Here is a 144,179-nt window from a genome sequence, read left to right on the forward strand (position 1 = left end):
CTGAAGAGGGGAAAATGGATTAGAAGGGAAAATGATCAAAATGACAATGAAATGAGAAAGAAAACCATAAAACATCAAAAGATCATTTATACCTTTGCTATTTTACCTTCTCCTTCGGATTGAGCTTGATGAAGTGAATGATGAGGATGCGTCCTTGATGCTCCACTTGATGTGTTGCTTGCTTGATTTCGATGTGGAATGCTCTCCTTTGTACTCAACAAGATAGATTGATGGATTGGATTTGGATTGAAAGATTAAGGATGCATGGATTTGATAGAGGATAATGAGGAGGATGAGAGAAGAGATAGGTAGCATGACAATGCATGAGAAGTTGATAATTTGTGAGGAGACTAGGGGCTCCAATTTATAGATTGGATGAGGCCAAAGGAGGGCCATGATTGATTTGATTATGAAGGGTTGAGATTGATTTTAGATAGAAGGCATGGATCAAGGGTGCCTTGGGAAAATAAATAGGAATATAAAATTCCTTGAGAAGAGGGGGGAAAGGAAATTTGAATTCAAAATGAGGAATTAAAAATTCCAAAATAAGGATGCATTGAGGGATTCAAAGAAATTTGAATTTCTTTGAGAGACTCGATGTTGATGTGACATGAGTGGGAATTAAAAATTGATGGATAATGATAAGTGGGATTATCAGAGATTCTAGAAGGATTAATTAGGCTAATGAGATTAGGAAAAGTGATTTGTAGGAATCACATGACTAGGTTAATTAATTAGAATTAATCAACTGAGTGGGTTTAGAGGAAATAATTATTGGAGGGGACTTTAGAAGAATAAGGGAATAATTAATTTATTTAATAAATTAATTATTGGATAATAGTGACAGGATTAATTAAATTAGATTTAATTGATTCTGAGAGGAATGAGGATAGCATAATTAAATTAATTAATTATGTTGATAGACTTAAATTAATCAAATATTAATTTTAGGTGTCTACACCCACAACCAGCAATGTTCCCACAACCTGAAACAATGGTGTTTCGAAAGGCTCCCCTGACCTTGTTCTTGAGACTGAATAGAGCATCACACATAATATACTCCAATATCCCCACCTCCATAGGGAAAGAGTAGGATACACAAAAATAAGACCATCCTCCATTCTCCAGAAGTAAAAAATCAAGGCATAAACAACCCTCCGTTGATACATCCCAACATCAATAGCAATGCCCAACTTCATCTTAATAGAAGAGAAGACGTCAGCAATAACCTCAACCAGAATCTCCACCTCAAAAGGAAAAATGACCTTAATTAGTGCGTGGGGAATAGGAAAAGGTCCCTTAAAAATATCCATGAAACTAAGCTTCAACTTACCACAGGTGATCTCCACCTCAATAGGAGATACAGTGAAAAGAATAGCCCAAAATCTGGCATCAACTCCCTTAACAACAAGAGACAAGATTCTATTGGACCACCAAAAGCTTTCCTGGGAAAAACTGATAGCATCTAACTCCACCTCAAAAGGAGAAGGGACAACTCTCGCCACATCCATCTCCCCCTCAATAGGAGACAGGACCATCTCCATAGGAAAGACCAGAGAAACCCAAAGATGCATAAAATGAAGCCTGAAAGCACAACCATAGAAGCAACAAAATAGAGGACAACAAAACCCACAACACAAGGGCAGGAGGGAATCGAGAGATACACCCAGAAAAAGATAGATCTCCTCCACCAAAGACATCTCAAAAACATATATAACTAGAAAACATCAAAAGAAAAGCCCCCAAATGCCACAAAGGGGAAGCCCGAGGGGGTCCTAGCAAAAAGACTCCAGTAAGAAAGAATCTTACCACCCAAGATGCACCACCAAAACACACCCAAAGACGTAGTAACAACGGGAAGAACAAGGAAATCCCCTCCATCAAAGATAAGCTTCTCCCCAAAACAGAATGAGCTCATCCCACCACACCTCAAAGACTGCCCACTACATAGATAATAGAGAGAACATAGAAAATGGATCACAAAATCCAAAACCCCATCAATAGCAAAGCCAACAACTTCGACCAGGGAAGCCGGAATGAACACCCACCCAAGAACAAAGCATCCCAAACCCAAACCCTTCACCACGCGAAACATATCACCAACCATGGAAGTCCAAATGAATAAACAAGCAGGGTCATCGATTCAATCCACCATCACTCCAAAAATGAAGGAGAAAGCAGCAACAGAAATCGCAAAGTAAGGAAGAAAAGTTCACAGACCCATGGAAGGAAGAGGCAATTTGACCATGCCAGACACCGCACACTTTTCTCTAGAGAAAAACCGAACCATCTCCAACAAGGAACCTTTTAGAACAACCATCCATGCAACAAAACAAGCCTTGTCATCTCCATAGTCTTCAGATTTAGCCTCCTCCTCCCCTGAGGAAACCCTAACACCTCCACAACCGCTTCTCCCACCTTCACCCATCTAGTGTTTTGGATTTGGGGATGTGTTATTGAATGTATTTACTATGTTAAATTAGTTATTTAATGTATGTTTTTCAAACATTGAGTATTGCCAAAATCAGGTATAGGAAATTAGCATTTTATTTGCTCAGTTTTGTTTAAATCTTGTATGAATCCTTGTAATTGATTTATCAGTGTTTATAGAAGGTTATTAGACCCTTCTCAAATGGGTTTTGATCAGATTTTTACTTTGGAGTCTCTTCGTTACCCATTTTTGAGTGTCAAGTCTCCATGTTCTAGCGAACAGCCTATGTTATGTATGCGCAAGAAGATAGTTCATCAAGAATGCTCATTTGCACAAAATCACTATTGTGGGTCTTGAATTTATAGTTTGATTCCATTTTGACTCTTGTTTTCTTTGAGAGGTTTGTTTTGGACTTGTGTCTTGTTATTCATGTATTTTTGGATCTGATTGGTTTTAATTTGGATGGATTAGTGTTTATATTCCCTTTCCTAATTTTTCTTGTGAAAGGAACAATGACTTTGAGTTTATGATTTAGTTTCAAGACTTGACCTTGTGATTGGTCTTTGTTGGAAGTCTTATTTGTAGATTGCGTTATCTATGCATGCCTATAGACTCTTGATGTTCCTATTTGGTTATCATATGTTTCATGATGCATATTTTGAGCCATAAAGGATACGATATATAGGTGCATTAAGAGGGAGTGACTCTTTATGAGGGTTGGGGCCTTAAGTGGTGGCCAGGATAACTCATAGGTGAGTAGAGAAATAAATGATAACAAAAAATTTGGGTTGGATTTTCACACACTAATAAGATAATATTTTATGCCCCACTCATGGCCTCGTATGCTTGTATAGACAGAGGATGAGATTGGGAAGGCCAATATGTCTTGAGAGGTGTTTATCTGGAGAGCAATTGGATTTGGCATGTTGTTCTTGATACCTTGTCTTCATGGAAGGATTGCACGGTACCACATGAGTTCTCCTTGGGGTTCAAGGTCTGGAGTTAGGAGAGGGTCATACTACCAAGATAACCCGTGTTGAGGCTATTGGATGACACTCTCTCCTTATGTATCCTAGTATCCTATTGTGTTGGTTTTTATGTGGAAGCTGAAGCTTATGGGGGTCTTTTATGAGTCTTTCAATTGTTCTTGGAGTCTTTTGAATATTTATTGAAGTTCCTTGGTATGTATTTTTGGTTGTTATTTTACCTTGGAAGCTCTTTGTTTTACTTTAGAAGTCTTTTGATGTTTCTAGAAGATTTTTGTTGATATTCTTACTTTGGTAAGCCTTGATTGTATATGCTCTTTCAAGGTTTGATTGTTAGCCTTATTTTGAAACATTTGGTTATTATCTTTATCTTCTTGTCTTATGAAGATGCTTCTTATGTATATTGGCTGCAAGGTTGTTTAGTTCTTTTATCCCTATCCTTCTTGTTTTTTTATTAGGGCTACTTCAAGGAGGTGTAGCTAAGACATTCTGGAGAGAAGTTGTCAACACAATTGTTTATACAATGAACTAGATACTAGTTAAAAGAGGTAAGGACAAAACACCCTATAAGTACTGGTATGTTAGATCACCAAATGTCACTTCAAAAAATTTGGTAGCAAATGTTTTATCAAAAGAGGTGATTATATTGGTAAGTTTGATGCCAAGAGTGATGAAGGCATATTTCTTGGTTACTCCACCAAGAGGAAAGCTTACAAGTGTTACAACAACTAGACTAAGAAGATCATTGAAAGTGTCATTGTCTGAGTTGATGAATTTCCTAAAAGCTCAGGTGAAACCAGCAAGGAGAAGGAAGAAGAAGAACCTTACACACTATTTTTGAAACCAGAATCGGTGAAGCCTGAAGTTGGATAACAAAACACAAAAGCCCCAGTTCAACCGAAACAAGAAGGTCCAACAGAAGATGAAGAAAGTGAAGAAGGAGAAGAAGAAGAACTTGAAAACCAAGATCATGTTATTCCAAGTTATGTTAGACTCAATCATAGCCCCGATCAGATTATTGGAGACATGAATGCAGGTGTGTTAACTAGAAGAGGGATAAGAGAGAACTTGTGTATGATCTCCACCATTGAGCCTAGAACTACAAAGGAAGCCTTTGAAGATGGATATTGGATCAAGGAAATGGAAGAAGAACTTTACCAGATAAAGGAGAACAATGCATTGTCACTAGTACCCAGACCAAAGAACAAGAATGTAATAGGTACAAAATGGGTATTCAGAAATAAACTGAATGAAGATGGAGTAGTGATCAGGAATAAAACCAGACTAGTATGCAAAGGATGTGCACAAGAAGAAGGTGAAGACTATGGTGAGACATTTGCACCAGTTGCAAGATTGGAAGGAGTAAGGACTCTACTTGCATTTGTAGCATACAAAGGATTCAAAGTATATCAGATGGATGTTAAGTCAACATTCCTAAATGGAATATTGGAAGAGGAAGTCCACATTGAACAACCAAATGGCTATGCTTTAACTATAGAAAAGGATATGTTGTGCAAATTACATAAGGCATTATATGGATTGAAGCAAGCACCAAGAGCATGGTATGAAAGATTGTAGTCTCACTTAGTGAAGATAGGTTTTCAAAGAACCAGTGAAGACAACAACATATATCTCAAAACAGAAGGAGATAAGATAATGGTAAGTGAGGTTTTGTGGATGATATCATTTTTGGAGGAAATGATGATATGTGTCATGAATTTGCTAATGAAATGAAGAGTGAATTGGAGATGTCACTAGTAGGTGAGATAAAAAATTTCATAGGTCTACAAATCCAATAGATGAAGGAAGGTATTTTTATCATAGAGTCCAATTATGTGAAGGAAGTGTTAAGAAATTTTGGAATGGGAGGTTGTAAACCAGTTGGAACACCAATGGTTATAGGCTGTAAATTGTCTAAGGAAGATGATTCTGCAACAGTTGATGAAAAGGAGTACATGTCCATGATAGGTAAACTACATTATGTTGTCCACAGTAGACCGAACATTGCTTATGTAGTAGGATTGGTTGCTAGATTTTAGAAAAGTCCGAAGGGGACACACATGGTTGCAACCAAAAGATTTTTCAGATACCTAAAAGGCACAATTGATTATGGATTATGGTATCCATATGTAGGAGACTTTGATTTAAAATCTATACAGATGCAAATTGGGAAGGCAATGTTGATGGTAGGAAGAGTACAATCGGAGGAGCATTTTTTCTTGGAGGTAGACTAGTGTCTTCTAGTAACAAGAAACAGAGTTGTATCTCTCAATCAACAACATAAGCTAAATATGTTGCAGTATATATGAATTGTACCCAAGCAATTTGGATGAAACACATTTTGGAAGGTTTCAGGTTGAAGATATTGGAACCAACAAGAATTTTCTATGATAACACAAGTGCTATAAACATTTCTAAGAACTCGGTGTTGCATGCTAGGACAAATCATATAGAGCTGAAGTATCATTTCCTGAGAGAGAAAGTGCAAAGTAAAGATGTGTCACTAGAGCATGTATCTACTAAAGAATAGCTAGCAAATATCTTTGCTAAACCTCTACCTAAGGCTACATTTGAGTATTTTATAGGTAAGTTAGGGGTTGTACCCCTACATGAAGTCAATTAAGTAGATGTGGAAGACATCAGTCCTAGAGCCTATTGAAAATCTTGAAGAAGGATTGGTGTAGAGTGGAGCTACTCCATAGGGGGAGCAGCTAGTTGCAGATCGATGAAGCATGAAATTGTATGGTTTACCTTCACTTTGGCATTGTTGTCAAAGGGGGAGAAGAAGTGTATATGATTGATAGCCAATTACCAGTTGTACACATGAAGATACAGTTAAAGGAGAGTATATGGGAAAAATAAAAACTAGGATTCCTATACCTGTGTATATGCTTTACTCTCAATCATCATGAAATCAATGGGTATTGGTATTTGTATTTCCATCAATGCCAAAGGGGGAGAATGTTGGTATTACATGAAGATTGCATTGATGAAGTATAGTGTTGTCATTGATGTCAATAGTCACCGGTAATGAAGATGTATTGCAACCGGTAATGATGTAGTAAAGAAGCCAGTAGTAAAGCAATGAAGGCAAACAATATTATTATTGAAGCAAAGAGATCAACTGGTAACCCTAACCAGTTGATAAGCAAACCCTAACCGATGGATCTTGGAGAATTGGTTGTGATGATCTATGACCGAACGATGATCAGAGATGAAGATGCCACATATGCATGTTGCATGTGATGAGTTTTGAAGTGTATTTGGTGTGTAGAGATAACCGTTTATCTTGGGAATGATCAATTGCATAGAATGAAGTAACAAATGCATGATGAGCTACAGGATCCAATATGTGGTGATCCAGGAGCAGTTGAAGTTGTCTAGAACAATGTGTAGTTGATTGCTATGTAATCTAACGATCAAGATTGAATTGGTATGTTTGTAATCTCTATGAGATTTTTAGGGTTTGTGTTGTGTTACTGACCTATTGTATTTGTTTTTAAGGTCGATGAGTTGTTTGTAATTATGTTGGAAAATTTGGTTAAGTGTGATTGTTTCCAAACTAGGAGGTGTGTCTACAGAATGTTGTGAAGGCAGATAGGAGCAGAAAAGAATCCGATTAAGCAAGGAAGTGCTATTACCAGATCAACAAAGAACTTGTTGTTCTCTAACCATTACAATAGTTAAATCCCTTAACCGGGTAAGCTTTAAAAAGCTTCTTGTTGAAATCCTCTAAACAAGTGATCCATTAGCCTGGATTTAAAATCCTCCATCAAGGTTACATCTAATAGGGTATTACCTTTAACAGGGTATTGTAGTCAATCCCTTAACCAAGTGGTCCTTAACCGGATATGTTCTTAACATGACATTATTGTATAAGCTTCTAAGAAGGCTTGGCTCCTAACATGGAGAACTTCAGAAGAGTTCAAAATACTTGTGGGTATTCATCCCCCATCGTGTTTTTTCCCATTTGGGTTTCCACATGAAAAATCATTGTGTCAAGTGGTGAATGATTTTGTGGATGTGTTTTTGATATGGTTGATTTGAATGACTGGAAATGATCTGAAACATGTTTTTACTGGTATTAGTGAAGTGGCTTAAGAATTTGTCAAATGATATTTAAGTTTTAAGATCTATTGCATTATGTCATTGAGTATTAGGTCAACCAGTAAAGTTTGACAGTGCAGTTGCGATTTTTGATAGAGTGACTAAACCAGTTAGTTTATTGATTGGATTATGTGTTGAAATTTTGTTTGGTGAAAGTTTATTTTATTTTCTATCTACTGATTCACCCCCCTCTCAGTAGTTGATCGGATCCTTATAGTTTCATCATATTATCAGAAAGATTACCTTAGAAATAATTAATTTGGTGCTTAAAATGAATATAGTGATGAATGTTTAATGTTAGGCCATGGGAGGTAAAGAAAAAGATGTTCATTTATTTTGGTAATATGAATGTACCTAAAGCTAGATGATTATTGTTTGTTATGTAACGTAATGAATTAATAGTACCTTCAATGGATTATCCCTTTGTTATTTAGTTCATTTTTAGATGTGTTGTTTAGTAGTGACCTTAGGGAACTCATAAAGGAATATGTATGGATAGTGTAGTCTTCTGCTAGACAATATAATAGTTTATCATTGTTTTGTGTTGATAGTAATATGTAATGTGTTGAGTTGAAAGATTGTTTAGTGTATTGTGTCCTTTAAAAAGTTATTTTCTATGTTATTCTAGTGTTTAGTTGTATTTCCTTTGGGTTCCTTAGCAAGGCATTGCAAGGGGCCTCCAGGACTAGAAGGATGACCCAATCACCCTCTACCCAAAAAGCGATGTATAGCTTATGCAAAGATGAGTATTTATATCTCATCTAAAGGGAGCCATATGGTGAGAAACTTCAAGGTGCAATGTTGCACATTTGCACTAAGAATGACACCAACAAAAATCAATCAATAGGGTGGGCTCTAAACTAAGGTTTCTAATCATTGTTTAAGGGACTTGTGTGCCTGCACTTGCTAGTAAGCCACTCAACTCTTTAGTCAACCATGTGTGGCTCAAAGTTCGTTGCCAAATTGACACTAACAACATACACCCCCAACTTAGGCTCCAATTTTCACTTTTACCTTTTATATAGTGGCTCCAATAAAAAATTGCTTTAGGTCATCCCCCTTGGAGTGATCAATTCTCCAAAGGCAGACCCTTTAAAAATAAAAAGAAGATGCTTAGTGATTTCTCTTGCACCCAAGGTCCACAAAGGCGAGGGGAGAAAATACTTTCACAAACACCTTAGGGTTATACAACATAAAGCATGCAAGTGCATAAGACACTTCAAACAACAATTCTTTTTAATGCACAAAATTGAAATGTGAGCAATTCTATGAAATCACAAACACACACCTAGCTACCCTGCAAAGCCACAAGTTCATAGTTGCAAAAGTAACCCCTTTCCCGCAATAAAAGCATTAATAATTTTAGGTTTCTTGTACAAATTAAATAAATTTGCACAACTATTGTTAGTACCAAGGGTTAGCCAAAAATCTAGAAATGCAAAAAAGAAAACAAAATTATAATTTTATTTTTTTGCTTTTTGACCCAGTCAACAAGATCTTTTTTTTTGCAATGATTTTGACTCCAAAATTAAAATTCCAAGAAGATACCCCTCCTAAAATTCTAAGAGCTTTCTAAAAATGTAAAAAGTGTAGAAAAAATCCTTGATTTTAGCCTTAGAGGGCAGATTTTTTGAAAAACTCTAATTTTCAAAGATGTGATTTTTCACTAATGATTTTTCATCAAAAATTAAAAATTTAAAGAACATACCCCCCTTAAAATTCTAAGATCTTTCCAAAAATATAATAATATCCAAAAAGTTCACTAATTTGTTTTGATAATTTATTTTTTTATGAAAAATTATAAAAAATTATAAATCACTCAAAACTGATCTAAAAATATGATTTTTTTTCTGAAATCTTTTGATACCATCCCCAACCTGTATAAAAAAAACTGTGCAACAATTTGCAGCCATTGAAGAGATATGATCAAATCATTATAAAATCCTAATTTTCAAAGATCTATTTTTTTGCTAGTTATTTTTCAACAAAATTAAAAGAGTAGAGAATAGAACCCCTCTATAATTTTGATATCTTTCCAAAAATATAAGAAAAGCTAAAAAAAATTTACTGGTTTTCTCCCAAAATTATTTTTTCATAAAAAATTATAAATCACTCAAAACTAGTCCAAAAAATATGATCTTTTTACTACAAGCTTTTGATACCATCCCCAACCTACAAAAAAAAGGTGCAAAAATTCACAACCGTTTGAGAGATATGATCAAATATATCCAAGCCATGAGCTTCTATCTCCAACCCTAGTTGCAAAATATTAGTCTCCATTTTTTTGCACAAAATAACAATATAAGGCTGGGAAAATATGCAAAAATATAGATCCAATAGAGATCCAAGTTCCATCGGGTGTGCCAAAATGTTATGTTGAATTTAAATCCTTATTACCTAGTTCCAATCGCACAACCCTAGATTTACAATTAAATTCAACAAAACATCAATAAAGATCCATAATGCATGAAAATAACCATTAAATGACAAATATTATACCATTCACACACAAAGCAGGCTTGTCTCCATTGTTATCCTATCCTCCATGATATTTTATTTAATATAGTTGCTCTCAAATTAGTGTTGCACTTGCACAAGAGCTCAAGGAAGAATGGACATGGTTGTGATTATGTAAAGCTATGATGCAAAGATGATGTGATGATGCATGCTAGAATGATTTCGATAGAATTTAAGTATGCTCCAAGTATGCTACATGAAAAATGAGAGGAGGAAGCCTCTTTTATAGAAAACATCCTAAAAATGAAGGGTTGAGATTAAGAGGTGACAAGAATGGCCAGGATGTCATAGGTGAAAGAGACTCTATAGGATTGCAGGGTAGGTAAAGATTAAAGGAGGATATTAAGAGGTGGAAAGGCAAAAGATAGGTTTGAATAGGATTAAGAGGTTAAATTAAAATGGAGGGCTAGAATTAAGGAGTAGGTATTTAGAAAAACATGTTGTCATGTAGATAAGATGGAAAAAGCTAAATGAATTAAATAAATAAATAAAATTATTTATTTAATTAATAGAAGAAGGGTCACATAAATTAAATAATCAAAATATTTATTTCATTTGGGAAAGAGAGATGGGATTAAATAATTAATAAATATTTATTTAATTTAGAGAGAAGACAACAATGAATTAATTAATTAAATAAAATATTCATTTAATTAATAGAGGAAAAGGCTAAAGAATTAATTAATAGAATACATTAGGATAAAAATAATTAAATAAGTAAAATATTAATTTCATTTAAGTGTCTACACATAATATCCAAATGAATTTACACAATGTGGTTCAAACCAACACATAATAGGACCCAAACGCAACTCAACACAACCTCCAATATTGGTTCATACCCTAAAATGCATAACACAAGTAAGAGAATAAGCTTAGTTTGCCAGACAACCACATAACACCTTGAAACCCAACTCCAGACAAAATGCGACACCAAAAAGATAAACCATTATCATGTGGAACACATAGAGACATTGCATGAACATCCAACTACATTCCCAAATACTTCTTGTAATGGTGGAAAATAGGGTTTACAATTTTATACATGCAAACAAGGAATTAAACCTACTTTCCAAACATTAAAGGGAGAGATAATTTAATTGATGCAATCTCACTTTAAGTATGAAATGAATTGATTGCAAATAAAATTCACTTCATTTGTGGAATTGAGTTGAATGTGTATTAAGGGGATTGAAATTGAATGCTAGATCTAGGGCCAAATATGCGAAATTGACATAAAATAATATGAACAATAAATTTCAAATGTGATATGCAAACACAACTAGATCTGAAGTAAGGGAACAAAGAGGAACATGTATCTGAAAATTTGGCCTAAAAGTATAGGACAAGGTAGCTTGGGGCGACCCTGTCCTCCAACTATCAGATGCAGACGAACAAGGAACTTTCAAAATCAGAATGTCGCTCAAAATATTCTCCTAGAAATTCATTAGAAATTTGTCAAACAAGGGCACCTTGGGTGACCCTATCTTCCACTTTTTTCTCTTGCAAGAGTTAGGTCTAGTTGTCTTTGTATCTTCTATTAGAATCTTTGATTGTAGCTTCTAGATCTATCGCCTACTCATATAAAGAGGGGAAACAATGTTGTTGATAGTGGCTTTCCTTTAATTGATGAGACAATGCTCTTAGCATAAGTCCTCTATGTGTTGATGCAATAACATGATAAATCACATAAAATTCACCATGAAATCATAGTTGAAACATAATATGAAGATGTCTTGATATAACTTGTTGCTTCTTGATTCAAATTTTCTCTTGAAGAAGAACAATTGCTCTTGAATTGGAGTGAAAGCATAATGATGAGATGCAATAATAAGATAATAATATGTTGATGAAATGAATTGAGAGGGATTCCTTATATAGGGGTCTCATAATAAAATCACCTTTAGGCCGACTTAGAATCATTATATTTTTGCACGAAGCTAAATTTGACTAGGATAGGACCTACATATTGTCCTCCAAAAAATCAAGGAAAAAAGCATCAGATAAGGAGGCTTGGGGCAACCCTGTCCTAACAACTTTAGCCTAACTTTTTAGGGATGCAAGATAATAGGATCCTAATGCTGAAAATATATTTGTATGGAAATATATAATGTTTAAATGGGGGAAACGTGTCTTGAGATTTGAAACGGGGCAAGATTTATAATAAATTGGGATAATAAAAGATAAAGGACACACCCATTGCACAAACGATATAAACATATCCACCAAGACACAGGAGTAGAGACAACAATGCAAAGAAATGTGAAGCATTTTTGGACCTGTCCGGACAAACAAATAACTTGCCAATATATTACATTTACTAGAGAACATATGTGGCAACACTAGTAACTTGAAAAGATAGGAGTGCAACATCTACAACACATACACATTAAATCCCAAACCACAAGATCATATCTTCAAACACAGAGGAATGCAAAGCATTCTTCTAGATAATCTTCAACACACCTTCCTGCATTTTCACACTTCATCACTACAATGACCAAAACATCCTTGTAGCGCCATTTTCTCACTTAGGAGCATCAAAGGAGATATAATAACAACTTGTAGTATGCACAAGACCAACAATAACATATCCACTTCATCACCATGCTTCTAATTCTCACCTTAATACTTCTAATCATGAAGAAGAAACAAGGCATGACATCCAATCATAAACTTCATTACCATCACATCATCATATAGGACACCATAACACAATAAGTATAAACATCAACAACATGAGGGTGGACATCCAACTATGAACATCAATGAGAACACACATATGATGGATAACCATCAACCACCTTCTCCTTAGCACTCATTTGCATTCTACTTTAATGACAGCACACCCCTAAGTGTTGACATCAATGATAAAACCTTAACAACATCTGATCTGCATCAATGACAACAATCTCCAACAAGTTTGGGATTCAATTTGTGGCTTTGAACTTGTTTTGTATCTATGAGCTCGACCATTATTGATCTCCAAATTTTTTCTATAAATTCTCTATGAAGAACATGTTGGAATAAATAATTTATATAATAATTATTCACTTAATTGCATTAATTCATATTTACCTCCATGCATAATGCAAACTAGGAAAAGAAAACTATGTTTAGAATTTCGAGAGTTTCATGCATTAATTAGTCTATTATGCTTTTTTGTGCATACATGACTGATTCATGCATTCTATTTTTACTCTCCGTCTATCTTGTAGACTCCACCATTTAGGGTTTCTATCTTTAGAGTTAGACTTCTTTATAAGGATGTCATATCTTTCTTTGTAATTAAGCAATTTCAAAGAAATACATTCAATTATTGTTAATTGTCTTCAATTATTCTTTGTTGTTCAATTTTATCTTTTTGTGTGACAGGTATTCTTGCAAAAGATAACTGGACTCGTGGGATTCACATTTCACGAATTCTAACATGGTATCAGAGCTCCAGATCTGAAGATTCTCATTTGCTTTTTTGGATATTATTTGCATTTACACAACAAATTGTTCACCTTGGGTTAATTTGGAGCTCACCATCAGTTCCAGAAGCCTCAAGAAAGTTTGGATCGCCTTTCGTTTCGCTGAAATTCTATATATAGAGTCCATTTTGCAAGGGTTCGATGTTCGAGGGTTTTCTTTGTTCTAGAGAGTAACTAAAAATTCAGTGCATTTTGGGCCCAAAAGGACCTCACGGTTGGATTCAAAAGGCCAATTCCATGAATTTTGATATATAATTTTCCTATTTTCGATGAAAGGGGCATCTGGGGCATGATTTTTAGTGGCACACTTTTCGAGGCACAAAAATCCGTATAGTTGTACCTACATCTACGTCAGAAATTTTTCCAAAAAAAAATCAACTAGCTCGTAAAAAAAATTGATTGCTGGTTTTTTAATTTATTTATTTTTAAAAATCAAGTGGGTGCATGTTATTTCAAAAAGGTTAATTTTTTAATCAATTAAAATAAAGGAAGTCAAAGTACCTTCAGCAACTTTTCCAGCCGTTGATGTCGACATGATGTTAGCGGTATAGACCCACTAAATTTGGTCTAAATTTAGTTGATTTTCTTTATTTTAAGCCCTTCAAAGTTCAAAAAAAGCAACAGTTGGTATTTTGCTCATAACTTGAGCATATAGAGGCATTTTTTGGCAAATCATATATCGTTGGAAAGCTCTTTCTGAGCCCGATCCAGATATAGAGGTATATTTTTCTAATTTTTTTTTTTTGCAATATTTTTTCCTGTTGAAGTCATAAGTTATAGTTTGCACTCCCGGGGGCATATCTTGTGCATCCAGACACTGTTTTTTGCAAAAGAAATATTATCAGAAAGGTGATTCAGAGCTCTATCTAGATCTCGGGTCCATTTTTGTAGATAGATTTCCAGACCATTGTCTTTTATTTTTTAAGTAATCAATGACTTCTTGTCCCTATTCCGCCCTCCTGTGATCCGAGCTCCATCCTTTTGGCACATATCTCTATTTTTTTTTAGCATCATGGAGAATAGCATTCAAATTTTCAATACATGTCATACCTCTCCCTTGTCAGCATTATGGGGGGGTTTATACTATTGGTGCTAATGCTTCCTTGGTTTTGCATTAGAGTGCTATATGTATTTGGTACTTGTTCCTATGTACTAAGAGATGCAGAGCCACTTACCCATGCATTGTCCGTGAGATGGAGCACTTACATATTTTCCTATGTACTATGAGATGCAGCAGCCATTTACCCTTGCATTGTCAGTGAGATGAAATACTTACCATATCGACACTCTTCCATTCCTATTTCTGGAGGTTAGATTTTCAGCATCATAGTAGTCATTCTACAATAATGTTTGCAGCTTCTTAATGCTTCAATGTTTCTTCATGCTTGTCTTTTTTTTCTCTTTAGGAGAGGAGTTTTGTTCCCATTCTGGGCTTTCTCCTTTGCTCTGTTTCCGAGAAACTTGCATGTTTGTTCATGGGTGCCTCATAAGACTTTAGGTCGAGACTCATCTTGCATACATCTTTGCATGCTCTTTCCTATATCTTTGCCTCTCTCCTAGTTGTACATTCAAGGGAGGTGTTGGAATAAATAATTTATATAATAATTATTCACTTAATTGCATTAATTCACTAAATAATTTATTAATTAGTTAATTAATTAATTAATTGTGAATAATTAATTCATATTTATCTACATGCATAATGCAAACTAAGAAAAGAAAATTATGTTTAGAATTCCGACAATTTCATGCATTAATTAGTCTATTATGATTTTTTGTGCATACATGATTGATTCATGCATTCTATTTAACTCTCAGTCTATCTTGCAGACTCCACCATTTAGGGTTTCTATCTTTAGAGTTAGATTTATTTATAAGGATGTCATATCCTTCTTTGTAATTAAGCAATTTCAAAGCAATACATTCAATTATTGTTAATTGTCTTCAATTATTCTTTGTTGTTCAATTCTCTTTATGTGTGACACGTATTCTTGTAGAAGATAACTGGGCTTGTGGGATTCATATTTCATGAATTCTAATAGGACAACACTAGATAATAGTATTATTTGTTACGCTCTTTGGGATTTTCTCTCAAGTTGGCAGTAATTGACATTATTTTGACATACAACAGATGAATTATAGAGTAACTGCAATGTGATTCATATATAAATTAGGATAAGCATGATCAAATTCAAACAACATTTCTCTTGAATGCTATAATTTTTCTTTCATTATTATGCAATATAAGTGGTTGAATGCATAATTTCAAATCTTGGAATTAAATGCAATGGATGTCTTTTTATACATAAACATAACAATAAAGTTCAAAGATTTATGCAAAGATAACTTGGGACCAAGGTGTAAGTTGGTCCTAGTTAATGAAATGTTTGATTTTTATTTTTACTTATTGGATCAAATATCATTTAGTTTGATTTTATAATTACATTAAAAATAAGATGTGATAACTATGGAAAGAAATTGCAAACTTTTGGTGCTTGCTAACTTTGTGAAATGCAAAAATAATGTAATAAACAAGGCCTCAAGTTACCAAGTTATCTTCTTTTAGCACCTACAAAAATACCATCCAACCTCAATAAGACATCTTGTGAGACACCGTCATTTGGGAATGAACAATCTATTCACACAAATTACATTGAGATCTCATCTCCCACATCACCTATTTCTACATCTAAATCTAGTGTCAACTCATCCATGAGTTCCATCAATTCTTTGCATTAGACCATTATTATTGTCTTTCTAGATCTACCATATTGGGATGCATATCTTCCAGATATATCAACTCTATTGGTATAATCTCACCTTATAGATTTGGATGACACAATTGAGGATCCATAGTATTCTATTTGATGGAATCACATCACCACTATTGTCACTTCACTTCCATCTTTAGAATTGTTCTTGCCTCATCTACATTAACTTCTACACTAACATATTCTATAGATTATCATGAACTTAATTTAACTCAATCATCATCATCATCATCTATAGCAATATCTGACTCACATTGGTCCAATTATTAACATACATCCATGGTAGATCTATTTCTAAATATTCTATGGTACTTGATTCATCATATCACCATTTGTCACCTCATATCATTGGCTTGAAGATTATTGAGCATCCATCATGGGAATCATTTTAGTCTTTGGATCATGTACATAATTTAAAGACATTCATAGCACGTCTTACATCTTCCTATTATGAATGGGAGGTCATCTTACACATATTTGTAGTGTTGTTTCTCCCTAAGGGGAGAAATGTTGTTCAATGATCATGTATCATCTTCAACATCCAGTGTCAAGAATCTACCAACACTACATGCATCATATTGAAGGGAGGTTGCACATGGTTTATTTTCTCTTATCTATTTTGGGAGGAAGCATTTCCTCACATGGAGTTCATTATGGGAGACAAGAGGTGGGATCACATGAGCTCTCTTTCCCTCCTACAGGGGGATCATTATTGTACTTGTGTTGGAAGTAGTCCTTGGGAGGTCATCATAAGTCCTCCTTCTATCACTTATATTCTTTCACACTAGTACATTTTATTTCATACATCATTTTTATTTTGGAGAGGAGTTTTGTTCCCAATTGGTTTTCTCCTTTATCTCCATTTTATGAGAAATTTGTACATGAATACCTAACATGGCCTAGCAATTGAGACTCGTCATCTTGCATACATTACTACCTAAGTTTCACTTAAGGGGGTGTTATTGTAAATAAAGTCATTATACACCTAGTTAGCTAATCACTTTTCTAGGACTGGCCTATTCACACTTAGCTTAAGTTTACTTAGCACATTTCATAATTTTATTTCACTTCATATGATTGAGACATGTATCTTCATCACTTGAGATATCCATTACATGCATAATTGCCACTTGCTCACACACTTTTCAAGTGAGCTCACAAGTGTTGCACCTTTGGAGGGGTAGTTATAATTTCACTTCTACCTTCTCACGTCATCTACCTTGCCTATATATGCAAGGCTTATATGTACATTTCATATGCACTTCATATTATATGATAAATATCCTATTGTGTTTATCGTTTCACTTGTGGAAATTTTATTTTCATGATTTCAAATTCCTAGCTTATTCCAAGATGAAGAAGTAAAAGAATGTTGTCTAACAAAAATAGAAACATGCTAAGAAAATTATTAAAATAAGGAAACTTTAGAACACATAAAATCATATAATGCTTCCATAGACAATGTGGTCTCATCAATATGATAAAATATAAAAATGTTGGCATTACAATAAGTAGGGAAGATTGTTGGCATTACAGTAAGTTTGTTGGTTGATGATATTGAGAAGGTTGTTGGAGATTAATTAATAAAGGATTATTATTGTCTTAATATTATTATTTTGTCATTGATGTCAAGCAATTGATTTTCTGATTCAGTATGATGTTGCCATATCTTAAAGAGTATGTTTTGATGAGTATACAGATGTCGGTAAGTGACATAGAAAGAATGTGAAAATGAAGGGGAGTAAGAAGTTATTCAATGGACAACTATTACCGAGTTAGATAGTGATGAGATTATGATGTTTTGATTGTTTTGATATCCTATATATGTGTATTCAAAGAACTGAACAAGAAGGTGAAAATATTTCATGCAATAGAATGAGTAAAGGTTTGATACTATTCTATTTTACCGAGCACAAAGCTAGTCGGTAAACTCCAAGGTTATCGATGTCGGTTAAAGAAGGAAAAAGTCACCGAGAAGAGAATATCTATCAAGTAAAGTTTAGTATTAACCAAGTATCAACCGAGCAGTAACAAAATGCATTAAATGAATGAATACATTATTAAATGAAGGATGCCACTGAGCTGGAGATTTATAGAAGATTGGAATGTCATGCAAGAAGTTTGTTAAGGATCAACGACAATGGAAATTCAAGAGTTAGATCTACAACATTGTTGGTAAACAGATTTGTCACTGTGAATTCTCCTTCAAAATTGACCCTGTTCGCCCGAAAGGCAGCGACAAACGTTCCAACAGTTGGAGAGATCGTGGTGTAGCCACAATCTTCCTCTACGTTTGAGAGGGGCAGCTCCCTCGTATGATGGGGGTATTTAGGATTTTTGTGTACTTTTGACCTGAAAGTACAAAAAGGAAGGCAAACACTAAACTAAAGAAAATAAATAATAGAAACCCCAACAGTAGACATACGAATACTATTTGAGATTCACAAATGTTGACAGATACCAAGGGGATTTAAGCACAAGATATGTTTTGACTATGCAATGTTGATGAAAGAAAGAACAACAAACCTCAACATATGAAGAAATAAGTTGTACTAACACATACAATTCCAGATACTAAGAAATGATGTGATTCATCAATTACATGAATTTGGAATAGAGAATCAATGGCTTCCACCAATACACAAAAGGATTATCAATTTAACATACGAGAAAGAGATAATCATAATACATAACACATCCAATACATATGAATCAAATGCATTCTTTGTTATTCTTTTGAAAATATACAAGTCCAAAAGATTTGTGCATAAAATGTGAAAATTAAAAGATCTCTAGCATCTCCCCTCTGTAAGAGTCTCTCTCTATCTCCCTCCCCTTTACAAATGAATTGGCCTTGTATTTATAGGCTTTCTAAATAACTACCTCATAACTACTTATAACCGTTTTGAAACTACCTTAGGTAACAACTTAAGATAACTACCCTAGTTACCACTTAAAATAACTACCTAAGTGAAGATAAGTTAGGATTTACCTAACTTTTACAAAGTTGAGTTCAAAAGGCTAACTTTAATTACAATAAGTGACATAAGTCACTTTTTCAAAAGACAATTTGAAACTTTATAACTTTGATGAAAAACAAAGTTGCGAGTAATATTGAGGTACTTTCCATCTTCGTCTGCTCCATCTTGGCACTTGCAACCATCTCACCATCCAGCCATCTAAGGACACAAAGAAATGATTTCTCTTATTCTAAAGAAAAGAACAACTTTGAAGCTTTCCTTCGATGAACAACCAAGTAATGAGTTATACCATAAGAACACATTCTTCAAAACTTGGGCACATTGTTTATGATGCCCTGGCCATTGCGTTTGCTAGATAATTTGTAAAGCTGTTTCAACAAATTGAATTTGTGCATATCCTACAACCACTACATCCTATATGAAGGCCTCAACAAATCCGCTCATTGCAAATTTCAAGAATCACTATGTTTCATGGGACGACCTCTCTTATGAAGCGGCTATCAAACATTTTTCATGTTGTCTCCATGCTTCTACATATGTATGTATTTTTCAACTATAATATCTGACAAAAATGTCGATTTTAATCATGCTTTAATGGACATCCCTACCACGTTTCAAAGCCCATCGATGAGTTAGAGTACACCGAAAGATGACTTTTTAGCAAATCGTGCCCTTCAGATAGTATATCATTCTTTCAAATAGGAGATTAAATCCTTCTAAAAATGTTGAAATTGTGCTTGCAAGGGGTGAAAATCATGCTGCCTCTGACTAAAATTCCAATCTATCCCATATCCCATGCATCCATTTTCTTGTTGGGAATTTTGGAGAAGTGTATGATGGCACTCCTCAAATATGTCGTAGCCAATCACTTCTGAAATATCTTCATGTCTGCAAGCAGTGACCAAAACTAAGCTATCGTTGCGAAGTCCAAGATGTAGGAACATTTGAGTACTATGTGTGGATGATTCATTGGTGTAGACATTATCAATTTCAAAAAAAAACTTTTTGTTTTTCTAATCTCTTCCCCAAGAGATCTTGTGCCTCATCATGGTTCGTTACAGCCCATTCTAGATCTTTCGTAAACCACCAAGATGCTTGTATCTGAAGCTAATCTTGATTTTTTTTTTGTGGGTAGCTGATTGATTTTGCCGATCATCTCCTGACAAATTCTTTGGCCACCCTTCAAATATTTGAGATTTGCAGCGATGTAAGGGGGAATTATTTCACAAATCGCATCAACAATCATCCTTCTGTACATTTGGCATTATCAGTACATCTTCAGACATCTTTGGCTAATGAATTCCAGTCCAGTACATCCCTTTGAGGAACTCGACCAATCACTTTTACTGCATATATATGATTCCACATTTTGAATACATGTCTATGAAAGCAGTTGCAACTATGAATTGCATGTGTTTGGAAATTTCGAAAGCTTTCTCAACATCTCCATTTTTAACGATCCCTACAATTATTACCTTCGGTGAGATGATATCTTTGTGAGATACCTGGTCAAATATTTACATGCCTTAATGTATCTCCATACTCTGTTCTCGAAGTTTACGTTTTACGCAGGCAAGAAGGATGGTGGTCAAGATCATAGTTTTTAGCTTTACATCTGTTCGAGAGCACCCATTCTGTATAGACAGCGAGAATATTTGCACGGTTTACTTGAAATTTTCTAGAACCTTTTTCAACAAATATATTTCATTTGATGCATGAGATGACATCTCTTTTGAGGCAGCTATCAAACAATTCTGGTGCGCTGTCACTGGGTAACCTGGAAAAACTCGTTCATGATCAACATTAGATGATATGGTAGCAACAATGTCATAAGCTTCAGCTGCCTCTTACTCTGTGTCAAATCTTCCAAGATACAAACTCTTATTCCCTGCGATCATTTCGCCTCACACCCTAAGATGGCATCTCTTTGAAACACTATGTCGAGCAGTTGCATATCACGTTGATTGTTAGTTATCAAAAGGTAGTTATAATAACTAACTACTTCCTCGGCTTCTTTTGGAAACTGAAACAACTAGCCGATGATGTTAGAATTGCAGATAAAGATATAAAATACAACAAAATGTTCCCCTTTTGATGACTTATGTTTCTTAGACACAACACCGACCTTCTTTCATTTGAGACCTTCAAATCCATTTTATTTCATATTTTTAATGTTCCTAAGTCAGTTATAATAACTAACTTGTGTTTTGGCTACTTTATTGCTAACACAAACTTGTTGATGGTAATTTTGACTGTTGACAACAATTGCAATTGACACTAAAAACTATAATGGTTTCACCATGAAAGCAATTTTTAAAAACTTGACCAAGGCATCTAATTTGTTATTTAGACAATTTTGACAACAACGCCGAAAGGGTCAACACTAACTTGATCAAGGTGGTGCACGATTGATTTGGGAGCTCTCGTTCTGACCCTCATTAACACAAAAAAATAAAATTTGACAAGTTTGAAATTAGGTGTAACAAACATAGATTGAACGGTCCTAACCGAGCACAAGTACCTAGGAAGGAATACAAGTTTCAAGGCAAGATAAAACATTTTTCAGTTCGAAGGATACAATGAACCTAGTTAAGTTTGAAGAACTGATGGCTAAGATTAATCATGGGAAATGTGATTAAGGAGATTAAGCGGTTAGGATTTGCTTATAAATAAAGTAAAGATGAAGAACAGTTATGCGGGCAAATTAGAAGCACAGTGATGCTGCTGAAGTAATTACCGAGTACAAAAGATTGAAAATCTATTTGAAGAACAGAGTGAGAAGCCCAGCAAGGAGAAAGATAAGTCTTATGACAAGATTATCTTGAGCACATGGAATCTGCTTTAGCATTTCAAATGTGAAGTTGCAGATATATATTTTATTACTGTTATTTATTTTTGTAAGTGACAGAAAATCTCTTAACCGAGTGGACCTAACAGTCTTATTTGTAAATCCTCTAGGAAGGTAACATTCTGAAGGAGTGCTTGAAATCTTTTGACAAGGTCACTTCTAACAAAGTGAAGATTCTGATAGATCTGAGGGAAATCCCTTAACCGGGTCACATCTAGCAATGTGTTTGTAATCTTTAACATGATTTGCTTTTAACCGAGCATACTCTAGAAGAGTATATTTTCTTGTGGGTCCGAAATCCCACAGTGGGTTTTCCCTATTTGGGTTTCCACGTTAAATCTGGTGTCAAATGTGTTTTAATGTTTCAAGTTTATATGTTTATGAGTTTGAATGATTTACAGTCATAGTTGCATATCAAGAATAGTGCTATCGAGGTTGAATTTGATTAGAATACTGAATTGTGAGTTTATCTGATTCACCCCCCCCTCTTATCTAACTAACAAAAAAATGAGTCAAGCACAATGGGATCACATATGGAATATAGAAATATATCATAATCAATGATGGAATCGTGGATGCAGGCCAAGGATATATGACAGTGACAGTGTATAGTGTTAAAACAAGGTTCTATCCAAGGATCTAGGGCTCTCTAAATATATACAAATATAAAGGATGATTCAAATGTCATCAAAGGAGGGTATAATTTGTTATGGCTAACAATATCAATCCTAAATTAGTTTGGAAAATGTGCTAAAAGTGCAAACTCTAGGTCAAATTAAGGGTGGTTAGGGTAGGCACAAGGTTAGGCAATAAATTTAATCACCAACATTAGAAAGGGGACATAAATCTATAAAATTTAAAGGTCAAGGGTGAATCAACCCTAACAAATTAAAAATATATAGAATTGAATTATAGATTTAAAAAACTAATTATCATTATAAGGTTTTGTGAAGTTTGTCAAGTTCACCAAAATGAATAGAAAAACCTTCTATTAAGGGATTATTCTAGTTTAATTAATTAATTAAATAAATAAAGCACACATCAACTGCATTAAACAAGGTATTGGAGTGGAGTGGATTAGATTAGATTAGAAAATACTAGATAGAAAGTCAAGTCATGCTATAAATAGTAATAGATAAAGAGATATTGCTTAGCTTTGTTATTGAAGAATGTATGCCATTTAATGAAGAAAGTGAAATTCATTGTATGCCACTTAATGAAGAAAGTGAAATTCATGCACAGGTTGAAAACTAGAAATGCTATAGTTGTGTATGGACCAAAATTAGAATGTTCTATTCTATGTCAGATTAAGTTTGAACATTGTTTCAAATCTAACTCATAGTTGTGAACTCACTTTGTACCTACAAGCTTGATTGTTATTGATTTTTGAATCTCACCCTATAGATTCTTAGGAAATAGAATACTAGACAACAATATCCTCTTTCAAACTCTCAATTTCTTTTGTCAAGTTGACAATATTTATAAATACTTTGACAGACAACAAGCATCATACATGCACATGAATTCTAGAATGATTACTAAGTCATTCACATCACATAAGCTAGGATGAGCAAATGTGAATGTTGTTCTTGAATGTTATTGTATTGAGATATGCGCGTCATATGGATTCTAGATAATATTCTTGGCTATTCCCCTATTTTTATTATAATGAATGTCTTTTTATATATAAACATAACACCAATGTGAAGGTTTTGGCAAAGATGATCTAAGACCAAAGTGTAAGATAAGGCCAATCGACTAAAATGTTTGGTTTTGATATAGTAAATACAAAGGATCAAAAATCACACTTGTGAAGATGGCCTTACAACCACAAACATGACAAGTTAGATAACTAGGTTGGATCAATGTTCAATAGGACTAGATTAATAATCATAATTAAATAGATAAGCCAAATGGATTGAGATTGTGTACACATAAGCTAAGTGATAAGCACAAGACTTGGTACAAACAAAGCTAGATATATCAGCCCAACTATACACAAAAACATGTCATTTATAATTATGCCAAGAGGCATCTACAATGACATACAAATATCCCTAAACAAAAAATTGATTTTGAATAAATTTGACGTGTAGATGACAAGTCAATGCATGCATGTTTCAATTTCTCTATAAGTATTATTTTATTATTGTGAATAAAATAGAATCATTGCCATTTGTCTCTTAAGTATATGAAATTGTTACATCTTTAATGAACATGCAAGACAATTATGTGATAGCTCTTGACATTACTCTACATATATTTTTCTTAGCTCCATGTCCTTCTTGACAACTAATAAACATGCAAGACAATTATGTATATTTTTTTTAAAATATAAGTATACTAGTTATACAAATATTTTTAAAACATTGTCTCGATCAAATATAAAACTATATAAAAATAAATTAAAAAATATATTTTTACACCATTATATATAACTACTAGTAAACTCATACTCTAAAAATCTAAAATATTTTTTTTTTATAAATATTATAAATGTTGTTGTCAAATAACTTAATGTAATCACACTAACTATTTATCTAAGATAAGATAAATATGCTAAATATTTTTTATTAGTTAAAAGCTAAATGAATAGATAATCAAGAGGGATTACCAACAGCAGCAGATTTTCGGAATTTTAATATATGTTTATTTTATAGTTTTTTCTGGTGTTACTGTCCAATGGAGTTTCCTGATGCACACCGGTTTATTGGACCAGCAGATGTTTGTTATTCTATAAATTGGACGCAATAGCAGATCGTTCCAACTGCAATACAACCTCTTAGAACAAAACATAAGAAGGGAATACAGGTAAGCTGCCATTTCTTAAAAAACTCCAAATAATGTTTTACGAAATCCTCCATTAAAATCAAATGCTTCAGTTTTTCAGAAGAAAACTCGAAAATTTAATGTGCTGCATCGGGGAAGAAACGAATTGACAAAATGAATCATCAACTATATAATATGGTAGATAACACCTGAATGAAATTTAACATAAATGAAATCCTCCGCCAAGGCAGCATGGAAGTTTACCAGAGCAGGCAAGTATGGTACAAGTATTAGACTTGGTTTACAGAAATAAGTACAGGGCTCTTGTACCCATATGAGTATGAAGACAGTGATAGCGTTTGGTTATTACTGCGGTAGAAGAGGGATTAAAATAAATAACACAGACTTAAAGTATAATCATACAATGCCATCCATTTCTAGTCTTAATCTTAATCTGGGAGTATTGTGTAGAGATGGTCGGTTAAAGGAGGCAGTAGACATTTTGCTTAACACACACAACCCTCCTGTAGACTCTAACACGTATCTTCAACTACTGAGCACCTGTATTGCAGAGAATGCGCTTTCACAGGGAAAAAAAATCCATTCTTTCATTACTCACAGGGGATTTCCATTTGCTAGACATACAATTTTTCAAAATAAACTTATAAACATGTATCTCAAGTGCGGTAGTCTGGTTGATGCTCGTGAAGTGTTTGAAGAGATGACAGAACGAGATTGCTTCTCATGGAATGTGATGATTGCAGCTTACCGAAGACATGCGTATCCTCACGAAGCATTGACACTGTTTCGGCAAATGCAACAAACAGATGTCAAACCCAATCAGTTCACCTTTGCCAGCATCCTTCCAGCCTGTGCCAAAATTGGAGCTTTGGAACAGGGTATTTATATCCATCAAAGTATAGTGGAATGTGGGTTTTTATCAGATGTTGTAGTTGCAAGTGCACTGGTTGACATGTATTCAAAATGTGGAAGCATACACAAGGCACGTGAACTGTTTGACAAAATATCTCAACGAGATGCAGTCTCGTGGAATGCGATGGTTGGCGGATACGCACAAAATGGCATTCTTGACGAGGCTTTACATCTTTTTAAACAAATGCTTCAACCAAATGTAGTTTCATGGAATGTGATGATTGCAGGGTATGTACAAAATGGTCATGTTGAAAAGGCTGTAGACACTATGAAGCAAATGCAATCGGCAGGCATAGAACCAAACCCCACAACCTTTGCCACCATCCTCCCAGCCTGTGCCAAGATGGGATCTTTGGAACAAGGTATTTACATCCATCAGAGCATAATTGAAAGCGGATTTTTGTCAGACATTGTTGTTGCAAGTGCCTTGATAGACATGTATGCAAAGTGTGGAAACATACACAAGGCATGGAAGCTGTTTGAAACAATGCCTCAGAGAAATGTGGTCTCGTGGACAGCAATCATTGCAGGATATGCACAAAATGGTATCCTTGGTGAGGCTCTAAGGCTTTTCAAAGAAATGCCTAGACGAGATGTGGCTGCATGGACTGTAATGATTACGGGCTATGCACAAAATGGGCTTGTTGAAAAGGCCTTGGAGACTTTTAAGCAAATGCAATTGGCAGGTGTAAAGCCAAACTCCACAACCTTTGTCAGCATCCTGCCAGCCTGTGCCAAAGTGGGAGCGTTAAAACAGGGTATAGTCCTCCATCAATGGATAGTAGAAAGTGGACTTTTGTCAGATTTTGTAGTTGCGAGTGCACTAATAGATATGTATGCGAAACATGGAAGCATAGAGAAGGCGCGTAAATTATTTGACAAAATGTCTCAACGAGATGCTGTCTCATGGAATGCTATGATTGCGGGGTATGTACAAAATGACCTTCTTGATGAGGCTTTGAGGCTTTTCAAAGATATGCCTCGACGAGATGTTGTCTCATGGAATGTGATGATTGCAGGATACACACAAAATGGGCTTATGGAAATGGCTTTGGAGACTTTCCGACAAATGCAATTGGCAGGTGGGAAACCAAACTCTACAACATTTGCGAACATCCTCTCAGCCTGTGCCAAATTGGGAGCTTTGGAACAAGGTATGGACATTCATAAAAACATAATGGAAAGTGGATTTTCGTCAGATGTTGTAGTTGCAAGTTCCTTGGTAGACATGTATGCAAAATGTGGAAGCATACAGAAGGCACGTCAACTGTTCAACAAAATGTCTAAACGTGATGCAGTCTCATGGAATGCAATGATTGCAGGATATGCACAAAATGGTGTTCTTGATGAGGCTCTAAGACTTTTCAAAGAAATGCCTTTACCAGATGTAATCTCATGGACTGTAATGATTGCAGGATATGCACAAAATGGGCTTGTTGAAAAGGCCTTGGAGACTTTTCAGCAAATGCAATTCGCAGGTATAAAGTCAAACTCCACAACTTTCATCAGCATCCTCCCAGCTTGTGCAAAAATGGGAGCTTTGGAACAGGGTATGGATATCCATCAAAGCATAATCAAAAGTGGATTTTTGTCAGATGTTGTAATTGCAAGTGCCCTGGTAGTCATGTATGCAAAATGTGGAAGCATACAAAAGGCACGAGAATTATTTGACAAAATGTCTCAACGAGATGCAATCTCATGGAATGCAATGATAACAGGATATGCAATGCATGGATTTTGTAAGGATGCTCTTGAACTCTTTGACCTAATGAAGCACTCTGGAACATACCCTGATCACGTCAGCTTAGTTTGCGTTTTATTTGCATGTAGCCATGGAGGGTTAGTTGATGAGGGCTGTAAATACTTCAGTGGTATGAGTGACCTTTATGGCATGATGCCTGCTATGGATCATTATGTATGCATGGTTGACCTTCTTGGCCGTGCTGGCTATCTTGAGGAAGCTCTAAACTTTATCATCAAAATGCCAACTAAACCTGCTATGGTTGTGTGGATATGTTTGCTTGGTGCTTGTAGATTGCATAAGAATATAGGGCTAGGAGCATTTATATCAACTTTCCTTTTTGAGCTGGATCCTCAAAATGCTGTGCCTTACGTTCTTTTGTCAAACATCTATGCTGAAGTGGGCAGGTGGGGTGATGCTCAGAAAGTAAGGACATTGATGAAAGATAGAGGAACTAAAAAGATACCAGGGTGTAGCTGGATTGAAGTCCATAAAATGGTACATGTTTTTTGTGTTGGAGACAGATCTCACCCACAAACACAGGAGATCTACGCAAAACTAGAAAACATGTCATGGGAGATGAAGGCAACAGGGTATTTTCCAGATTCAAGTCAGGTACTGAATGATGTGGAGGAGGAGGAAAAAGAAGCATTCCTTTGCCACCATAGTGAGAAGTTAGCAATTGCGTTTGGGTTGTTAAACACTTCCCCTGAAACAACTATTACAGTTGTCAAGAACCTTCGAGTATGTGCTGACTGCCACACTGCAACCAAGTTTATCTCCAAGATTATGGCAAGAGAAATTGTTGTGAGAGATGCAAACCGGTTCCATCATTTTAACCAAGGACAATGTTCTTGTGGAGATTATTGGTGATGCTAAGTGAAGCAAGTTGTGCATATAGGCTTTCACCATAACAAGGTGGATTGTGTCAGATATACAAGGATAAGAATTAATCAGGTTATATCTTCAGTTTTTAATAACAACATCTTTGAAGTTTTTGGAGATTGAAACTTGCTGTTGACTTGATAAAATCAGATGTATATAGAATCATAGATACTGATGGGGTTTTTCCTAAAGCCCAATTTTACCCTATGGAAGTGTCATCACATTGAACTGTCTTTCAGGAAGCCTATACATCCCTGGAAGGAAAAGCAGATGAAGGAAGTTGCTTGAAGAAAATGGGAAGGTGCTTGGCCAGCAGGAAATGTGAGAGCTGGCTTACAATTAGTTCCTTGCTTGGGGACAATGAGGAGAGCGTCTCTTGATAGGTTTTTTCCTCACCTTTCTGTGGTCCTTTAGTTGTATTGATTGTATTATCTTTTGTTAATGCCAGATCTTCCGTGTGGGAATTAAATTCCATATGCCTAGTTATCCATGCAAATTGATATATGTGCATGTAGCTTTTTTCTTCATTCAAGGTTGGAGATTTTAATGTTCCTTCATATAAATTTACCATTGGGAGAGCTAACATGTTTATGAAATCACAATCTTTATTTTTTGAATTTAATTTTATTTCTATCTGTTTTCTTTTTGTCTCGAAATAAAGTGTGAGAATTTATTTCAGTAGAAGTAAAATTATAATTTTTGCTATGTTTTAAATGGCACATGTATATGGTATTCAAAACATTTGCAAAATGAGGTTTATAAATTGATATTAGAGGAGAATAAAATTTATATACATATTTGAAATAAAATTTATATGCAAATTTGAAATGAAATTTATATACAAATTTGAAGTAAAACCACAATTTTTGTGACACTAGAATTGCGCATATATGGTATTAGAAAATAGTGCATGATGATGTCTATAAATTAATAATAGAGCTAAGGTTGGTAGGTAGAGCTAAGAGGCTATGGCTCTCACTTGTTAGCCTAGTTGTGCTATGTACAACAAAGGTGAGCACATGATTTTTATTTAGAATCGCGTGAATAACAAATATAAAAGTATTTGCGGTCAGTCTAGGTTTGAAACAAGAGGAACTTAGGAAGGTAAGAATAACAAGAACTTATGAGGAACAATGCAATAGAAGACCTTGCTAGCATAGAGAGGGACTGTTCAATTGTTTGTGGAAATGTCCAAAATGGATACAAAAGAGGCTGTTGGAGTATATGCAATTTTTTTGAAAGAATCACAAACAAATGTGGTTCCATGGATACTAATGTTGATTAAGCCTCGTGAAATTGGCTATGACAACTTAATGAAAACAAGGTTAAAGAATTTTTGACTCGAAAGTTTAAAGTCAACTATCCACATAAAAGTAAAAGTAGTAGCTAAGATGGCTGCAATGATTGAATTGTGTGGCACTATGAACTTCTGAAACAATTTTTTTCCCTTTTAAAAGCTTACAAAGATTTAACACAAAGCTAGCAAAAACCATGCAGATAAAAAAAAAATAGAATATTGCATAGGAAGTCAAACACATTAAAATTTCTTTTGGAATAATCTTATTCACCTTTTATGTCATAAAATAGTCATTGCTTTTTAAGGACAAAACAAGTGATAGAGTCCTACCAAAAAACCCAACAATCTACTTACACCTGTCTGTTATGATGTATTCACACATCGTCTGATTGCAAATGGGAGCCCCCACTTTTTCGCTTTCTAGGTTGGTTGTCTTAGCTTAGCTGTTGGTTGTTGTTGAGCCTTTACTATTAACCTTTTGTTTGTAGTTGCTCAGGAGCTGATCAAGTCTCTTTCTTATGGATGAAGTGAAGTTCAACACTTCCTTTGCCCTCTTAAGCCTTTGACCTGCTTCTCCCACCATTGTCAGTGGGTGCCCAAACCTGATCACACCCATTTCCATCCCTCACCATTGCCATCACCATTTCACCTTTCCATTTCCTTCCATTTCCCTCTTTCACTCCCATCTCCTTCCATTTATTTCCATTCCACATCCTTAACCTACCCCTACCACTACCGTTACCTTTACCTCCACTACCACTTCCATCTCCCTTACCTTCCATCCCCTTCTACCTCACCCTCATCTTCACCTACCTACCCTTCACCTACATTTACACCTACCTTTGCCTACACCTACATACTCTATCCTCCTACCTCTACACCCCTTAGCCTACCCCATCCTAACTTCCCTACTCACCTAACTATTCCCATTTCCCACATTTATCCCTAATTACCTTTTTCCTAACCTACATCCTATCCTAAACCACTCTCTATTTAACCTAAGCCTACCCTTTCATCCTACATCCCAAGCTCCCTTCACTACCTTCCATCCCACCCTAGCTTACACTTCCAATTTCCATTTTACCACACCTGCTACTTCCTACCTTACCCCTTACCCTTTATCCCCCCTATTCCCTTAAGCTCACCATCTGTTCTACATTACCCACACCATCCCTACCCCTTATACCTGCCACCGCAGCCCTTATAACTCCCCACGCAACCTAGCCTACCCCCACGGCATCACCTCACATCCCACTCCCTTTCTACGCCTTCCTCCCCTTTCAAACTCTTTACCTTTAGCTCTCCATCCCTCCTACCACCTAACATGCTTGGGCCCCACTTTAAACTCAAAATGGAGAATTAAATAAGTGTTTTAAGGACTTTCCTGCTGGGCCCCACAAAATCTGAGATGAAATTTTAGAAGTCTTTACATGCCTTTGCTTGGGCCCACCAAAACTTAATTTTGGAAAGAAGGTAAAAGTTTTTTAAGGCATATTATTTGTTTATTTATTTATTTTAAAAGAAGAATCCACCTCACCATTTATTTTGACCCCTAATATCCCCAGCACATGCCACGATCAAACATAAGGCAAGGTGTGGCTCTAAAGAGATAGAAAGCTAGCCTTGGAAGTAAAAGATGTGTGACATGAATAAAACAGAGATTTAAATTTAAATAAGGTAAAATCAGACATAAAAGGGGTCCTATTAAACATTGAAGCCAGTGTTGCAGGCCTAAGTAAAGGCAAAATTCTGCCTAATCAGAGCAGAAGTAAATGACAATACAAAGATGTAAATTCAGGGCAAGTGTGATGAGGATCAGAGGTCAAATTAGGGAAATCAGATTTGAAATTTATTTCCAGATTTGAGAAAACATTGTTCTCTTTCTAGTATCTTGATCAAAATAAGTTTGTTTTCCAGGTTTAAGGGGAGCAAGGATGCATGGAGCATGGAGCAAAGGAGATCAATCAAGAATTCAAGTTTCACATTCAATACAGGGAGAGTGAAGAACTCAGAATTGCAAATTTTACCAAGGAAGAGTGGTGGATATCCATACAATTCAATCACAGATTCAGCTCAGTTCAGATCATGTGTGAATTCATATCATATAGGCTGCATCTATACAATGGGATCAACTTTCAAAAAAGAAAGTGACCTTGATGAGTGCTTGCTTAGTAAGTCCAAGATTGTACGAATGAAGCTTACAAAGCTGCTTCAAAATAGATTATACAAACCAAGCCTTAAGGACCGATTTCATGAGGAGCAACTAAGTGATCAAAGATGAAGGTTGGACATACTTAAGCACCAAATTGGTCTTCCTTAGAAAATGAAGGTTGGCAAATTACTAAGAAAACTGCGCATCAACCTGAGATCATGAGAAGGAGCATTCAAACAATGTAAGAGGAAAAACTATAACTACATTTGAAAGGTTAAGTAAAGCGAAATTGAGAAGCGAAACCCAAGAAGTTGGAAAGATGCGAGTTGGAGGAGGAGAAGATGAAGTTCGCTGGAAAAGAAAGGAAGGCAAGATCGTTAAACAAGTTGCAAGGATCAAAGTTGGGAATTATCAAGTCAAAGTTGAACCTCTAAGGGAATGCGTTGGATAAATGGTAAGGTGAATTTGAAAGAGATCTGAACATAAACAGCTGGGAAGTAAGTAGGATCGGCCTTTTCACAAAGATGTAAGAGATGAAGTCCGCTTGAAAGAAGATGAAGGATGAATTTGCTAAGTAAGAGGGAAGATAAAATCGATATCTCACAAACATTAGACTTCCAAGTCATAAGGATGGAAGTTGAAACTATCAAAAATTAAAATCTAACCTCCAAGGATGGAAGTTGAAATAATTAAAGATGAAAATCAAACCTCCAAAGATCAAGGTCGAAATATCAAGCACGAAATTCGAACCTCCAAACTCGCTAAAAGAAGATATTGATATGAGACTTTAAAGTCGCAAGGATGGGAGTTGAAAATTATCAAGTTAAAATTAAACTCCTAAGGATGCAAGTTCGCTGAAAGGAATGAAGGATGAATTCACTAAAATCAAGGAATAAAAAATTGACATCTCCCAAGCATAAGACATCTAAGTTGCAACGGTGAGAGTTAGAACAAATAAAACAAAATACGAACTTTCACGCATGAGAGTTGAAGCCCAAATTGAAACCAATCTCAACCTAGACGGCTGGAGGTTAGAATCGCATGGTGATAATCAATTCCAACTTAAGCGCTTTCTTCTACCTATTTGTCAAGTCGGCCCTCTAAAAGGGAGGAGAATAAAGGCGAATTCATTAATTAAGCCATTAAGATGCCAAGTCGTCTTTCAAAGAACATGAAGGGGTGCGACTTTTAACCCCAAGTTGTATAACTAGAAAAAAGAATACCCTTCAGTGACGTAAATGCAAGTGCAGATCACAAATTCGTAGCCCCAAGTTGTATAAGTAGAAAAAGGAATACCCATCAATGACTTAAATGCAAGTGCAGATCACAAATTCGCAGCCAGCAGGGGGTAGAAATTGGAATTCAGTCAAATTTACCGGCATCAAAAGCCAAAGTTGAAAGCAAATTTCCAACGAATATTATCCAAAGTTCAATCGGATTTTGAGATGACACATCAAGGAGTATTTCCAGATTTGCATTTTCTATGTGATTTCCAGATTGAGAAGGGTTTTAGGAAGAGTAATTTGCTGAAGTATTAGTATCATTCTCATTAATTGTCTAATGTTTTGATGCAAATCATTTGTCTTTCAGGTTTGATGCATTGAAAGAATCAACAACATGAAGGAAGTCACAAAGAAGGAATTCCAAAGGAGAGAAGCAGTTGTGACATCAAGGGTTCATTCCAAGGCGACATAAAGACTTCAAGATTAGGAGGAAAGCGACACCTACACCCCACATTTTCAACATTGCAATACAAAGAATTGACAAGTCTAAGTACTTCAAGATGGAATCCATCAAGAACATGAGGAGTCAATCGCAATAAAGAAGATCAAGGAAATCAATGGAAGAGATATCAGGTTACACCTTTGCAACTTGTTCCACTATTCAAGCACATCAAGGATAAGGTAAATTTGTGACATGAGGATGATAACAAAATCGATAACTACATCAAGCTATACATTTCAAGATCAAGGAGTTCAAGTTCCAAGTCCAAGGCAAACAACTTCAAGATCAAAGAAGGTTAAGGAAGGAAGTACTTCAAGATTCAAAGGTTGAAGTTGGGAATGCATCACAAGAAGTAAAATTTCCAGGTTAGAGTAAAGAAGAGTGAAAGCAATCAAGGAATGGAAATAGTTTCAAAAGAGGCCGATGTGGCATCCTATTCACATTCAAGCCAATCAAGTTACTTCCACATTAGCAAGTCCAAGTTCAATGAACCTGATTTATCTCATGATGGAGCAAGTGACACGTGGTGCCTCATCAAATACTATTTTATATACCTAACCTATTCTCTCATTGGTTAGAAATCAAGATGGACATGTGTCCAATTCATTGTAATGATCTTATTGGCCAGAAGAAAGTTTGTTGTAACAAACCCTAATTAGGGTTTTGTTGTTTTTTTATGACACCCTTGGTCCAATAGTGAGAACCGATCAGAGATATGTTCCATGGACCAGCGCTGCCTAGTTGATCAAGGAGAAAAGCAGTGAAATCATGGTTTGAAGTGTTGCCTTGTCGGAAGTTCCTTGGCCCTCTCTTTTTCTTCTCCGGAACTCCGGAACCCCAAGGTTCCGGGTTTCTTTCCCTTAGCCTCTTTCTTTCCTGCTCCGGAACTCCAAGAGTCCGAAGTTCCCTTCCTTCCCTTAGCTTTTCTTCTGTTCACCTCCCCCGAAGTTCCTAGTTCCTCAACCTCGGAAGTCCGAAACCCCCAGGTTCCCAAGTTCCTTGTTCCTCAACCCCGGAACTCCGAAACCCCTAGGTTCCCAAGTTCCTTGTTCTTCAACCCCGGAACTCCGGAACCCCCAGGTTCCGAAGTTCCTAGTTCCTCAACCTTGGAACCCCCATGTTCCCAAGTTCCTTGTTCCCCAACTATGGTGACTCCGGTCTCCAAAGTTCCCCAACTACGGTGACTCTGGTCCCCAAAGATCCCCAACTACGGTGACCCAGGTCTCCGAATTCTTCCAAACCTGCTTTTGGCTTGCAACACTTTCAGATGGCGTGATCGACACTCAAGGCTTTAAATGCTCCGACAATTTTGGCGACTTATGCACTTTTTTTGTGGAGCCACATGGGTGCATTTAATGTTTTTGGCAGGATTTCCATCAAGGGAGGTACGGGGCCATGCTTGCTAACTTATGTCATGCTTGACTTTGGAAGGATATTCAATCTGCCTTCTCAAGATTGCCCTTTGTGGTTATGGCTAGGTTGCTTGCATGTACAAGTCAAGTGCATGCACTTCCCTGCACCTCCAAACTGACATGCAGGGGTCATGATCACCCTTGTGACCATTTTTTCTATATAAAGGTTGTTAAGCCTCATTGTAAAGGGTTCTCTCCCTGCTGGCTTGAGCTTTCTTATGCTCTTCTCTTCTCTTAAAGACTTGTAATTATTTTTGCATTTCTGCAACTGTAAGATTGGCTTTTGGCCTTATGATTAATTGAAAATCACTATTCTTGCCTCCTTCTAACCTATGTATGCTGTGTATGCTTTCTTACCTTCATTATAAGAGTATGTCTTGTGGCTTTTCTCTCCATCTATGCTGTGTTAACTTGTTTTTTGAGTGTGACTTGTGGGAATCCTGCTCCCCTCTTGATACTTAGCAAATTCTAACCTCCATACATGCGTTTGGGTCACTTATGCAATTGAAGTTGTGCATCTCTTGGGTTTTTTAGTTGGTTTCTTGGGCCATTTCGGTAGGGAGAGAAACAATCTCTTCTTGGTGCATCACCTCCTTTCATTTCAAGCATTCTCTCTTTCCTTTACCTCTGCAAGTTGTTAGGGTAGGCTTAGGAGTTAGTTTTAAAGTGTTGAGTTGGTTCAACACCTGCACCTTGGATTGAGAAGGAAGCCGACCTTCTCCAGAGATTCAACCCCCTTGCGCAAGGTCCCACACTTCGGTGTTGTTTCCATGTTTCACAAGGTTGCTGAGTTGATAGCTCAGCAAGGGTGCGAGCTTTTGTGATAACAGGTTTCATTGTAAAATCTCGGCCATTGATCTCAAACTGATCTGAGCCTTTGAATTGTAATGAGCTCTCTATATAAGGCTCTATCTTCTCATTTGTAAAGATTAATAGTGAATAGTAGAATAGTTAGTAATTGATCAATAGATAATAGCTAGTTAGCAATTAGAATAGAAGTTAGATTAGGAGAAGGCAAATATTGTTGCCAAAATCTTGTTGTAAAGAGCATTTGATTTCATTGAAGCTATGGTGAATTAATGTGTCATTTCAACAAGTTGCATGGTCTCTACTTCTCAATTCATTTGCTTTCATGTTGATTAGATGAATGATACGAGTTGTGAATGATTAATGGTGAAGTTCATTTATCCATACCATTAGCAATTTGCTAATTGTAAGTTTACCTTGTGTGGTCAACTGGAATCCTCAAATAAGCTTAACTTCAATTGCTATTCACACTTTGATATGCATCACCTTGATGGTATCCTTGTTGTTGATAGTGATTTGAACATCAATTTTACCTTCCTTAGGAGATCACACTAGTTTTGTGGAGTTGTTTATTGATGGCGAAGCAGAACTTAGTTGAATTTCATCCAATCATTCATTGTCTCTTGCATTCTTAGGAGTAGTGTAGTCTTCCTTAACCCATCTCTTTTGTCCTTTTTTATTCTCCAATCAAGTAGATAGAATCTAAGTTCCAACAATTCAAGCATTCATGTATAATGTAAGATCCCTTGAAGAACTAGCAATCACATCAACCCTTGAGCTTATCCACAAGTCATGACTCGACATTAGGAACCTTGGAATCTTCCAATTGATCACGAAGTTTAGCATTTGGGAAGACTTTGTTCAAGAGAGGATAAGATACTTTTGGGTATTTTATTCTGTGTTTGCATGTGCATAAAAAACACATCAACATTGTCCAATTTCAACTCATCTACAACCAAACACATATTTTATATGTGCTTTCTTTTTGAAAATATAAATCCTAAATATTTGACTATTTGTGTGCAAGCAACATTGCTTTTTTGCATATAACACTCCCACTTAGCCAAATACTTTACAACTAAACTCAACAAGCAAACAATTGGACAAAATCATTTACCACTTGTTGTGACGTTTTCACACATCACCCCATTGCAAATGGGGACCCCCTAGTTTTTGCTTTTTAGGGTTGTGTCTTAGTGTCTTGGGGTTTGTCTCGGGTCTCTAGCCTTTGCAAAGGAGTTAAGTTTTGTGAAATTTGGAGGAATCATCAGAGTCAAAAAGTGAAGGAACGGTCAAAAGAATTTTTTAATGCTACGGATGGTCTGAGATAGGTCGAAGGAGTAAAATTGCAATTTGTTGGTGTCAATTCTGACAACTTGCTTTTTTTAGGAAATTTGCTTTTTTGCTTTTTTCTAAAATTAGAAAGTTTTTTTTTTGCATTTTGGGGCCAATCCGGAAACCTTTTTTAAAATTGCTTTTTGCTTTTTTCGAGGTTTTGGATAGTTTTAGGTTTAGAAGATGTGTCATGTCAGGAGAATTCATCCAGAAGAAACCAAGTATGAAATAACTTTTGAATCCAGAGGATAATTTCTAAAAAGCTGATTGAAGATCACAAGAAATTGACTAAGTCTAGAACTTGGTTTGAGAAAAATTCCTTGTTTCCTTGAAAAATATTCCTTGTTTTCACAGAAGAATTCCAAGTTTCCATGGAAAACTTCCTTGAGCACAAGCAAAGTCTGCCCAAGACAAGTGGGAAACTTCACAATCCTATCATGATGTTTGCCCAAGAAGGGGTATTAAAGGTGATTAAGTATAGGTGCTTGGAAGAGGAAAGGTTGAAAATTTTGGTTAAGTATAAAAAATTCATAATCCAACCTCAAATCCGCCTTACCTCATGGTGAATCTTCCTTGCACAGTTGCAAAGTCTGCCCATGCCATGGTCAAAAGCTCCTTGGCTAGCATCAAAGTCCGCCTAGGCAAAAATTTCAAAAAAAAAAAAAAAAGTTGAGTACAAGGAGAAATTCGTCCAACTCTTGAAAGGAAAAAGTTTGAACTTGGCTAAATTGAAAAGGAAATGAAGAAAAAAGGTTTCTAGAAGGAAGCAAAGAAAGTAAATTGCAATAAGTTTTAAAACACAAAAACAATAAAGCACAAGGAAAGTTCAATTTGGAGGCCTAATTGTGACTAAATGCGTTACCATTCATTAAAACAAAAAAAAATAGTGCAAGAAAAAATTCGAATTCTCTATAAATATAGGCCTTGGCAACTTCACCATTCCCACTTTTCTCTCATCCTTGTGCAGTTCGAACTTTCCAAGGCATCTTTCTAAATTTTTTAGGTGATTTCGGTGTGTAATTGCAGGTTTCAGGAAGTTCTAAGGAGAATTCAAGGCATTCAAAGATTGATCAACAACATTCTTTGAGATTCTTCTTCATTTCTTGCAGGTCTGAAGCACTTTCATGACAAAATTCTCAGATTTTGGGCCTCAAAATTCCTTCCCTTATTCTGAAATTTTGATAATCAGACCTCTTCTTAGGTTTTCCACATCAAATTTTCGAATTTTATCAGAAGAACAGGGTTGCTTTTTTATGTTTTCTTAATCTTACAGGTAGAAATTCTCAAAATCAGACTTTGTTCCGTAATTTGCAGAATTTTCTAAGTATGATTTTAGCTCCAAGAATCTTTTTCCAACTCTGATCAGATTTAATTTCATGATTTAAGCAGTTTTCCAAGTCTGATTTTGATTTCCAGAATATTTCTAGGTCTGTTTTTCAATTCTAAGTTCATTATGAAGCATAAATTTCATAAATTCCTAGTTATTCTAACTCTGATTTTTTGTTTCTCAGACCATACTTTGTCTGAATCTGAGTCTGATTTTCAAAGTTTAATCAGAAAATCAGAGTTATTCTTTCAAAATTTGTCAAGATAACATCAAGCTTATTTTGTTTAACTTAGAAATTTTTCATACTTTCAGGTACTTGATGTCAACTCAAGGAAGAGACTTCCAGGAAGGTGCCGATGAAACAAGGAACCAGTTGAAAAGATGATGAAGAACAACATTCACGCTTCAAGGTGGAATCCAAGGATGAAATGAACCAAGAAGAAGGACTTACACTTTATCAAGACATTCAAGAATATCAAGTCATCCAAGGATATTCCCGAAGGCATCAACACTTCTTCATGATGAGGAATCAAATCTGCAAGGCAAGTTGAGATGGCATCCTAGTCATCAACCAACCAATCTAAGGGTTCCAAGTCAGACATGTCTAGGTGCAATGAACGAGACTCAACAAGTGGAAGATATTTTCTCATTGGCTATCCAAAACATTGTAATTTTCTCATTTGCCAAAAAGAGTTTTTTTGCAAATAACCCTGATTAGGGTTGCATCTATTAATCTTGGCCATTGATCTTGGATCAATCTAGGCCATTGCTTTTTAATGGGGTGCCTATATAAACCCTCCTCCTCATTTGTAAAGTGAGAGATTTATTAGAAATTGTTGTAATAATACTTCTTATGTGCTAAGACATAATTCATTGTTCAATTGTTGGTGAATCTTGTCTACTTTTGCAAGTTAGCATGGTTTCTTGGCTCTCAATAGAATAGATTTCATTTTCAAAGTTGTTAGATTGAATGAAGGATTTGATGGAATTGCTCAATGTGGAATAATGTGTTCATACTTTTGATAATTGGATGATTTTTAGTTATCATGCAAAGTTAGCTTGAGCCAAAAACAAAAACTTAACTTCTATTTTTTCATTCATTTTTCAAAATGTTGGTGAATGAAAGTGATATGAAAATATTTTGATTTCCTTAGAAGATTGCACTGTTGTTGTGTAGTTGTTGATTTTGGCGAAGCAAGAATTGGTTTTGAATTCAACTTTTGCGATTCTGTCTCTAGAGTTCATAGGATTAGCTTAGGATTAGAATTATCTTCCTACACCCGTCCTTTTGCCTTTTTTTCCAAGTCTTAGTTGAAGTAGGATTGAACATAACTTATTGCAAAATCATTACAAAAAAAAAAAAGTTACAAGCGTCAGCAATTAGTAGAATCCTTTGATTGATTCACTCCTCGAACAATTACATAAGTCCCCCTTGAGATTACCAGCATTTCACAACGAACCAACTGAGACTATCCGCATGAATCTGGAACCTTGGAGTAGTCTTTGTGATCACACAACCTGTCTATTTAGCACATAGAAGATTTTGATCAAGAGAGAATAGGATATCTCAAGGTATTTTATTTTGAGTTGCGCGTGCATAAAAAACACACCAACACCACCCAACAATAGAGACACTGCACTATTATATCATTCATGCCTAGGAAGGGCCCGAGAGCTCACTTGAGGCACAACAATTCCTTGAGATCCCTCGTCATTTGTTTACTTGGAGGCTTTTGAATATAAGGGTGTCAATGGTGTGTAATGTCCACAATTTATCTGGCCTAGAAAATAATTAAATATTTAAAATTATGTTTTAATTATTTAATAAGGTCACTAATTCCTAAGTTTTAAGTGACCACTTTTTGTGTCAATGAAAGCCACTTTATTTCCCAAGATAATGTTTAATATTAAAAAGAAAGGGAAATACGAAAAAGAGAGGGAAATATGAAAAGAGAGAGAAGCTGAATAGGAGAATATGAATTGTTTTTTAGAACGATTATAAAAGAACAATGATAAGCTCATTGAAGGCATGTTGAGTTTATTCTTTTTTTGAGTTTGTAACTCTTGCAGTTTTGGAGTTTGGATTTGATCCAACTCGACCTCTTGAGGATGGAAACCCTCTTGGGAAGGTTAGTTTCGGTGGTGAAACTATCCACCCTAGCTGATAATTGGCGGAGTCATTCAGATTTTGCAATGGGAGTTAAATGATCAGGATTTGGAAATTTTGAGAAGTTTCATTCTGAGACAAAATTTGCATTATAAGGATAATTTATGTTATCATGGTATTCTTTGCAATATTATATTAAACATACTTGTGGAGAAATTATTAATAATATTGGAATTCATATCCTAGAGAGGTTAAAGGTATTATTTAATATTGTGGAGTTTTGAGCATGGCCCTTTGAAGAAGAAACCGGGCTATTTAAATTAAATAATCATAAGTTGTTTTAGACGCCAAGTATTAGTGATTTAATATTTGTGCAAAGGATTTATTTTGTATATGATTATTATCATTGTTTGGCAAAGACTATGCAACGATTAATATTCTTAGAAAAGACATATTGCACTTGAGCGCCAATAGCATTTTATTGCGTGAGACTCTTGATTGAGGTAGTGTTGTGCCTTGGTGTGAAGGTTCTTATTTGATGCAGTTAGATTGAGTTTTAGCGCGGTTGTGTGGGTCCTTCCTCTTGGCACAGGTCTCTTCTCTATAAAGGAAATTCCAAGACTTTGGCACAATCCCTCTTCTTGAAGGCATGCGAGCTCCTTAATAATGGTGGAAGATTGAACCTGCTATCCAGCCACTATTTGAGTTTTGAATTGAGTAACATCTCTGTGCAGGTCAGTCTTGTCTTAAGGCTTTCCTTGATGGTCGAATCTGTTTGCCAATTAACTTTTTTCCTGGCATGGGTTCTATTTATGCTTCATTTGGGTGATTTATCACAATATTTCTAGTTTCCTTAAGGTGCCAAGATTGTGAGACTTGTGGCTCGATTTGGTTTTGATTGCAAAGCCCGCTAGGCATCTAGTTTAGCATCTCCAGGCATTCTAGTTGATATGGTTGCAGATCGAAGGTTCATAATTTGTTATTGTAGAGTCTTTCAATATGGTGGGAAAGCATTGTGATGATCATGGAGTGAGATTTGGTTGCCATTTAATGAGTATTTCATGTTACATGATTTAAAGCAGGTCTAGAGTATTTCTCTATAGCAGTGGAACTCCATACCTTGTGGTGCAAGAGTAATATAGTTTGGGCGATTAAGTTCTTGGAATTGACATCTTGGTCGGAATAGGCATTTGGGTGTGAATACTTATTGTGTGGGCTAGGCCTCTGTGTTTGAACAAGTTTGAGGTCGAATGATGCATTTGAAGGACAAGTTGCCTTAAAGAGGTTGCTTTGCATGAGGGGCAGATTTTCTCTAAGTGTCTAGGCCGCCAAGAATATCATATATAGATTGAAGTGTACACTTCCTTACTTGGGTGTATATCTTTGGAGCGGCTGTAGTGATTATTCCTGATATGCACTTCACACATGGCTAATGCATATCTCAGATATTCTTGAGTGCTGGAAATATAATTTCGGATTTCTCTATGTATTGTAAGGTTGTTGTATATTGCAAAATTGATTACAAACCTGAACATACAATGAAAGCTTTGCATTGGGAGATCATGAATTTCAATTGCTATTGCTGGTTGATTACCTTGCAGACCTGTGCATAGGTGTTTGGCACTGTTTTGGAAGAAGTGTTGGGAATTTCAATTCGTTGCTAATCATTCATTAAAGATTGGGGAAAATCATGAGCTTCACTGGTAATTGATCTGATAGGAAACAGATTTCTTTAATCCCATTAAGACAAAGATAGAAGCTGGTTATTGACAGTAAGGTGCACAATATTTATATGTTTTGTTTACAACGAGCATTACTGTATTGAAATTTTTGAACTACCAATCATAGAGTAAGCTGTTGCATATCAGATTTTTAAGTTTTAGTTCTTGGTTATTGTTTTTATACTTGTGCCATTGAATATCTTTATCAGTTTTTGTTTGCAAATTTGTGTATGTGATTTCATGTAAAATGTTTATCAAAATTACTTGGGAACATAGTGTCTAAATCTGGAAAAATCTAGTAAGGGTCTTGTTGTGACGTAATCACACATCGCCCCATTGCAAATGGGGACCCCCTTGTTTTTTTTTGCTTTTTAGGGTAGTGTTTTGTCTCCAGTCTCTTGCCTTTGCAAATGAGTCAAGTTTTTCGAAATTTGGAGGAGTCATCAAATCAATAAGGATAAAGAATGATCAAAAGAATGTTCAAATGCGACGAATGTGCTTAGACAAGTTGAAGAAGTAAAAACACAATTTTTCGGGATCAATTTTGACAACTTCCTATTTTTAGGAAATTTGCTTTTTTTTGCTTTTTCTCAAAATAGAAAGTTTTGTTTTTGGCATTTTGGGGCCAATCTGAGAGCTTGCTTTTTCATTTTTCTTTTTTCTAAAAATAGAAAGTTTCTTTTTGCTTTTTCCAGGGTCAGGTGGTTATCGAGTCAAAACAATGTCAAGCCAAGACAGAACCATCTTCTAATCTAGAGGATAATTTCCAAAGGGCTAATTGAAGATCACGAGAAAATGGCTAAGTCTGGAGCTTGGATCAAGAAATCCCTTGTTCAATCATCAAGATTGTCTATCCTTGGTGAAAAATTCTTGATGGCATTGAAGTCCGCCCCATGCTTGTTGAAAATTTCTTGATGGCATTGAAGTCCACCCCTAGCAAGTTAAATTTCCTAATGGCACTGAAGTCCGCCCCATGCTTGGTGAAAATTTCTTGGTGGCATTGAAGTCCGTCCCTAGCAAGGTAAAATTCTTGATGGCACTGAAGTTTGCCCATGCTTGGTGAAAATTCCTAATGGCATTGAAGTCTGCCCATGCTTGGTGTAAATTTCCTAATGGCACTGAAGTCCGCCCAAGCCTAAGGAAGAAATTCCTTGACTTAGTATCAAGTCCACCCATGCTTGGTGAAAAATTCCTGATGGCACTGAAGTCCGCCCATGCTTGGTGAAAATTTCCTGATGGACTAAAGTCTGCCCAAGCCTAAGGAAGAAATTCCTTGACTTAGTATCAAGCTCACTCTAGCATGTGGAAAGTTCCTCAAGTGCATACCAATTCTACCCTCTAGACATGGAAGGAATTCTTTGTCCAATGCTAAGTCTGCCCTTGGGAAGGAGAAATTCCTTACTCATGCAAAGTCTGCCACCCCCCCCCTTTGGTGAAGAATCCTCAAACAAGAGTCAAGTCCACGTAGGAATCGAGAAAATTCTTTGTTCAAGTGCAAAGTCTACCCAAGGTGGATAAAGGAGAATTTTAGCTGAGTGTAGGTGGATTAAAACAAAAGTCAAAAGCAAAGATGAAATTCATGTAAGTGTTGAGGAGTTGAAGGCAAAATTTTGGCTGTTATGAAGACATGAGAAAATTCCACAAGCAAGGTGAAGTCCACCCCTTGGGGTAAGGAATCCACAAATTGAAGCAATTCCGCTTTGGCATCATGATGAAAAATTCCCAACCATAAAGAAAGTCCGCCCAAGATGAAATTCGCCTAAGTGTTGATGGATTGAAAAAAAAAATTCAAAAATTTTGGCTTACTGTTGGTGGATTAAAGCAAAAAGTTAAAATCAAGTGTGAAGTTCGCCAAGGGGAATGATGAGAAAATTCCTTGACCTCACATGAAGTCTACCCTCCAAGCACAAGAATCCTCAAGGTGACATGAAGCCTGCCCAGGGAAAGGAAGAAATTCCTTGTTGCACATGATGTCCGCTTTGGGAATTAAGAAAAATCCCTTAACCAAGTAGCAAGTCCGCCCAAGGAGGATGAAGAAAATTTGGCTGTGTTGAAAAATTCAAATCTTGATAAAATTTGACATAAAGAGGTGGTCAAAGTGAAATTCCTTTAAGCGGGCATCAAATCCCCTTTATTCTCCTCCTAGCTTAGTAAATTTTCATGTTTTTTCAGGTGGTAGATGTTATCTCAAGAACAAATTTCCAAAAAGGTGCAGATGAAGTTCAATAACAAAGGACAACAATTGGAGTCCAAGATTGTGACAAAATGGAAGAAGGTTGGAGATACCGACCTTGGCCATGTGGACCTCGAAGACTTCAAGAAAAGAAGAAGGCAAAGAAATATTCCTTGGAAAAGATGAAGATTGATGGTGCCAAAATAGAAGAAAAAATCAAAGCAATCCAAGACAAGGTCTTCGTCATAGTCTCCAATGTGCTTGAGCGGGAAATAGTTCGAGGCAAGGACATGGATGTAGAGAACTTAAAGGCCAAAGTTCAGAGCAACTTATTCACTTGTACAAATCCAATCTAGAAGCAACAATTTAGCAAGGCATCCTCATTTTTGTCCATTTAGGATGGTTTTCGAAAACTAATGAGATGGACTTGATGGAATACAAGATTGACATTTTGCCAAGCATCCCAATGGAAGAGCTCGACCCCATAGTGACCAGGTTCATAGAATTTGCTGCTGAAGAAAATGATAAGGGACACCCACTTCTAGAAGAAAGCTGAATTTAATAGTTGTCTATTTCTCATTGGTCCATTTTGGATAACTGTTGTAGCTTGCCGTAATTAAGGTTTAGGGTTTTAATCTTGGTCGTTGATCTTGGATCAATCTGAGTTGTTGCTTTGTAATGGGGTGCCTATATAAATCCTCCCCTTCTCATTTGTATTTCAGAGAAATTGTTGTAGTGGTACTTCTTAAGTAATAGACATAATTCAATGTTCAAAATGTTGGTGAATTTTTGTCCACTTTTCTAAGTTAGCATGGTTTCTCGACTCTCAATAGAATAGATTTAACTTCCAAGTTGATAGATTGAATGAAGGATTTGATAAAATTGCTTAATGTGGAGTTGATGCTTTCATACTTTTTATAATTGGATGATTTTCAATTATTTTGCAAAGTTAGCCTGAACCAGTAAATGAAAACTTAACTTCTATTGCTATATTCATTGGTCAATATGTTGGTGATTACTAGTGATATGAAAATCTTTTGAATTCCCTAGAAGATAGCACCGTTCTTGTGTAGTTGTTGAATTTGGTGAAACAAGAATTGGTTTAAATTCCACTTTTGCAATTTCTGTCTCCCGAGTTCATAGGATTAGCTTAAGATTAGAATTATCTTCGTAAACCCTCACCATTTTTTCCTTTTTTCCAAGTCTTAGTAGAAGTAGGATTGAAAAAAACTTATTGCAAATTATTCCAAAAAAAAAGAAAGTTAGGAATCAACAGAGTCTTTAGATTGATTAACTCCTCAAATAATTATGTAAGTCCCCCTTGATATTACCAACAACTTACAATGAACCAATTGAGACTATCTGCACGAATTTGGGAACCTTGGAGTCGTCTTTGTGATCACACAATTTAGCTATTTATCACATAGAAGATTTTGATCAAGAGGATAGGATATCTCTAGGTATTTTATTCTGAGTTTGAGCATGCATAAAAACCACACCAATAGGTCTCTGCAATGGTATCAAAACCACAATTCCTGCCAACTTGTTGGGCAAAAAGTCAGAATTTGATTTTAGATTGAAGCATGGCATCAAAGGATAGACAATGGTTGGCCAAGATTGTACAAGAAGCAAGTAGCAAGCTTGGTATTCTATATCAACCAAGGGATGTTGTTTTCAACACCCTAAACGGATTAGATGAATGCTTGAGCATAATGAAGTAGTCATCTTCAAATGTTTTGCATCTTGCTCTTGTTCCTGTAGCGACTTCTTTAAGTCGACATAGGTTGTTGAGGTATTTAGATAATGAGATCAAGTTGATGGTTACTCCGTGCTTAAGTGAGATTATGAGAATTTTGGCATTGCAAGTTCCCTATGATGATGACACTATGAAGGACGTATTGCAGCTGATTGTAGATAGTTTTCAAGATCTTGATGACATCAAAAGTACTCATTATTCAAGAAGAATAACCTTCTATTAGACTTGGGATTGCAAGATCTGATCTACAATATGTTTCATAATTTCTTGGTCACGATTAGGAGAGAACATGATAAAGATGTTATTGCAGCCATAAAGAATATTATGGTTTTGTCTATCAAGGAGAGTGATGCTTTGTCCCAACCCGTCTTATCTATGCTATGGGCTGTTTGGAAACAAGAGTGGTGTTGACGGGTGTTTTGTGACCACACCAACACAGAATAAAGTTCCCAATGGTCACTCTATCCTCTCTTGATCAAAATCTCATTTATGCTAAGATTGCAAGAAGACCATACATTGATTCCAAGGTTCCAACTGCATATTGGCGACTTTATAATGGATATAGACTTGTTTGGTTGATGTTGCTGGTAATCCAAGGGGACTTACGCACACTTGAAGAAGACGTAAACAAATTCTAAAAATTCAAGGGGACTTTGCAAATGATTTGGCAATGGATAACACTTTTTTGGGTCTTTTCGATGAATAATGCGGAAAGTAAAATGGGAAAAGGTTTTAGAAAGTCTGATCTAAATCTAGGAACTCAACAGATATCAAAGACTCTAGTGAGATCAACCACACTTTGCTTCGCCACTTTTAGACAACTACACAAAGGAGGTGCAATCTTCAAAGGTTGTGCTTGTAAGATTTTAAACCATCAACGAACACCATCAAAGAACAATGTTCATCCAATAATTTAAGTTAAGAATGCACATGTAGTCTAACCTTACACTACAAATTGAAATCATCTATCGACAAAAGGTATGAGCATATGATCTCACCACAAAGCAATGTAATCTATCTCATCTAAATACTTGAAGCAAATCTAAACGAAGTGAGGAAGATGAAACCATGCAAGTTTTAAAATAACTCAAGTGAACACCAAAAGCCAATGTTTCACTATTATTATCTCAGAAACTTATAGCAACGATCTCATAAATTCTCCCTCTGTTACAAATGAAGAGTTGACCCCCTTTTATAGGCCTCCAAGAGGAAAATGGACGACCTAGATTACAATCAAATCAATGGCTAAGATTTAAAATGCAAAACCCTAATTAGGGTTTGACCAAAGATTCCTAAATATGACGCCAAGTAGTGGGGGGGAGCAATTAATGAAGAATCTTGCCCACTATGTATTAATTGCCCTTTTGCTCTAAAAATGGCATTCATGATGCATTAAATGAGCCGCTATCTCCTTAAATATGGCAGTTGCCATGCATTGAATAAGCCACCACTTGCTCAAAGCGTCCAACAATTAATGCACCATCATGCCCTTATGCAATCAATAGATTCTCATCCAAAATTGGACGACCATTATTTCATTCATTGATGGCGAATGCGACAAACCAGGCCACAACAACTTCCAACTCTCCTATGGAGACACTTGGCACAGTATCCAATTTGAATTCCAGCAATGAAATGTCCTCTTCACACTTAGAGAAAAACTTCTCCCATCTTGATGCTGCTTCTTGAGTCTTGCACATTGTGCTAGAGAACAAGGAAACATTTTCCAAATGTTCCTTCGAGAAGGATTCCACAAAGAACTCGTGCAACCTATCCTTCAGATGGTCAACTATCAGCTCTTCATTAGTCAACCTTCTTGCAAACAATGCTTCAACTGCATTGAGGATTTCTTCCTGAACCTTTCTGATTGATTCTTTCAATGATGCTGACTCCTTTCTAAACCTTTCAAAGAATTCCTTCTAGTGCAGACTGCATAAAACCACCAAGGGAAGTCATATATTTCATTTTCCTGGAAATCAAAGTCTGCTTGGGAATTCCCATTAGTGCTTTCAGGCGTGGAATTGTCAAGTCCTGATAGATATGCGCATCTACCCATGAATTGTCCACAATCTCAAGCCTGTTCAGGATAACAAGGATTCTCCAATGGAAATGAGCCAAGTCCTCAATAAATTTACCAACTGAAGTGAAGACGCCCTCAACATACTCCTTAGAGAACTGAGCTCTTCTCCTTATTTCTTCAATGCCATCAATGGATTCCTTTGGAAGAGAAGAGGGAGGAACAAAGGACGTTTTGATATGTTTTTTAGGCACATGCGAACACAAAATAAAATACCCAAAAGTATCTTATCCTGTTTTGAACAAAATCTCTCAAATGCTGAAGATTAGCTTAAGGATCACTTGAGAAGACTCTAAGGTTCATGAATGCAGGGTCACTATGTGTGGATAAGCTCTATTGGTTGATGTGATTATGTTGGAATCACAAGGGGACTTACGTTTGAATGCCTGAATGCTTGATTTGCTAGAACTTAGGTCCTATCTACTCACTTGGAGGATAAAAAATAGCAAAAGAAATAGCGTTTGAGAAGTCTATGCTAGGACCTAGAATGTAAGAAGATGGATGAATGACTATATGGAATCCTACCGAGCTAGGTCTCACCATCAAATAGAACAATTTGACACAAGCTCAATGTAATCTTCTAAGGATATTTCAAAGATGTTCAAATCATTACCCTCAAACATTACTCACGATTCAAGTTAATGCATAAACAATGGAAGCATAACAATTTGAATTTAAGCTTGTATCACCCTAGTTGAGCACGCAAGTTAGCTTACAATCAGCAAGAGGCTAGTGGTATGGACTAACAGATTCCACATAAATACATTCAACAAATTCCTCCATTCAATCGAATTTATTTATCATCTAACATGAAGATCCAACAAGAAACCATGCACGTTGTAAAGAAACAACACACTTCACCATAACTTCAATGAAAATGGAGTTCATTTACAATTTAGGCAACAATTTCTGCCTTCTCCTCCTACTCTACTCTAATTGCCATTCTATTCTTTTCCTATTTCTCGACTACTAACTATTCACTATTAGCTAACTATTAACCTTTACAAATGAAGAGCTTGAGCTTTATATAGAGAGCTCATTTACAATGAACGGCGAGGATTGAATCTCCATCAATGGCCAAGATTTTACAATGAAAACCCTAATTAGGGTTTGTTACAACAAACTCAATTTGGCCAATGAAATAATTACAACACTTTAGGATGACCAATAGATAACAAGGGTAGGTGCCTTGGAGTTCGTTCATCCATGGGTGAGCTTGGTTCATTGAATCAAGATGCATTGATGTGGAACCTTTCTGATTGGTGGAGTAGTGACTGGGATGCCACCTCAATCTTGCACTTGTGCTTGGTCAAGGAACGTTGAGCAATATCTCTTGATACTCAACATTATTTAGTTGCTCAATGTGATGATTGATGAGAAGTGGACTTTGATTAACTCTTTTGAAACTATCTACTTCTTTGATCATGTTTGATATATGCTTGGTGATGACCTTGATTGACCTTCTCTTGCTCATGATATACTTTGAGTGGATGGTGCACCTGGTTGAGTGTAGCTTTTTAATATTCTAACTTTGATTCTTGGATTCCCGAAGGGAATTCAAGATTGTAAAACATTCCTCCATCATGTAGGTTACCTTTCCTTTATGTACCACGACCTCAAGGTAGTTGAATGATCTTTCTTTACAGTTTATGATATCCTCATGCTTCCATGATGTGGTGAGAGCCTTCGAAGATCTTGAGATCTTCTCTTGCTCGATTTCCTTGTGTTTGTTGATAAAGCCTTTCCTTTGAATCTGCATAGTGGTGTAGGTCTTGCAATCTTCCCCCTCTCATTTCTTCAAGGTGTTGCTTTGCATCATCTTCTTTGCATATCTGCAAAACAAAGCAAGCATAGTATCAAATACATAACATATGATCTTCACACACATCCTGTTTTAAATTGATCTCACTCTGATTTTATGTGATTTTTCTCTAAATCTGATCAAAAGAGGGGTGATATTAGTCAGTGAACTTGCTGTAGTAGAATGGAGTTTTCTGTATAGGAGATGAATTCTTCTGGCTACTTAGTGGTGAAATTCGCTCCCCTTGATGACTGGATCTACACCTTCAATGTCTAAATTCGCTTTAATGCTGACTGATTTCACTCCTGCATTGACAAAATTCGCTCATATGCTGATCAGATTTGCTAATGATGTTGATTGGGTTCCTTGCCTTGCTGATGAAATTCACTGTTGAAGGAAGAACTTGCTGTGAATTGGTGATTGAATGAATGCTTTGAGTCCTCTTATATAGGTGTCTTAATGAGGAGATGTGTCCTTTTAGGGTGAAGCCGACTTGATCTTTAAGCAAATGTAATTGAATTTATTCCTTTAGGGCAGCTGACTTGAACATTTCAACATCTCCTTTTGGAATTCGAATTTTACATTGATTTTTGGCGTCAAAATGTTTTGATCTTGAGGAATTAGCTCAAGATAGAGAGCAAGGTACATGATTTCAAAAAATTCTCTCTCAAGCTTGGACAAGGTACATGCCTTGGTAAAATTCGCTCTAAGGCTTGGACAAGGTATATGCCTTAATGAATTTCGCTTCAAAGTTGGAGCAAGGTACATGCAAATGAGTATTTCGCTTTCAATCCTTAGCAAGGTATGCTGCCTTAAGGTATTTCGCTTCAACATGCAAGTGAGGTACATGCCCTCAAGGAAAAATTTCACTCCAACATGCAAGTGAGGTACATGACTAAAATTTGCTCCAAAATGTATGGTGAGGGACGAGCTTTTACCAATTTTACTCAAATTAAGGAGCAGGGTATATTGTCTTGGTGGAAGAATTTACTCCAAAAATGATGCAAGGGATAGATTCAAGACAAACTCGCTCTAATCTTGAGGCAAGGTACACGATCTAACCAAATTCGCTTTTGGTCTTGGACAAGGTACATGACATTAACAAAGTTCGCTCCAAACTTGAGGTAAGGTACATGCCTTAATGAATTTCGCTCCAAACTTTGAGAAAGGTACATGAAAGTACACGATTTGGAAAAACTTCACTCCATTTTGTGGCCAAGGTATATAACTTCAAGGAATTTCGCTCCAAATATGAGGCAAGGTACCTATCCTTGGGAAAATTCGCTCTAAACTTGGAGTGAGGTACATGTCCTTGATGAAATTCGCTCTAATTTACTTGCAAGATTCATGTCCTTGTGTTGACCCTTAGTTCAATATCTTCCTCTTTCTTCTACCTTATTGATTTTAGCCTTAAGTTTTCAAACCTTTCCACATGAAAGTACCATCAATTTGACCATTGAGAGTGCCTAGGGTGGAAATTCGCTTGGATTCTTGAGCAAGGTACATGGTCTTAGCAAATTCGCTCCAAACTTGGAGCAAGGTACAGGGTCTAAGGCAAATTTCGCTCCAATTGGGGAGCAAGGTACATGACCTTAGGTAGACTCTTTATTCACCCTTTTTCACTTGCCTTTGTTTCATTAGCTCAACCTTCATGTCTTTCATCCACTCCAATGGGAAACATGCCAAGTTGACCTTTAAAAGGGGGCCTTATGAGAAATTTTGCTCCAAATTAGGAGCAAGGGATAGGACGTAAGAGGACACTATGCATTCAACCAAGGTTTGCTTAGAAATATGATTAGATAACACAAGAAACCTAGGCATGATTCAAGGGGTTCTCCATCTACTTTCATGCTCACAACCGACTGTCTTCACTCCACCCTAAGGAGACCAACCTGACCTAATGAACCCTCTGGCTACTTTAGAAACTATATCCCTTCAATACAAAGATTAATAGAAAAGACACTAACAAGTAAGCTAAGCTGACCAACCTAGAAAACAAAAAGTGGGGGTCCCCATTTGCGATGGGGGATGTGTGAATACCTCACAACAAGACGGATCTTCTTCTCTGAATGGACGCCTTAAGTGCCTCACATATTCACACAAGGCCTTGTTCTCTCTCTTCAAATTCCTATTCTTCTCTTCCATTGTTTTCCTCTGCTCCTTTAGTGCTAGGGAAGATTCATCAAATTCTTCCACCACTTGTTCTTTGGAGGCACTTCCTAAGTTGACCTTTGTGATATCATATTCATCAGGTGAAATCTCATTCCTGTCTTTGTCAAATCTGGGCACAACTAGGTGTAATGCCCTAGATCTTGACCCATCTCTTGTGATCTTGGAGAACTTCTTTGTTGCCTTCTTCTCTGCTAGCTTATCTATCTTGCATAGAAGTTCTTCAAGTTCCTGCACAGGATCTATCTCTTCTTTTGTCTCCTTCCTCATTCTTTCCTTCAGCCAATCTGGAGTAGTTGTTGGCTGATCTTGAACTTCCAGTTGTGCTTGTTCTTGTGAAACTTCCTCAAAAGTTTCTATGTCTCCAAGATTTGTTTCCATGAAACAATCTTGATCCTGCTATTCTGGATTAGGAGGAAGTTCTGGCCTTTGCTTCTCTATTGAACAAGTCTATGGGAAGCACTGATGCTTAGAATATCCTGTGCCTGTGTAGTGTCAAGATCATCTTCCTATGGCTGGTTCTTGTAACTCCTTTCAGGAACATTTAAACTTCATGTACTTTGGAAGAGCTAGCAGGTGACTGTGCTTCTTCTATCCTTGGCCTCTTTTGATGCGGCTCTTCTGACTGAACTTCCTTTCTCTTCTTTGCTTGTGAATTCCCAGGAATGCTTTCCTCTTTCCTATGCTCTGATCTTTCCTGCGAAATTTCCTCTTCCTTGGCCTGGGCTCTTGATGACCCTTCCATTGCCTCGCTATGGGAGTCTAGGTCTCCCATCAACTGGTAAGTCAGGCAAGCATTCTTCCCCTTTAACTTTGCAATGTGCCGCTCAACCCAATGCCTAGTGAATTTAAGGACTGGCCTACTTAGGACATTTAAATCATCAACTTCTGGCTCTGACCAATCCGGTACTTGAATAGGCCTATCCTTGTCCTTTTCATATTTTGGTTGAACCATATTTTCATCCTCTTCAACCTAATCTGGCACCTGTATAACTTCACAAAGTCTTATCAGATTGAGAGGCAACGTAGAAAACATTCTCTTCCTAACTTCAAAGTCATCTTTGGCATTGGCCCAGTAATCTTCTAGTTGAATCTTGTGTTTGTGTTTTACTCCAACAACCATCCTGATTTTATTGTATGGATCAAAGAATGTCCTTGCAGTATGAAATGTTAAGTGATAGAATAACAATTCTTCTACTGACTTTTTTGCTGCCATTAGTGTTGGACACATTTCCTCGTAATCTCCTATGACGATTGGGAATTCAAGTGACAACTTCTTCTTCTGGATTTTGTCATAGGCGGTCAACTATCTAGTAACCTCTAGCAGCACCATTTTGTTTGTTGGATATCTTGGCAGCTTATATGGCTGGTTAGAGAATCCTTGGACTCGGCTGTAAGTGAATTTCTGAAATTGGATATACTAGGCTTCGTACTTCTTACTAACTTTCTAGCCTCTTGCAACAACCTTGTATGAATTCCTCCTTGCAATGATCTGGTGCTATGCATTGTGAATGTGTCACTTGCTTCCTTGAAAGAAGTAGTATTATATAAATTCAATAGCGGATAGAACTCATGAACTTTCAATTGTCCCGGTCTGCATCCCATGGGTCCTTTTCTTGGCAATCCATTGAACTTGCCCATTCTAGCCAATGAGTATATGACATATGAATACATATAGAAAGATTGAGATTGCCTTAAATTCTTCAGCTGCTGGTCCAAGTTGTGGCTGATTATCTTTGCCCAATCTATCACTCTTTCACCTTCGATTACTTCACCAACGAAGTAAAACATCCAAGGTTTAAACACGAAGGTCTGCGAACATCCCATGATTTTGCTCATCATCAGCACAAGGTCGACATACTCCTGTTTAAAATCCATGCTGGTGATTTTCTTAAGTAACTTGGAAATATGTGGCTTTGTCCTTTGCATCCATACTTTGTTGACTATTCCAGCACATTTCTTGAAGCTAGCATCATATATCATCGTTGCTCTTTCCTTGCTCTTATATGTCATGGATTGGTATGCTGGAATTTCAAAAGTTTCTCCAATTGCATCAGTTGTAAGATTGGCCAACATTTTGCCATCTGGTTCCAAAATTGCCCTTCTTTCTGCATTGTAATGCTTCGCACACTCCATAATCAGCTACGAGCACTAGATGGCTGGAGGGAAGCCAATAGCTGCAACGATCCCACTCTTGGCAATCTTTGTGGCAATGGCTAACGGAGCACGTCCAACTGTTCCATATACCCTTTTTTTGAACTCTCCCAACTTGAAGGTTCGCAGGTTTGTGTCGCTGACTTCTCTTCTCTTTGAAATAATCTTTGATTTTGGAAGAAATCCTCTTTTCTCGTTCTTGATTTGTGCCTGTCGGGAGGTATTTGTCGCCTTGCTAGATTCCACCATTCTTGCAAAATAAAATAAGTAACATTAAATTCGTGACAAAGGGATTATAAATCCATCGAGGAAGGAATTTCGTGTTGTTAATTCCAGACATGGAATAAAATAAAACCTCCAAAGACAAAAACTTCTAGAAAATAATAAAATTTTCACTCTGAATTTCTTCACTTCTCTCTAGCTTCCAATTTCTCCAAAAACTATTGTGAGAAATGAATTCCAAATTGTCTTTTGAATAGAAATCTCCTACTAAGCTGCTAAGTTGGCGAGGGATTAAAATTGGTAGCTGCATTGAACTTCTTCAATCATGCGTCATGTTGCCTTCAACAACTCGCCATGCAAGCGAACCCCGCCATCATCTTGAGTTCAAAAAAATGGAAACTTCAATAAATTTTTGACTTGTGTCATAAATACAAAATATTCCCTTTGCATGTCACCAACTCATTTATTATGAAACCTTTCCATTTTGAGCGCATAAAGATACTTTGAAAGATTTTCCTTCCTTGGAAGAATTTTAACATTTTTGTCCACTTTTGAAGGAATCCTATACGTCTGGAATTCTAGGAGAGAGAAAATCCTCATACCTAGCTAATTCTTTCAATCTTCTAGATTTCTTCAATATGGGCGCAATTCCACCTTGAGGAAGGAATTTTTGTGAGGATGAAAAAATTCCTCCTTGACATACTTTCCACGCTCTTCATCTTCCTTAGGCGCATTTTCATTGATGTGGAGGAATTTTTGAATTTTTGAAATATTCCTCCTTGCCTTCATTTTGACGCCCAAGTCTAGCTTGGAGCGCATTTTCACTAGGGTGGAGGATTTTGGTTGGAGACACAAATTCCTCCCTAACCTCATTTCAGCGCCCAATATTGTCCTAGAGCGCATTTTGTAGATGGAGAAGGATTCTTTGGCGTGGAGGAATATTCCTCCTTAACCTTATTTTGGAGCTCTATCCCGACCTTGGGTGCATTTCTTGTGGGGAGGAGGAATTTGGAGGAATTAGAGAATTCCTCCTTGACCTTGTTTTAGCGCCCACACCTAGCCTTGGAGCGCATTTCACCCATAGAGGAGGAAATTTTGAGATTTGAGCTTTTCCTCCATGTCTTGAAATTTGCACCCACCATCATTTTTGAGTACCACTTTGGGATAGAGAAGGAATTCTCAGGAGAGGGAAAATTTTCCATGTTCACACCTTTGCCATTTTAGGAAAGAATTCTAGACAGCCATTTTTCTGATCATTTGCCTACCTTTTCAACTTTCTAGATTTGGAACTTGGATTTTTGAGAATGCTCTGCCATCAATGTCCTGCCAACTGCCTAAGATAGACCTGCCAAAAATAGACTTACTAAATAAAGTAAGTTCTTCCAAATATCAAATTAGGGCAAACCGGGACAAGGTGACACTTACTAAAAATAGAATTACTAAAAATAGACATTGCTAAAAATAGTAAGTTTGTTTAAACACAAAATTAGGCCAATCCGAGATGTAGTGAAACTAACTAAAAATAATAATTGCTCATAATTCATTCAAATTTCACTGGTAGCTTCCTTGAAGGGTTCTGAATTCATTGCTATGTCCAGTTTTTTCAAAACCCTGAGCTACTGACCTCAAATGTAAGTCTAAAGGGTAAAAACCCTAAAATAGACAAAACAAGCTCCAAACTTAGCCAAATTTACTCAAAACACTTGCAGACTTGACCAGAATTTGCTAAAACACTTGCAGACCCAAGGAGATCGAACGGATTGCTGCTAAACGACCCAAACAATCACAACCAAAAGACCAATCAGACCAAAAATGTAGGGGGTCCCCATTTGGAATGGGGTGATGTGTGGTTAGGTCACAACAAGTGGGCTATTTCTTCATCTGTATATGCATTGGTCTACAATGTGTTCAAACAATGTGAGGGGAAGTTGAAGCCTCTCTTGAATAATGAAGAGCAGATAAAAGAAAGGAGATTCAATCCATAAGTTGTAAATGAGGAGAATACCTTGCCTCATGATGAATGTGTGACAGATTTGCAGGATGTTCCCATGGATGTACATGCATCTATGCATGCCGAGGATGAGTACAATGAAATTGGCAAAATGACAACGTTGAATACACATGTAGAGCTATCCAATTAAACTGATACAAACGCAGGGATAGTGAAGAGCATTAATGTACTTTCTAATGATGGGCATAATTAGGATGATGGTGATTCTTTCCTTCATTTCAATGATATAGGTGGCTTTTGGTTTGACTTTTAAACCAAGCCTATGGAGAAAGAAGTTTATGAAATTCCTCTTGAATCTAATATTGTTCTTACTTCATCTCAGGAGCCATGCATTGAACACAAATCTGATCTAAAGCAAAGACCTAGCGACTTTGATGATTCAAATTTTGAGCTTACTGTTGAAGAGGAAAGGAAAGAGGCACAAGAAAATTGTGATAGCCATGAGAACACATTTGAAAGGTATGAAACTAATTCTAATTTGTACATACAACATAACAATAGTTTATCATCTTTGTTTGATCATGTTTGGAGAAGTTGATTCTCGCTAACCTTTAAAAACGAAGTACAAGTCTTATCTACAATGGATGACGCACATATGTATGTGGAAAGTTTGATTCAAAATGTTCCAAGAGGTCACAATGAGTGTAACATTTCCCTTGCTGGTCTGAAAACAAAGAAAAATAGTACAAAAATAATCAAGACATCCTTTTTGCATGTAATCCATGGTAGAGATATGGCTACTAAGGTTGCAGTTGAGGCCTTAGATTTATACAAGAAAACAAATGCTAAATTAATAGATGTTCAAAAGGTCTTACAAGAAACAAAAAATCAGATTGTTGTTACTAATCATTTCATGGTATGGGATAACAAAGGAAGGGCCGAGGAGATCAAGGAGGTGATTAAGGAACTTGACAGCATACAGGAGACTATGATCTGGACCATTGTTCCAAAAGATTAGAAGTAGAAGCTTCAATCAGTACGAGGATCGGTCTGATTTAGAATTAAGGATAATCTTCAGTTGAGTAATAATCCTTTGTTTGAGGTAGATGCTGATGTAACTTATGAAAATCCACTTTGTGAATTGGAAGATGGAGTTCCTTCTTATTCGAGTGATGAGATTGGAGCTGATCATAGGGTTTGGAAACCAAGTGCAACTTCCAGTAGTATGGTGTTGAGACAAGATTGGAGTTGTGGGTCGAATTTCAATGATGCTACTGCTGTCTACTTCCCAATCGATCTCCATAGAACTGTTGTTCATGGCATGCAGATGAGTGGGATTTCCTCTTCAGACCAACAGTCATGTATTGTATGGTTGAGTTTGGGAGGAGATGATTCTTCAACTATGTCCATACCCCTAACTCCTATGTTTCTAGGGATTACACACTAATCATTGTTGCCCTTGTTTTTCTACATTGATTTTGATGGCATCAATTTGTGTTCAGATGGATTTTGAGCCATTGCTGGCTTTATGGCAGCTAATTGTTGGAGATTTTCTAGGTATAGTTCAAATATTTGCCTCCACAAAGTGAGTAATGATTTCTCCATGGTATTGATATACATGGCCCATATAACACTATGATGATTGACGTGTGCTGGGTGAGTTGGATGTAATGTCCCCAAATTATAAATACCCAAAATTTGCCCTAATTCTTAATTGAAACAAGGTAGGGTTTAGAGATACCTTTCACTTTGATTGAAACCTGCAAATAAGTTAGGAAACATTCATAATCATAATTCAGAAAATAGATCTATTAATTAGGAAGCGGCAAATATATATTAAGGCATAGATCTAATCTCAAGATTGCTTAAACCATATTTGAGACGGCTCAACCATAGAAGGGCTAAGATAGGGTGACTCAATAGGGTGCCGTAGAGATCCTCTACCCTAGCCCAAAGGATGAACCTTATGCCCCTTGGCCTCATGTGGCCCGTGCCATCCATATGAGGTGGAATACCTAGTGAGGTGTCCTACAACCATTCCCTTCAATCTCTCCACCCCTATCCTACTTCTCATGTTTGAGCATTCTCAATGCATTCATTCACCATGATAAAGAGCATGAGGGCATTCACAATAGGGTGCCCTGGAAGTCTATCCTTTCTAGGCCCAAAGGCCCTTTGTCCCCAGTCATATACCATGAGGTGGTGTACCTAGAAGATAATACCAACATTGTTCCCTTACTTGTAATCCTCTCTCCCTCTATCATGGATGGAAACACTCAGAATAAACCAATTGTAGCATATCGTTAATCAGATTTATTATAACATATATGAGCATAATATATTGTTAACCATAAATATGCAGAATATCAGCAGTATACTGTTAATTATAAAGATGCAGAAATATATAAATACTGGTATGGAAAAATAGTCATATAAATATTGTATGGTAGTTAATGTGTTTGCACAGAAAGTTCATACCAACCCAAATGGTCTGCCTGGATATTAATATCTTAAGAAAAACCAGATCTCAATGCCTTCGATCCCTTTCCTTGGATGTTGGAATGATTCTTTATATCTTTTGCTTGATGCTGGAAAGTCATGGTATTTCCTATTGGTGGAGTGATTTGGAGGGAGATTTCTATCCAAGATTGACCACTGCCTCTTTATAATCCATTCTTATTTTAATTGCTCTCCACTAACTAACTAATGATAGTTGCTCCTTATCATTTAATGATAATCTTATTTTAACCACTCCTTGTTAATCTTTATTAACTATCCAGTTACAATGGATGTGATCGCTGCACCATGGTGAAGAGGGTCGATTCCTTAGACCAATGTTGATTCATGAGATAGGCGATTTAAAGATGGGTCAGTTCATGAAATGGTGAAGTCTTACCTTGTAAGACAATTTCATCACTGATAGTAGGAAATGAGATTAGGGGCAATAGTAGGAAATCAAATCGGGGGCATGATGTTGGAGTACTCAGAATTTCCCTTTTGACACCTTGAGGTCTGTTGAGATTTTTGTTTTATGGTTGAGCTCATTTCTTTTGCCATTGCTCAAGAATGAGTTTGACAACGATATGAACTTCACTAAGATGCCTTGGCAGGATTTTTTTCACGATATTTATTTCAGCCTCTTCAAGTATTCCAGTTTAGATTATAATGATGAGTACTTATTGGGGTTCTAGGAGATGAGGATGTAGATTGGGCACGCAAGCCAGACTGTTATAAAGAGTGGTGCAACACCAATGTGGTGGCTCTTTTCTAAGACTGAATTGGAACCCTGGGATCACATGTGATTCAGCAACTGCTGGGAATGAGCTGGCTTATGATGACTTTCATGAGCTTACTCCTATGGTGTTAAGGTTTGAGTACTTTGAAGGGCAACGTTTTAGAGGAATTGGTTAAGTTTGTGAAGTATTTGATTGTTCTTTCTATAGGTGGTTTTCAGGAGATCTCTTTTACTGGAGTTCAGCAGGACTATTTTGTGAGCAGATGGTGTTGTAGGTTAATTTGGGACCTGTTGACGTGTATTTTGTACACAATCATACGCAGAATAAAATACCCAAAGGCATCTTATCCTCTCTTGAATAAAGTCGCTAACTGCTGAAGATTTCGCAAGAAGGATCAGTTAGGATGACTCCAATGTTCTTTTTGGTAGGGTCTCTACGTGTGGATAAGCACCAGTGGTCGTTGTGATTTGCTGTGTCCTCAAGGGGCCTTACGTTGCCGAAGATTTTGCTGAACTAAACAAACTTCAAAAAAATAACAAAAGGATAGGGTTTTGCAAGAGGTCTAATTTAGTCTAACCCTAAGAATGACTTCATGTGGACAAGACTTGGCAAGATTCAACCAACTTCAATTTTGCCATAAAATAACAACTCAATTGAAATTGATGCGATCTTCTAAGGTAACAAATGATTTTTCAATACATCAAAGATCAAAGACACTACCACAAAGGTACATATCCAAGATACAATAACGATTGAAGGTTAAGTGATTCGAGTATTCTCCAGTCGACCACGCAAGGCGTTCCTACAATCAGCAAGAAGCTAGTGGTTTGGAAAGCGAATCCTACCAAAGATCAAGTCCAACACTTTGTCCTTCGAATTAACACACTACTTTGATCGAGAAATGATTCAAGAAAATTGAACAACCATGAAGATAACTAAGAGAATTGCAACAAAACACCATAACTTCAATATTTCATTGATCTCAAAGCCATCATGTACAACAATTGTTTGAATTCTTTCTTCAAAGCTCAATCTTGCTAAAAAAAAGTAAATTGCTTCTAAACTCTAATCTCTCTCTAATACTGATTTTCTAGCTATCTCTAATTCAACTTATGAAAATGAAATGAAATGAGGGTATAAATAGCATCCTCAATTACAATGAATGGTCCAGATCAAAAGTAGATCAATGGTCAAGATCATGACACCTAAACCCTAATTAGGGTTTATTACAAATAGCCCCCTCTTATTGCACAACATTAAATGCATAGCCAATTATAAATTTGGCACGAAAATCTAGGAGACAGACCAATGACAATTAAGGTGCCATGTCATCTATAACAACCTCTCATCTAGAATCTTATTCCCTTTCCAATGCTCCTTTTTAGCATATGCAATGAATCTTGATACGATTCCCTCGATCTCAGCAATTGGAATCTCGGGAAGATTCTTCATTCTTTCTTCCAAGTGGATGACTTGATCAAATGCATCTAGAAGAGCTGCGTCCCATGTAAGTTCAAGTTCCTTAGTCTTTTCAATCAGGAGCATGGTGGCAAACATCTGGTCCTGTTGCTCATCTGTGATATTAGCGTCCTTGCAAAAGATGACCTTGATCCTATCTTCTAATTCCTGCAAATCCACATCTGTCTCAACTTCGATCCTCCTGCCAAGAATGGTACGAAGTACCTCAAATACTTTGTCCTGGATCGGGTTGATCACCTCCTCAACATGGCTACATCTAGTACTGATGTCCTCGAAGAGAACTTCCTTCATCTGGAGTAAGGTTGACCATTGAAGTAAACTGTGAGGTCCTCCATCCATAATCTTTTCCTGCGCTAAGACCTTCCTCGATGTTTGTCTAATTACTTTCAAGACAGGAATGATAACATCCTTGGTATGAGCAAAAGCAGCTACCGTTATCATCAAATTGTGGATGATCTCAAGAACCTGAATAGCTCGGTGAATGGTCTACATCATCCTTGTTGCAAATTCCACGGCAACTGAGTGAGATTTGTCCATCCAAGTACTCATACGCTGGACCATATTCCTGAATCTCTCTGCCTCACCAATTGATTGAAGGGGAAGTGCCTGTATGGGTGATCTTGCTGGATCCTGACGTCCTAAAGGCTGATTGAGATGGTTGAAATATGTTCTCCATGCACCTCTCTCTCTCTCAAGCTTCCTATTCTTCTCCATTTCTTCCCTAAGCTTGTCCTTCAATGCTTCAAACGAATCGGTGGCATCATCTAGTGTCTGCTCGGCTGTGGATGGACCTAGCTCAAATGTCTCTATATCATATTCCTCTGCTAGGATCTCACCTTCGTACTTGTCCACGGACGGTGTAGCTATCTGTAATTTTCTGGATCCAGACTCATCTCTAATCATCTTGGACATCTTGGTAGCCTTTCTCTTCTCTGTCTCTTCCTGGGAATGTCCAACATGGCTCTCTAAATCAATTACATTGTCCTCGTCCTCGATCACAATCACCCTCGTTAATCTTTCCTTCAACCAATCTGGGATGGCTGATCTTGTCTCTTTGACCTGTATTTCCTTATGCGATATTTCTTCTTCTCTGTGAGGAGATGTTACTTCGTCATTATTCTTGTCTTCATGTAACTCATAATCTTGGAGAGATCCACTTGGCGACCCTTGAGGTACCTGTCCTTCTTTATCATTCTGAACCATCGACTCCATAGACTCTTCCACTTCAAGTGTCCTTTTCTCTTGTCGAGAAGATGTACCGGATGAACGATCTCGGCTGGCCTCTTGTTTCTTCTTGGAAGATTCTCTCTTTCTAGGTTTTTCTTTCCTCTTCGAGCCTCTTGGATGGAGATCGCCTTCACTTGCACTTCGAAGGTTGCCTTCATTTGCATTTCTGGGATTAGGATTACCTTCGCTTACACTAGCTCCACCCTCAGCTGGTTTCTCTTCCAAAGTGAAAGTCATAGCTATGCCTTGCTCTCTCAACTTCTGATGCTACACATCAACCCATCTGCGAGTACAAGACAAGACTGGAGCCATCACAGCATCTAGATCCACGACCTCGGGCTCATTCCAATCTAACCTTATTGATTTGCTTTCTCGATCATAGGATGACTGGAGATGTCTGCCATTGTCCTGAGCTTGGTCGGCCACTCTATAAATCTTGCACTTCCTGATGAAATCCAAAGGCAATCTAGAATGCATCTTTCTTTTCACTTCAAGATCGTCTAAGAGATTCATCATAAAATCTTCAATCTGAAACTCATGCTTAAACTTCCTACCGACTGTCTCCTCTATATATCCATGTGGATCAAAGCTCTCCCTCAAAGCAAAGAATGAAAAAGAATACAAAGCTAACTCCTTCTCTGCATCATCCATGGCTAAAGCATTAGGACATACCTCAACTGAATTGCCCAATACGATAGGTACCGGAACTCCATTTCCATGTCTGTGTCTGAATGCCTTCGCATAAGCTGCCAACTGTCTCGTTACCTCAAGTAACACTATTCTGTCTGTCGGATATCTCGGCAACATGTATGGAGGTGAAGGACATCCATGAACTCTGATATAAGTAAACTTCGGAAATTGGATAAACCAAGCACCGTACCTCTTTACTAGTTCCTGCGCATCCTGAGATAATCTGTTGTGAATCCCGCCTTGCAACGTCCTTGTGATGTTCATCGTGAAGGTATCATTAACTAACTTGTAGTTGCTTCCTGGCGGATGATGCAAGTGAATATAGGAATCACAAACTCTGACCTCGCCGGGTCCTCTTCCAATCACTCCTCTGTGAGGTAGTCCTGCGTACTCGAAGCTCCTGATCAAGGCATAAATGACGTATGAACTCATGTGGAAGGACTTGGTAGCTTTGAGTCTCCTCAACTGTACGTCCAAGGAATGGCTAATCATTCTAGCCCAATGAATTGTTCCTTTACCCTGAACTATCACCTGGATGAAGTAGAACATCCATTTTTCAAAGTAAAAAGCTTGAGGTGCACCTGTGACTCGGTTGAGCATTGTAATCAAATCTCTGTACTCCTCCTGGAAATCAATCCTGTGTGGTGTGTTCGGTACCTTGCTCAGGCGAGGACGACTCTTGAGTAACCAGCTCTTGTTAATGATGCTTAGGCAAGCATCTGGATCATCTTCGTACATGGACCTGGCTCCTTCTATGCTCTTGTAGATCATATCTCTGTGCTCTGGAAGATGGAAAGCCTCACTTATAGCTTCCTCTGAAAGATACACCAAAGTGTTTCCTTCCTTGGACACGATCGTTCTGGATTGAGGATCATAATGACGAGCACACTCGATCATCAACTCATGACACTGTACTGCTGGAGGGAAGCCGGCCGCCTTAATGATGCCACTTTCAATTATCCTCCGAGCGACAGGTGATGGCTTGCCAATGTAAGGGACCTCTCGAAACTTCTTCGTACTGAAGTTGCCCAAGTTGGTATCTCCAATGTTGCTCCATTTAGACACGATCTTGGTCTCCACCTCTTCGGTCTTTTGATCTTCCTTCATGAGAGCAGGACGACTGGTGGATGCTGCCGCCTTCAGGGTCGCCATACCTACACAACATTTCATAATAAGTAACTAGATATTGCAATGCATAACATAGATTAGATTAATTTTAGGAAACTTCATGATAAATCTTTGAGTTATCATTTCCTGAATAACGATGGAGCTATTGAAATTCAAAATTTCAAAATTCAAAATTTGAGGCAATGACGATCAAAATTATTCAAAATTTAAAACAAGGGATCACATCGCCATACCTCACTTGAGAGCTTAACTCTAAAATGCAAAAATGAAGAAAATCGCCTAGGCAAAACTTAATTCGAAGCTTCCCACGTGATCTCTCTTCAAATGAACGCTCTTCTTATCAATTCGCCAACTTGTGGGGTCTTCAACGTCTTGATGGCAAATTCGCTCCACCTCAAACCAAGTTCGCACTCCCCTTTGAATGGAATTTCGCACCTCTCCTTGATGAAATTCGCACCTTGTAATTGTCTTCTCCAAATCGCATGCAAAGGGATGATTGAATGATGTTTTAAAATGCCATATCACACCCCCTTTATATAAGCGCTTACCTCCTTAATTGCCTCTAGGCCGACTTGGAAATAAAGCAAATAATAACAAAAATTAAATAAAGGGAGGCCGACTTTTGTATAAATATAAAAATAAAACCCAAGCGCTCACCTCCTTATTTAATTAATTAATTAAGATACCTTTGTAATTAATTGTTTCGGTTTTTTAAAAGGCAAAATTAATTATTAAATGCCTTGTGCACACCCATTAAATGCCAATTTTAATTAAAAATATCAAGGTTTATCGAAATTTAGCATTTAATGCAATTTAAAAAATGATGTTGGCGCCTAGACATGGGAAGAAAAATGAACATTAACTTCATCGCTCTGGTCCCTGGGAGAGGGACAGGAGCGATTATGCATTTAGGTCCTCCATCTTTCATTTTTCACGTTTGAAACTTCATCCCCTACGTCCAAAATGAGGTTCTTGCTATGTATTTTGATTGTGACTTATTTCATCTTTGGAAAGAATGCCTTTTAGACCATTTTCGCCCTGGTCCCTTGGTGAGGGACAGGAGCAAACTTGTATTTACTCCTTGGTCTTTGCCTTCTAAGTTGCCAATTTATATCACAAGGCAAGTAACAATTTTATTCTTTCATTCCACGCATAGTTTACTTGTCTTTTACAAGGCAAATTTGATATTTGAGTGTTTATCGCCCTGGTCCCTTGGTGAGGGACAGGAGCGAACTTTGAATCCTAGCTCAAATTTGTCATCTTTTAACCTCAACTCCTCGTTCATTGCCTTCCAAACGATATCCTTGATCTTATGTATCCTTGCCTTGTCAAGATTTTGAAGGAAAATGCATGATCTTGTGAAAATCACCCTGGTCCTTGACTGAAGGACAGGAGCGATATAATCTCCTTAGCTCAAGTGATCACCTTTTGACGTTAGATTTCTTTGCACATCATCTTCTTAAGATACCTTTGATACTTTGCAACCGCGCATAACCTTGACTTGGCATGATTTTTGAAGGAATTGGCCAATATGGTAAATATCGCCCTGGTCCCTGACTGAGGGACAGGAGCGAACTTGAGCATCCTGGGCTCAACCTTGTTTTTGCCAACTTGCAATCACTTTCACTATGAAGAATGAGGTCCTTTGATCTCTTTTGGCCACTTGAAACTTGATAAACCTTCAAAACTTAGGCCTTCATGAAGATTTCGCTTTGGTCCCTGGGAGAGGGACGGGAGCTACACTGAATTTCGCCCTGGTCCTTGACTGAAGGACAGGAGCGAACTTGGGCTTTTAGTGCAAAATCTTCATCATATTAACTTGTAATTGTCTTCAAAGTGCAAAACGATGTCTTTTACTCCCTTTCAAACATTTAAAATGTGAATGGCAACTTAAATTTGGCCTCATTTGAAAATTTCGCTCTGGTCCCTGCCTGAGGGACAGGAGCGAATTTAGGCATTTTAGTGCAAATCCTTTATCTTTGGCGATCTTCATAACTTCGTCCTTCGTCAAGACGCTTCAAAATGTCCTTGTCTCCTTGTATCCTGTCTTGGAGTGGTTTGAACTTGGATGGAAGGCAAGATAACCACTATATCGCCCTGGTCCCTGGCTGAGGGACAGGAGCGAATTTATACTTATAGGCTCCATCACACTTTGCTAACTTCAAAATTATCTTCAATAGAATCGTTGTGCATCCCTTCATTCATCCATGGCTTGGAATTCATTCAAACTTGGCGAGAAATTGACCTAAGGCAAAAATCGTTCTGGTCCCTGACTGAGGGATAGGAGCGCCTAGGTCAATTTGGAGTTCATTAGGTGTCTTGCAATCTTCAATATGTATTCAACGGGTTCATTTCACCTTCCTTTCTTGCCTCAAACCCAAAACTTGCTTGCTTTTTGCCCGAAACATGCCTCATGAGGAATTTCGCTCTGGTCCCTGGGAGAGGGACGGGAGCTACATTGAATTTCGCCCTGGTCCCTGACTGAGGGACAGGAGCGATTTTGGCATTTTGGTCCATTTCCCTTCACGAAGGCACTTCAAATTATATTCAATTGATAAAACATATCTCCTTTGATCTCCTTAAATCGTCAAGTTGCTTAAATCCTGCAAGGACAAGGCAATGTTTGGTTTTGAGCTCCGGTCCTCCACTGAGGGACAGGAGCGATTTTCACTCCTGGGGCATTTCCGTGCTCATGAAATTCTCCAAATTATATTCAACGGAAAGATCACGCCTCCCTTTACCACTTCCACTCGAAAAATCATCTTGATCCTGCAGGGACAGTAAGATTTTTGAAAACGAGCTCCAGTCCTTCACTGAGGGACAGGAGCGATTTTGCTCCTACAGGCCAAAATATCATGATTTCAGGATTTTGATCACTTCACAAGGTAAAAACAAGCCATTTCCAATGCCCGGGATCAAATATCAAAAAACTCAAAATTTGGTCAAAATTACTCATTTGGACAAAATTCACAATTTCATCATTCATACTTAGACAAATTAGACTCTTCATTCAAAATTCCAATTGAAAATAGACCAACTCACTTAGCCTCTGGCGAATTCACTTTATTCAAAATTGCATCCTACGAAAGGAAGCCCAAAAAAAAAAGCTCTCAAGACTGACTGGACTTTGGCCTGAAAACGACAAAACAGAAACCCTAAGGCTTGACCCTAAATCCAGACAACTGACAAACTAAACCAAAACCCTAAAAAGAAAAGCGAAAGGAGAGCAACAACGAGCAAAAAGAGGGGGTCCCCATTTAAATGGGGCGATGTGTGAAATGGTCACAACAGGACCCCAGTATTGTCATGCAGGTTTTGGATTTCTTGAGGGAAAGCAATCTCTAGGAAGGGAGGACTGTAATGTCCCCAATTTATTTGGCCTAGAAAATAATTAAATAATTAAAATTATGTTTTATTTATTTAATAAGGTCATTAATTCCCTAAGTTTTAAATGACCAATTTTTATGTCAATGAGGGCCACTTTATTTCCCAAGCTAAAATTAAAAATTAAAAATAAGGGAAATATGAGAAAGAGACGGAGATATGAAGAGAGGGAGAAGCTGAAAACGAGAATATGAAGAGTTTTTTAGAAGGATTATAAAAGAGCAATGATAGCCTCATTGAAGGCATGTTGAGCTTATTCTTTTTCTGAGTTTGTAACCCTTGTGGTTCTAGAGTTTGGATTTGATGTAGCTTAACTTCTTGAGGATGGAAACCCTGTAGGGAAGGTCAGTTTTGGTGGTGAAACTATCCACCCTAACTGATAATTGGTGAAGTCATTTAGATTTTGCAATGGGAGTTCAACGATCAAAATTTGGAAATTTTGAGAAGTCTCTTTCTGAGACAAAATTTGCATTGTAAGGATATTTCATGATATCATGGTATTTCTTTGCAATATTATATTAGTGGAGAAGTTTTTAATAATATTGGAATTATCTTCCTAGAGAGGTTAAAGGTATTACTTAATATTGTGGAGTTTTGAGCATGGCCCTTTGAAGAAGAAATCGAGCTATTTAATTTAAATAATCAGAAGTTGCTTTAGATGCCAAGTTTTATTGATTTAGTATTAGGGCAAAGGATTTATTTTGTATATGATTATTATCATTGTTTGGCAAAGACTATTTAACATCTAATATTCTTAGAAGAGACATTGCACTTGGTCACCAACAACATTTTATTGCGCAAGACTCCTAATTGAGGTAGTGTTGCCCCTTGGCATGAAGGTTCTTATTTGATGTAGTTTGATTGAGTTTTGATGCGGTTGTGTGGGTCCTTCTGAAGAACACAAGTGATCACTGAGAGGGGGGTGAATCAATGATATCCTAAAACTTTTGATCTAAAAGTGCATACACAAAAGATAATGCAAATATATGAAATGCACACACATACACATATAAGAGGCAGAAAACATAACACAAAGATATACGAGGAAAACCCAAAGTGGGAAAAACCTCGGTGTGAATAGCTGTTGGAGTCTACTGTTCCAATCCAGCCTCACAATGAAAACTAATTACAATAAGTTTTATGGCACCAACCCAAGGAGCACTGACCCCTGAAGTTTATGGGCACCAACCCAAAGGAGCACCAACCCTTGCTCTGAGCACCCACTCAAAGATTACAATGAAGATAAATTAAAAATACAATTTATGCACCTTGTTACAAATGAGATTTTGTAACACCTTACTGTTCTGCTCTTGAGATTGACTTGACTCCTTTTTGCTCTATGATCTTAGACTTCAATCTTTGCTACTTGCACTTTGTTTATCTCTGCTCATGTCCTCTGATCTTTGCACTCTGTCTTCTGCACTAATTACTTTCTCTTCTCTATCTCTCACAGTGTATATAACACACTGTGTTATCTAGTCTTGAGATTGACTGACTCTTCCCTACTCACAATCTCTGTCATCAAACTTTGTCTTCTGCTCGGTGTCCTCTTCTTATCTCCACATTTAGCTCTCTAATCTCTGTTTGGGTGAGTCCCCTTTCTCTGCCCCACACAGTGTGACTAACCTACTGTGTTATGTGCCTTTGCTCTACACTCTCTGGTCTTTGATCTCTGCTATCCACTTCTCTGACTGCCAACTACTTTCTATGTTCCCCTCTGCTCTGCCTTTGAACTTCTTCTTGTCTCCTCTACACTTCTGACTAATCTTTTACAAGGTTATGACTTCACTGGCTGCGTGTTATGCACATCTGCTACACCAACTTCTCTGCAACCTCTCACTTTTTCTCTGTTGTATATCGTCTGTTTCTACAAGGCTTCTACTTCTACACTTTACAGCTCACACGACTCCTTCCTCTTCTACAGTAACACCCACACTCATCATTTTTCTTGGCTGTCATCTCCACTCTTGAAGGATTTTCCCTCCAAATTGTGACAGGTTGTTCCAACTGGGCTTTTTTTACAGAAACTAAATTCCCAAAAAATGATTTTCCTTTTTGCCTACTCAACAATCACACCTACCCCCTGGCAAATCTCATCATTCACGGTATGCACAAGCTTTTCCCTCCAAGGAATCAATCTAAAATTGATCTTCTCAACCTCTGAGAAATCTCATCTACATGTTTGATTTGATCCTTTGTACATTCTATGTAGACAACTAGCTGTCAATAATAAATATATCCCCTTGGTATCCTTTTGAATTCTAATTGTATTTCTGAACATAGATTACTATATTTAGTAATCTTGGATCTGATTTTCTTCCTCGAGCTCCAAAAATGTTCTGCAATTGGGTCGCCATAAATGCTCTTCATCTCTGTCGGTCACCTCGGGCCCTTCAAACATCTGTAGCTGATTCGCCATTAATGCATTCTGTTGACCTACCCTAAAAGGATCAACTACCTCATTTGAATGCAAAAACACCACTTCAGCATATCAACATTCATATTCGATCACCTGGAATCCACGTCTTCATTTTCATCATCTAGATCACTCGGTCAAGTTTGGTCAACTGCCACGTAATTTATCTTCCTTATCAACATGCAAATGTGGTTGCAAACTTGGTCAAAAACTTCAACACAGTCGGCAAAATGATGTTTCATCCTTTCAACAAGTGCCCTTTGATTCGCTCCGTACATGCCATGTTGGTGGGTCAAACTTGGTCAATGCCCATGTGGACAATCGGTCTGCTTCAGTTAGCACACCTCATGGTTACCCCGCACACTCGCTGAGTCTCTTTTCTTCCCTCTTTGCATGCTGCGGAATGGCTGGATGCCAAAATGCCTTTTCCGCACACCCACCGAATGCCTTTTGGTCCACCTTTGCAAGTCGCGGAATAGTGGGATGCACTACACTTCTTTCCCTGTGCACCCGCAGGGTTGCCTTTTGTCCACTTGTTACTGTCACGGAATAGCGAGCAGTCAAGTGTCCTCTACCGTGTGCTCGCTGGATGTCCCTATTTCCATTTGTTTCTACTGCGGAGGGCAGTCAACTAATGTTTTCCACGTACCCGTTGGAACACTTATTCCATGCCAACACCAGCTGCGGGATGGTGGGGGCCCACCAATCCCTTAACCCGTGCGTCCACAGGCTGACTTATTTTGTTCCAACCACGGGATGGCGAGGGTCGCCACTTATCCCACGTGCTTGTGAGGTGACATCTACTTCACTTGCTACAACTGCGAGATGCACGAGGGTGCCACTTATCCTGTGCGCCCACAAACACACATGCTTCGGCCAAGTTCATATTGCGGAACTGCGGGGGCCGCATAACCTTAAGAGTCTGCATAACTCAAGAGGAAGTCATGTCGATAGGCAATGTCATAGAGACATGAAGACCATATCAATAAGACAGAAATAGGGTCTCACTGAAAATTGCCAACCTTAGGGATTCTTTGCATTTCTCAATCTGCAGCATACATGAATAAAGCCCAATGGATCCAATACACAGTGGGACATATTTAGAGCATTATGCAAAGCCATATCCACGTGAATTCAACCCCATTTCCACATCTCACTGAAAACCTATCGTGTTATGCACTCATCTTGTCACATTTGTGTAGCCAACACGACATGTTATGCATCACTGCAACAAATACTCCCTATAACTGCATAGCGGTAACCTGCGTGTTATGCGCATCGTGCAAGTTGACCTAGTTGACATCAATGACAACATCATGCCAACACCTTCCTCCTGGCGCAAGTCTCTTTGGTGCATTCCCTCTTCCTGAAGGCATGGGGGCTCCTTAATAACGGTGGAAGATTGAACCTACTAGTTGGCCGCTATTTGAGTTTTAGCTTGAGTAACCTCTCTATGCAAGTCGGGCTTGTCTTAAGGCTTTCCTTGGGTTGAATCCCTTTGCCAATTCACTTGTTGCTTGACATGGGTTCTATTTGTGCCTCATTTGGGTGATTTATCACAATATTGCTAATTTCCTTAAGGCGTCAAGATTGTGAGACTTGTGGCTCGATTTGGTTTTGATTGTTGAGCTTGCTGGGCATCTTAGTTTATCATCTCCAGGCATTCCAGCTGATATGTTTGCAGATCAAAGGTTCATAATTTGTTATTGCATTCCATATGGTGGTAAACTAAGTCACCAGGTTCGGCTGAATTTCATCCTTGAAGTTCGAAATTCGCCGAACTTCAAAAAAAAAAAAAAAATTCGTTGAAATTCGTCGAACCAAAAAAAAAAAAAAAAAATTTTTTTTTTTTTTTTTTAATAAATTTTTGGCCTTCTTCTTCTGTTAATATTTTTTAAACACATCTTCTTTTCTTTGATTAAAACCCATTAACCCGTTCTTTCTTCAAGATATTTATGTCTATTAGAACCCTCAATTAGGATGAGAAAAAAATGCTGAAGATGATAATTGATTACCCAATCAGTGAGGTATTCTAGTATTTGGTGATTCTGTTATTCTCATAAGATGAGATAAAGATGTTACTTACAATAAACCTTATTAGCAATTCATATGGAACCATCCCTCATATGAAAGATTGGTTGTTTTATAGAATATATCTGGCATATTTATACATATGGCGAACTTAATTTGAATTTTATACATTTCGAATTTTTCCCTCATCGAACTTCATTCGAATTTCAAAGTTGTCGAACTTCGAATTCGAATTCGAACCTGGTGACTTAGGTGGTAAAGCATTGTGATGATCATGGAGTGAGATTTGGTTTCCATTTAATGAGTGTTTCATGTTGGGCGATTTAATGCATGCTTGGAGTATTTCTCTATAGTAGTGGAACTCCATATCTTGTGGTGCAGGAGTAACACAAGATGGGCAATTAAGTTTTTAGCATTGACATCTTGCTTGGAATAGCCACTTGGGCATTAATACTTATTGTGTGGGCTAGGCATTCGTGTTTGAACAAGTTTGAGGTCGAATGAAGGATTTTAAGGACAAGTTGCCTGAAAGAGGTCGCTTTGCATGAGGGGCAGATTATCTCTAAGTGTCCAGGCTGCCAAGTATATCATATTTGAATTGAAGTGTACACTGCCTTACCTGGGCTATCTTTGGACCTTCTATAGTGATTAATCCTGATATGCACTTCAGACAGGGTTAATGCGTATCTTAGATATTCTTGAGTGTTGGAAATATAATTTCAGATTGCTCTATATATTGTAAGGTTGTTGTGTATTGCAAAATTGATTACAGAATTGAAAATACAATGAAAGCTTTGCATTGAGAGATCATGAACTTCAATCTTTGTTGCTAGTTGATTACCTTGCATATCTGTGCATAGGTGTTTGACACTGTTTTGGATGAAGTGTTGAGAATATTAATTTGCTTCTAATCATTCATTAAAGATTGGGGAAATCATAAGCTTCTCTGGTAATTGATTTAAGAGGAAACTGATTGCTTTAATCTTATGAAGACAAAGATAAAAGCTGGTTATTGACAGTAAGGTGCACAATATTTATATGTTTTGTTTATGGCAATCATTACTGTATTGAAATTTCTAAACTACTAGTAATAAAGGAAGCTGTTGCATATCAGATTTAAGATTTCAGTTCTTGATTATCATATTTATACTTGTGCCTTTGAATATCTTTATCATTTCTACTTGCAAATTTGAGTATGTGATTTCATGCAAATTGTTTATCAAAATTACTTGGGAATATAGTGTCTAAATCTTGAAAAATCCAGAAGGATGTTTACATGGTGCGTTTGTAGAATTTAGGGTTTTCTGTGTGTCCTAAGGTCTTTTGCCTATTTTGGTTAAAACCCTAAACCCTTTGTCAATGGTCTGTGCCATAGATGCAAGACTTGCAGAGTTTTTAAAAAACTTGCAAATGTTTTTGTTTAGCAAGTTTTTCAGGCAAAAAGTCACGAGTTTTACTCACAGAGTTTTGATTAAAAACTCGTTGAGTTTTGGCAAGTTTTTCTGAAAAGCTCGGCAAGTTTGTAGCAAAAACTTGGCTGCATCAATAAAGAAGGTTGAGGTGCGTCAACTGCACCCCCTCAATTTTTGGGTTTTTCTCACATATAACACCTTGTGCTTCTTGCCATCGCTGCTCAGTGCACCTCAAGCCCATTGGGGTCTCCACTCCCAAACCCCCACTAGCTATTGGGATCTCTCATCATATAAGAAATCTGATTACAATGAGGGGTTTGGGAGTGGAGACCAGAATCGAGAGCTTAGATAACTAATTTTATTGCTATCATAATATCATTGATCAATGATGAAATATCATACTATCAGTAGCAAAAATTCAAATGTGATTATTAGAAATTAAAAAACTCTCCCAAAGTTTTCACTAGACTAGGGAAGAGGAAGATGTAAAATGTTGTAATATGCAGTTTATGAATTATGATGAATAATTATGATTTTCAAAGGTAATCATCATAAATTCATAATTGTTGTTAGCTAACTATTATATCGAGATTCCACATGAGGATGTGATTTTGTACTCAATTTGCATTCAAATCATTCAAATTTAATAGAAAACACTTTTGTACCCATTTATGGACTCATTGGATACAACTTGTCTTTGTATTTTGTAAAAAAATGTTTCTAATGAAATTTAAGCAATTTTTTAAGTTGATAAGTTTTTGCTGATTCTTGTTTTTTGGGTTTGGCGAATTTTTGCGGAGTTCAAGTTTTCCAACTATGGTCTATGCTTTATGTTCTAATTTTGCATTGACCTATTAAGCCGCTTAAGCTCGCACTTAGGTTGCCCTTCAATGCCATTTTATCGGTGACTGGCCCCTTTTATTCCTAAGTTCCTAGTGTTCTTAGTTCATCACATTCTTTTTAATCGACTTAAGTTATCTTTGTTGGGCTCCCAAAAGTGGTCCCCATCCTTGTCTGATGTGGAGTTATTTAATTGATTTTGCAGATTCGCAAGTTCATCCCTAAAGCATTTCTCATTCCTGCAAAACCATGATATAGCTTGTTGTCAGCCCAATCAGCCGACATAGTGGACCCCTCCTTCCTAGTTCTTCTTATATGGCATCTAGATTGTCTATTGCAAGATTGTCCTAGTTTTCATCCTTCAAAGTTGCAAATTTGCAAAAAGGTGCCAAGTGTCACCCAAGGCCCATTGTGCCTCATTGATAATCTTTGTTTCATAGGTCCAGTGGTGGGGCTAACCATCAAAGTTGTGATAATGTGCTATTGGTTGATAGATTGATGTTGTCCATGCTAGAGTATGGTGCATGTCTTAGTGGTTTTGCAATTTTGCATGTCAAAAACTGCCTTTATGTTGAGACTTGCAAAACTACGATACGGGCCCCCTACTCCCCTGACAATCAAATATTCTTGGGCCCACTTCCAGTCCAATCAGTGCTTTCTTATTGGTTGAGTGAGGCTCTTTGTCTCTTCATAGTTGCAAAATTGTGAAATGGGCCCACATCCTCTAGTCGAGACTCTGGGGCCCACCTTGTCCACGTGGCAGTGTTTCGTACATCGTAGGATGGGACTGTGTCAAAATTTTCTTCTCGTGAATTTGTGAGATTATGCCACGTGTCCACGATTTTTGCCATTTGTTCCAAGGGAGGAAGTCTTGTCGAGGTTTAATGCTAACTTTTAAAAGGTGTCTATAGAGACATTTGGACCATTGGATCAAGCAAATTAAAGGCTGAGATTTAAACCTGGAGATCGGCGAGTTTCGACAACTTGTCTCGCGCATATGGTGTTAATGGTGTTCTAAATGACCACAAATTGGATTTGTGTAATAACCCTATAGCTTAACAAAGAAGCATAAAGGCCAAAGGCCACTAATTGTTTCAAAGACAAATTATATTCTTTTAGGGGTTGTAGCGAATAAATGACTTCATGTATTATGAGAACTACGATTGTATATTTGAATTTGCAAACTGACTTCACAATCAGGCAAACCAACTTCATGATCTGACAGATTATATTGACATCGACTTCATGATCAGACTCTCATGGTGGACAACAATCATAGCATATACAGATCTATATTCCTAATAGTGATTTCAAGGAGAGAGAAATGTCAATAAAAGGTTGTATTTGCAAAGGCGGGGACTACAAAGTCGACTTCATAATAATTTGCAATGTATGTAAAAAGATTGGCAATGTATGTAATCTGAAGTGGAACGGATGCTGGCAAGAAGAAAAGACGATGCAATTTATACTGAGTATGATGGTCGATTCATCAAGCAACATAAGCATTTCAATTGATATGCCAGGAGTGATATTAAATCAAACACAATAGAGTACATTCCAATAAGATAAAGGGTAAAAGAGCAATTTAATAAACCTCAAAATGGTGTGGTTTTGATAAAGTAAATACGATCTGTTTTTTTTGTTAAAGAAAAATAATTATTTAAAAGTGTGATTCATTAAGGAATGGTATCATATAAATCGATAAATAGAAAGGAGATTGTATTCGTCATAAATAATAATATATTGCAGAAGGTGCGATCCTATATTATAACACACACTTTGATCCAAGGCAATCATGCATTAGTTAAGGTGCGATTTAATACAATGAGGAGAAGCTTCGGGGGAACTTGTTGAGGCATCCTACAAACATATTTGGTGGACTCCATGTTGTGTGCATGGCATCAACGATGCAAGTTAATGGTGTTCTAAATGACTACAAATTGGATTTCTGTAATAACCCAATTGCTTAACAAAGAAGCATAAAGGCTAAAGGCCACTAATCGTTTCAAAGACGGATTATATTCTTTTAAGGGTTGTACCGATTAAAAGACTTCATGTATTATGAGAACTAAGATTGTATATTTGAATTTGCAAACCGACTTCACAATCAGGCAAACCGACTTCATGATTAGGCAGCTCATATTGACATCGACTCCATGATCAGACTCTCATGGTGGATAGTGATCATAGCATATACTGATCTATATTCCTAACAGTGATTACAAGGAGAAAGCAATGCCAAGAAAAGGTTGTATTTGCAGAGGCAGCGACTACAAAGTCGACTTCATAATAATTTGCAATGTATGTAATCTGAATTGGAATGGATGCTGGCAAGAAGAAAAGATGATGCAATTTATACTGAGTATGATGGTCAATTCATCAAGCAATATAAGCATTTCAATTGATACACCAAGAGTGATATAAAATCAAACATAATAGAGAACATGTTAATAAGACAAAGGGTAAAAGAGAAGTTTAATAAATCTCAAAATGGTGCGGTTTAGATAAAGTAAATACGATCTGTTTTGAGACATTTTTGTTAAAGAAAAATAATTCTTTACAAAGTGTGATTCATTAAGGAATGGGATCATTTAAATCAATAAACAGAAAGGAGATTGTATTAATCATAAATAATAATATAATGTAGAAGGTGCGATCCTATATTATAACGAACAATGTACATTCAATGATCAAAGTTAAGCATCCGTATAAAAAGGCTCAAGCTAACTTTACACTGCAAATAGAAATCATCTAAGTGCAAAAAGTATGAACCATTGAAATTCATCAAACATTGTCACATTCTCCATTAAAACCATAGTACTCCATCTAACAATTGAGAAATTGGAAGAACACTGTAATGCCCCCTTCTCACTGATGACCTTCCAGTGGTCCATTAGCCTATTCTTGAGACCCGTAGGCTAGGTGGAATGAAGAATGAGGGTCCAACATTGATGAAACGAGGACTTACTATTTTTAGTAAGTCAGGGAATGGCCATTCTGGTGTTACTGCCCTACTGAGCTCTCCATGTTTTGCCTCTGGACGCGATGATCATGCTTTTCTGAGCATTAGTTCTTGACTTACTATTTTTAGTAAGTGGCTGTGTAGCACAATTCTATTTTTGGCAGTAGACAGGGTTCTGATTCTGCAGCAATTCTGTGGTTGTCCGGGCTCAGTTTCATCCTGATTGTGATAATAATCAGTACGGGAGTCATTGGCGACATAATTAAATATTATTTTCCTTATCCTAAGGTTTAATATTTAATTAATCTGATTTTGCTACTGATTTATTATATTTGGGATTAATGTCCATATTTTTCCTAAGTATTTGGCGAGCTTCATGTTTATTAAGGAGATGTCGAATTATTTGAAAGAAATATTATTTTGTTACTTATCTCTAAATATTGGCCAAAGTATATCGTGGGTCCATGCCTTGGGCGTGGGATTTGACTTATGGGAAATAGCGCCACTTTTGGGGGTCCACATGTAGTAGAATGAAATGCAAATGCAAGGCGTTGAATTTGGAGGAATTGCATTTGGATTTGAGGAGTGAAGTTATAAATATGAGACTTGGGCTCCCATTTGCAGCATCTTTGAAAATTGCATCGTTATGTTGCCGGTTTGGCTACTAAAAATCTGAGCTTCGAAGTTGGCTTCCTAGCTAAGTCTCAGTTTCGTACTTGCAAGATAGTACCTAGCTGTGTCCTTGTATTCCCATTGCTGATTGGTGAATGAGTTGCAGATTATGGAGTGTTCTATGTTGGATTTGAGTGTTTTTGGTTGCTGGTCGCGGGACTGCTGAAAGTATATTTTGCTCACACCTCTTAACCAGGCGACTCCATCATTCTAGGTACCGGCTCATCCTTCCTTCCTAGCCATGGCGATACAATGTGTGAGTTTTTAGCAGTTTTAAATGAGCAATGAATTTACTAGATAAAATTGAACTTCCCAGGTATAGCGTGGGTTTTTGCACTTGCATTGGGATGCATGCCAAATGAATAGTGGGTTGTAGTTTGGATTGGATGTTGTTGTTAGTGTTATATTGTGGGATTGGGATTGATTTGAATTGATTCGGGTGAAAAATGAGGGAGTTATGAGCATTTTGGTGTTTCCATAGGCTGCTGAATTGTACTTTCAGCCTGCAGATTAGTTGTAACAGAAAATTATACTCCTGCTGTAGAAATCTGCAATTACTCTTCTCATCTCATCTCTATTTTGTAAGGTTGTTTCAGTAGTATTGATCATCCCTTCTTGTTGCTCTTAATTGTAAACCCCACTGCATAAGAGGAAGAGGCTGGCTTGTCGCATTCTAAGTTTTGCAATTCAGTTTTTTGTACTCAGTCCTCCCACTGAATAAGTGGTCGAGTGATAAGTTCAATACAATGGTCCTCCCGCTGAAATATGCGGTAGAGTGATAGCTTAATGTAATGTTCTCCCGCTGAAATACGTGGTAGAGTGATTGAGTTTCAGTTCTTGTCATGTTTTCCTTGGATGGTTTACCGCCAAGAGTTTAGTTTCTATCCTGCTGGATAAGCAGAAGGGGCTAGCTTGCCGCCTAGACATTGTAATTTTCAGTTTGTTTTATGGTGCTAACGATCCCCGGAACACCGTATGCTCTCACCCTTCCAGCTTGGGCTCTTAGTGAACAAAAGGTGGAAGGGTTCCCTTTCAGCAGTTTGGATGATTTCTCTAACCTTAACGGGTTGTGTTTACTTGTAACTCTTACTGTTAAAAAACAAAAAAAAATTACTGGGATATTACAGTGGTATCAGAGCTGGTTTTCCTACCAGCCTATGAGAGTCAGTGGGTTCAGAAGTCTCCATGAGTGACAGAGACGTCAGCTACTACAACAGAGAGCAGAAGAGACAGTAGTTTCAGATACCTATAGTGCCCGAAGAGGACACATTTTCAAAAGTACTGAGAAATAGAGGGAAGGATCTTGATACCTTAGATTCAGTGGATTCAATGGCAGATAAGACTACAGAACCAAATGAGGCACCTAACAAGAAGGCAGAGAGACAATTTAATGCCATGATGGACATGATGTCTCTACTACTGGCCAAGCTCAACCAGAACGTTGTTGGGACCCCTAATCAACCCAACAATGGTCCGGAAGCCAGCACTTCTAATGCTCCTGTAGGCAATGGAAATGGGAGTAACAATGGAGGTTCAGCCCCAAGGCCTTTACAACCTGTATTTCTGCCAAGAGAAGTACAACAAGCTAAAATAGAAATACCCACAACTGATGAAATAAGGAACAACTACATGGAGTATGCTTCTCTTCCTGGTGAGATCCGAGATATCCTAACTCTGGATCAGTTTATGAATCAAAAAATGAAGAGAGGAAGGAGGAATGACTATAAGTCTGCTGCCCCAAGAGATTTTCAGCAAGCTCTTGGAAGAGTGACCTTAGCACACTTTGATGGAAGCACTAAGGGTACAGCTAGAGCATGGGTACAGAAGTTGGACAATTACTTGTCCTTGAGGCCTATGCCGAAGGAGGATGCCATCAAGTTTGCTACCTTGCACTTGGATGGAGTGGCCCACGAATGGTGGTACCATGGGTTGGTCACCCTTGGTCATAACTTAATCACCACCTATGCTGATTTCACCAACAAGCTGATTGAGAGATTCAACACTAGGGATCCAGAGGTGAAGTTTAGAGAGCTTGCACAACTCAGGCAGCAAGGTTCATTGGACACTTACATGACTGAATTCCAAAACCTGTCAGTCATGGTGAGTAGCATCTCAGAGAAGCGGTTGGTTGTCCTTTTCACTGAAGGACTTGAAGAACCTTTGAGAGGATGGGTCAAAGCTTTTGATCCGCCCACCCTGGCAGAAGCTATAAAAAAATATAGAAGTATGGAGTTGGCTGCCCCAAAGAGTAAAATTCAGTCCAAGCCTTTCCCTTTTAGAAAGGACAAGAAGAAATTCACGAATCAGACGAAGAGGTTCCCTCCGCGTATGGATGATGGGCTCCGTCAAGAGCTCCAGAGAAAGAATCTTTGTTATTCTTGCAGAAAACCTTGGGTTCCCGGACATAGGTGCCATGGAAAAGGGAATTTGCATCAGATGGAATGCTATTCAGAAGATGGGTCAGATTCTGAAATTTCAGAACAACAAACAGAAGTTGAGGACAACGAGTATGAAGAGGCTCCTGAAGGGCCTAAATTTGGGTCAGAAGATAGAGGAGTGGTTGCTCAACTCTCGAGCATTCACAAAAATGAGTCTTTCAGAGTTCGGGGTGTGGTTGGAGAGCATTGTGTCATAGCTCTCATTGACACAGGTGCAACACACAACTTCATTGATGAAAGGATTGTTGCAAAAAAGGGACTAGTGGCAGAGGAAGTTGGGGAATCATGACATCAGAGATGATTTCTTTGTGGTGAGCATTAGAGGGACTGATGATTCAGTCCTCGGGATTCAATGGCTGAGATCTCTTGGTGAGATCACACCAAACCTACAAACCATGGAGCTGAAATTCATGTATGAAGGGAAGAAGGTAGTTTTGAGAGGAATGTCGCATGGGGGACTTAAAGTTGTATCCTTGAAAAGAATGGAAAGGCTGGTCCGCCATAATCAGGTGGAGTGGGCAGCGGAGTGTTTGATAATGCCTTCCAATCCATTGGTGGATAAGGGCAGCTATTGCTCAGATATTTCAGCAATGGTCAAGGATAGAAGCAAGATCATGGTAATGCCTTCAGAACCACAACAAGAGCACATAAATTATCCTAAAGACATTCAAGCTTTGATAACTAAGAGAAGCAAGGTGTTCGAAAATCCCCCTCCTAGCAGGCCTTCTGAAAGAGGTGCCGAACACATTATTGAGCTTGAAGGAGTTAAGCCAATCATGACTACTCCTTACCGATATCCTAAGAAGCAGAAGGATGAGATTGAGAAAGCAATTCAGGAATTGCTTGATATGGGTTACATTCGGCCAAGCAAAAGCCCCTTTGCTTCGGCTGTTGTTTTGGTGAGAAAGAAGGATGGGACCATGCACATGTGTGTGGATTACCGAGCCCTAAATCAGAAAACCATCAAGAATCGGTATCCTATTCTGAGAATTGATGAGCTCATTGACGAGCTACATGGGGCAGTGTTCTTTTCCAAGATTGACCTCAGATCGGGGTACCATCAGATCAGAATGAGAGCTTTAGATGTGGAGAAGACTGCTTTCAGATACCACTTTGGGCATTTTGAGTTCCTAGTCATGCCTTTTGGCTTGACTAATGCTCCTACTACATTCCAGTCATGCATGAACAAAATCTTCCAAGAGCAGTTAAGGAAGTTTGCTTTGATATTTTTTGATGACATCCTAATATTCAACACATCTTGGAAAGAACATTTACAACAGTTGGATGAAGTGTTGGGCATATTAGAATCTAAATCCCTGTTTGCCAAGGAGTCCAAATGTGAGTTTGGGATGGAAGAGTTGCTCTACCTCGGTCACATTATCAGTGCGGGTGGTGTGAAAGTGGATCCCGAAAAGATTAGAGCCATCCTTGATTGGCCTACTCCCGAAAACATAACACATTTGAGGGGATTTTTGGGATTGTGTGGATTCTATCGGAGGTTTGTGAAGGGATATTCTCAGTTGGTTGCCCCCCTTACAGATCTCACAAAGAAAGGAGCTTTTGAATGGTCCGAAAAGGCACAGACAACATTTGAGCAGTTTAAAGGGATCATGAGTTCCTGCCCTGTTTTAGCATTGCCCGATTTCACCAAGCCATTTGAGCTACAGTGTGATGCATCTAGAGAAGGTGTTGGTGCGGTCCTCATGCAGGATAAGCATCCTATAGTCTTTGAGAGCAGAAAGTTGAGAGGTCTTGAGCGACTGTATTCCATTTATGACAAGGAAATGCTTGCCATAATGCATGCCCTTGCAAAGTTCAGACAGTATCTGGTGGGGAGTAAATTCATTGTTAAGACTGATCACAATAGTCTTAAACACTTCATGCATCAAAAGGATCTGAATGAGAGACAACAGAAATGGGTGAGTAAGCTACAGGCTTACGACTTCGATATTGAGTATGTTAAGCGTAAAAACAATGTGGTGGCAGATGCCTTATCCAGGAGACCCCATTTAAGCTCACTTTGCGAGCTTATTGCTGATTGGAGAGAGTTATTGCTTGCTGATTATGCCAAAAATCAGTTTGCAACCAGCCTTATAGAAGGTACTTTTCATGATGAAAGGTACAAATTGGTTGAGGGATTGATACTGTACAAGGAAAGAATCTTCATAGTACCTGAATCTAAGTTAAAAGAGAAGATTTTGAAGACTTTCCATGACATCCCCCTTGCTGGTCACCAAGGTTATTTTAAAACATACAGGCAGATCCGGGAGAGATTCTCTTGGAAGGGACTTAAAAGTGATGTTTTGAAGTACATTAAAGAGTGTCATACATGTCAGAGGAACAAAGATGAGCACACTCTACCTGCTGGTTTGTTACAACCCTTGCCTATTCCTGGTAAAAAATGGGAGAGTATTTCCATGGATTTCATCACGGGGCTGCCTCGAGCTCAAGGAAAGGATAGTATCTATGTGGTGGTGGATGGACTTACAAAGTTTGCTCATTTTTCGCCATCACCAGCTCTTTTACAGCAGCACAAGTTGTTGAAGTGTTCTTTCGGGAAGTGTTCAGATTACATGGGTTATCGAAGAACATTGTGAGTGATAGGGACAACAAGTTCTTAAGTGCTTTTTGGCAAGAGATTTTCAAATTGTGTGGTACTGTGCTCACTCCAAGCACCAATTATCACCCTCAAACTGATGGGCAGATCGAGATAGTGAATAAGTGGTTGGAAGGTTACCTTTGAAACTATGTCTCGGAGCAGTAGAATACATGGGTAATGTCATGCCCAGAATTTAGGGTAAGAACGGGATAATTTTTTTTTTTAAATAACAACTATATAACAAAGAAGTCCACTAACACGACATGCACTAACATGTTTTGCCAAACTATATTCGAGCTAACTCTGATATTAAATCAAGTAACGAAATTAATTTAAAATTTATTTGCGGAATACTAAACAATTTAATTTATTTCCTCATCAAACTTAGTCAATAGATTAATTAAATCAAACTCGTTAAAATAGTAGATGAAGGTAAGATTAATCTCCAATAATCAATACTTGTATTTTTCCCTAGGAAACTAATTAATTTAGTCCTAACTCTTAGATCATAAAAGTCTATAATTTATTCAACATTAATTAAAATAAGATTAAACTAAATCGACTAAGGTTCAATTAAATTAGTAATAATTATTTTCCTATAAAGCGTAAATATTTCCCAATAGCCAAGTTAACCTTTCCCATCTTAATATAAAGTTGTATTGAATTTCAAACAAAACAATTTCATAACTTAACGTAACCCCATATGTTTATAAAAAAACAAACAAATATAATTTATAACCACATATTAAAATATTTAATCCTAAATTGTCTTATTCTCTTATACTTTCAAACTCAATATGTATTGGTAAATATATATAAGTATATATATACATATATATAAATATATATATATATATAAATATATATATATATATAATTAAATATTATATTAATTACCACTTCTTTAAAAAAAATCCCCATGCAAACCCTAAATTTAAATTACATTATAAAATGAACCTCTCTAAACCTTTTTTTTTCTATTTCTTTATTATTCTTTTTACCCTAGCTCTAACCGAGCTAGGGTTTTATATTTATTTAATGCTCATTGTTTATCTTGCAGGGCCAAACGAAGGTTCTATGCGGCGGCCATGGGTTTTAGGCGGAGGAGGCGTCACCAGTGGGATGACCCACTATGGGGGTCGCGGCCCACATAGTGGCCTTGGCCGCTGTGTGAGTCACAACCCACATAGTGGTCGCGGCCATTGGTGCGTAGCATGGCCCACACAGGGAGCCTCAGGCCCCTGTGAGGGACGCGGCCTGCACAGAGGTTGCGGCCTCTGTGAGGGACGCAACCGGCACAGGGACTGTGTGCCCTGCGCGGCCGAGGCCCCGCCCTTTCCTTCCCCCATTTCCCTTTGCTCTAAATTTTTTTTTTTTCTTTATTTTATTTTATTTATTTTTAAATATAATATATATATATATGTTTATATATATATATATATATTTACATATCTATATATATATTTTTTTTTTTATGTGCAAATAGGTATAAATATATTTATATATATAATTTTATATATATATATATATTTCATATGTATATATTCATATATATATATATTGGTATATATATATATTTATATTTATATATACGTTTGTTTCACAGGAAATTTTATGAAATATTTTATATGTATGTATATATAAGTATATACATGTAATCTGCATGTATATGATTATATATATTTATATATAATTATAGTATTTTTTTTTTTTCTTATAAAACAGAATTTATGAAAGATTCTGATTTCAATTACAGCAAAAGTAAAGTAATAAATCTGTTTACTGTAAATATTATTTTTTGTAAATAAATAATGCTAGTGTTTAACAAAAATACCTAACTTCAACTTTATCAAGGAATAAGTTTAACAAATTTTCCAGCAACCTACTAATTACAGATTTTATTTAAATGAAACTATAATAGGTTAAGATCTTTATTTCCTGCATTTATTAAATTGGCTGGCTTGCAAAAATCTACAGCAACTACTTAAATGATAGAGATGTATTTTCTGTAATGAAATAAAAACAGAATTAACTAATCCTAGAATAGCAACTATACTAAATAAAGAATTCATTAACTTAACTATAGAAATGATTATGGTAATTATAGATTTTGTTTTTTGCATTTAAAATGAAATCACAGACAAAGTAAGATCACAGATTTAATTAAAATACTTTTTACATTTCCATGTATAATCCTGAGTGCTTTTATATTTCAGCCCTTGCATGCATGCAAAATCAATTCTATTTCTTTTCCAGTAAATAAGAGAATAAATTTAACTCATTTCCTTTCAAGAATATTAAATACTCTACAAGATTTAACCTTAACTCTAGAACAAGAACTTAGAATAAACCATTTAGCTTTCTGCAAAATAACATGATATTTTCTACATAACAATTAACATATCCTCAAGTCTTTATTCCTATTTTTACAAATAGCCTCTCATTTCAAACAAGAGAGGACTTTAAAAAAAAAAAAGAAATAAATACATTTGCAACACTTTTTTTTATTTTAAAATCAACATCTTCCGCCATAACTGCATGCATCTGATATTTCATCTAACATCCTGCAAATGAATCAAATCTATGACCATGGAGTGCTCACCTCCCAGCCTAGGCTAACTGGTAGCCACCCCCGAGCTCAGAGAACCAAGCCCTAGATGGGAAACAAACATGCAAGCACAAAAAAAATAGAATACACACCATTTCAAACACACTCCCAACCCGGCTACACTGCACCACACCTTGGTGATGACCTTTTTAAGGGTAGTAATGGACCAAATACCCTAAGGAGAACTGCAAGTATGGAAAAAAACATGTAGCCACCTCATGGCAAACCAAATACATCAAGAATAGCAACCCCTTATTCCTTATGCCCCCCAAGGCATTCATGCCTTATTTCTCTCCTTATGACCCCCATTGCACAAACAAGCCATGTAGCAAGGGTCACACAAAATCCCTTGTGATCGCTCTCATAACGAGAGTCTCTCACTCAAGGGCTGTCACTTCTACCACCCACAAGATCCTCCTCTCTCCCAAGAGTAAGAGGTCTTGATGACTCCCAAAAACACATACAATATATAACACAAAATACCAAATAAAATTTCCAAAAGAACATGCACGAAAACAAATCTTTTACACCAACATTACTTTCAAACACATGCAATAAGAAAGCCATTTTAAGAAGAATGCAACCAACCTTAATCTGCCCAAAGGTAGGTTAGTTTTGTTGAGGATGAGCAGCCCAATTCCACGGTTCTTCTCCTTCTACCCTTAGCCAAAATTCTCTATTCAAAATCTAGCCTATTCTTTTCAAAATTCTCTTGTCTCAAAAAATGGAGAGTGGGTGATTACCCACAAATTTTCTAATTCTTGCTTAAGAAGCCCATTGTGAGAGTTCTCACAAGTTTCTAAAAACTAAAGAGGAAGGTAAGGTAGAATGGGAAAGGGAACTCTCATTCGAAAAGGAAGGTTTACAACTAGGTTCAAATCTTCTAATTTCAATTTTCGCACAACTTAGAAAAGTCAATTTTTAGGGTGTCTAAAAGGTCACATGGGAGTAGAAACTTGCCTTAAATTACCCCTAACCCTTAGGTATACCTTATGGGCTTTAGGAAACCCTATTAAACTACCCCTAGGTGTCCATTTAACCCTTTTTAAACCCCTCTGAAGTTTATTTTCGGGTCAAACCTATGTTGACCATCCCAAAGATTCTTTACCCAAGGTATTTATGACATCATGTTACATTAATTGAAAAAACTATAATTAAACACTTTCCCACCAAGAGACAAATTTAAAAATTCAAACTTAAATCCACACGTGTCAAGTGACACAAAGAAAACACTTTTACAAATTAATACATGAAATCGTCTCTTGTGGATTTTACATAAATCAATTAAATAACACTTAACACACATGCATCATTTACTGTTACGAATAAAATACAACACAAACGGGGTGTTGTCTCTCCAAATAGACAAACCCTGGCTTACGAACATACATAGGTCTAGGTTTGGTTCTTCGTAATATTTCCATGGTCACATGGATAACTTCCTGTGCATCTCAAATTACACATTAGTAACTTTCAAATAACCACATATAATATAAATCACAGGAATAATAATACACATCATCACTTGCATACAATTTACATCTGAACAATTTAATACATCTTTTATCCAAGCAATTCATCCTAATACTCATAATGTTGATCCACACTTAAACATACATCATAATTCTATTATCATAGTAAAGTCCTGCAAATTCAATAACGACATTTATCATCGCAAATTCATCCTATTCAAAAATCATGTAGTGTTCTATATCATAAAGCATATAAATAAATCATCAACATATAGCAATGTTATCCAAATCATGAAATCATATAAGTTCTAAATCCATAATGCATAAAAATAAAGCATCCGTAATAGTCTCAATATAAAAACCACTGAAATGTCAAACTGAGTCGAGGTGGGGCCTCACAGGTAAGATGGCTTCACGTAGGGGAATATTGTTACAATTCCTCCTATCACATGTCCATTCAGATGTCACCATTCATGGCACTATATGGTTATGAAGCTCCTAGCTTCGTAGACTTGGTATTTGGTGATAGCAGAACCCCTCAGGCAAAGGATACGATGCAGCAAATTCCAGCATGCATAGAATCAGCATGCACTATATTCTGAGGATTTTGAGGGACAATCTCCAGCATGCACAGAATCAGCAGAAGTTATATGCTGATCAACAACGAATGGAGCGCACCTTTGAGGTGGGCGACATGGTTTATTTGAGGCTCCAGCCCTATAGACAGTCTACTCTCAAGAAGAGTGGGGTTGAGAAATTAAAGCCTCGATTCTATGGGCCTTTCAGAGACAGCAGAAGGGTCGGAGAAGTGGCTTATGAGTTGGAATTACCAGCAAGCAGCAGGATCCATAATGTATTTCATGTGTCTCACCTTAAGAAGGCTCTGGGACATAATGTTGTTGCTTCAGTTGAGTTACCTCCACTTGATGAGGAGGGAGAGTTGGTTTTGGTTCCGGAAGCTATCCTTGAATTCAGGGAACGATCTTTGAGGAGAAGAGTGATTAGGGAGTACTTGGTCAAATGGAAGAATCTACCAGCAGAGGATGCTACGTGGGAAAATGAGGAGATTTTATTGCATCCAGCCTTACAGTTGCTTGAGGACAATCAATTTTGGGGAGGGCGGACTGTAATGTCCCCTTCTCACTGATGACCTTCCAGTGGTCCATTAGCCTATTCCTGAAACCCGTAGGCTAGTTGGAATGAAGAATGAGGGCCTAGCATTGATGAAATGAGGACTTACTATTTTTAGTAAGTCAGGGAATGGCCATTCTGGTGTTACTACCCTACTGAGCTCTCCATGTTTTGCCTCTGGATGCGATGATCATGGTTTTCTGAGCATTAGTTCTTGACTTACTATTTTTAGTAAATGGCTGTGTGGCACAATTCTATTTTTGGCAGTAGATAGGGTTTTGATTCTACAACAGTTCTGTGGTCGTCCGGGCTCAGTTTCATCCTAGTTGTGATAATAATCAGTACGGGAGTCATTGGCGACATAATTAAATATTATTTTCCTTATCCTAAAGTTTAATATTTAATTAATCTAATTTTGCTGCTGATTTATTATATTTGGGATTAATGTCCATATTTTTCCTAAGTATTTGGCGAGCTTCATGTTTATTAAGGAGATGTCGAACTATTTGAAAGAAATATTATTTTGTGACTTATCTCTAAATATTGGCCAAAGTATATTGTGGGTCCATGCCTTAGGCGTGGGATTTGACTTATGGGAAATAGCGCCACTTTTGGGGGTCCACATGTAGTAGAATGAAATGCAAATGCAAGGTGTTGAATTTGGAGGAATTGCATTTGGATTTGAGGAGTGAAGTTATAAATATGAGACTTGGGCTCCCATTTGCATCATCTTTGAAAATTGCATCATTATGCTGCCGGTTTGGCTACTGAAAATCTGAGCTTCGAAGTTGGCTTCCTAGCTAAGTCTCAGTTTCGTACTTGCAAGATAGTACCTAGCTGTGTCCTTGTATTCCCATTGCTGATTGGTGAATGAGTTGCAGATTATGGAGTGTTCTATGCTGGATTTGAGTGTTTCTAGTTGTTGGTTGCGGGACTGCTGAAAGTATATTTTGCTCACACTTCTTAACTAGGCAACTCCATCATTCTGGGTACCGGCTCATCCTTCCTTCCTAGCCATGGCGATACAATGTGTGAGTTTTTTGCAGTTTTAAATGAGCAATGAATTTACTAGATAAAATCGAACTTCCTAGGTATAGCGTGGGTTTTTGCACTTGCATTGGGATGCGTGCCAAATAAATAGTCGGTTTTTTGGGTTGTAGTTTGGATTGGATGTTGTTAGTGTTATATTGTGGGATTGGGATTGATTTGAATTGATTCGGGTGAAAAATGAGGGAGTTATGAGCATTTTGGTGTTTCCATAGTGTTGATGTGTATTTTGTACACGACCAAACACAGAATAAAATACCCAGAGGTATCTTATCCTCTCTTGAATAAAGTCTCTGAATGCTGAAGATGTCGCGAAAAGGATCAATCGGGATGACTTCAATGTTCTTTGTTTGAGGATCTCTACGTGTGGATAAGCACCAATGGTCGTTGTATATGCTGTTTCTTCAAGGGGCCTTACGTACTTTCAAAGAAAGCTTGTCCACGTTACTTTCTTTCCAAATGCAGGAACAGGATTTTCCTAACACTAATGGATTTTCAAAAAATGTCAAAAGATAAGGGTTTCTAAGAAGGAATACTTGAACTAATCCTAAGAACAACTCAATGAAGACGACTTGATAAGATTCTACCAATTTCAGTTTCGCCAAGAAATTACAACTCTACTGAAATTGATGCGATCTTCTAAGGGGATTCAATAACTTTCAAATCATCAAGGATATAGATACTATCATAGAGATACATATCAATACTTCCAAGAATGATTGAACTCTTAATCAATCTCAATGTTTCCAGTTGACCACACAAGGCATCCTTACAATCAGTAAGAAGCTAGTGGTTTGGAATATGAATCTTATCGAAGATCAAGCACAACACTTTGTCCTTCAAACTTAGAACTTAAATCTATTTCAACTGAGAGTGATTCAAGAAGATAAACAATTATGAAGATAGCCACAAGTATTGCAATAAAACACCATAACTTCAATATTTTATTGATCTCATAGCCAAATGGACAACAATTGTTCAAAATTCCTTCTTCACTATTCAATCTTGCTACAACAATAACTTTCTTCTCTCTAAGCTCTCTCTCTTTTTTCTACCTTCTCTAACTCTTTAAAAATGAAATGAGTGAGGGTATATATAGCATCCTCAAATACAATGAATGGCCCGGATCAAAAGAAGATCAACGGCTGAGATTTTGACACCTAAACCCTAATTAGGGTTTGTTACAAAAAAGTCCCCATTTAGATAAACATCACTAATCCATAGCCAATAAAGAATTGGCACAAATACCGAGAAGACATAGACCAATAGGAATTAAGTTGCCACATCATCCTATAACAACTTTTCATCTAGAATTTTGTTCCCTTTCCTATGCTCTTTCTTAGCATATTTAATGAATCTGGACACAATTCCCTCAATCTCAGCAATGGGAATCTCAGGAAGATTTTTCATTCATTCTTCCAAGTGAAGGACTTGATCAAAAGCAGTGAGAAGAGTTGTCTCCCATCCAGGTTCAAGTTCTTTGGTCTTCTCAATCAGGAACATAGTAGTGTACATTTGATCTCGTTGCTTATCTGTGATGATGTTGTCCTCTTTGCAAAAGATCACCTTGATTCTATCCTCCAACTCTTGGATGTCCACATCTGTCTCGATCTCGATCCGCCTATCAAGAATGGTACACAACACCTCAAACACCTTGTCTTGAATTGGATGAATGATATCTTCAACTCGGCTGCATCTGGTGTTGACGTTTTCAAAAAGGACCTCCTTCATCTGGAGTAGAGCTGACCACTGTAGGAGGTTATGGGTTCCTCCATCCATTATCTTTTCTTGTGCCAGAATCCGTCTTGGTGTTTCTCTTATCACTTGTAAGACTGGAATGATAACATCTCTAGTGTGAGTGAATGCAGCTACAGTTATCATTAGATTATGGATAATCTCAAGGACCTGGATAGCTCGATGAACTGTCTTCATCATTCTTGTTGCAAATTCAACGGCTACCTTGTGGGATTTATCAATCCAAGAACTCATAAGTTGAACCAAGCTCTTCCCCCTTTCTGCCTCACCTACTGATTCAAGAGGGAGTGCTTGTAAAGGAGATATTGCTGGATCCTGACGTCTCAAGGGCTGATTAAGATGACTAAAATAGTTCCTCCAAGCACTGACCTCCCTCTCAAGCTTCTTATTCTTTTCCATTTCTTCTTTAAGTTTGTCTTTAAGTGCTTCAAATGAATCAGTTGCCTCTTCCATCACTTGCTCAGAGGTAAGTGGACCAAGCTCAAATGTTTCTAAGTAATATTCTTCTGCAAGAATCTCATCCTCATATTTGTCCACCACTGGTGTAGCTACTTGCACTTTCCTGGATCCTGTCTCATCTCTAATTACCTTAGACATCTTTGTGGCCTTCTTCTTCTCCATTTCCTCATGAGAATTTCCTATAAGGCTTTCCAAGTCAAACACATCTTCTTCCTCTTCAACCACAACTACCCTTGTCAATCTCTCTTTCAGCCAATCAGGAATGGCAGATCTTGTTTCCCTCACTTGTATTTCTTTAGGTAGTGGTCTATCTTCCCGAAAAGGAGATGTTGCTTCATCATCATTCTTTACTTCGTGTTGCTCATTAGCACAAACTTGGGGAGATTGACTTGATGAATGCCGAGGTGTCTGTCCTTTCTCTTGTTTATCATTCTGTACCATGGATTCCATAGACTCATCAACTTCATATACTATCTGCCTCTGATCTTCCCCTTGACTCGCCTCCTTTTCATGCCTAGAAGATGTGCTTGGTGGGTGATCAGGATTTATTTTCTGCTTCTTCTTGGAAGGTTCTCTCTTCTCAGGTCCTTTTTTCCTCTTTGAGCCTTTGGAATGAGAAGTATTCTCACTCACACTTGCTTCTCCTTCTTCTGGTCTTGCCTCCAAAGTGAATGTCATTGATACATTCTGCTCCTTCAACTTTTGATGCTATACATCCACCCATCTGCGAGTGCAGGATAAAACGGGAGCCATCAAAGCTCTTAGGTCTAAAACCTCGAGCTCATTCCAATCTATCTTCACTTTTTTGTCTTCTTTCTCATAGGATGACTGGAGGTATCTACCATTATCTTGGGCTTGATCGGCTACTCTATAAACTCTGCATTTCCTGATGAGATCTAAGGGTAGCCTGGAATGCATCTTTCTTTTGACCTCCAAATCACCTGGGAGATTCATCCAAAAGTCCTCCACCTGAAACTCATGCTTGTACTTCCTGCCGACTGTCTCCTCCATATAACCATGAGGATCAAAATTCTCTCGCGAGGCAAAGGATGTGAATGAGTATAAAGATAATTCCTTTTCTGCATCTTCCGCAGCTTGAGTATTAGGACACACTTCAACTGAATTCCCTAGTATGATGGGCATGGGAATTCCATTTCCATGCTTGTGTCTGGATGCCTTCACATAAGCTGCCAACTGTCTAGTCACCTCAAGTAGTATTATCCTGTCTGTTGGATATCTTGGCAACATGTAGGGAGGTGAAGGACACCCATGAACTCTGATGTATGTGAATTTTTGAAGCTGAATGAATCATGCACCATACTTCTTCACAAGTTCTTGTGCATCCAGAGACAGTCGATTGTGAATTCCACCTTGCAATATCCTAGTAATGTTCATCGTGAAGGTGTCATTGACTAACTTGTAGTCACCTCTAGGCGGATGATGCAGATGAACATAAGAATCACAAACTCTTATTTCTTGGATCCTCTTCCAATCACTCCTCTGTGAGGTAGCCCTGCATACTCGAAACTCCTGATCAAGGCATATATAACATATGAGCTCATGTGGAATGATTTGGTGGGTCTTAGCCTTCTCAATTGTACGTCTAGACAATTGCTAATGATTCTGGCCCAATGGAGCATTCCTTTTCCTTGGACTATCACTTGTATGAAGAAGAACATCCACTTGTTGAAGAAGAAGGCCTGAGAAGCACCTGTAACTCGATTGAGCAAAGTTATCAAGTCTCTGTATTCCTCGTGGAAGTCAATCCTATGTGGTGTATTGGGAATCTTGTTCAGGCGAGGCCGACTTTTGAGCAACCAATTCTTATTGATGAAGTTCAAACAAGACTCAGGATCATCTTCATAGATCGACCTTGCTCCTTCCAAGCTCTTGTAGATCATGTCTTTATGGTCCGGAAGATGAAGAGCTTCGCCTATAGCTTCCTCTGAAAGGTAGGCTAAGATGTTCCCGTCTTTGGTTACGATCGTCCTTGACTGTGAGTCATAGTGGCGGGCACACTCGATCATCAGCTCATGACACTTGACTGTGGGAGGGAAACCTGTAGCCTTGATGATGCCACTCTCAATTATCCTCCTTGCAACAGGTGATGGCTTGCCAATGTAGGGGACCTCTCGAAACTTCTTCACATTGAAGTTTCCTAAGTTGGTGTCTCCGACATTATTCCACTTGGACACGATCCTGGTCTCCAATTCGTCACTCCTCTGATCTTCCTTGATGAGAGCCTGCCGACTAGTAGATCCTCCGGCTTTGGGGGTCGTCATTTGATGCCTACATAAAAATTTAAAATTAGTCTTTAAGCATCATACCTTAAAGCATAGCATTTAAGACCTTCCAAGGGAATAATTCAAAACATTAATTTGAAAAGGACATGATTCCCCAAATTAATTATGAATAAAAATTGGATTTTCAAAACTTAGACTTTTAAAAAATGCTATGAAAATCAAAACAAGTCTTGAATAAGAGCTTCAAAATGGATTCTTCATACCTTCCTCTTGAATGCTTAACTATGAAACTTGGGAAATGGAAGAAAGAAGATCAGATCTTGCTGGATAAGGATTGGATTTTGGTCTCCCTTTAGATGAATTATGTCTTGATTAACCTTCAAAAGAAGTTCGTCTTCCACTAACCTCCAACTAAGCAAATTTTGGAAATTTAGCCTCCAACTTGGTAAGAAATTCGCCTCCAATCTGCTAGATTTCGCTCCTCCAATCTGCTCCTCAAAATCTCATTTAGAACAATGAATGAATGATTTGCATTTTGAAACAATACTCCTCTCTTATATAGGGCGCTCACCCTAATTAACCATGAGGCCGACCTAGTTTTTAGCAATAAAACAAATAAAATTCCCTTTAAAAAAAGGCCGACTTGCTTGTAAAAGCAAATAAATGCATTTTGAGCGCTCACCCATATTTTTTAAATTTTAAAATTGATTTTAAGGCCTCCAAGGTGAATTTTATATTTATATTTAGGCTTAAAGATTAATTAATTGAATGGTAAAGGCTTTAATTCATGCGAATTTTATCAAACCTCCCCAAATGTCTTAATTTTAGCAAATTTGGTGAAAATTTGGGAATATGGAGGTTTGATTGAGGCTTAATGAAGCTTCCTTTCTCTTTAGGCTTTGAAGTATTTAAAGTGATGAAGGTCTAGATTCACTTCAAGACTTGTTTGAACCCTTTATCCATGCTTGTTCCCTTGATGAAACTGAAATTTTCTCAACCTATATTTGCAAATTTCCATGTCTTTGTCTTTACAATCTCTAAACTTAATCAATCAAGGTTGAATGATAGGTTTTTTGATGATTTCACCCTGGACCCTCTGGAAGGGTCAGAAGCGATTTTTCCAATTAGGTCCTAAATATCTCATTTCTTGATTCCAAAATCTCCTGGAAGGTGAGCTCATGTTTGCTTTGACCTAATCAAAGTCTTGCATTTCGAATTTTTATCATTTTTCATGAGGAAATTAGGTGAGAATGTGAATTTTGCCCTAAACCCTCTGGAAGGGTTAGGAGCGATTTTTACATTTTAGGCCAATATTCACCTCAGTTTGATCATTAAACTCCTCCAAGGCAATCTCCAGGATTCATTTCTCTCCATCATTGGGTTAGCTCATCAAAACTTTGAAGGAAATATTGCATTTTTGGGAATTTCGCTCTGGACCTTCTGGAAGGGTCAGGAGCGAAATTCTCTCCTGAGCTCAAAATTCTCATTTTTGAAGGTCCAAAACCTCTTCAAGGCATTCCAAATAGGTTATTTCATTGTAGTCCAGGCTTAGTCTCACTCAAATCAAGAAGAAAAAGGTGATTTTAGGGTTTTTCGCCCTGGACCCTCTGGAAGGGTCAGGAGCGATTTTTACATTCTAGGCTTACTCCTTCATCACTTTGTCTTGAATCCTTCACTCAAAGCTAGGCAATGGTCTTCCTCATTCACTCCACCCAAGCTTGGTTTGCTCTTGCAAGGTAAAATAGGGGATTTTGAAATTTTCGCCCTGGACCCTCTGGAAGGGTCAGGAGCGATTTTCCTTCTCTGACCTAGAATCATCAAATTTTGAAACAAACATCTACTCACAAGTGGTCTCAAAGGCCTTTTCTACCTTGGTCTAGTCTTGCCTTAGCACAAACTTTGAAAGGAACATGTTGGTTTTAGGATTTTCGCCCTGGACCCTTTGGAAGGGTCAGGAGCAATTTTTAGGTTTTAGGGCAATTCCTTCATCCTTTCAACTTTAAATCATTTCCAAGGCATAGAACATCATGTCTTACTCCTCTTTGAGTCCTGAAAACCAAAATCTAATCTTGAACTGCAAGGAAAATAGGAGGATTTGGAAATTTCGCCCTGGACCCTTTGGAATGGTCAGGAGCGAATTTCCCTCTTGGCTTCAAAATTTGCATTCTTAGCATTCCAATTCCACTTCAAAGCAATTCAAATGTCTTCTCACACCCCTGTCTAAGCTTAACTTTGCCCAAACTTTGGAAGAAAGGATAGTTTTGGAGATTTTCGCTTTGGACCCTCTGGAAGGGTCAGGAGCGAAAATCATGTTCTAGGCCTGAATGCTTCCTCTTGACAATCTTAATTGTCTTCAAAATGCAAAACACTCTTCCTCACACCCATTCAAGCCATAAAAACTAAAAAGTTGCTTTGACCTTGCAAGGAAATAGGTGTTTTTAGGAATTTCGCTCTGGACCCTTTGGAAGGGTCAGGAGCGAAATTCACCATTTGGCTCAATTCCTTCACTTTTTGATGATTTCTTGCAATCTCAATTCACTCCCAAGGGCAATTCTTTCAGTGTTTCCCCTCATCCCATACTTGGCTTAGCAAAATTTGATATCAAAAGGTGATTTTGAGGAAATTCGCTCTGGACCCTCTGGAAGGGTCAGGAGCGAAAATTGCAATCTTGACCAAAAATCTTCATTTTTTCACCTTAAAACTTCTTTGCCAAGTGGGATTTCATGTTTCATTATGCTAGTATTAAGGTTTCATATCCAAGAAAGGCTAAAAATGTGTTTATAAGGAATTTCGCTCTGGACCCTTTGGAAGGGTCAGGAGCGAAATTGCCTTTCCTGGCCAGAATCCTTCATTTTCTTCATTTCTAAACATGCCCAAGATTTTCAACATGCTCATTCTTCCTTTCACCATGCCTTTGACACTTCAATTTGACCAAACTGAGCAAGAAATGTCTCCTATAGAGTTTTTCGCCCTGGACCCTCTGGAAGGGTCAGGAGCGAATTTCTTAATCCAGGCTCAATTCATCATCATTTCAAGTTGATTTCACCTCTCAAGGAAAAAAAACACTACTCTCCTCTCATCCAAGCCATAAAAACCAAAGAGTGACTTGATTTTGCAAGAAAAATAGGTGATTGAAGAATTTTCGCCCTGGACCCTTTGGAAGGGTCAGGAGCGAAAATCATCCTTTTGGGCAAAATCCTTCACTTTCGAAGTTAAAACATCTTCAGGAGGCAAAAGCAAGTTATTCTCATTTCATTTATACCCAAAACTTGACCTTCTTCACTGCATAATAAGAGCTTTTGGGAATTTCGCTCTGGATTTCGCTCTGAACCCTCTGGAAGGGTTAGGAGCAAAATTTCCCTTCTTGTCCAAAATCTTTCATTTTGCAAGCTTCCAAATCTTCAAAGGTATCAAATGATGTCCAATCTTCATTCCAAGAGACCCTGCACATCACAATTTAGCCAAAGTTAGTGAAAAATAAGCTCTAATAAGATTTTCGCCCTAGACCCTCTGGAAGGGCCAGGAGCGAAATCTCCATTCCAGGCCAAATTGCTCAGTCTTCAAGTTTCAAACCACCTCACAAAGCAAAGTTAGATCATTTTCTAGGCTAGGAACAAGATTGCAAGTCTATCCAAGGCAAAAAATAGTGTTGAGGATGAAATTCGCTCTGGACCCTTTGGAAGGGTCAGGAGTGAAATTCCTCTTTCAGGCATCATCTTGCTCTTCAAAAATCAATCAAATCCCTCTCCAGGCAAGAACACACCAATTCACCTCCAAACATGCCCTAGAAAGCATCATTTAGTCAAAAATGAGAAGAAAAGGAGGTCTACAAGGATTTTCGCCCTGGACCCTCTGGAAGGGTCAGGAGCAATTTTAACATTTCCAAGCTATATGTTACCTTGATTCGCTTCATCTTCCATCAAACTTAGTCAAACCACCTCCTTTTCTTCACTGGCTCTGCTCAACTGACTTAGACAGGGAAACAAATAGGACCCTGACAAGAAAAACTCTCTTTCAATCTAGACCTGACCTGAGACCTATTCTCCCTATTCCTTGATCTAACCAACTTGACTCTCCTGAAAGGCATGCTTCATTCTTGCAATCTTGAGGCTTCAGGCAGACGACTAACAACCTCCCTAAACCAGACTAGACTTAGCTTGAAAGAAACCCTAAAACGAGCTTCCAAGGTTTAGCCCTAATCTAGCCAGTCCAGGCAGACCACTCACTCACTCAAAACCCTAAAAGCAGAGAGAAAAACAAGCAAAGAGAGAGAAAAACCTAAGGCAAAAAAAGGGGTCCCCATTCTAATGGGGCAATGTGTGAAATGGTCACAACACATAGGTTGCTGAATTATACTTTCAACCTGCAGATTAGTTGTAACAAAAAATTATATTCGTGCTGTAGAAATCTGCAATTACTCTTCTCATCTCATCTCTATTTTGTAAGGTTGTTTCAGTAGTACTGATCATCCCTTCTTGCTGCTCTTAATTGTAAACCCCACTGCATAAGTGGAAGAGGCTGGTTTGCCGCCTTCTAAGTTTTGTAATTCAGTTTTTTGTACTCAATCCTCCTACTGAATAAGTGGTCAAGTGATAAGTTCAATACAATGGTCGTCCCGCTGAAATATGCGGTAGAGTGATAGCTTAATGTAATGTCCTCCCGCTGAAATACGCGGTAGAGTGATTGAGTTTCAGTTCTTGTCATGTTTTCCTTGGATGGTTTACCGCCAAGAGTTTAGTTTCTATCCTACTGGATAAGCAAAAGGGGTTGGCTTGCCGCCCAGGCATTGTAATTTTCAGTTTGTTTTATGGTGCTAACGATCCCTGGAACACCGTATGCTCTCACCCTCCTAGCTCTGGCTCTCGGTGAACAAAAGGTGGAAGGGTTCCCTTTCAGCAGTTTGGATGATTTATCTAACCTTAACGGGTTGTTGTGTTTACTTGTAACTCTTACTGTTAAAAAACAAAAGAAAATTTACTGGGATATTACAAACACCATGCAACAAGTTGAAATAAACATGAATCCACCATATCTTTAATGAAATCAAATTTTATTTCTCCAAGTCTTACAACAATGTCTTCTCCTTCTCCTACTCTACTTCTACTCTAAGGAGCAAGAGCTATTCACTTCTAATGAGCTAACTATCTAATGAATTACAATTAAGAAGAAAGGGCTTTTTATAGAGACCCCCCCACAAATGAACGACCAAGATAGATTTGTAATCAAGGGCCAAGATTACACCATGCAGTACTTGGTTAATGTGGAATTTGTCCATTGGAGCACTATCCACTGATATCATTGTCCTTAGGAGTAGAATAGATTCTCCAACCCTTTCCCCTTAATTTCAGTTCATTTTGGTTGTGTCCGTTCAAAAAAGAAGCATCACAAGATTATAATATCCGATGAAGAAGTTCCAGCCAGCATTGCAAAAGAAGTAAAGAACGATTCAAACGTAAGTCCCTTTTTGTTACTAGCATATCACAACGACCATTGAGCTTATCCACACATTTGGACCTAACATAGAAGAACCTTGGAGTCACCTGTATGATCTTTTGCAATCTTAGCATACATGGGATTTTGCTCAAGAGAGGATAAGACACCTTGGTATTTTATTTTGTGTTCATGTGGTCATAAAACACCCATCAATAGACCCCCTTTAGATTTCTACAATGAGTGCATTTAACCAATTATTCAACGGAGATTGGACAGGCTCAACACTCCCTTGCATATGGCTGCCTATGCATTGAATCCTAAGTGTTACAAGATTAGGCCTAGTAGAATTACACCAATTCAGGATGATGAGGTGATGGCAAGGTTCTTTAGGTGCATTGATAAGATGTATGATCCTCATAATGCCAACATGATTCACACTAAGTGGACCAAATTTTCCACTCTTAGTAGTTATTATAATGTGACTAAGATGGATATAGGAACTATGGCACAGGAGGACCCAATTTTGTGGTGGACTTGTCATGGACAAAAATCTTTGACTACCACTCTAGCCATTCGTTTGCTATCTCAGGTTTCTAATTCTTCAGCTGATGAGAGGAACTAATATACCTATAGCTTCACCCACTCTCTTAAGAGAAACAAACTTACCTCTAGGAGAGTAGAGAAGCTTGTGGTTGTAGGTAGTGCTTTGCGTATCATTGATCGCAAGACACTTGTGTACAAAGAGAGTTCAACAACATGATGGGATGTAGAGCCAAAGGAGCCATCATAGATTGATAAGGATGCTACGACTTCATATGTAGGGCTGGTTGGTGTTAGTTTGGTGGATCTTGACCATGAGGAGTCCAGTAGTTCCCGTGATGAGGAGTTTCATTTTGGGGATGATTAGAGGCCTCCATTCACTACATTTTGACATTTTGTAGTTTGTACTTACTTTGATATCATGCTACTCATTGTAATCATCTTTTTGATGTTTTCGATATATTAGAAATCTCCAATTTGATAATTTCATTTGTCAAATTTTATTTAGTATTCAATTGTTTAAAATTAAAATAAAAATCTTAAATCTTAGTATTTAGTATTTGCAATTTTTCTATTTTACTAATTTGCCAAAGCTTCATTTGAAATGTAGTTCTTATACATCTTTTCAAAACTATTTTTTCAAGTACTATATGTATATCAGCACACACACACCCCTGCTGCTGTCCCTCCATCGTCCCCAAACTTATGCCCTTGGTCCCCCGTCTCCCTCTTCCAAAACTCTGTGGAACACTGTTTCTTTTGCTCTAGCCATTATTCAACTGTTTTCCAAAATTTACTTCTGGGTGCTTTTATATCCTATCTATTTTCTTACCTTCACTTAATGATCCTTATTTCTATATTTTGCTCCTACTAGACTAGTCTTTAATCCTTTACTTGTACACCTTTTTTCTTTTTCTATACTTATATTCATTCATCTACCCAACTAGCTCTTTCAAAATTATGTGTTATCTTCTCCCCAGCAAAATGTTGTACAAAATCCCTTTAGTGTGTACCCTCTTGGATATATTAAGGTCGATTAACCTTACTACATAATTTCTTCTGGACTTACCACTTGAATAGTGGATTGGTCCTTATTTTCCATCAAACCATTCCATATATTTCATTCTCTTGTACTCTGGTATTGGATCTTCCTTTTGTTTGATCATTTTTCAATCTTTTTTGTCTCCCTTTTGTTTGTTTGTTCTTCTCAACCTTTTGCTAGCCGATGATCCCCATTGTAAGTGTCAACAATTGTTTTACCACTTATTACACTTGTTTCTTACTTGTACTAGCACTTCCTTATGATTTGCACAAGTCTTTCTTTTGTACTCATTCTTTGCCTCTACCTCAAGTCAACATGTTCAGCGGATCCATAAATTAGAAGGATATTCCTCACACAAGTTCATCAACAACAGATCTTCTTGCTGAAATCTTAAAACAATCTTCAAACAGAGACTATTCCACCTCTAATAGAAACAATAGAAATGCTCCTAGTTCATTTCAAACATTAAGCACATAATGAATGGCAATGAGAGAACTAAAAGGAGAAAAAATGAAGCTACATATAACTGAAACAAGAAGTTGCTGCTGGAATCCTTAATGGGAAAAGCTCTAGGAAGAGTGATTTAAAATTCCTTGTGCCACTAATTTCAGTCACTTATAAGTGATGCAATGCCTTTAAGGGCATATGAGAAGCTCCAATATGAACTTCACCAGCACCTAAAATTGGTAGTCAACATTTGCAACTCTAGACTCTGCGCCTGCATGGTACAATACCATTTGAAAAAGTAAACTACCAAAGGTTTCATCTGGACCTTCCATTCTTCTTTGTCCATCCCTGCTGAAGGAAAAATCTACAATTACTTGTCTAGCAATGATTGCTCTTGCAGCTACCGTCATCTAACTAGAAGGTGAATGGTTGCCACAGATGGAAACAACCCTCTATGTAATGCCAAGTCCCTGCTATCAGCTGAGAATGGAATACCCATACAGCCCATGTGGTATTAAGTGACCAACGAATCATAATGGTGTGTCCATGTGGTGGAAGGATTGAGCATTAGAATAGGACAAGCATTTTCTGCTTGTGAAATAAATCAGTCCACCACCAGGAAATTGTAAGAGCTGGTATAGAATGCTCTAATACAATATAAGATTTGAATATAGAGAGAGCCACCCAAGGTCAAGTAGCTTCAATGAAAACACAAGAGAAGTTATAATTCTGTAATAGTATACAGCAATGCACAGGTTTAAGGAAACCCTAGTCCCTATTTCACAATTCAAGAAGAATTTTGAACAAAAACCCCCCAATCACAACAATTATAAGACACCTTTAATCCATTTCGATAAACATTTCAGCAAACAAGCCAAATTTATTGAAATTGGGACAAAGATTGCTCATGCTTTCTCAAAAACTGCTTGGCTAAGATCAGTCATATTCCTTCAAATTCAGTGAATAAACAACAGATTCGATCATTAAAAGATCAGATCTCTAGGATAGACATTTAATGGTCTTAACCATACAATTCATTTTCTTGCCAGTTTTACAATTTTTAACATATTATGTTTCTTTTTAGCAAAGGTACTTTAAATCTGAGTAAATCAACATATAACTGTTAAATCAAACCACTACATGTTGTGATCTTCATACTAGACTAAGAAAATACCCAAATTTGCAAGGGCCTATTATCATTACCAAAAATTTGAGAAAGTGATCACTATTTCAATCATCATATCAGTAGTATGCAAATTTGAACAAAGTTCCATCAGAGCATACCAGTAGCACAAATCAGATGCAATGCCAAACCTCTAGGCAAGCGAATCCAGACAAGGTCCTAGCAATAAAAACAAAAATTGTAGGCACATGCAAGTTGCTTGTGGTCACTGACAGTCCTACAGAGAATGACAACTCAACAATGGAGACACTATATGTAAATGTTATTCAATTTTCAATTCAAGATGCAAGTTATATTCAATGTTATCTTTTCCTTCTTTCAAGTATATGTTATTTCTTAATATAATAAATCTGATTATTATCTGGTATGTTGCAGATGGAGAAAGAGCATTTATGAATTTCGATGTTCTTCTCATAATCACCGATTGATATATATATGCCAATAAGGAGGATCAAGCAATACCTTGACCGGTTGTGTCTATTTGACATGACCAATCAAGATATTACTTGATCGCACCTCTTCAAACATAATCGCATTTAACCTATACCAATCGGTGTGCATATAACTAACAAGTTTAACTGATACTAACCGGTGTGCATATAATTAACAAGTAAAACCGATACTAATCGGCATGTATGCAGTTATTAATAAACCCGATAACAATCGGTATATATGCAGTTAACAATAAACCCGATAACAATTGATATTCCGTGCATTAGTTAGGAACCCGATTATTAGCAAGGTTATATATAAGAATCGAGGGATACGATCACAACTAGATCGTATATCATGCATACTATTATTCATATAATATAGATCGAAAATGATATATCGAAGAGTAATTATATTTATTAGACGAAGGAATGATGACTGAAGTATTATCATAGTCTATCGATGAGATAGATGATTGAATGAGAGACTTCATTTATCTCTCATTCAATCATCTTACTGAGGCTATCATATATCAACACTCCCTCTTAGCTAGGGAAGATAAATGAAAGCCAACATATCTAGCATCACATTTCTCATGATGGTCAATATTCCTTACGTAATCTTACTCTCTAGGGAATCATATCACCTAGACATGTGACATGAAGTATCATCAATCATCTGATACAAGAAATCACATCACCTAAACACGTGACATGAAGTATCACCTAAACGCGTGATACAAACGTTCACCACATCAACTTGTGATGGCAGGCTATCACCCAAGCATGTGATATCAGTATTGCCTAAACACACAATATTTTAAGAATAAGCACATGAGAATAATCAAATTCTCAACGTATCTAAGTTGTGGTAGGTGCACTAACATTTTATTCAATTTTTTTACCACAACACAATCATGGCACATCCATGGCATACCAAAGATCCAACATGATAACTAGTTTGAACATCATAAGATCGTTACCTTATAATGTCTACATACAAGTGTTCATTATCTGAAAGATCGTCACCTTTTAGACATGAACACGGGGGGTTAAACCCATAAAAGTCCTAACATGACAAAGAAGTTTACACATAAAAAATCTTAATAAGTATAGGAGTACAAAGCAAATTAAATTTCAATCATACTAAGACCTTTTCTGAAGTGCTCAACTTTCACCCTGGAAAGTGGTTTGGTAAGAATATCTGTTGTTTGATCTCTTGTACAAATGTATTTCAACTGGATCACATTCCTGTCTACCATGTCTCGCACATAATGATATGGAATCTCAATATGTTTGGATCTATCATGAAACACTGGATTCACTGAAAGTTTTATACAACTTTGGTTGTCGCAATGAATAACTGTAGGCTTCATTGGTTCACCAAATAACCCCACAAGCAGCTTCCTAAGCCATACTGCCTCTCAAGCAGCCATGGAGGCTGCAATGTATTCGGCCTCAGTGGAACTCTGTGCTATTGATGATTTTTTTCTGTTGATCCAGGATATCATGGTTGAACCTAAACCGAAACAGCATCCTGAGGTGCTTTTCTTGTCAGTTACACTTCCAACCCAATCTGAATCTGTGAATCTGTGTAGATCTAGTTCAACTCTTTCATATTTGAGACCAAGTTTTAGGGTGCCTTGTAGATATCTCATGATATGTTTTACAGCTACCGGGTGTATCTCCTTTGGTTCACACATAAATTGACTCAAGGCATTAACTGCATAATAGATATTTGGTCTCGTATTTACAAGATACATCAGGGACCCAATCATTTGCTTGTATAGAGTAGGATCTGAGGGTTGTGATTCTGCTGCTGCTTCCTTAAGTTTATGAAGGTTTGTTTCCATTGGAGAGGTCATGGGTCTGTAGTTTAGTATTCCAAATCTCTTCAAAATGTCCAAGGTATATTTACCCTGGTTTAGTATAATGCCATCAGAATTCTGCCATACTTCCAAACCTAGGAAGTAATGGAGTCCCAAGTCCTTCATATCAAATTCTTTAGCAAGGTCTTTCTTACATTGATCTATGAGGTGATCTTTTCCTGTAATTAACAAATCATCAACATATAAAATCAATATCAGCATATCACCTTTGTTTTGCTTATAGTAGAGATTTGGATCTGCATCATTCTTTGAGAAGCCTAGTCCTGAGAGATAAGTGTCAATTCTTTCATACTAGGCCCTGGGAGCCTGTTTAAGCCCATAAAGAGCTTTCTTGAGTTTACATACATGAGATTCTACATCATGAATCTCAAACCCTTCAGGTTGCTCTAGGTATATTTCTTGTGTAATTTCTCCATTAAGAAATGCTGTCTTTACATCCATCTAATGTACTTTCCATCCTTTTGTTGCTACAATGGCTAAGACTGTTCTTACTAAAGTATATCTGGCTACAGGTGCAAAGGTTTCTTCATAGTCAATTCCTTCCTTTTGTGAGAACCCTCTAGCTACAAATCTAGCACTGTGTTTCTCAATGCTGCCATCTGCAGCATGTTTGATTTTGAAGAGCCATTTGGAGGTGACAATAGATTTCCCAGCTGGCCTAGGAACAATCTCCCAAACATCATTTTTCATAATGGATTGGTATTCCTCAGACATGGCATTCTTCCATACTTGATGTTTAAGTGCATCTGATACATTAGTAGGTTCTGCTTTTGAGAGATCATTCATGAGAGCAACGTAGTTGGTGATTTTGTTAGGCTTTTTGCTTTCTCTGAAGGTTCCTGAAGGAGCAGCATACTTCTGAGCTTCTTCTATAGTTTTGGTGGCCCATAGTGGTCTTTTCTTGAAATTTTCTCTAGGTGGGTTTTGAGTTTCACCTAGAGTTTCCTCAAGACTCTCCCTCTGAAGCTTAGGAGCAAGGTCTTCCTCTATGCTAGGGGTAGGGATATAGACTTCAGATTTTATTGAGCTTTGGGCTCGTTTGAAGGCTAAGTCTTCTTCAAAGATTACATCCCTACTCAGTTCAATATTCCTCTGACCAGGTATATAGATTTTGTAGGCCTTAGAGGTTTCACTATATCCTACAAGTATTCCCTTTTTTCTAGAAGGCTCTAATTTTAATCTTTTCTCCTTAGGTAAATGAATATAGACAGGACCCAAATATTCTAAGGTGGCTGATATCTGGCTTTGTTTTAGTAAAGACTTCCTCAGGGGTTTTAGCTTCAACATGGGAGTGAAGATATCAATTTTGTATATATACAACAATGCTTGTTGCTTCTTCCCAAAGATTGGTATTTAGATTCTTATCAAGAATCATGGCTTTGGCAGCTTCTACAATTGTCCTATTTTTCCTCTCAGCTACCCCATTTTGTTGAGGATTATAAGGTATAGTAAGCTCCCTCTTAATCCCAGCATTTTTACAAAAATCTTTAAACAAATCTGAGGTGTATTCCCCCCCATTGTCAGTTCTTAAAGTTTTGATTTTATTTTCTGAATAGTTTTCTGTTAGTGATTTAAATTCCTTAAACCTATTAAGGATCTCTTCTGATTCTTTACATTTCAAAAAGTAGATCCAAGTTTTCCTAGAGTAATCATCAACAAATATTACATAATACAAAAATCCCCTTAAAAAAGGTACAAACATAGGTCCACATACATCATAATGAACTAACTCTAGAACTTTGCTTGTTTTCCTAGTACTATTTTGAAAAACACCCTTAGTATTTTTACCTAGGGCACATCCCTTGCATGCCCCTGAATGATATTGCTTTAACTTAGGTAGACCCGTGACAAGGTTTCCCATTGATGATAAAGCTCTAAAATTCAGGTGACCTTGTCTTCTATGCCAAACTTCATTAGCATCTCTAGTTTCATGGATTAGGGCTAGGTTGGGCTCTGTGCACAGCTCATACAAGTAGCCTTGTCTTTGACCAATGGTTTTAGCTTTCTTGATAGATGAGTTCTTTGGCCAAGCCAACACTCTGTTGTCCATGAAGGTCACTCTGTACCCATTATCCTTTAGTGCTGATATGGAGACTAGGTTTCTCTTGATGTCTGGGACATATAGTACTCCTTTAAGTTGTAATGATATGCCTGACTTTAGTTTGATGGTGCAAGTTCCAACTCCTCTGATTGGATGTGTGGAGTCATCTCCGATAGTCACTTCCTCATCATTCTCCTCTATCATGAAGTCTAGCACTTCTCTAAACCTTGTAATGTGTCTGGATGAGCCACTGTCAATCACCTAGGAGTTAACCTTGTTTGATGCTTGGTTTGTAAGTGCTGAGTAGAGTACATACTTCTCGGAGTCATCTTCCCCTTTAGATTTTCCTGCTTTGGCAAATGTGGCTTGTTGTTTGGCTCTTTCCAAACATTTGGCAACATAGTGTCCGAATTTGTCACATCTGAAACATTGAATCTGTGAAAGATCCTTCTTGTTTGTTTCTGCTTGTTTTTCTTATTGGAGTTTGTATTTAGAATTTGAAGATCTTCATCTATATTCTTTTGTTTGATCCCTTTCTTATTTAACCTTGATTCTTCTTGGAGACAATCTCCCTTTAGCCTTTCAAACTTTGGAAATTTATCCCTTGCACTGATGCCTTGGATGAATGTTTCCTATATACTAGGCAACCCATCTAGAGCAATGAGTGTTAATTCTTTGCTTTGGATCTTATATCCAAGGGTTGCTAGCTCATCCCTTAGGGCTGATATCCGCATGAAGTAGGCATTGACTGACTCCCCTTTGATCATAGCTATATGATTTATTTCTCTCTTTAAAGCCAAGGTTCTACTAGCATTGGATATCTCAAATGCATCTTTAAGTGCTTTGAACATGTTGTAGGCCGTTTCATGTTTCCTTATGATGGGCATAATATTATTCCTCATCCCATCAATTATGATTTTGATGGCCTTTTTATTTCCCTCTATCCAAGTTGCTTTGTTAGGTTCAGTCTCAGGTTCTATAGTTTCAATTTTTACAAATGATTCGATTTTATTTTCTCTTAGAATCATCTGAATTCTGAACTTCTATGTTGAGAAGTCATCACCTCCTCCGAGTCTATCTTCGAATCTAATAGTGCTAGCCATTTAGGAGAAATGTGATGTTGAATATATGCTTGTCTTGAATTTTCCACAAAATTGAATAGCCTCAGGTTCGATTTAACTATAGCTCTGATACCATGTAAATGTTATTCAATTTTTAATTCAAGATGCAAGTTATATTCAATGTTATCTTTTCCTTCTTTCAAGTATATGTTATTTCTTAATATAATAAATCTGATTATTATCTGGTATGTTGCAGATGGAGAAAGAGCATTTATGAATTTCGATGTTCTTCTCATAATCATCGATTGATATATATATGCCAATAAGGAGGATCAAGCAATACCTTTACCGGTCATGTCTATTAGACATGACCGATCAAGATATTACTTGATCGTACCTCTTCAAACATAATCGCATTTAACCTATACCAATCGGTGTGCATATAACTAACAAGTTTAACGGATACTAACCGGTGTGCATATAATTAACAAGTAAAACCGATACTAATCGGTATGTATGCAGTTATTAATAAACCCGATAACAATCGGTATATATGCAGTTAACAATAAACCCAATAACACTCGGTATTCTGTGCATTAGTTAAGAACCCGATTATTAGCAAGGTTATATCTAAGAATCGAGGGATACGATCACAACTAGATCGTATATCATGCATACTATTATTGATATAATATAGATCGAAAGTGATATATCGAAGAGTAATTATATTTATCAGACGAAGGAATGATGACTGAAGTCTTATCATAGTTAGTTTATCGACGAGATAGATGATTGAATGAGAGACTTCATTTATCTCTCATTCAATCATTTATCTTACCGAGGCTATCATGTATCAAACTTCAAGGTCCACTTCCACTCATTTACCTGAATGACAACAAAAGGGTTACTATTGGCATATTGGTGCAGAATTATGGTTATTTCCCATTATAGGGAATTATTAAAGGATTCATCTATGCATACTCAACAACATAAATTGGAACAAGCACTTCACTATATTACATATTAGCAGTTCTGTAAAGGCTCGAATTTTCATAAAAAATAAAAATAAAAATCAGAAATTCCTCGTATTTTCCATAAATTAATAGTTCAAGAATAAATACGTCAATATTGTCTCTGACCGAGATATGATATAAAAGTGAGACCATATAGGTTGATTAAATATACAAAGTGACCACAACGTAGCTGTAGAGGAAAAGAAATAACTAATATTATTTCTACACCTAAAGCGGTGAAAATTTAACCAGATCATAACTACCATTCTGTACATTTAAGAATTACATAGTAATTAATAGCCATGATAACCACAGGCATACTAATAGTTAAGGTATCGAAAGACACAGGAACCACTAATTCTGGAGCATTCATAAACAAATTTATTGGAAAGGCTGGTAGAGGTTTTCATGTGAATGAAACCGGTTGGGCTCAAGCTGATTTCTTTGTAGTTTCATTGGAAACTTAGGTGTCAGGTAATTATAAGGAAATGGAAAAACATAGACGAAGAAATTGGTTTTAGGCGGAATGTAAATTCTCAGGTAATGTCCAAAGCACCGATGATATTTTAATTTAAAGCATTTCAGAAGCAGCTAGGCAGCTAGAAATAATTCGCAGTGGACTAAGTTAAAGATATCTCTTTGTACTCTAAGAGCACCAGGGAGCAATTGATTCGTGGCTGGGTGGAAAAAGCACCCGGACCACATTTTCATCTCACAGGAGCAGATGGAGAGGAGTCCGCGGCGTCTGAAGACAGATTGTTATAGTATCTTTATATATATTTGTCATTCCATGTATTTTGACCTTATGGTCAATTTGTATATGATGTAAAATCGAACTTATGGTCTTTTGTAAACAAATACAATTTTCTTATATTTTGCTAATCTTTTGGCACATTTATTTAAACATTATGTCGAATTCTAACTTCTTGTATCTATTTAGTGAATATTAAGCAATTGTATTAATGAATGATTAATTATGTGTAAATTGTGTAATTTATAATGTTAATAATATGAAGGTCCTTACAAGTTCCTTACATCAAAATGTGGTATACATTTATGGGAATTAGATATTAAATGGAAGAGCTAAAGAGGGGGTTAATCTTATGTTGATTTTACGATTTACGCAATATTTGTTGAGCAAGGTACCTGATATATTTTGCAAAATTAGTACATATAGCAGAATAAATACGAAAATAAGGGGAGAACGTTAGGAATACCACCTGTGGATGTTGTACTCTCTTGATTAATGAGTTATAAAAAGATTTACAAAGATGAGGTTAAGCAGAGCCATCCTGTTCTTGAACTGAGAGTGCAAAAACAACTCAATTTCTCTTAATTATATGCAATTAGTGAACTGTGTATGTACAATAATAGCTCTTGTATACTAACTGAGATGCAGTTAGTAAACTGAACATTTGTAAGACCACTTCATTCAATCCAAATTAGATGCCTCAACAGAAGTGTATATATGCATATACATCTTATTCAGTCAAAATGAGATGCCATTATTAAACTGTGCATGTAAACTAAGATTCTCTAGTGCACCAGAACAAATGTACAAGGTGGTATACAATGTGAATGCATTTAGGAATAGGAATTGATCATATGATGTTCATATTTGTCTTTCTGCGTAGTGGAAAATTTTCTCCTACTTTTTAATATTAGATGAAGATTCTTCTCTGCAAAAGCTTATTTGGAGAACCACGTGAAATTAGTTGGCAAAATGCCTTTGTATCCAACCAAGTAAATAGTGGTTTGCTTGGTTGATTGGAAATTCAAACACAGAAAGTATCACCAAATAATAGTTGCTAAAAGTTTAGGATTGGATGCATAGATAAGGAAGAGAAATTGTTGTGAGAGAAGAGAACTAGTTTCATCATTCCTAACAAGGAAAATGTTCTTATGAAGCTTATGATGATAAATGAAAGCGACCTGTAAACATGAGTTTGTGCACTATAACAAGATCTGTTCCTCTCTACTTGAACATTAAATGGTCCAATTGTCAAACAATGAATGTCAATTTTACATTTTATCCATGCATAAATGTTGTAAATATTTGTCCTATTTTTAGTGGAAAAAAATTTGATATTTAAAAATAGCTTGTGCATTGTGTTAAATTCGCATTGATAATGAATTAGTTTATACATTCAGTTTCTAGTAACTGTATTCTATGTGTTTGTAGTGCTAGACCATGTTATTGACTTAATAAAACCAGATGTACACATTCACACTATCATATATACCTGATGGGATGTTTGTTAAAGCCTTGTTTTATCATATCATGGAGGTGTGCTCATGATATTGAACTGGTGCACAGGATGCCTGTACATCTATGGAATCTAAAGTTAGGGAAGAGGTGGAGATACAGGAAAGATAAAGGAAGTGGAAGATGATTGCCCGTTAGGGAATGTGAGAGAAGGGATCGCAATCAAGCAATGCTTGGAGACTCTGTTGATAGTTCTTTACTCCAAACTTTGTTATTTTGTGTTCTGCTTTTGTTGGGGTTAAATATATTTATATTGTGCCTATCAGGTCTTCCATTAGACTATATATTTAAAGTTAAAAATTTGCATGTGAATTTTGGCAAGGAAAATTACAATTTCTATTGTTTTTAGTGATCTACCTTATGTCCTTGAATAACTTGTTTATAGATTCATAGTAGTTAGGAAAATAGAATATATGTCTAGAAGTAAACTCATAAGTCATATTACAATGTGATTTTATGTATTTGGTATTATATCATTGTGTTTAATGAGGTTTATAAATTGTTGTTCTTGATAGGTTCAGTAGGTAACCCCAAGGGAACTGAGTACATTTGGACCTTCTCACAGTCCTGAGTATGTTATGGCCGACAAAGGGAAGCACGCAATTTGCAGTTAAGATTAATTGAACAACGAAATAAAATATTTGTGATCACTATACAGGAATATTTTACTACACTTGAATTTAAATAAACTTTCCATGGAACATAGCATGTTGAGAGGTAATTTGTAATGGGCTCTTAAGTTATAATTATTTCTTCCTCTCCAAATGGGCAGAGCAGGGTAAATAATCTAATAAGAGGTCCCCCTTATGGATGGGGCGCTCTTTAAATCTTCCTCATTTGACCTCATGTCAATCAAAGGTTATGGACCACCCTTCTCTTTTTGGGTGGACTGCAAATATATGGATTTCTCTCTTTTTTCAAGGGGATCTGCATGACGTAGATTAGTTACACTCTTGGCATTCTATTATAGATTTTGGTTCCAATTTTCTTGTATTGGAGTCCCCACACCTCCTTGTCCTTAACTACAAGAAAACTTTTCATGTGTGTGAATTTCATGTGTTGCTGATGATTGAGTGTTATCTTTAAATGTCCAATGTTCACATCGGGTACCTAGAATCCCTTTGCAACCTTTGCAATACAAGATTAGTTTATACTTCTAAATTTTCTGTTTTGTAATCTTGTGCATTTGTTTTTCTTTATAGAGTTGCCTATTCTCTATTCTAGTGCGTCGATTCCTTTATTTCAGACATTTGTCTAAAACCCTTGCTGCCTCCTTTTTTGTGGTTGTTAGCATAGGATAGTGTTAAAATAGAGTAGATTGGAGCCAACCTTTTGTGGAAGTTGCTTAAGCAGTGAAGTTGGCTTGAGCTTTCCATTATTGTGGCCATGTGTTTTGAAGCACCTTCATTCTCTTCATGACTCCATGTGTAATGTCCCTCTAGGAACCCTAAAGGAAAACAACACAACTAGGCAACTAAAAGGTGAAATATATATTTTTTTTAATATTAAGTGCATTAATTATAACAATAGCACATTTTAATAACACAACAGAAGTCTAACACATGATTTCCTAAGGGTTACCAACGAAGATTGATTCGCAGATTCTATTAACACCATGGTCAATCCAATTGTCCATTTAATTAGGTAAATTAAATGCTTAAGATAAAACCTACACATACATCTAAATTCCATAATGAAAGAACCAAAGTATTCCAATGCATTTTTTTATCCATATTTCATTTATACATAAGATCAAAGCAACTGAATTAACATACATTCCATTGACATAATATTACAATATCCATAAATACATGGCTTCCAAAAATACCACGGAATCCAAAAGTTACAATATCAAGGTTACATAAAAGTTTGATACAATGACCACAAGGTCTCAACTGAACAATGATCACGAACAAAAACTGGTACATGAACCACGAACCAAGAAACACCAGCGAAACATTTTCTCATCTGAAGATACAATCTAGAACATCCGATGGGAAGTGGCACTACCACCCGACCATGTGATCCCAAAATGGAACCACCCCACCGTGCTAGGAGATAGTAGAAAACCCTCAAGCAAGCAAAATAAGACAAGTACGAAAGAACTACATGACTCCGCAAACATCCATGTGATTCAACTCACAAACACTAGTGACTCTAAGGAGAGAGTGTCATCACATGGCTTACGATGGTTACCCTAGTAGGCCTCCATAGGCCCCGACCCCCATCCTGGGTTATCCTGGTAACCTCTTCCGAACCTTCGGCTCCATCTAAGTCTCATGCAGACCCTACCCATCCTTTCGTGAAGACAAGGTGTTAAGTTTGTCATTCCAGGCCTTCTCACCACATCCTGAGCCTATACAAGTACTCAACCATGTGCGAGGCACATTATCTTAATTAATATTATAAACTACCCACCCTCTAATCAATTATTAGGTTATCACTTTTTAATTGACTTTCAAGGGGTTATCTTGCCATCCACTTCGGGCGCGGCCCCTATTCGAAAGCCACTCTCTCTCATAGGACACTAACAGGAAAGGTCTCTCTACGAGAACTCTATGGTGAAATAGATAGCCATACCTAATCCTAACAAACCACAGGTGAAGGATACACAATCACTAACCCAGGATTGACCATTTGGAACAAAACACATAATGGCTCACATCAAAGGGGTTATACAACAACACTTGACCAATGAGATATAACAACATATGACATAATGACAACTCAACCAAAATTGCAACAAAATTAAGCTTGACCGCAAATACCATTTACACAAGATCCTAATATAGGCAATCTTTTCTTTAAACAACCAAAAACATAAATAACTTGCAATTAAAGATTTTTCAGAAAATAAGAAAATACAACTATATTAATACAAGGAAATCAATTTTGTCATTTGTCCAATAAGGTTAAATAAAATCACATTAAAATTAACCCCCTAATTATATGTTCATGATTTATTAACAAATAGATCCGATTAAACTATATCAATAATCTAAATTAAATTTCAAATTCCAAATTATATATCTAATAATATATTACAATTACATAATATGTATATTCTTCGAATATAATATTATATAATTATATCATATTAAAATATATGATAAATAGAAGATTTAAATTTGAAATAATTTCCATTTCCAATAATTATAAAATAGCTTTATTTTCCAAAATAACCTAATTAAAACCACAACAAATTTTATATATATATATATATATATATATATATATATATATATATATATATATATATATATATATATATATATTACTTTTAACATATTAAAAATTAAACAAATCCGAATTTAGAAACTTCGGTGGCAAAACAAAGAAACACAGTAGCACATGCTACTGTCGGTAGCATTACTACCGTACGTGGTAGCCTGCTACCAACCCTTTTTTTTAATTTTTTCATTTTTAATAGCATAAAAACTATAATATTCAATTTCCAATAAAATTTATTTCCCAAGAATTTAATACAATTTTTTTTTTCCAAAAATAATTAAATAAAACAATTTCCCATAGCTTTTAATAACCCAATAAATTTAATAGAAATTAAATTTATTATTATAGTAACTAAATAATTTCACAGAAATGTACAATTATTGACAGAACAACCATAACCAAATATTGAAACCAAAACCAAACAAGAGGGAATATTTTCTCTGGTAAATCCCATTTTCTACCAAAACTTGCAACTTTCATGCATAGTAAAAATCTTGGCAAAATTTGCCATATTAACTTTTTCCCAATTTTCTCAAAATTTTAATCTACAAATACCCAGGAAATAACCTCTTTCCATAAACTAGAAATTAATTCAAGGAATGGACTTTAGCCAAGAACACAAAATAACCAAAAAGAATTTTAGATTTGACAAACATTTTAACACACACATCATTCAGAAAGAGGGAAGAAATAGAGATATTTTCTTTAAAACAAACAATCAAAAGCCCAACCCGGTATAGCTTTCCTGGATGAAATTTGTAGGAGAGAATCAATCCTTCAACAAGCTTCCAAATAATTTTTCTTCACCAAAATCCTTGACTCTTTCCCGTGACTCCCAAAATGAAAGACACATTCCCCTTTTTAAACTAAAATTTTAGGTTGAATATATTTTTCCCAAAAACCCTAATATTTAATTTTAGTAATAAAAGCAATTTTATTTTTCTTTTCTAATTCCTAACAAAGGAATAAGTTAACATGCAATAAACAAAAATCTTTTTTTTTTTTTTTTTTTTCTTTTTAAAGCAATACTTTAATTCTAATTTATTCTTTTATTCATTTAAAATTCTAAGAAACAATAAATGAAATTGATCTAATTTATTTTTCACTAAAATTTAAATAAAATATATTTCTAATATCATGCAGCTTGCAACTTAATTTAATAACTTCTTTTAATTAATTAAATTTATAATCTCAATGCATAAAATCCATAATTCAAAAATACCAACTATGAGATAACTCCATAAATTTAATTAATTAATTAAATCCACTAAACCACACAAACTGAACAAACCCCAAACAAAGACTCAGAAAAAGTCAAACGACAATACATGAAGACCGAACAACTGACAGGACGACCAACTGACGACACTCACAAGACTGTAACTGAGTAAAATAGGGTCAACTACTACCTCCTCCACTTGCATCGGACAATATAAGGCACACTCAAACCTGTGAAGCCAGGTGGAGACGATACCCCATACCTACCCGGTACTTGTACCTGCAATATCCTGCATCACCAAACCACATATGCATATATACAATATAGAAAACACGGTATACACACCAATGAAGGAGAATCACGACGTTCCCTGTCTCACAGGAGTGAGTGAAGGAAAATCGTCCCCTTGCATCCAATACACTCGCATACACGCAACATATAATTTCACATTGCATAGATAAAATAATGTGTCAGTACATAGCAATAATCCATAAAATGCCATAAATCACAAGTATTGAAATACTACAAATAAATTATGCATCTCCTATCTAGATAAAGCATGAAATAATGTCATATAAGTCTGAATAACACATCATGGTAATGTATCCACTGAAAGTAAACAATAATAAAATATGAGTCTAATGAGTTCAAACGAGGAGAGGTACTACACCATGTTATTCATCCAAAATTTACAAGGAATGGATCTTACATTTTTTTACAAAATATGGAAATCTACATGCTACACCAACTATTGGTTTTCATTTGAACATTCCTCATTTTATTCACATACATTAGCTCCATTCACAATATTAGTTCCCTTATGTTTTTTGTGATGTTTGTCAAATGGAGTAGTTGGCTATCTTCCCACATGCACTTTGTAGGTGATGTTGCATATGTTGCATTTTGAACATGAGTGCATAATAAAAAGAGAGCACATAATACATTGAAGAAGTATATTACCAATAAAACAGATATGAAGTGGAAATGAAATAGTGGTAACTCTTTGTCCAAAATTGAAGCAAGCAAACTGCTTCATCCTTGTTCTATAATAAAAAATCACAACTACAAATCCCCACTTGCAAGAGGAAGAAGAGATGGAAGAAATGTATTTAGACATATAAGAGCGTATTAGTGTCTCTTATGGAAAAACATGCTCTTGAAGAGCATGAAATACTTGTTGATGTCTCAACACTCTTTGAGCTAGACATGTATGAAACGCGTTTCACTATTGAAGAGAAAGTCATGCCCTTTTCATATGAACACCTTTTGTTTTTGTAGTTTATTGTGTGCTCATTAGATCACCTATGTATGATGGGAACTTGAGCTTGAAGAGGAAATATTTTTAGTAGACAAATAGTTGCATCATTTGTTGACGTTAGATATTTGTTTCCATTCTAAGATGTAGCAAGTAGCAAAGATGAGTTTATGTTTGCTTTTGCAGAGTTCTTGTGACTTGATCTCTTTGAGGATGTGTAAGATTAAATGAGAATCCAAATAAAAGCCTAGATCTATTTGAATGAGGACAATTTATAGTGGCTACACGTAAATGACAAATTATAGAAATGCAAAAATCAAGGATGTGAAAAAGATATAATACAAAGGATTGTATGCAAACATATTGGTCTCTAGGATGCATGACTCAAGAAGATCATGTTTGGAGGCCATGCATTTATTTTCCAATTGGTGGATTAGTAAACTCAATCTAACTATAAGGTCAAGGGCCAATGAATTAGTTCACTCAATCTAACTAAGATAGGGATGGTCTTGATTGAACATAGATAGAACCTAACGACCATCATTCAAGATTTGTCAAAGCAGTGGTGGCACTTGTGAACCTCGAGTCAAGGTGAAAGCATGCCATCATTAGCTATTTAAATGAGGAAAATTAATTATTCCTAATTTTGTAAGTGAACTTATTACATATGTACAATGATACACCAACACTCCCAATAATGCAACATAGGAGGAATGAGAAATGTGTCCTTGCAAAACAAGCCAAATAAGGTACCTATGTATGATGATGAATCCCTCAAGAGAGAAAATAAAACCCTCCAAAGAGATAGAATGAAGAAAGAGACGAGGTATCCCCCTCAAATGTGATGCCTCCCACATCAATGGTGGTTGCTCGAAATTGAATGCTAAAGATGATCCATGTTTGTTGAATAATATTTCTCTCCTTAGGAAGAAAGCAATCCAAAGGTGAATGCCAAATATTTTTGCATTCTCGAAAAGAATGAGAGGGAAGAAAGAATAAGATATGTAGGATTGATACTAAAAGGTGCCAAGATTGAATTGGGTGTTTTAGGCTTAGTTAATGATGGTGACACCTCAAAACACTATGGAAATTACCATAGGAGAAATATTAGAGAGGAATTGTTGTTGGAGTGAAAGATAAAGTCCTCAATGGTTTCCTCTAGATCTACAAGGCAGGATTCACAAATTAGGTACTCATGATTTGTTAAGTACTTGTCCCAATGAATTGCCTCTAGAAATAAATGATAGTCCTATTACATTGAATCAGTGGAAGCCCCATTAGAAGCAATTCTAGACTTAAGAGAAAGCAAGAAATGATGGTGATGAAATCTTAGTGCATTCCATTAGATTTTCTTTCTCATCCACCAATGTGTCCACCCTAGATGTCTAAGTATGATACCATGTACGATTCAATGAGATGTCAAATCCAGCTCTAAATGAACAATTTACACAAGCTATATGCAAAAAAATGTAATCATCAACTATTATTCAATATCAAGGATGTGAAAAAGAAAGATAAAATACAAAGGATTGCTTACAAATATGTATTCCTTTGAGATACATGACTCAAAGAGATCATGTCTAGTGGTCACGAGTTGAATTGCAACCACCTAATGGACTAATTAACTTAATCTACTTATGTTGTCAAGTGTTGAACTACCAATCAATGGATCAGTTCACTCAAATTGACTAAGACAAAGGTGGTGTTGATTAACTAGAGCTTGCGCCTAAATATCATTTATCAATAGTTCATTAAAGAATGGTGGCATATATGTACCTCATATTAGGAACACGCATCATTATGATGAGGAAAATTAAGTATTCTTGATATCCTAAGTAAACTTATTCAATAGGTGCAATATTACACTAATAGTATGCATTCTCAAACACTCTTGTTGTAAGAAAAGAAAAGAATTAAAACCTCCATAGAACCATATTTCAACAAAAGGTGGTGTTCAATTCTAGTGAAGATAGATTGGGTTCCATTTGTAGTTTCTTACTTGAAATATTTTTGACAATTTTGGAGACCCATGTGAACTTAAGCTAAATCTAGGTGGTCCTCTATGACTTGTATGCAAGTAGAAGATGAAAAAAGGTTCATTCAAGGATCCACTCCAATTTTTTGGACTTCCACGCGATGACCCAATCGTGATTAAATGCACAATATTTGGACAAAATTTTGAATCTAGGCGATTTACAAAAGATAAACTAGAGAAAAAACATTGAAGTGCTTGTCATTCTTATTGGTACACCACCTTTGTTTATTCATTAGTTCTTACAGGATTGCAATATATAACCCACTAATTAGAAGATGTAGTTATTTTTTCTCACCTATAAATGGACTTTCTTGCAACAATGTTAGTAGTTGTCCTTTTCATTTTTGTTAATAAGATGCTTTCTCATCATGCAAATAACATAGAGCTCATTTTTTTGACTTTGATAATGTTTGGCTTCTCTTTATGGAAACTCTCTCCTTTATGTCATGAGTGGTGGCATACTACTTGTTCTTTAGAACAAATAAAATATGTTTCTTGCAGGTTTTTTTATCTTTCCAATGCCTAGTCTTTTGTTTATTACTAAAAACATCTTAAGTCATCATGGTGGATCATTCTAAGGATCTTGTGTTGATCATTGTTGGTCACATATTCATTTGGACCTCCACAAGTCAAATTACTTTAAGGTGGGTGTAGAAGGTAGAAGTGAGTGCATGCAAGTAAACTCCTTGGAGCTGAGCTCATTATGCAAGGGAGAGAATTTAATTATTTTTAAAGCATCTTTTTAAATATCAAGTGTACTACCTATTATTCTCTTGACCAAATTATATAGATGTGTGTCCTCAAATAGACCCCACAACATATTTGGCTCCACCACTAGCATTCATCTCTAATAATCTATACCTTCAAGTAGTAGATATTAATGAACTACAACATTCTACATAAATCATCCCAAACCTTGACAAAAACGTCTTCAAAAATATTTTGGTCACTTGAGTTTTGGTGCATTCTCAAACCCCACAATTGGTGCTACCCCTTGACCCTATTGGTGCTTGCCACTGTCGGGCTCTTGGTCTAGCATGAATGTAGTAACAAAATAAGTTTAGATGAGGACCATATCAACTAATTATGCATATTTTTGAATTTGTTCCCAATGGATTAGAGTTGGATTTAATGCTTGTGAGAAAACTTCCCCAAGTGGTTGCTAGAAATGTAGTGAATATTTTAGTAAACTTAAATTTTGATATTTAAAAAAAAAAAATTATTAACTTTTTGTGGAACATGTAGCATCTGGAATGGGAATAATTTGTAGTAGCGTCATTTAAATAATTGTACTACTTAACACCCCAAATGAGAAGTGCAAGCAAGTAATAAAATATGTGATATTTTTTTAAGAATATTGCACTCTTTAAAATCTTTTGTTGGATGTCATGTGAATATAAGGTTGTGTATTTCCCTTCCTATTTTGGCTATAATACAAATATGTGAATTCCCCTATTTTGGAGAAGGGGTTCTATGAAGAAGATTGGCTACACTATTGGTATTTTGTAGTTTTTGGTTCTTTTTCTGTTGTGGGGATTGAGTGCACCTTACAAGCATCTAGTACTTGTATTAGAGTCCTTACACCCCATTCTCAACTACAAGAAAAACTTTCTCATCCATGAGTTTCATGTCATTGAGTGTAATCTTTGGGCATTTGATATTTGTATTAGATTCCTTAAAGTCCCTTTTCACTATTTGCAATATAAGATGAGTTTATGGTTTTGCATTAAATATGCCTTTATAATGTTGTGGATTCTAATTCTCCTTGGAGAGTTTCCCACTGTCAATTTTGTTGCATTGCCACCTTAATTTTTATCCATTTATATGAAACCCTTGCCTTTTTCTTCCCCTCTTCCTTGTTATTTCTATTGCAGGATAGCATTAAAATATAGTAGATAGGAACTGACCTTTTCTAAAGGTTGTTTAGTTGACTTGAGCTTCCCATAGATATGATACATGCTATTCTTGGATCTCAACACATTATAGTTTTGAAATAAGATAAACTTAAGGAGATGAGAAATAACTAAATTAATATTTTAGAATTAGATTTCAGGATACAAGAGATCCCAATATGATTGGACCTTTTTTCTAATTAAATAGAACAAACAATTGATTTTTTTTTTAGCATATTTTTGGTGTGGTTATTATAACATCGATTTAAGATTTGTGCAAATGTAATTTTAAACTATAGCTCAATTCTTAAATATGGTGATCATGTTTTTTATTTTTATAATTAATTGCTACAACTACACTTTGAGTTCTTAATTCATTTAATTAGAATTTTATGTTATTGTAATTTGTAACACATTTTATGTATGTAATTATGAGGAATTCATGAAGAATTGGGGGTTAAATCAAGCTACATAAGGAATATAGGGAAGCTAAGAAAATATTAAAAAATAATGTGTATTTGTGCATTGTAATATTTTGATCAAAATTGTTGATTTTAGATGTTGCTTTGAGTCACTTAAGTGAAATGAGGGATGAGTGCAAACCTCATTTTCATGCAACTATGGGAGAGAGACACATGAAGGGAGGGAAGGGAAAGAAATAATGATGAAGTTTTTTCTCTCAAGAGTAACACTATAAATGAACTAATAAGTTGATCTCATTCCAATGTTTTGTAGGATCACTTTAAAAATTACCATCATTACTCTTCATTGCTTCTTTTTTTAATTATCAAGCGTAAAACAAGTTTTGAAGAGACCCGAAGCCATTTTTACATAATATTGCTTACAAGATAAACATAGCCAACCATCAACCTACCAATAGTAAACAAATAAGAAGAACATTGTAAACATAAGATGACATGTACAAAGAATTACTGTAACGTTTTGAGAATATTAGCTGCTTCCAACTCTTGTTGATAATGTTTTTATAAAAATCGACCAAATTCAACAATTCTTTCTTTTCTTCTTCAAAAGAATTCTTCTTGCCATGGGTTCTAGCACTCAACCCTTGTTGAATAGAACTTGCCTATTTACCCTTAGTTGTATTAATTACCACCATTAATTTTCTCCCTAGCATTAACAACAACAATATGCTCTTCTTTGAGCTCCTTCAACTTCTCAGTCAAGAATCAAATTCCTTTAGCAATATTATGGATAGTGCATTGATTGACCTTGACAGCTCTTCCCAATTTCTGGTTGACCTATTGCATTTTCTCTTCTAGCCCTTAATGCTACTCTCAAATTCACTCTTCATCATTCTTACGTCAGTAGTTAACACTTCCAATGCAGAATGGATCTCTTTGTCATCTTATTTGTCCTTGAGAATATTCTCAATGCCCCTATTAGAGTCAATGTTATTTTGCATTAAGTGCATCTTAACATTGATTTGATTGAGTTCCAAAATGAACCATCTGGTGAGCCTAAATTGACCAACCTCACCATCCCTATCCAACCCAAGGAAACTATAAATGTCCTTACTATTTGTGTTAAGTTGGGGGAAGTCCTCCAAAAGGTCTTGGGAAAAAATTACCTAACCCCCTCTAGCATTTTCAAGTTGCAAAATATGGCTTTTACTAATATCTTCCATCTTCCCCTTCCCTTTAAGATTGACTCTCTCCTTATTGTCATTGGGCTTAATCTCTTTTCCTTTCTTAGCAGCCAAAATTAGGTTCTCACAAGTGTTGGCTTCTCCCATATAGGAGCCAATTCTTCCAAGACATCTAAGCCATGTTCGTCTTCTTAGTAGACTTTACCTTCTTAGCTTTATCTTCCTCCGATAGAGGATTGGAATACATTTGAACCTCATCCTCAACCCTCCATTCCCCATCTTCAACAAACTCCTCTACCTCAATCTCCTCATCAAAGGAAACATGGGCTTGATTCTTCTAGCAAGGCATATGTTTTTTTTCTCTTAATAGGGGAGGACAAGTTTTTCAAATGCTCCATTATCAATTGAATGAAACCTTCATGTAAAATAGGAAGTTTAGCATTCCTTTTGTGCTCTTTTAAACCAAATTCTAAAGAGATAATTGTTGGCATTTGACTGAACCGGTAAAGACTATTTATGAAATGCAACCAGTAAACGATTGATTGGTGAATGTGATGAAGATATTGAGATTCATGTTTGATGACTAAGTCTTGTGTTGTCATTGATGGCAACAATATTCTTTTGGTCATCTAAGTATTGGAAGCCAACCGGTAAGGTATAACCGGTACAGATGACAGTTTACCAGTGAATCGACAACTAGGTTCTTAACCGGTAAACAAAGATAGAGTTGCATTCATGCAATCGGTACAGGCGATTGATGAAGAGTTGAATGATGCAGTTTTACAGGAGTGATGGAGATAAGTATTTGGAGCTATGTTTATGACCACATTGGAAGATTAAACCGGACAAGCGAGAATTAATGTACATAGAAGGTATTCTGATGAACACTTAACTGGTAGTGATAAAGTCACTTAAATCGGTAAAACGACACATGTTTTGATTTGTTATGTCGATGGCCGACATAAGTTCGGCGTGCAAAGTTATTTTGTCTAAATGAATTGAACCTAGGAAATTGTTCCAAGGTTGTAGCCGACTAAGTTGATGTCTATAAAAAGTGTGATGAGTTATGAGATAGACATAAGATCGAAGGCGAATATTGAGATTGTGATTGTGCGGTGATTAGTGAAGCTCTATATTGATGTGTTATTGAAGTGTTGAGAATCTGAAGCAGATATTATGAGACACAAAGGTGTTATATGAAGATCATTTGAACTGTTGTTATCTTAATAGTTACAATAGTAAAATCCCTTAACTGGGTAAGTCCTAATAGGCCTTACATTGTAAATCCCCTAACAAGGTAGCTCTATATCAAAGTGTTGAATCCTCTTGCAAGGTTGACCCTAACAAGTCAAATCTCCTAACAAGGCTAATCATTTAAATCCCTTAACCAGGTGACTCCTAACAGGGCATGTTTGTAAGACCTTAACCAGTCAAGATTTCTATTTTTTAGATAGTGAATCTTGTGGGTATTAACTCCCACTATGGTTTTTCCCTTTTGGGTTTCCAAGTATAAATATCTTGTGTTATGTGGAATTTGTTTTATTGGGCATTATCTTATGTGGTGATATTCCTCTTGTGCTTGTTAAGTTTTAAGTTGTTTAAGTTGGTGATCAGATTCATATTGTTTTTGCTTGCATTGATTCACCCCCCCTCTCAGTGCCTTATAAGTTTATCAATTGGTATCAGAGCCAACCTTCATTGAAGCTTAACCACTTGTGAAGGGTTCCTAAGGTAGACATGGGGGATGTGAGTTATAGAGAGATGTCTAACAAACTTGCAGAAATTGAGGATGCCCTAGAAACATTGAGAGGCAAGTATAAAGTTTCACTTGCTAAGCGAAGAGAGATAACCGAACAACTGCTAGAGGTTTCTGAGAGTAGTTCTTTTGATGAAGCAAACATAGGTGCATTGGTTGATGAGGTGGAGAAACTGAATGATGAGAAGACTAACTTGAGGAGAGAGATAGAAGCCCTAACTATCCGGATGAGTCAAGAACTTGAAGCAAGGAGGGTAGCAAAAGACAAGATCAAAGAGAAAGAACATGAGATCTTTAAGATAAATTAGGAAAATGACACTCTATATGCACACTGACATGAGTAAAAAGAAGAAAAAGAAGAGATAAAGGTAGAACTAGATATGGCAATGTCTCTTAGAGAGACTCTCATGAAAAGGAATGAAGACCTTACAAAAGAACTTGTTGATGCTAATGAGAAGCTTGCAAAGTTTAACAAAAGTTCTACCATGCTTGATGAACAGATCCAATCTCAAAGGATGAACGGTGATACAAATGGATTGGGTTACAATACATTTGAGAAAGGTGAGTCTTCTAGTACTAAGGACAACTTGCATGAAGGTAAATATGCACCTAAAGTTTAGAAACCCACTAGTAAGAAATCCTATAAGCTTGTTTGTTTCAATTGTCATAAACTAGGACATACTGCTAATGTTTGTAGAAGCAGATCTGATGTTGCTAATGGTTATAGACCCAATGCTTATCAAGGATATAAGCCTAGAACCTTTAATGGTTATTGTTTCACTTGGAACATGCATGGACATAGAGTTGTTGAGTGGAGGTATGGAGAAAATAATCTGACACCTCACATGAGTCAAAGGTCTGGTGGTGGTTGGCAAAGAACCTTTAATGACTACAGAAGTTCTAACTGGCAAAGAACCAATGCTAACCGGTCTAGTCCCTATGAGATGGAAAAGAGGATGAATGTGGTTTGCACATTCTGTCATAACTACGGTCATGTAGCTATGAACTGTAGAAGAAGGACTGATAGAGGCAATGTTGGACCTTGGAGAACATCTGGTATGGCTTGTTATTATTGTCATAAACCGAGGCATATTGCAAAGTTTTGTAGAGAAAAGGTGAACCAACTGGTGAATCAATCTGCTGACTAGAAAGGGAAGATGAAAGTTGATGTGGAGGAGACCAGAGCTGAAATGAACAAAATCTGGAAAAAGAAGGATGATGAGAAAACTGAAGTCAAACCATCTGAAGATCCTATTTCTTCACCTAGTGTGGAGAACCCTTCACCAACAAACTAAGATGTTAATAAGCTTAGGGGGAGCTTAATGTTAGATCCATTTCAGAACCTCCTAAAGAACCATGAGGTATGCTGAATCTGCATACTTTGATATATTATGATATTAAGAATTGATTTTGTGATCAAACCGGTAGTGTGTTAAAATATATTTTAGGGTTTTACTAGTAATGGAATTTAATGCAGTGGGTAATGGGCAAATAAAAGGAACTTTTTGAATGTTATTTGTCACATTGCATTCTTGTGAGAACACAGAGAGAGAATAGGGCAAAGCAAAGTTTTTTTTTGTTGCATTGACAAAGATTTTAAGTGATCTGGTGTGATTTGCGATCAAGAAATGGTGAGATAGATTTGATGGTGTTTGGAACCCTAGTGCAGAAGTGGTAAAAGGTATTTATTCAAAAATCTTGATATCTGCTTATCTTTCTGAATCATTGAGGGTGGACACCTCACATTTAGGTGATGTTACCGATAGACCCCGTCCTGAATTGAAGAGGCACCCATTTAAGTATGAGGAAATTGATCCTGTCGAAGCTCTATCCAGATTTCCTTTTAGTGTCTCACATGTTGAAGATGTTAGATCTTTCTATCATTGCAAACTAGAGGATCTTGGTGTTGCTGCTATTTTTTATCAATATAAAGCATTGTGTGATAAGAATGGTATTTTGAAGGATCAGTTCAAAAGGGTTATCGAGAAAGGGTTTCACCATGCCTTGAATTTCATTAATGATTTTGATGATGAAATTGTGAGATATGTTCTTAGCAGGATTCATGACCAGTTTATGTGGCTCGACCGACCACATAAAATTTCTAAGGAAGCTATTCACATAGTCACCAGATTTTGTGCCACCGATGAGGTTCCAGTTTTGAGATCCATTCCTAAGAATGATGTAGAAAAGTTAACAAGATCTAAATGAGATGGAAGAGAAATGATGATGAATAATATCAATGATCTGGCATTAAAGTATGCTTCTATGGTGATTGGTTACCGGATCTATTACTCTAGCAAGATAAATAACATCCCTGCTACATCTATTCATAAAAACTTATCGGATGATGAAAGAAGATGTTGACTATGACTTGTCAGAGGCATTGAGGAGTCAACTTGTGTTGAACCTGGAATCCATAAAAAAGGATAAGAGGTCAAGTTTTAAATTTGGTCAATTAATTCTAGGTCTATTATTTTATTTTCAGATTTGTTTCCTCAGTATTGGTGATATCCAATGGATAGATGTCACTCTGCATTGATGCAGATAAAGTACAACATTAGAATGATTGGTAATGATTTTGGAAAAATTGCATGGGGATATTTTAAAGACTTTCAGAAGAAAATGCATGCAAGGGAAAGGATACCGACAAAGGTTGTCAATCGGTATGAAAGCATAATTTTCTTTATGGTTGATACAGATACTTGCATGATGGAGGCAACTGTGCCTCAGACTACATGGGTTACGCCCATGGCATATGAAGTGGACAAAGATCTTCTGATTGCATATGCTGGTCATTTGCTTGCTCAACTGGTAGATACAACAACAGAACGATTTGGGACTTACAAGGAGAAATCCCTTCAAGTGCACTTTGAACTTCAAAGACCGGTAATTGTAAAGAAAGTTAGAAAAGAAGTTGAAGCATTTGTAGAGAAAGTATGATTCACAAAGGAAGCCATTGCTGAAGCAAGAGCAAAGCATGCTGCTCAATAGGCCAAAACATAAAGTGTACGAACCAGTGTAAAGACAAGAGCTGGAAAGGAGAAGGTTGCAGAGAAAGAAAAACCAACAGCTGTTAAAAAGGAGAAACCATCAAAGATTCAGTTATGGAGAAAAGGTAAGATTGTTGAACTACTAACTGCACCGGTTAAGACTGGTAAAAGGAAAAATCAACAAGCACATAAACCAGTAGATGTTGATGAAGAAGAGATTGAGTATGAAGGAGAGAAGAAAGACCTAAGGGCCAGTGGAAAAAGGTCAAAGGGGGTTGGTACTCCAACTATGAAATCTCCAAAGAAACCAGTAATCAAGCTCACACCTCTTGAAAATTTAATAATAAACATTAAAGAGTATGGTATATTGACTGGTGTGAAGAAACTCTTTGATAAGTTTAGTAAAGATGAACAAAGGGAAATAGAAGATGCAATTTTTTACATGATGAATAAATACAACAAGGCCCTAATTGAATTGGAAGGGCAAATTCCAAATTCATTGTATAATATAATTGATGCTAGATGGTAGGTAGCCACGAAACAAGATAGAGAATAGATTGAATATTTTGTGAAAAACTTGCAACCTGAAGCTACTGAGGAAGAGCTAAATGAATTTTTTTCTAAGACAAAGTCATCTTTTAGGTCAAAGAAAAGGTCGACAAGAATGTTAATTGGCGAGACCCAATCAGTCCATGAGGAGACTGAACAAATTTTGAAAAAGGTACTAGGTATGATTTCAGATGAAGAGGAAGAAGTTAAGGAAGATGAACCAAAGAGGTTTGAGGCTGAAGATCTTCCAAAAGGTGTTAAAATAACTTATTTTAAGCTTGATGAAATTGTGTTGGATGATCAACTAGTGAACACACAAACTGAACCTGAGATTATCCCTGATGATGATGATACCGGTAATGATGATGATGCTGGTGCTCCTAACAATGTAAATGTACAAGATGTTGATGTTGATATGTATGAGCAGCATGAAGAAAAGAAGGATGAGGAGCCACTCATAGTTACTCAAACTATTGATATACTGCCCCCACCGATACAGGAAAATGAAAAGAAAGAGGAAGTGATAGAAGAAAAAGAAAAGGAGGAGGAAAAGAAAAATGAAGATGCAGAGAAGAAGACTGAACCTAAAGTGACACCTTTGTCACTTGATTCTAAAAACAAAATTGTAGATGATGAAGATGATGATTCTATAAGCATCAAAGGTCCACTAGACATGGATAATTTGAGCTCAACTAAGTTGATGGAGATTGCAACTGTCATGCAATCCTGGGCCAAGAAGAAGAGGATGAAAGAACAACAGAAGGAGGCAAAGACAATAAGGAATGTTGTTGAGATTTTGTCAAGTCTCCTACCAGAGACTGATACTGATAATTTTGTTACTCCTATTGACAAGCTTGGACAACTTGTTTATGATGCTGGAGAATGGATGAAATATTTTGAGGATGCATCTTATGTTAGTGTTGAGAAGGATTACAAGAAGAAAAGAACTGAGCAACTGATGACTGAAATTGATAAAGGGAAAGTTGCTCTTACTGTCAATAAGGACTGTTTGAAAGAAGGACTTGAAACCGTAGGTAAAATACTCTCAATTGTTTCAAAATTTTCATTGTTTTGTACTAAATTGAAGAAGAAGGAGGAAGCTGAGCAAGAACTTGAATTTCTTAGTGAGTCATTCAAGCCCCTTAATGACTCTACTATCAATTATGGAAGATCGGTTGTTGAACTTCAGCATAAGCTGAAATCTTGTGAAATTGAATAGGTTAAGAGGATCTGATCACTACAAGAATTACAGACACAGCTGATACCGAAGGTGTAAATCTTGCAGAGAGCCTATAAAGAATCTGAATCCATTCTTGCTACACCAAAGATGAGCACTCTAGATGCCATGGAGGAGTTTGTTGGACAGATGAGGGTCACACATGTGGAGATAATCGACACTATTTTGGAGACCTGGCATAATGATCTGACACAATTGAAATCACATTTTAGTGATGCTTTTTCTAAGATTGCATTGTAACAACATTTTGAACTCCTATATCTATATATGCTATGCAATTTTGATGCAAATTTTGATGTACATGTATTTAGCTTTCATGTATTTACCTCTGTGTTTGGCATTGTTGTTAAAGGGGGAGTAATAGTTGAAATGTCAATCAAAATTTTGTATGTAAAAGTAAAGGGAGAGTAGTAGTATAAGTCTTTTAATTTTTGTAATAGCACACAATTTCTATGGGGGAGTATATGTCATGAAGTCAATTTTTGTTTTGCACACTTAGTTGACAAAAAATTTCCTAAGTGTTGCCATCAATGCCAAAGGGGGAGAATGTTGGCATTTGACTAAACCGGTAAAGATTATTGTGAAATGCAATGGTAAATGATTGATTGGTGAATGTGATAAAGAGATTGAGATTCATGTTTGTTGACTAAGTGTTGTGTTGTCATTGATGGCAACAATATTTTTGTGGCCATCTAAGTCTTGGAAGCCAACTAGTAAGGTATAACCAGTATAGATGATAGTTTACCAGTGAACCGACAAATAGGTTCTTAACCGGAAAACAAAGACAAAGTTGCATTCATGCAAATGGTACAGGAGGTTGATGAAGAGTTGAATGATGAGGTTTTACAAGAGTGATCGAGATGGGTATTTGGAGCTATGTTCATGACCGCATTGGTAGATTCAACCGGACAAGCGAGATTTGATGTATAGAGCAGGTATTCTGATGAACACTTAACCGGTAGTGATAAAGTCACTTAAATCGATAGAAAGACACAGATTTTGATTTGTTATGTAGGTGGCCGACATAAGTTCGGCGTGAAAATTTATTTTGTCTAGATTAATTGAACCTAGGAATTTGTTCCAAGGTTGTAGCCAACTAAGTTGGTGTCTATAAAAAGTGTGATGGGTTATAAGATAGACATAAGATCGAAGGTGAATATTGAGATTGTGATTGTCCATTGATTAGTGAAGCTTTGTATTGATGTGTTATTGAAGTTTTGAGGATCTAAAGTGGATATTCTCAAACACAAAGGTGTTATATGAAGATAACTTGAATTGTTGTTATCTTAACAGTTATAGTAGTAAAATCCCTTAACCGAGTAGGTCCTAACAAGCCTTACATTGTAAATCCCCTAACAGGGTAGCTCTATATCATAGTGTTAAATCCTCTTGCAAGGTTGATCCTAACAGGTCAAAGCTCCTAACATGGCTAATCATTTAAATCCCTTAACTGGGTGACTCCTAACCAAGTCTGCTCCTAACAGGGCATGTTTGTAAGATCGTAACTGGTCAAGATTTCTATTCTGCAAATAGTGAATCTTGTGGGTATTAACTCCCACCATGGTTTTTCCCTTTTGGGTTTCCATGTATAAATCTCTTGTGTTATGTGTAATTTGTTTTATTGGGCATTAGCCTATGTGGTGATATTCCTCTTGTGCTTGTTTAGTTTTAAGTTGTTTAAATTGGCGATTAGATTTATATTGTTTTTTCTTGCACTAATTCATCCCCCCCTCTCAGTGCCTTATAAGTTTATCAACAAGGTAATAGTGCAAAGAAACAAGCTACTTATGGCGAAAATGGTCTTTGAAGTGGAAGTCATATATAGCAGTGAATCTACCATCTAAGGTGTAGTAGCACATTATTATTTCAACAATTTCTACCCAAATAGGTTTTGATCAAGAGTCTATCATAGCCTTCAAAAGTAAACCTAACCAACTTCTTTCACTCCTTATCCTTAAAGAACTTGTAGATGGTGTCCTCAAAAGATTTTCTATCCCTAAAAATATTCTTTCCTTGGGTATAGAGATCAATGATCTCTACAATGAGGTCTTTAGGAATGACCATCACCTTGCCATCCACCAAAGGAATGCAATCCGATTAAATGAGGTTCTATTACTTATATAGAATTAATGGTAAGATCTTTTTAATTTTTCAATTTCTCAGGTTATATTATCAACATAAAGGTTTCTTTTCAAAAGAGTGACAATCTCTTTTGGTGATATAGAAAACTACATGACTAAGGAAATATTCCAAGCTATCAATTAATGGTTTATCCTTTTAATCGTGATAAAGAAAATCATCAAATAGGATAAGATATAGTTTTAGTGGAACTTACTCAAAATATTTTATGTACGAATTTCAATTATAATAGCAATATACATGGAATAATTATACTATATTTAAAATTAATTTTATAATAACATATTTAAAATTAGGTATCAAACACAACAAATTTCTATTTGGTAGATTAATCCCTTCTTTAAATAAGGCATGCTTTGAGAATGATTTAGCTCAAAGTCTACTCATTTAATTCTCACCTAGAGAGTTCTTTATGTGTACTAAGAGTTGGTCACTATCAAGAAAGTGTCTACATAACAAAAGGTAGAAGATCTCTTTAGTGGATACACATAAAGGACATTATGCGAGATAAGTAGGATAATTATAGGATATTTAAGCTAGAGGCTATTTAAGAGCCTATTCTTTTTATTTGATGAGAGGGAAGGGAGAAATGTATTAAAAGTTTAGAAATATTTTCACGACATTAAGACTTCTAAATGACGAGACATTATTAATGCAAGAAGACAGAAAACCCAAGGAGTTTTGTCACTATCTTGCTTTGAATATGAACTAGAATAGATTATCTAACTACTGTACTGTTTGGTTTATTGAATCTCCTTACCCTCCTTGCTACAAAAATGAAGAAGCCAAACCCAACCTAAAGGAAGAAAAAAGTTATGAGGAAAGTAGAAATCATTCAATAGAAACATCTGGGAAGAAGAAACCATAAGTACTTTCATCCAAAGAGATAAAAGTAGAAGATGACCAAGCTTGGTCATTAAGAACTTGTAAAATTTTAGAATATTTATTATAAGGTAGAGACCCCATATTAGAAATGTGTAAATTATGATTATCCTTTGAATCGCATTTCACAAGGCATAGACAATAACATTCCAATCCTTGGGGATATGAAAAAAAGAGGCAACCTCAAAATTAGGAGTAAGGTATAGGATCTTCTCAACAAAAGAAGTCAAAATACATGATGACTCTTATATTATTTATTTATTCAAAATATAAAATAAGATCATGAGTCTATTTTGCATATAACCTTCTTTCATTCCAACTCACAAGATTTTTTAAGAGCCAAAAGAATATATCAAGCTTTCATTATATTATTTATGTCAATCCCTATAGTAGAGGATAAAAAGAAAAGAGTTGTCTCATTACTATTACAACCAACCCCTCCAATCCCAACAATACATGGGTTTTTCTAGGAAGAGTCATCGATATTAATTTTGTAAGAACTCAATCAGGGAGGATACCACTTACTAGTCCTAGTCACCTTCTTTTAAGCCTTTGTATTAGAGTAGTTAAATAAAATATATCCTAGCAACTTGAAATATGAGAATCAAAAGGAGAAAGGGTCTCATTTAAATAATATTTAGTTGTAATAGCTTATTTGACTAAATGCATGTTTTTTTGACATGCTTTCTTATTTAACATCCCTCACTAAACAACATAAATAATTGTATTTTTTCTAAAACATTTTCTTCTATGAGAAGTTTATTTTAGATAAGCATCTATGTGAAGTTTATTAATCATGAAGTCTTGACCATATTTTTTCCCCTGATATTTTATTAAGATGAAAAAAATGATTTTAAGGTATAGTATGAACTTACTATAGATTGCTTACAATATCTGAAATATAGTTTCAATTAGGTTAACCCCTAGGGTTGATTCACCCTTTTTCAAGAGATGGTATGAAGATATTATAAACCATGACTCTTATCTTATTAAGGCCAATCCTATAAGATCTTGTCGAATATAGCTATTTCATCATCGAATAATACGAATGAAGAAAGTATTCTAAAAATAATTTTCTTGTAAGGGTTGCTTATATTATAAGGCTTAATAAAACCTTCATTCTATTGTAAACTAGTTTTAGCTTTCAATTGTATAATGTAGAAGCTAACAATTAGCTGAACACCCCAAGATCACATGCAAAAATAAAGACAACCTTCCACAAGAGAGTATGCAATAAATGAGCTTTCTTGATATTAAGATTTATGAGATGTGATATTTTGATCAATGACAAAGTGTACAATTGCCTTGAGCTTATATAGGCAAGTTGAAGGGATATGATTAGACAAGATGATGACATGTGCCCTAGTCCTATAACATTAGACAAATAAATCAAACAAATCTTAAATGACCTAGGACTAGATAGTTAAATGCCAAAACATAATATCTAATTGACAACTAAGAGTTCTAGAAAGACTCCTAGGAACTAAGTTAACTTAACATGTGAATGGGTCCTAGTCTAGTAGACTAGTTAGGTAAAATACTTTCTTCACACCAATAACCCCCCTTAAGTGCAACTTAAGGAGGAGTAGATTATTATAAAAATTATATAAAGATGATGATGATTATGATTATGGGTTCTAGCTACTAGGCTACATTAGGTAACCATTTACAAAATATCTCTCACAAATGGAGAACTAGAGAAAAATCACATGGGAAAAATCCCCTCTCCAAAAGAGAGAATGCAAAAGACAAACATGTACAGGCGATGAAATGAGTGATGAATGGAGGACCCATCAATACCCCTCAAGGACTACATCCATCATGAAGATACAATAAATAACCATCCAAAAAGAGGGCAAGAGAGAGAGATGATGTAGACCCCCATAATGTATAATATCTCATGAAAACAGTAAGTGCATGAAGACAAAACATGATCTAATTTTGACAAACAACTTGTGTTGGATACTTGTTAAGAGTGTTGGAAATATGTATTGTCATTGATGTCAACCTAATGTCTAACAATATGTGTTGTCACTAAGTTGGATAGGATATTTATGAATCATATGATGTCTTTTGGGGATATTTGAGAGAAGTTGTGTTATGTCTGATTGGTCAATGATGTAGAAGGTATTTTCAACATCCATCATATGGTTGTAATTTTATGGTATGTATTGGTTCACATTGTTTATATCTTATGCATATGACGAGGTCACTATGGTTGATATGTGTATGTGTGTATGATGATTAGGCCTATGTTCCATTACTAAGAGTTTGAAGAAAAAGTCAAGTGTTGTGATAGTGAGTCTTTGTTATGAATGTGGGTAAGTTTTTTTCTATGCATCCTACTGCATTACAATTGTTGGTTGTGTGGTTCTATACGAAAAGATAAAAGTATTTTTTTCTTTGGTTCTAGTATGATAGAGAAGCAAGTCTCGGGTCAATCAAAAGAATGCTCCAAATTCTCCATTGATAGATATACTCATGCGGCTTTGAGGATATAATAAGGATGGTGTAGTGGATCTGTGAGTGCCTTGATGGATGATTTCTAGCATGTTTTATTTATATAGTCTATCAAGTCTACACAATGATTAATAGCTCAGTGTTAATCCTTTTGTATCAATAGTTGATGAATAATACTTTTAGGAGATGATTTTAGAATGGCTATAGTTGGCTTTCAAGTCTTCATCTTGGTTTGCATTGTGTGTTGGAGTTATCTCATGTTGTTTGGAGGCATTTTGATAAGTATTTGTGATGTTTGAAGAGCTAACTAGGTATGTTCCTTTGATAGCGGTGATTTTGGACCCATTCTATTGTGTTGGAGAATGTTTAGAGGCGTGTATTCATTTTGTTGAGTCTGACTATGATTTGGATTGATCCACAACCTATTATTTTGTTGATGTATTGTGTTTGGAGACAACTTGTGTCCTGTCACGCAATTCACTTATTAAGTCTCATTGAGCATGTAAGTGATGTTTTTGATGGTGTGGACGATATATAAGGAAGTATAAACCATTTGTGAAGAGAAAGAAAAATATTAATCTTGATGTTGATGTGAGAATTGATGCGAAGTTCCATATTGTGTGAAGTAAGATAGTAAGATATTAGAGGTATATGAAGTGTGCAAAATCAACATAAACTAATTTTAAGATACAAAGAGGATTACACTATCAACATTTCTAAGATGCCTCTTCTATAGTAGTTTACCATATGTTGTTAATTGTAATGCTATTGTATCTTTCCCTAAAGAAGTGATCTTGAGTCTGCAAGTCATTGCATCTTTCCCTAGGGCAATGCGCCTTAGCTTGCAAGTCTAGGTGGCAATGAGCTTCCTTGGAAGTAAGCCTAACAATAGACATTGTAATACTTGTTTCATATAAAGCAATTTGATCCTCGCCATGGTTTTTCCCTCTTTGGTGTTTCCATGTAAAAATATCTGTGCCATATGACGATGAATTCTTTATTTTGTTCTTTATTTCGACATATTTGAATTCAATGTTTTAAAAATTAATTAATGGATGAATTCTAGTTTATGCTAATTCACCCCCCCCTCTTAGCATCTAGTGCGTGCTCAACAACTTGACTCTTTTTCAAAAGAAACCAAACCAAGTAGAAATGGAAGAATGGTTCTTATTCCAAATAGGAATTGACATGAATAAGCATGAAGATGTATAATGATGTGTATAAAATGAACTCGGATGTCTCCTTTCCCATAAAAGATGATAATGCCACAAACCAATCAAGTACATGTCTAATCAAATAAAAAGGCGACAAACCAAAATTATCTAAAAAGTGATGTAGAACAAGATCTAAAGACAAAAATGGTTTGACAACAGTAATGAAATGACTATCATCAAAGAGGAGAGATAATCTCTCAAATGGATTCTCCAAATTTGAAAGACAATGATGGTCTTATTGAACAAGAGTGATGGAAGTCTCAATCAATGAAACTACACAAATAATCAGTGAAGGTGAAAGTAAATAAACTACCTTAGAAGGAGAAGTAGGAGCCTTTGATGAAATCTTATCCTCATCTTTTGAAGATTCAAAGTACCCTAAAGAATCAAACTCTCAAATAGTATGACAACCATAGGGCATCCTTTCTGAAAAATGAAGAGGCACATGATAGTCTAAAACTGGATCATCTAGAAAATGGTTGAGTATTAGTATCTACATTTCAATGAAAAAATAATCATACCCCTGTGATGTAGCCTTGATGCAACCTACAAAATTGTACCCTATAGATGCAAGGATGATGTAGGTTCCTACACAATGTTGATGGAAGAAAAAGAGTATGCCACCAAATATTTTAAATGTTGTCCTAACTAGAGACCTATGCTTGATGCCTACTAATGCAAGCATGTGAATGGTTGTATGAACATATGGAATAATGGTGATGGGGAAAAAATACCTCTAAGGTCCTATGGAAAAAGTCTCCAATTTTCATGATTTTACATTCAATCTTAAGATTTTTGGGCATTATGGATGCAATTATAGGGTTTTTTTGACCCACAATACTTCCAAATTTCAGCTACCTCTTGGATTGACAATCGCCTCTCAACTTCAAAGCATTGTAGATTTGGCCTCACGAGCCTAATTTGGGAAAAACTGAATTTCTTCAATTCCCTGAACTCAATGGTGAGATCATATTTGCCCCAAAATGATCCAAAATGAACTTGCAATAGAAACCCACAAAGAGGAAAACCTCAAATTTGGTGTTTCTTTCATAATAGAAATTGAAGGAGAATGTACAAATAATTCTCGTTTTAAAAATAAAGTGGAGGCATTGATGTTGGGATCAACTACCCATTTTTTTAATTTATTTTGGGAGTTTTGTACCTCATTTAAAAGGGAATAAAATATTAATAAAATGAATATATAAGTGACAATTTAAAATTTACATAGTAGTGTGGATGTTGGAGGGAATAGGGAAGGTGAAAAAGTGGAAATTCAAGGGATGAGAGTTATTCTTGAAGCTAATATTAAAACATTAATTAAATATGAATTAGAAAAACAACAAAGGGAGGAGAAGATGTAGATTTGAAAGAAGAGGAAACTACATAGAGTTGGGGAAGAAAATGGAGAGATAGACAAATAGTGAGAGGGCCATGAAAGGCCATTATGCAATGTTGATGTTGTAGATTTTGTTTGTTGATAATTTGCAGTTTTATTTTTTAATCAATCAAATCAATATATCAAAATCGTTTGCAATTATTGGTTTATGTATTTGTGGATTTAAATTAATGTTGAGAGGTTTTCTTTACATTAATATGGGTACACTATAACTTGAGTTGTTTGAAAAAAGTTGAGTCATTTATCATTTGTGTGTCAAAACAACATAGGTCTCAAAAAAATATTTTGGTGCATCACTATTGTAGTACTTAGGTCCATTTTACGTATTTTCTTCTCTTTCCTCAATAGAAGTAGCAGTAGTTTAGGATAGTCTAGGTGAAGTGCCAAGGGAACTAGCCCTCTCTAGAGACTCACTCCAATCTATAGGCAACCTATAGGCCTTGAAGTGTTTTCATGTTTGTCAAATAGGAAGAGAACCTAAAAGTAACTCTCTCATGGGTACAACTTGGTATTGACAACAAGTGTGTTTCATTAGTGATTAATTTTTTTATTTATAAAGTTTTGGTGTAAACAGTGACATTATCAAACTAATTAGATTTTAGCCTACCAGAAAAGTCCTATTCATAGTAGTTAAGTCTAACCTTAGGGACTTTTATTTTTGTCTCACTTCATGTGGTTGAGACACATGTAATTATCGGGACACCTAATTCATGCACAATTGACACATTCTCAAACACTTGTCACTTGAGCTTAGATATGTTTCTTATTTGAAGGGGTAGTTGGTCATTTAGTCCTACCTTCCTACCTCCTCTACCTTGCCTTTATATGCAAGGATTTCATTGTAAATTTATATACTCTCATTATATATGATATACATCTTATTGTGCTCATTTCATTTTACTAGTGGAAGGCTATATTGTGCTTTGAAATGTTGGAGAGCACATGTGTACACCTATTGAGACACCTAGTTTATGCACACTTGATACATGCACAAACACTTGTCACTTAGCTTAGAGGTGTCACACATTTGGAGTAATTAGTCATTTAGCCCTACCTTCCTACCTTGTCTACCTTGTACCTTGTCGTACCTTGCCTACATATGCAAGGCTCAAATTGTTCATTTGCATGCTCATTTTATACAATAGAAATCCTATTGCACTCATTTCATTTAACTAGTGGAAGTTTATTTTATGCTTTCAGATAAGATCTTTCTAGAATAAAACCACCTTTTTCTTCTAAATAATAAAGGGGATAAGGATTTTTAGTCTATTAACCATAGCTTAAAAAATTATTTTGTAAATTTTATTTAAAATTGAGATAGGATGAAAATCATTAAATTTTGTTAAAAAAAATTCTTAGGGATCATAGAGATGACAATAGCATTTAAATCTCTCAAAAATTCTTTTTAACATATGGACTCAATTCAAAGGCAACTTTATTTAATTGTGGGAAAACTTGGCATTTTTATTCCCTTATTTAAACCAAGTTTTCGTAGACATTTATCTTCAATTTTTTCTCTTTTAGAATCTCCAAAATTAATTTATCTTAAATAGATGTTTCTCATAAGAATTCCATTTGATCAATACATATGGATTGAGAAAATTAATTCAAAGTAGACAATTAAAATTGATTATTGATTTTCTTGTGAACATATTTTTGAATTATTTTAAAATCCATTATCTCAATAAGCTTTTCAAATGTGAAAGTTTTTTTTGGAAAGAACAAACATTTTAGTTCCCTTGATTTTAGAAGCACCCTTTCACCAGGATTGTAACTCCATAAAGTAAGATCCCTAGACCACTTCCTCTCAAACTTGAAGGGAACATTCAAAGGAGGGAAGTATTCAAATATCATTGATTAGATTGACATGTGATCAAAACTAGAGATGATTATAATTTGACGATCTAAATTCCAATTAGTCGTTAATCACAAAGGAGAAATGAGTGATCTATACAATCCACCAACAATGTTTACAAAATCCAATATTTAATTGATAAAAGAGAATGTCCTTCTCTTAAGAACCATATACACTAAACCTAATGAACCATAAAATTAGAAAAGTCAATTTAAAAGTAAACAATCATTGTAGCATCACCTCTATTATCATCAAGTCAAAGAATTAAAAACATCATCATCATTTGAAATGGTGCAAATATGGCGATCTATAACCTAGAAATGTAAACTAGGAACTCATTCAATATTTCCAAATCTCTTTCATTAGGGAACAACCAACTAGGCTCAAGTCCAATCATATATGAGAGTTAAGCATTGTGACTGAGTGTTCCCTTATGAATTGTGATTGAAGATGATATATTTTTTTATATGAAGATGCAAGAACTACATAAAAATGCTAGGAAGTAAATATAGATAAATAGATTAGAAAGCTAGCATAGAAATACAAATCTAAAACTAAGATATAGAAAGGAACTTGTCACTGAAATATGAGTCTAATAATGTTGAACAACTGTGTTAGGTTTCCTAGTCCTAGAGGTTGTTGTAAATCTAGAATATTGAGAGGGGAGGGGTGAATCAATGTTCCTTTGAATTTATTAAAACTTTCAAACAACCATCCACATAACATAACTAGATTACTAAAATAAAAAGAACATTAACCAAAAACAAGGTACACCACATGACACCAAAAATTTTATACGTGGAAAACCCGAGATGGGAAAAACCATGGAGAGGATTAGCTCTCAATATTATTTAACCAAAACTACTGAGTACAAAAAGTGGCTCACTGCCGAATGGACTCATTGTCCAAAGTATAACGACTCACTGTTGGATAATGGCTTAATGCCTATATTACAAAATTGAAATGTTATAATTGTATCTATCATATGCATGAGATACATTTCCATTGAGGTGCATGATCACTTTCACATTCACTGTTCATAATCATTCGATGTACATAATCACTTTCACATTCACTATATACATTTTCTATAATCATCTGTTGTTAATACAAAAATGATCAAAATATCATTACTCTAATCATCACTAAGAAAGCGAATATGTATCGAGTAAGTCTTTATGAAGTCGGCTTAGCAGGAGTAAAGGTTAACCCAATAATCCTTTACATGCTACTACAATAACTAATCTTTATCATATCGAAGATGTCAGCCAAAACACAAAGACTTTCTCCAAAACTCAAGGAATAAGCAGGATTAATTAGAGCTAATATGTTGCCAATGATTCCAGAGGAAATTGGACCAAAAACTTGACATTGTACTAAGCCGAAAGATATGGTACTTCATTATTGGACCCAAAATAATACCACAACAAAAACATTACCATTGGAAATCTCAGATGTAGATGTTAGATGATATATACAACACGGTCCTGAAGACTTGCAAAAACATTTGATGGAGCAGAGTGATGTGAATCCAAAATCCGGAACAGGTCGGACCAAAGAGAGTACCGAAACTTGTAGAAACTATCTGGAGTATGTCAGACTCATGTTGTTGGATCACCAAAACATCAATGACATCAATGCCAATATTCTAATAGAGGTGACTCCTTCAACTAGAACTTTATATTCTAGATCAAGATACTCTATAAATCTTCAAAATTTCAGCCAAAAAGTGTCAGACAAGTGTGCTAATTAGCATAGTCCATGAGTCTTTACTTGATCAAAATCTAGAACTATGTCTTAGTTTTCTCTATGTAATCCCACAACTTTTGGCTATTAGATATGTAACTGACAAAAAAAAAAGGGAAAATACTATTTTGTAAAGGAGTTTGCCTAATTCAAACCCATAGTAATAATTAACCACAACTACAACAAATGATGATTATAAGAGAGCTTACCCCTGGTAGGATAGAGGTTGAAATCCTTAAGAAAATGTTTGAATTAAAAAATTATACCTTGACATGAAACCCCTTTCCTTGAAGCCTCACAAAAAGCTTGATGGTCCTTAATAGGAGTTAATGCATGCATTCATTCATGGAGGAACACATAACTTGATCATGGTTGCTAAATTTTAATTCTTGAATGGTTTAATTCATATTTCTCCTCAGTTTATTTGAAGATGTCTGATTGAATGCTTAATTATAAGTGATAGGAATTTTGATTTGAAAATGATCTTGAAATTAGGAGATGTTTCAAATGGTGGGGGGGGGGGGGAAGATTTGTATTTATAGACAACTTATACATTTTGAGGTTTAAATTTTGAAGAAGGCTAAGATTGGCGAGCACTTCCCTACTCCTTATTTTCCCAACCATTAGAGATTCAAATTTGGCCCCAAATTAATTGGACCATGGTGCTAGGCATCATAATCTAGGAGGTCTATGGTGCTAGGTGCCATAGTATAGGAGGTCTATGGTGCTAGATGATATAGTCCTAGATATTGAGGTGGGATAAGGGTTAGTGAGCATAGAATTGTGTTGGGATCCATAAGAGAAGAGTAATGACATCAAGGTTTAGTAATGGATGCTTACTAAGAGTCATGTTAGAGGAGGAAAAGTCAAATAGGTTTAGCAAGGTGTGTTATGCTAGTTGACTCTTACTAAAGAATATTATAATGCAAAATATCTATTTCCTAGATAATCCCAAAATAATACTATAAAATGAGTGTTGTAGTGTGCACCAAGCATATCATGGTGTGTGATCAAAGTGTACAAACCAATTTCATAGTGTGTACACAAAGTGTAACATATAGCAGACTATATGCCCCACATTATAGTTATTTCTTACACCCTACTAGGAGAAATTTCTTTAAGGTAGCATACATACAAACAATAGACAAGAACATCACAATAGTGAAATGCCCCCAAAAATAGGAAAATAAAATGTGATGGTCACAAGACATGAAAGAGCACATAAGGTATCCACTAGATGGGATCAATATGTGTATCAGATAAATCATGTATATCAAATATGATTTTTTTGAATCGACCTCATCCCCCAAAGGTAGTGGAACTACTAGCATAATGGAAAAAGAGAACATAATATGAACAAGTCTTTTTGGGTCAACATAGAAGACACCAAAAAGTTCTCAATTCTTTGCATCGTTCTCAAGTAGACAACACAAAAGTACATTTATGACAAAAGCACATTTATCACATAACATGTGTACTACATATTAAAGAATGAAGATATAAATAGAGAAATGTTATGACAAGTTTGATCCCTTTGTATCTTTGTGCCAATGGAGCAACACAGTTCATTCAAAGAGATCTTAATGAACTTGAAGACATACCAAGCATGACATCACATGGGATCAAATTACATGCAAGAAAACACACAAAATAAGGAATCTACTGCACGAACGAGCTAGTATAGAAATCATCTACCTCCAATTTTGTTCAACACCATTTTGGGATGGTGGAAAATATTCCAAAGGAGCTATGGATAGTATGGTAGTTGGAGCTATCACTGGTGCCAAACATGTACCATGTTATAATGATGCATCACTATGTGTGTCACTAGGAACTAAAGTTAATACTTTTGAAAATATGGAAGATAGATCACCATTAGCATTATCAACACCCTTAATTATATCATTAGAATCATCATATTTATTTATCAAAATAGGAGGTGTTTTATGTGGAGGAGAAGAAAAAGAACCATTTTGAATCAAGAACTTAAATTTTTGGTGAGATCGGTCAAGCTAAGGCTCCTCTCTAGTTGTGGAAGATAATAAGGGAGACTGAGAAGGTAGGATCAAATTAACATTCAACTATCTAGGAGAATAATCACTTTTGAAAGCAAGCTGATGAGCCTTGGCATATCTTTGTCGACGTTCTCTCATACTACGATTTTGTTGGTTTTGACTCGAAGTTTTGGTAGAAGGAAGTTGGGGATCACTCAAAATTGATTCATTTTATTTCTTTTCCCTAGGAATATAAGGAATGACTAAAGGTTGAGAGATAAAAGATGTTGGACATTTTACTTTTTGTCCATTATAGGATTTTGGAGGTGGAACCACAACATATATAAGAGTAATATTAGAAGTAGGGAGGATTCCCAATCTAGATGTTGGTTAACTTGTTACCTATGGAGTAAGAAGAGCTAATTCTATGTTCACAGATGATGAAGGATCTTTAGGGGTATCAGTTGAAGCAACTCTTAAAGGAGTACTTACAAATAAGTTAAAGATTCTATTGGATTTGAACTTTTGGTAGGAAAGGGATAAGATATCTTGATGAGGTTTGAGTGGTTGAGGTTTTTGAGGATAAAAGTAATCAAGAGTGAAATTCCCACGATTAGCTAAGAGTTGGAAAAGACTATGATGTATAATTATGACTTATCCTTTATGAGGGATGAATGGTATAAGGGACTGCATTCATGGATGTGAGCCAAGAGTGACCCAACTTCACTTGAAATTTGTTTGAGGTATGGATAATGGTAAAAGCAACATCTAAGCACTTAGATCCAACTTATATGGGAAGAGTGATGGAACCTATTGTAGGAAAAGTGAAACCCTCATTCATCTTGATCAAGACATCAAATTTATCATATGTGTCTTGATATAATCTAATGTGTATAAAGGTATTATTATATAAGCATGTTCACCATTGACACAGTCAAGGTAGGGAGATCCAATGAAGGATATCCCTGCCTTGCAGCCTATAACACAAAAAACCATGCAAGATACCGATAACCAATAACAAATCACAAGATATAACTAGTGTAGACACCTAAAATTGTCATGTCTAATTAAATAAATATTTTATTTATTTAATTATCTAAGCTTAATTCTTCTATTAATTAAATAAATCATTATTTATTTAATTAATTCATTTATCCTCTTCTAGCCTTATTTCTCATTTAAATAAATACATTTATTTATTTAAATTATCCTTTTCCTAAATTAAATAAATATTTTTATTTATTTAATTATCCTACTTCTTCTATTTATTAAATAAATCTTTATTTATTTAATTAATTCATTAGCTTTTTCTACCCATGACACATGTCATTCATCTCTTAATTCATACACTACCTACCCCTTTCATTATTTTATTAATTCCTTTACCTACCCTCTAATCCTAGCCGACCTCCTTTTTACACCTCTCAATCTTATCCCTCCATTTCATATTGTGTCTTCTATTTAAGGAGATGCCTTCTTCATTATCAAACCCTAATCATTCATTCCTAATCATTCAT

At 36.3% G+C, this 144,179-nt stretch overlaps 1 protein-coding gene across 5 annotated transcripts; it reads left to right on the forward strand.

The window, feature by feature from the left end:
• The first annotated feature begins 24,736 nt into the window (after window positions 1-24,736).
• On the forward strand, window positions 24,737-111,457 carry LOC131057637 (pentatricopeptide repeat-containing protein At2g22070). Of its 5 annotated transcripts, none has more exons than XM_057991786.2 (3): window positions 24,737-28,517; window positions 28,685-28,828; window positions 38,813-39,392. In XM_057991786.2, the coding sequence occupies exon 1, from the start codon at window positions 25,221-25,223 to the stop codon at window positions 28,431-28,433; it is 3,213 nt and encodes a 1,070-aa protein (XP_057847769.2). In that variant the 5' UTR covers window positions 24,737-25,220; the 3' UTR covers window positions 28,434-28,517; window positions 28,685-28,828; window positions 38,813-39,392. The 5 variants fall into 5 exon arrangements, with proteins under 5 accessions (XP_057847769.2, XP_057847770.2, XP_057847772.2 ...); XM_057991787.2 differs by having other exon boundaries at window positions 24,737-28,478; XM_057991789.2 differs by having other exon boundaries at window positions 24,737-26,973; window positions 27,235-28,828.
• The last annotated feature ends 32,722 nt before the right edge of the window (window positions 111,458-144,179 follow it).

Source organism: Cryptomeria japonica, chromosome 9 (genome assembly GCF_030272615.1).
Source record: "Cryptomeria japonica chromosome 9, Sugi_1.0, whole genome shotgun sequence".
Taxonomy (NCBI): Eukaryota; Viridiplantae; Streptophyta; class Pinopsida; order Cupressales; family Cupressaceae; genus Cryptomeria; species Cryptomeria japonica.

Bases quoted from the DNA above. Each gene is read 5' to 3' on its own strand.
- LOC131057637 (XM_057991788.2), top strand. From the start codon at position 25,221: ATGAGTATGAAGACAGTGATAGCGTTTGGTTATTACTGCGGTAGAAGA.